Source organism: Schistocerca piceifrons, chromosome 8, assembly GCF_021461385.2.
Source record: "Schistocerca piceifrons isolate TAMUIC-IGC-003096 chromosome 8, iqSchPice1.1, whole genome shotgun sequence".
NCBI lineage: Eukaryota > Metazoa > Arthropoda > Insecta > Orthoptera > Acrididae > Schistocerca > Schistocerca piceifrons.
Window position 1 is genome coordinate 386,169,871 of NC_060145.1, and position 140,787 is coordinate 386,310,657.

The 140,787-nt window shown below is 40.4% G+C and overlaps 1 protein-coding gene and 1 pseudogene across 1 annotated transcript; both read right to left on the reverse strand.

The window, feature by feature from the left end:
* Positions 1–9,905: 9,905 nt before the first annotated feature.
* On the reverse strand, positions 9,906–87,425 carry LOC124711752 (aldo-keto reductase family 1 member B1-like). The gene is made up of 7 exons (XM_047241964.1): positions 87,342–87,425; positions 59,939–60,106; positions 49,245–49,361; positions 40,096–40,287; positions 29,597–29,800; positions 14,698–14,846; positions 9,906–10,109 (listed from the first exon to the last, which is right to left on the reverse strand). Exons 1-7 carry the CDS (start codon positions 87,414–87,416, stop codon positions 10,067–10,069), a joined length of 948 nt encoding a protein of 315 aa, XP_047097920.1. The 5' UTR covers positions 87,417–87,425; the 3' UTR covers positions 9,906–10,066.
* Positions 78,330–78,444, reverse strand: LOC124712849 (annotated as a pseudogene).
* Positions 87,426–140,787: the final 53,362 nt, after the last annotated feature.

Below are 140,787 nucleotides of genomic sequence, written 5' to 3' on the forward strand. Positions count from 1 at the left end.
TACTAGATAACGTGAATAGAAGTTCTATTTAGTGCGAAGATCGGCAGCTTGCTTCAAATGTGTAAAAATATAAGTTAATGCTCATGAGTAGGACAAACATTCATGTAATGTTCGAACACAGAGTTAGTGATATGCGCTTGACACAGACATGTTGATTAAATATCTACTGCTAACGTTAAAAAGCCTCGGGAAATTGAATGAGCTCCCAAGGCCGATTGTAGGGAAGGCGAATGGACGACTTCGGTTTATTGGGGTAATTCCACGAAGGTGTAGTTCATCTTTAAAGGAGACAGCAAATAGAACCCTGGTGCGACCTTTTCTTGAGCACCGTTGCATTGTTTGGGTTACCCTGCCAGCACGGGTTAATGGAAGATACGGAATCAATTCAGAGGCATGCTGCTAGATTTGTTACAATTACACTACTGGCCATTAAAATTGGCCATCAAGTACATGCAGTGTGTAATCGCTCTTTAGAGAGTGGTTATACAGAAACGAGTATTAGATTAAATTCTGTAACACTAAATGACCTAAGATCTAGCGGTTCAGGCGCTCAGTCCGGAACCGCGGGACTGTTACGGTCGCAGGTTCGAATCCTGCCTCGGGCATGGATGTGTGTGATGTCGTTAGGTTAGTTAGGTTTAAGTAGTTCTGAGTTCTAGGGGATGTTAAGCCCCATAGTGCTCAGAGCCATTTGAACCATTTTTTCGACCTAAGAGTCAAAATAAGGTAGTAGTACACTACTGGCCATTAAAATTGCTACACCAAGAAGAAATGCAGATGATTAACGGGTATTCATTGGACAAATATATTATACTAGAACTAACATGTGATTACATTTTCACGCAATTTGGGTGCATAGATCCTGAGAAATCAGTACCCAGAGCAACCACCTCTGGCCGTAATAACGGCCTTGATACGCCTGGGCATTGAGTTAAACAGAGCTCGGATGGCGTGTACAGGTACAGCTGCCCATTCAGCTTCAACACGATACCACAGTTCATCAGGAGTAGTGACTGGCGTATTGTGCCGAGCCAGTTGCTCGGCCACCATTGGCCAGACGTTTTCAATTGGTGAGAGATCTGGAGAATGTGCTGAGCAGAAGTCAAACATTTTACTGTATCCAGAGAGGCCCGTACAGGACCTGCAACATGCGGTCGTGCATTATCCTGCTGAACTGTAGGGTTTCGCAGGGATCGAATGATGGGTAGAGCCACGGGTCGTAACACAACTGAAATACAACGTCCACTGTTCAAAGTGCCGTCAATGCGAACAAGAGGTGACCGAGACGTGTAACCAATGGCATCCCTTACCACCACGACGGGTGATACGCTAGTATGGCGATGACGAATACACGCTTCCATTGTGCATTCACCGCGATGTCATCAACGCGGATGCGACCATTATGATGCTGAAACTTCCTGGCAGATTAAAACTGTGTGCCCGACCGAGACTCGAACTCAGGACTTTTGCCTTTCGCGGGCGAGTGCTCTACCATCTGAGCTACCGAAGCACAACTCACGCCCGGTCCTCACAGCTTTACTTCTGCCAGTATTTCGTCTCCTACCTTCCAGAAAGGCCCGTACAGGACTTGCAACATGCAGTCGTGCATTATCCTGTAAAATGTAGGGTTTCGCAGGGAACGAATGAAGGGTAGAACCACGGGTTGTAACACATCTGAAATGTAACATCCACTGTTCAAAGTGCCGTCAATCATGATGCTGTATGCCAGAACCTGGATTCATCCGAAAAAATGACGTTTTGCCATTCGTGCACCCAGGTTCGTCGTTGAGTACACCATCACAGGCACTCCTGTCTGTGATGCAGCGTCAGGGGTAACAGCAGCCACGGTCTCCGAGCTGATAGTCCATGCTGCTGCAAATGTCGTCGAGCATTTTCTGTATCCAGAAAGGCCCGTACAGGTCTTCCAACATGCGGTCGTGCATTATCCTGTTGAAATGTAGGGTTTCGCAGGGGACGAATAAAGGGTAGAACCACGGGTCGTAACACATCTGAAATGTAACGTTCACTGTTCAAAGTGCCGTCAATGCGAACAAGAGGTGACCAAGACGTGCAACCAGTGCCACTCCATACCATCACGCTGGGTGATACGGCAGTATGGCGATGGTGAATACACGCTTCCAATGTGCGTTCAGCGCAATGTCGCCAAACACGGATGCAACCATCATGATTCCGTAAACAGAACCTGGATTCATCCGAAAAAATGACGTTTTGACATTCGCGCACCCAGGTTCGTCGTTGAGTACACCATCGTATTGTGCCGAGCCAGTTGCTCGGCCACCATTGGCCAGACGTTTTCAATTGGTGAGAGATCTGGAGAATGTGCTGGCCAGAGCAGAAGTCGAACATTTTCTGAATCCAGAAAGGCCCGTACAGGACCTGCAACATGTGGTTGTGCATTATCATGCTGAACTGTAGGGTTTCGCAGGGATCGAATGACGGGTAGAGCCACAAGTCGTAACACATCTGAAATGTAACGTCCACTGTTCAAAGTGCCGTCAATGCGAACGAGAGGTGACCGAGATGTGTAACCAATGGCATCCCTTACCATCACACCGGGTGATACACCAGTATGGCGATGACGTATACACGCTTCCATTGTGCGTTCACCGCGATGTCGTCAACATGGATGCGACCATCATGATGCTGTATGCCAGAACCTGGATTCATCCGAAAAAATGACGTTTTGCCATTCGTGCACCCAGGTTCGTCATTGAGTACACCATCGCAGGCACTCCTGTCTGTGATGCAGCGTCAGGGGTAACCGCAGCCACGGTCTCCGAGCTGATAGTCCATGCTGCTGCAAATGTCGTTGAGCATTTTCTGTATCCAGAAAGGCCCGTACAGGTCTTCCAACATGCGGTCGTGCATTATCCTGTTGAAATGTAGGGTTTCGCAGGGGACGAATGAAGGGTAGAACCACGGGTCGTAACACATCTGAAATGTAACGTCCACTGTTCAAAGTGCCGTCAATGCGAACAAGAGGTGACTGAGACGTGCAACCAGTGCCACTCCATACCATCACACTGGGTGATACGGCAGTATGGCGATGGTGAATACACGCTTCCAATGTGCGTTCAGCGCAATGTCGCCAAACACGGATGCAACCATCATGATTCCGTAAACAGAACCTGGATTCATCCGAAAAAATGATATTTTGACATTCGTGCACCCAGGTTCATCGTTGAGTACACCATCGTATTGTGCCGAGCCAGTTGCTCGGCCACCATTGGCCAGACGTTTTCAATTGGTGAGAGCTCTGGAGAATGTGTTGGCCAGAGCAGAAGTCGAACATTTTCTGAATCCAGAAAGGCCCGTACAGGACCTGCAACATGTGGTTGTGCATTATCATGCTGAACTGTAGGGTTTCGCAGGGATCGAATGACGGGTAGAGCCACGGGTCGTAACAGATCTGAAATGTAACGTCCACTGTTCAAAGTGCCGTCAATGCGAACGAGAGGTGACCGAGACGTGTAACCAATGGCATCCCTTACCATCACGCCGGGTGATACACCAGTATGGCGATGACGTATACATGCTTCCATTGTGCGTTCACCGCAATGTCGTCAACACGGATGCGACCATCATGATGCTGTATGCCAGAACCTGGATTCATCCGAAAAAATGACGTTATGCCATTCATGCACCAAGGTTCGTCGTTGAGTACACCATCACAGGCACTCTTGTCTGTGATGCAGCATCAGGGGTAACCGCAGTCACGGTCTCCAGGCTGATAGTACATGCTGCTGCAAACGTCGTCGAACTGTTTGTGCAGATGGTTGTTGCCTTGCAAACGTCCCCATCTGTTGACTCAGGGATCGAGACGTGGCTGCACGATCCGTTACAGTCATACGGATAAAATGCCTGTCATCTCGACTGCTAGTGATACGAGACCGTTGGGATCCAGCACGGCGTTCCGTATTACCCTCCTGAACCCACCAATTCCATATTCTGCTAACAGTCATTGGATCTCGACCAATGCAAGCAGCAATGTCGCGATACGATAAACCGCAATCGCGATAGGCAACAATCCGACTTTTATCAAAGTCGGAAACGTGGTGGTACGCATTTCTCCTCCTTACACGAGGTATCACAACAACGTTTCACCAGGCAAATTGCTCAAGAGATTGTTTGCAATAATCTTGTGCAGCTTATACTCAAATATCATTCAAGTGAGTGAGATTCATGTTCTCCAGAAACAAGAATGTCAGGCACACAGGGTGCCCAAAAAGGCCTGGTCAATATTCAGGAATTAGACAGGAATGATCATTTGAAGCAAAACAGTCTAGTAAACATGAACTCTAAAATGCGTACCTTAAGAGCTATGAACACTTGTTCAGTATAAGAGCTGTGTCCTCAAAGCTCTTGAGGCATGCATGTTAGATCCCATATTTACTACACTTTTTTTTCTTGTTTTGGTCCAGACTACCACCTTTGAAATTTTGTCGGTGGACACTAGTATGAAATTTGTAATGAAAAATCCTGCTCCAGTATCCAGATTCCAGGAGAGGGCAAGTGCCCCCTCTTGCCCTCACACCCACCATCCCATGCAGACACCTAAGTTTATGGCTCTTAAGCTATGCATTCTAGAGCCCATGTTTACTGCACTATTTTGCTTTGAATGGTTTTTCCTGTCATATCCCTGAATATCGACCATTCCTCCTGGGAAACCTTTTATTCAATGAAGAGCATTGAGAATAGCCATATGGCCTTTTGCATTGTGGGATAATCTGACAGATATTCTGATCAACTTCAACTCCCTCAAAAAATCAAATATTTCATAAATAGTGACTAAGAAATTTCCAGCACTAGTTTAGAGAATAAAATATATAAATAAAGGGTGTACATAAAATCTGGAAACACTTTCAATTATTTATTGCACAACAACCAAACATTGTACAGATATACATATGTCATTTTAAAGAGAAACCCTGAAAGTTTTTTTCTTCATGTATGCTGCCACAGCATAGTTTGGTAATTTGCTGATAGTCAGTGCTAGTCACAAACATGGCGAGTTCAGGTGCAGATTGAGCTTTCTGTGTGTTGGAGTTCATGAAATGGCCTCCTCGATCACCAGATCTCACTCCGTGTGACTTTTTACTGTGGGGACACATTAAATATCTGGTGTATGTACCGCCTCTACCACGTGATGTAGCAGAGCTCCAGGAGAGAATACGGGAAGCGACTGCCAGAGTCGACAATGGCACGCTGGGATGGGTATGGCAAAAATTCGATTACCGTATTGACATCTTCCGGGTCAGTCATGGTTCACCTATTGAATGTTTGTAGAAAAAACTTTAAGAGTTTCTCTTCAAACTACAAATGTATGACATCTGCACAATGTTTAGTTCTTGTACAATAAATAATTGAAAATGTTTCTGGACTTTATCTACACCCTGTATCATTCTAACTACTTCATATCACTCCCACAGTTAATAAAACATAGAGGCATGTCAGCTCTTTATTCTTGCCATGTTCCTTCTGTCAATGGAATTTGGTGAATTACTAATATTCAGGACAAGATAAAGTACACTGACTCAAGTATTTAATATGATTTTTATAATGCTGATGTAGCTTGTGACATTCGCCTGCTATGAGGGCTATCCACAAAGTACATTACGTTTTCATTTGTGTCCATTAGGGGCGGGGCTAGCGCGGCCATCTTGGTGTCATGGCATTCCGCCACTCAGTCGGCATCCTGCCGTGCTAGTGAGAGGTTCGTGCTGTACTCCGTTGAGTTACTGTGACAGTTTGAAATGTCAGCGTTAACTGAAAATTCCGCGAAGTGTGAAGTGCGTGCTGTAATAAGGTTTCTGACTGCAAAAAACTGTACACCGACAGAAATCTATCGGCAGCTTTGTGAAGTGTATGGGGACAACATAATCACTGAAGGTGGAGTGCGTCAATGGGTCATAAAATTTAAAAATGGCCGAACTAATGTTCACGACGAAGAGCGAAGTGGAAGACCCAGTGACTGCCGAACTTGTCGAAAAAGTCGATGCCGCGGTCCGTAATATCACAATAACGGAACTCTCTATGAGTTTTCCAGAAATTTCACGAAGTTTGTTGCACGAAATCACTACTGAAAAGCTTGGTTACCACAAGTTTTGTGCAAGATGGATACCAAAAATCTTTACAGAAATTCACAAAAATCAGCGAATGGCTGCAGCGTTAACGTTTTTGGACGCTTACGAGAAAGATGGCGACTCATTACTCGATCGCATCATTACTGGTGATGAAACATGGGTTAAGCATGTGAACTGCGAGACAAAATTGCAGTCAATGCATTGGGGGCACACAAATTCCCCCCAAAAACCCAAGAAATGCATGCAGACAATGTCGGCAAGGAAGGTGATGGCGACTGTCTTTTGGGACAGAAAAGGTGTGATTTTTGTGGATTTCCTGGAAAGAGGCACTACAATAAACTCTCAAAGGTATTGCCAAACTCTGCACAACCTCAGAAGAGCAATACAAAACAAGCGCAGGGGAAAGTTGGGCTCAAAGATCTTGCTGATTCACGACAACGCCCGGGCCCACACGGCAAATGCCACTCGTGAAGTTCTCGAATCTTTTAAGTGGCAGTTGTTTCCTCATCCACCATACAGTCCCAACCTGGCACAGAGTGGTTGCTATGCAGCATTTTGATGACGACGCACAGCTTCAAGAAGAGGTAACCACGTGGTTGAAGGCGCAGGCGGCCAAATTTTGCGACGAAGGAATTTCCAAGCTCGTCCATCGCTACGATAAGTGCCTTAATTTAAATGGCAACTATGTAGAAAAGTAGTATTTAAGTGTGGCTTTCATCTGTATATGATAAAAAAATTCCAATACTTTATTTATTTTTAATTCCAAAACGTAATGTATTTTGTGGATAGCCCTCGTATATTTCTTCATTGATGGTCCTCAGTGTTGACATACTGGCTGAAAAAGGGGGGTGGAATTTCAACATTGACTACTGCAAATAATGTAGCAGGTGCACTGTTGCGTTCACAGTTCTTTACTTTCACTGTTCACAACCCCCCAATAAAACACAGTTATATGGCCAGTGCACTACTGTTTAACTTTCTGTAAGCCCCATTAATAGTTTTCAGGTGTACATCAGCATACTCTACAATAATTTACTGTTGAATATCTATGAGCAGTAAAAACCTAACCACACAGTTCACAAGTCTTGCAGAATATTATGGTATGTATTGAACAGGCCCTGTTATTGTTTTAACATATGGCATAATTGTGTTACACTTAGTTCACGGTTAAGATGGTGTATTGTTGTTGTTCTAACCAACACAGGTTTCTTGTCTGAAACTTGGCCATGTACTGACTGTCTCAGGACCAAAAATCGAGTCTTTATATATCATCACAATAATAGGTACTGAAACTATACATTGTTTGATGTTTAATTTACAGAAATTACAACTAAAACATCACTTATTAAATTAACTGAATATTTAAAAAATTATTTCTTTTTAACAATTTCTTCTACTACAAGGGTTAAGCAGAATTACATGTTTAAATGATGAAATTAACAGATATAATTACACAAACAGTGCTTTTGATGAAACTGGTAATAACTTTGGAATAATTAAGTGCTGGATTTGCTAACATATTTTCAAATAGAGCCCAATTATACTATTAGTTGTTCCTCCAAAAGTTTATAATTATTATAGTATTTATATTTGTTTATAAGTCAACAGCCGGCTGGAGTGGCCAAGCGGTTCTAGGCACTACAGTCTGGAACCGAGCAACCGCTATAGTCACGGGTTCGAGTCCTGCCTCGGGCATGGATGTGTATAATGTCCTTAGGTTAGTTAGGTTTCAGTAGTTCTAAGTTCTATGGGACTGATGACCTCAGAAGTTAAGTCCCATAGTGCTCAGAGCCATTTGAACCATTTTTTTATAGGTCAACAAGAGAATCTAAGTTATGAAACAATTATTGCTTTCACCCTATAACAGAAGTATTAACTAGGAATAGTCAGAATAAATTAGGTAATTAATTACATACAGAAGACTAAGCACAAAATTAGATCTGATGTTGTATTCTTTAATGAAAATGCAGATTATACTCACGTATGTTAATGGTAATTAGTCAGACATGAAAAAATGAATTTTAAGGAAGCAGATAGCAAAACAAGAGGGGAAGTAAAAATTTCCCAGCTTGCTTCATCACAAGCTGTAGAAATGGACTATGAAGGCAAAAATGAAGCTGATGATTTTTTTGAGGAAATCATTCCACACATCAATTTTCCATTTCAGGTTGAAGAAGGGAATTAGTGACCCATAGGCCTGACCACATGTTGCAGGCATATCTGAAGTGATGAGAACTCCCTCACCCAGGCTGCTGAAGACCTCCAAAGGCCTTTGCAGACAGGCAATACCCCCCAGACCTAATAGACAAACAGATCTTCCGTGCCATATCACCACACACACCTCATCCTCACATCCATCCCAAGAACCAATCACAAAGAAGCACCCCCTTCTCAACCAATTACACCAAGGACTGGAACAACTGAACCACATCCTTCATCAGGGCTTTGGTTATTTACCACCATGCCTTGAAATGAGGGACATCCCACTGTAGATACTTTCATCCCCTCCCAAAGTGGTGTTCAACCATCCACCAAACCTTCACAACATCCTAGTTCATCCTTATGCCACTCCAACCTACAGCCCCCTGCCACAGGGATCATACCCTTGTGGAAGACCCAGATGCAAGACCTGCCCCATCCACTCTCCCAGCACCTGCTACTCCAGTCGTGTCACAGGCTTAACCTACCCCATCAGAATCTGGACCACCTGTGAAAGCAGTCTTGTTATACACCAGCTCTGCTGCAACTACTGCACAGCATTTTGTATTGGTATGCCAACCAACCAGCTGTCAACCAGAATGAATGGCCACCGTCAAATTGTTGCCAAAAGCAAAGTGGACCACCAAGCGGCACGACATTCAGCAGAGTACAACATGTGAGATTTCAGTGGCTGCTTCATGACCCATGCCATATGGATCCTCCCCGCCAACACCAGCTTTTCCAAGCTGTGCAGATGGGATCGATCCTTACAGCACATACTCCACTCCTGTAGACCTCCCTGGCCTAAACATCAGGTAATTCGCTGTCCCCCCAGCACCCCATCCAGTATGTACACACCATCCCTTTCCCATTACCACTCGCAATATGTGTCAGCTAGTTATGTGCTGCCATCTCATGCCCTAATCTGTGAAACTGAATGCTCAGCTGTCTGCCACCAGCCCCCTCTACCTACACCCCTAGCTAGACCATAGGTGGCTCTCCACTGTCCCATGAGCCACTAGACATTTGCCCCCAGCCCCCTCCCTCCCTCCTGCCTCTCTCCACCCCTCACCCTCCCCCACTCTGCACCCCACCTCACTCATCATGGGCCAGGAAAGAGCTGGCAGTCTAATGAGCACAGTATAGGGAGACAAGCATGTGCATGTGCATGTGTGTGTGTGTGTGTGTGTGTGTGTGTGTGTGTGTGTGTGTGTGTGTGTGTGTAAGTGTTTGTGTGCATGTTTCTCCTACAGCCTGAGAAAGGAATTTCATTCTGAAAGTTAGTAAAGCAAAGCTCTGTACCTTTTGTTCATGTATATATCGACAGCCCAGCACTTCCGCCTTTTGGTGAGCCGTCTCTTTATTCCTAAATAATACATTATTCTCAACCAGAACTTTCCATATATTATTATAGTAATAATTTTAGTCAGTGTCACTCACTCCTTCTAGATATTTTTTTGTTCATGAGTCTATCCATACCTTGTCTGTGTAATGTTAGTGGTTCTCATTGCTCATTCCATTCAACTTAAAATTTTCTGTAATATCAGTAATGAATGAAATATACCACATAATCATTTTATAAAAAAGTAACACATCATTAGCTTTGATTGAAACTGTATATTTACAGAAATGTCACAGTTGTGTAGTACATAGTGCCTACTACAGGATGGTTAAATATAAAATAGCACAAAAATAAATCTGTGGTGCTCTTATGGTCTCTTCTGACAATTTTTTCAACATTCATGTACATCTTGTGTGGTGCCTCAAAATTCATCATGAAATGGATAATATTTAGAAGCTTTTGCCCTGTAAGAGAAAGAAATTGCCACCAGTTAACATCTATTTGCTGTATGCTACATATGATCACCAGCCTATTGCACTAGTCTTGGCTCTTCAATGCAGAAGTGTGACTCTAAATTTTTTGTGGAAACATTTCCTTGATATTTTGAAAATATGAGATATTTTTCACATATGAATGATGAGCAGATATGATGACAGCTAATAGACAAAGAAATAAAACTGACAGTCTTAAAATGTATTCCATATTTAACAAAGAGTTCTAGCATTGGTCATTATTCAGGAAGACTGAACAAAGAGGGCTGAGTCTAGAGAAAAGATATTATACTGCTGACACAGAGCAAGTATGAGCAGAGAAACATGGCAGACATCATCATGAAGCAGGTGGTAAAATTGTGTTTAGATATCAATGAAATCAAGACCAAATTCTTGTTAATATCAAGGTCAAAGCAAAACCATCTCACTACCTGCAGGTGGCCTGACATTTAAATAAATGAACAGATTTAAGTACTTAGGACAATGGTTTACTGTACAAAATGCTGTGGAATTGATGTAAAAGAGAAAATAGAACAACACAAGTGATACTTTGGCCTGTGAAGTCTGCTAGGGTTTAGTTTCTTCTCACATTGGACTATGAGCAATACACATAATCCCATCTTTCAGTCAGTTGTGCAGAAATGTTTACAAGCTGGGTGGCCGATATAGGGCAGCTCAATATTTTCAAAAGGATGATGAGTCAAATCCTAGCCTGAGTAAAATATGGTAAAGAATGGGGACAACAGACAAATGAAGAGGGATGTGGTGTGATGGGAGGTAAGCAGATTAAAAATACATTGAGGAACAAAAATATATTACAAGAATAATCAAGAGCACTACTATCTGGGCTCTAATGTAAAATTTTCTACAAAATCATTCCAACTTGGTAGAACAAAATATGTTGGTGGGCCGAACACAAAAGATCTTCAAAAGTTGGGTATTTCAGGAGACTGGAAAAAAGTAGCTCTAAATTGGTGGAGATGGCAGTAACTCATTAAAGTAGGAGATTGTCTTTGGGGTCAGAGACAACAGACCGATTTTCTTTTTACATACGCCAGTAGCATTCTAATTAAATACAATTAAATATACAAAGCATTACATAATATAGTTCATGTGCATAGATTACAAAAAGTAAATTAACAAGAAAAATGGATTGATCCGATCTATATTCAGACAACATTTCTCCAAAACTGAGCCATACCAGGGGTGTTGCCATTGGAAAGCAATAAATTTTGTTCTGAGTATGAAAATTGACAGAAAGAGCACATATGGGTGACTTTTGGTTCTTGACCACACATTCACTTGCTGTCCTCTGGTGTAAAGTATCATGGTTTAAGTGATTACATCCTTGACAACATCAGTTCTTATTCAGTTAAGTGACCTCCAAACATTCGAGTCCTCACTGTAACCAGCTGGAAGATAATCATGCAGCTCCATCCACTCTTGGTGCTTAGATTTAAACAGTGAAAGCCATGCATTATTTGGAAGTACTTCCAAAGGCCTTGATGTCTGAAGGAAATTTTCCTTGATTTCAGCCTAGGTTGAGCAAGACAGTTTATCATTTCAGCAAGGGTGGGTTTTAGGCATCCAGTGATTGTCTTGATACACAAAAATAAAAAGATTTTACAGCCTACAGAAACAGCAAACATATTCAACAAATACTTCACGGGGATAGCTGAAAATTTAATAAAAACTAATTTTAGTTCAACTCAGCATCAAGTGCAACAGTAATAAATTTTCAATGTTTGTGGACCAAGTAAGCAGGGAGGAGATATTGAAGGCTGTCAGAGAACTAAAGACAACATACTCAGCAGAAATTGATGGTATACCGAACAGAATCCTAAAACTCTGTATCCAAGATATAATTGACCCCCTTACTCACTTATGCAACTGTTCCCTAGAGTCAGGCATCTTTCCAGATCAACTAAAAACATCAAAAGTCATCCCTATTTTCAAAGCTGGTGACAAAGATGAAGTAATAAAGTATCGTCCCATTACATTAACATCCTGTTTCTCAAAAGTAATAGTTGTTGTAGGTTGTTAAAGTCTATAAACAAAAATAGTGTGCTATCTAATACTCAACGGGGCTTTAGAAGCAAGAAATCAACGGAGACAGCAATCTATGAATGCATATCTTCTGTATTAAAAACAATAGATGAAAAACAACAAACAACAGGTATATTTTTGGACCTAACCAAAGCCTTTGATAAGGTTAAACTACAAAACCCTATTGAAGAAGTTAGAGCACTATGGAATTAGGTGGTTGGCAAATGATTGGATTCGTTCATTTCTCAGCAACCATGAACAAAAAGTATCCATCAGACATATAGATGATAATGCATGAATAATCACAGAATATGTATCATCAGAAAGCCCAATCACTTACGGGGTACCGCAAGGCTCGGTAGTGGGACCCCTACTTTTCTTGTTATATATCAATGATTTGGATATACATATTGATTCCCACAAAGTAATACTGTTTGCTGACGACACAACAATACTGGTAAAAGCAGCAAAAAATGAAGATATACGAGAAGAAGTAAACACAGTTACAAAACATCTAAGTAATTGGACAGCAGAAAATCAGTTGATAATAAACTACAACAAAACAGGAGCCTTAAATTTCCATAACCACCAAAACACCACATTGATATATCCAGAAATAAAAATCAATCAACAACCTATTGCAAATAATGAGGCTACAAAATTTCTCGGCATCTGGATACAAAGAGACTTAAAATGGGACAAACACATAGAACAAATTAATGCCAAGCTGAGCATGGGCTGTTATCTCCTTAGGGTTCTCAAACGATGCATAAATGAACAGGCACTATTGTGTGCCTATTACGTGTACTTCAATGCCCATCTCAAGTATGGACTCATATTCTGGGGAAATTCCCCAGCAGCTCAAGGGACTTTCAGAATACAAAAAAGAGCCATTAGGATTATGACAGGGAGTGGTGCTCGACAGTCCTGCAAACCAATATTTAAAGCACTGAATATACTACCTCTACTGTGTATGTTATTGTTGACACACTAATGTACATAAAAAAGTATATGACTGGAAATGATGATAACACTTTAAAAAACAAAGATATACATGATTATAATACTCGAATAAAATATAACTTGCATGTACCCCCGGCCAGTACCAGTTTGTATCAGAAAGGTACATGCTATCTAGGTATTAAACTCTATAATAGACTATCAAATAGTATAAAATGCTTACAAAATATTAGTGCTTTTGAAAGATCTGTCAGAGAATATCTACAGTACCACTGTTTCTACTCAGTAAAGGAATACTTGGACCAGAATAACTGTTAAGAACTAAAGCTACTGTAATTTGTTACATTGTATCATTGTAAGAACTACAACTATTGAAATTGGTAGCATGTTGAAAAATGATTATTTAAATATGTATCATTTTGAACTTAGTAATAAGTCCAATATCATCCTGTACACTGTACTACATATGATCAAAGGACGCAATAAATAAATAAACTTGCAAGCTTTGTTCAAAGCAAGGTCCACAGTCTTGGCATGGGTTGACCTACAGCACACTGGGGATAAATATTCTGGACCAGAGTAGCACAGAGCTTATGCTGTGGTTCTAAGAACTTCTGGTTTTGCATTCCAATTTGTGCCTCTTAAGTTCCTCAGAATGTCATTTCTGGCACTTACTTTATGCTTGATTTTAGAGCAATGCGTTCTGAAAGTGAGTGAGTAATCCAGCATTACCCAATGGTACGTGGATGAAAAAATGCTCCAAAAAGGTTTCATTCCAGCAATGATGGATAAAGAAAGGAATTTGGGAGACATATCTTAAGTAAGGAAGAGTGAAAATAAGGATGGGCCAGTGCTTGGTTTATGATGGTACACCATCATACACAATCAAAATATTCTCAATAATTTTTTGGAGTTATTTCAGTTGGTATTCTAAACATACAACACTGACATTTCACAAAGAATTTTTTGTCATTAATTTCTCACATAAAACATAAAGAACCCATTCTTTTAAAATGCCAAGGAAATAAGTCATTTCATATACCTCCAATCACCAGTCAACCAATACTATATTCTGCACTTTCTGTTCCCTGTTTCAATTGTGGGATATCCTACATAAAGAGAAGCACAGACATATTTGAATTCAAAATGAACTCTTGCAAATGATGAAGCAGGGTCCTTATAAACCTCCAAAAACTTTCGATGAATTTCCACTGCTGATAAGACAGTGAATTTTATGAGAGCACAGAATTCCCACTAATGTAACAGAAAGAAAAACACACAACAGGACTGTTTTTAAAGAAACATGTAAGTAAATCTGTGCTGCAAATTGAACGACCACTTCCCACATTATTGTCCAACATGCAATAAGGTGCCGTAACTAAAACAATTTCATTTGTATGAATGCCATCTCTGTATCAAGTCTATCTCACTTCACCTCTCCATCATTCTGTTTCTCTGTATCATAGTAAATATCTTTTTCCTATAAACACAAGTGTCAGTAATAAGAGGCAAGTATTTTGTGTTTAATTAATCTATATTTGTCTTATATACTTACTCCGTAAATGGAAAGACCCTGTAGTTTTTGTTAAATGTATTTATGTAGGTCATATCATCATTACTGAGCTCAAAATCAAATATCTGTATGTTTTCCTCAATCCTCTTCTTGTTAAAGGACTTTGGGATTGGAACTGTGCCTAGCTGGTACTGCAACAAAATTGAGAAGTAAATATTGACTACACTAGAATGAGGGTAATGTGAACTCATATAAAATAATGAATACATAGTTGCTTCTACATTAGAAATATACAAACATACATGGCAACTCAGTATGTTTTTGTGAACATGGGTTACAAAACGAGTATTTTCAACACTTAAAGATACTGCATTTTAACCTTGCAAAATGCTACATTTTATATACCAGTATGTAAAAGAAAATGTAGAGTATAGTCTCCGCATGCAAACTAGGCTGTGAAATAGACTTTGAAATCTCAGGTGTTGAGTTAATATCCGAAAAAAATATTATTTTGTGTGTGTGTACAGATCTCCTGTTAGTGTGTGTAAGTGTTTCCCCCCCCCCCCCCCCCCCAAACAACTGGACCTCACTTTAGGCAAACTCAAGACAACTGGGGAAACAGTTGTACTGTGTGAGATTTTAATATTGACTTTCTGAGGCATAGCCCTCACAGGGAAAAGTTCTTAAATATTGTAAAAGCCTACAATCTGTGTCTGACTGTTAGCTCTCCAGGACATGTAACAAAAAAAAGTGTAAACATGGACAAGTGTACAACAGAAAACTTTGATACCGGCTGTAGTGACCATCTTTTGCAATTACTAATCATACCTGTAAATCACATTTCGACCAGTGTACAAAATATTATCCATAAAAGGAGTTATAGTCAGAAAAATATTGAACACTTCCATTATCTAATCAGCAAACAATCTTGGAGATAAGTATACCAATGAAAAGATGGAAATTTTTTTGAATATTTGCAAGTATAACTTTGACATAGCTTTTCCACAATGAAAAATTATTTCCAAAAGTACGAACAGATTTAAAAACTGGATTACATCAGACATTAAAGCATCTTGTAAAAGGAAGTGGAAACTTTTACTGCACTCAAAAACTGACATTTCAAAAAATACAAGTTAGTTTTGAAATGTGTCATAATAGAGGCAAAAATCAGGGAAAATGACAAATATATTATGAAGTCATCAAATAAAACTAAGTCCATGTGGAAAGTTGTGCAGGATCGTACAGGGAAGAAGACCAAAAATATTGTGATATCGCATGATGGCAACAATATCAATGGCAGTTGCAAATGTCTTCAATTCTTATTATGCAACTGTTGCTGGAAAATTAGTGAAGAAAACATTTGTTGATACACCTAACACAACATTGAAAGAGCTTTCATCTATTGAAATAAATAATATATCTATGTTCCTCAGCCCAATATGCCCAACAGAACTCCTAAATACAAATGATTCAGTGGAGAGTAATTATTCAACAGGTATTGATTATATTCTAGATTATATTATTATTAGACACATGCAATTCATCCTTGTCATGTGGTGTCTTCCCACAGCAACTGAAAATGGCAAACATAATACCACTATATAAAAAAGGTGATCAGCAATGTATTGACCTGTGTCACTACCGTCAGGGTTTTCAAAAATTATTGAAAAAGTGTTCCTTTCATAAGTAACTACATTTTTGACAAGAATAATACTATTTCTGGATGTCAACATGACTTCAGGCTACAGCGATCAACTGAAATAGCCATGTCTTAAAAGCAGTGGGCAACCACAGAAAAACTCAGGTTTATTCTTGGACCTAATAAAAACTTTTGATGTGATTGATCATTCTGTACTCCTGAGAACACTTGAATGGTATTGTGTAAGAAGTGTGCCAAATCAGTGCATTAAATCATATTTGGAATATTGCTCTCAGGTAACAGAAACTAAGTACATGGAAGGAAATGAACTCCAGGTATATCTTTCAGAGCCATGTGGACTAAATCATGGTGTTCTACAGGGCTCTATTTTAAGTCCCTTTCTTTTTTTGGTATACATTAATAATTTCCCATTACACATTAGGGATTCTGAACTAATACTTTTGCAGATGACACCAGTGTATTGATTAAAGGAAATAAAGATGAAAATCTTACTGCATCTGCAAAAGATATTATGAAAGAAGTGTCTCATCTTACGGCATCTGCAAAAGATATTATGTCAGAAGTGTCTCAATGGTTTACCAGAAACAGACTAACAGTTAATCCCCAAAAAACAGTACTCATGAATTTCCACGCAGATGAAAATAAAAATGCAGCACAACCAGTAACATGTATAGATAACCAAAACATTTGTGCTATCAGCAAAACTAAATTTCTTGGGATTCACATCCAGGAAAATTTTAACTGCAGCTCTCATATCTCAGCCCTAAATTCAAAACTAGCAAAAATGAGCTATTCAGTAAAAATTCTTTGCAACAATACGAGTGCAGAAAACAGTTATAGTTGTACAGTTTGCTCGTGTACATTCCATACTGAAGCACAGTATCATTTTCTGGGGAAACATACACCAGGCCAAAACAATTTTCAGGAAGCAAAAGGGAATTATAAAAAATGATACAAGTGAGCTGTAGAAAACCATGCAGACCTCTCTTTAAAGATCTAAAGATATTACCTGTTCCCTGCATTTATATACTGTAAGTAGTCGAGCATGTCAAAAAAAGTATACTGAGAAAAGAAAACCTTTTTCCTCAAAACATTGTGCCCATGATTACAGTGCCAGGTCAGACAACAACGTACATGTTAGTCATTGTAACACCACATTATGCCAAAAAGGTGTATATCTTGCAGAAACAAAACTGTACAACAGCCTACCTTCTGAAAAACTGCTACTATTCAATCTGACAGTATCTTATGCACAAAAAAATGTAATTTGTATTTTTAATTGTTAAAATAAGTTATGAGTATATAGTTTTCAATAAAATTTGTAATTACTAACTGTATTTGTTATAAAAATTTAAATGATGTATGTCTGCTGTTCGTAAAACCAATAGCTAAAAAGGTTTTCTGTCCAATATCCTGTGTACAATATATGTACTGATAAAGAGATTTATGTGGACACACAAAATAAAATATAAAATAAAGCAAAACCATTGGTAAATGTATGCACAATAAATACCAATAAAAATTACTGTTCATCTGTTGGAAATCACTGTATTTTATCTCTAATATCTATTATTTATCAAATTAGTAACTAATTTGCTTCTTATTCTGTTCTGATAAAGGCCAAATTGAACCTGTGTACAAGTGCTGAAGTTAGTTTTACAGTGCCTTCTCCAGTACTTCTCAAGCTCTTTATCTGTTTCTTTCCTCTATACTAACTTATCTGCACAGATCTCTTGCATAATTCAGACTTCATTGTATACATATTTACATGCTTATCATATAGAATAGATATAACTGTTAAAAGATACTGCAATAGAATTCATGTTTGACATTGTGAAAATGGACAGTCTAACATGATGTGTGAATTTACTTCCATATACAATATAGCTAAGACATTTTCTAAAGTGGATAACCTTACATCTTGCACATGCATTTTTAAGTACTTGAAATTCTTGTGATCACTTCACATTGTGTTTAATCCTTTATGGTTTCTGTTGCTGGTAATTAGAACCAGTTCCAATTAAACTGCAAGACACACATTCACAACACGAGACACAAAAATAGTTCATATGCACATTTTGCCTCCTTGTCCAAGATTCAGAATGGAATTATGTACTTTGGTGATAAGATCTTCAACAAACTTCCATCCAGCACAAATTAAGAAATTGGGAATCCCTGTTGACTCAAAATGAAATTAAAAGTATACTTCATTAGCCACTCCTTCTACAAATTATCTGAATGTTTGGATTCAGAGCTCAAGAGTTCTGTTAACTACATGGCAACGGTCAGTGTTTTGTTTGGAAGCTGTACGACAAGTAATAATATACTGGAAATAGGACTCAGGAATTACAGATATTGTCTTTGAAAAAATTGTAATCATGTAAGCATTAAGCTATTAGTTATATAACTGAGGAGGCAACAGCTTTTTTAAATAGCAATTTAGATGTCATAAGTGTGAGTAATGTTACACAGTGCAGTGATCATTCATAGTTATGGTAGTATAGATATTAAGTTTGTATGATGTCTTATATTAATGAATATCTTGACTCATTCCACACCTGAATGAATAAATCACACTTAAGAAGTGATGGTATTCATATTTTCTCCCTATATGGAATATAAACATTATTATGGGCATATTGCTAGTATACTCAACAGCAGTTTTATAGATGCTGTACCACCCCACTCAATGTTCCTGAAAACAAAAAGAACTCATAAAAATAATTCAGAAATTAAAATTCAAAAAGTCTCCAGAAGATGATGAAATATCAGATTATCTAATCAATCATATGAATGAAGAAATAACTGTGCCTCATTTAGATATAGAAAACTGCTCATTCAGAGAAGTATTTCCAGAGAAATTAAAAATAAGTGAAGTACTACCAACATGTCAGAAAGGTGGCAATGATGTCACAAATAACTACAGACTAGAATATTTAACCCCAGGTTTGTCAATAATACTATAGATACTCTGGCACAGTAGGATGACTACATTCCTATGGAAGTATAGTATTCTGATTCTAGGACAACATGGTTTCCAAGAAGGGAAATCTACAGAAAGTGCCATCTCAAGCCTAAGAGAATCTGTTACAAATACATTAGACAATAGAAGGTCTGTATCTGCTATGTTTCTGAATTCGTCTATAGCTTTTCACAAAATCACCCATAAAGCATTAACTGAAAAACTTGAAAGCTATGGCACACGTGGACATGCAGTGGAATAAACAAAATCGTATCTCAGTAACAAAAAGTAGTCTGTGCCAAAAGAATGTGGATGCATATCTGAAATAAGGGATATTAAGTATGGAGTACCTCAAGGATCTGTACTTGATCCAGTTCTGTTCAACCTATTTACAAACAGTATCGAAGTCAGTAAGAGGGATGAAAAAATACTGTATGTTGATGACATGATATTACTGAATGTGGAAGAAAATTTGGAAACAATCTGGAAAGAATTGCATTCATGTCAACAAATAACATGGTAATGTAACCACCTTTATCCACACATAGACCAGCAGTCACATTACTTACATTCTAGCTCCAAGGGCATTATTCAGGATGAGTAAAAATGGAAGTGAGGTAACATAAAGAAATGGGAGTAAGGTCCATGTTCAGAAGGTACACAATGCAAGCTTGATAAGTCTACATTTAAAATGCAGAAATTTCCTGAGCAGACAAGGAACTGTCACAGCAAGCCAACGGAGCAGGCAGTTATGAAGTTTCAAGAACTGATTTACTGGTTGCTTTTGCCTCGCAGTAACAGATGGCAGTTATTGCAAGCTTCTGGCTGTTTCATGGTTGCAAGCTAGAAGTCAATAGTCATGTGTTAAAAACATGACCTCAGTAACCACAATTATACATAGCCGGAAAGATGCATTTCTGGTACTATAGTTTGTCCATGAGAGCCAGAATAATATAACATAAATCCTTAAATATGTCATTGAAACAAAATAGAAATAACACAGGTATAAGAGAACTAGTATGATCTACCATACCTATGTCCTCAACCCACGGCATCATTAAATTGTAAGGTATTGTAGCTAAGTTAAGGTAAATGCCCATTTTATTATATAAGCATATAACTAGTCAATATCCCAAAATACAATCAAATGAACAATATGAGCATATAGATTGTGTAAAGATGATGCCAGAACATACCACACTCACATCAATAGTATAACTTAAAGACAACAATACGTGAGAAGGAAAGCTGCTACTCACCATATAGCAGAGATGTTGAGTCGTGATAGGCACAATAAAAAGATCCACACAATCATAGCTGCCAGCCACACTGTAGTTTCCACTCTCTGAGACTACAGACGTGTGTGCAAGTTGCGCTTGTGTGAGTGAGTGTGTGTATGTGTGTCTATTGCTGACAAAGGCCATATTGGCCGAAAGCTATGATTGTGTGAATCTTTTTATTGTGCCTATCGTGACTCAGCATCTTTGCTATATGGTGAGTAGCATTTTCCTTCTCTTGTATTGTTACATTTCATCCTGGATTTTCCATTGTTTGATAACTTAAACATAGGTTTTTATTGTGAAATCGAGAACAGTGTTACTAAAACTGATGCTCATTTGTGTGTTATTCAGATATATTATTATTATTGTCTTCACAAATACACACACACACACACACACACACACACACACACACACACACACACACACACACATATATATATTTTTCCCAAGTGGAATGTTTCCCTCTATATATATATATATATATATATATATATATATATATATATAATAGAGGGAAACATTCCACGTGGGAAAAATTTATCAAAAAACAAAGATGATGTGACTTACCGAACGAAAGCGCTGGCAGGTCGAAAGACACACAAACAAACACAAACATACACACAAAATTCAAGCTTTCGCAACAAACTGTTGCCTCATCAGGAACCTAAAAAAAAAACAAATCCCTCTTTCCTGATGAGGCGACAGTTTGTTGCGAAAGCTTGAATTTTGTGTGTATGTTTGTGTTTGTTTGTGTGTCTTTCGACCTGGCAGCGCTTTCGTTCGGTAAGTCACATCATCTTTGTTTTTTGATATATATATATATATATATATATATATATATATATATATATATAGAGAGAGAGAGAGAGAGAGAGAGAGAGAGAGAGAGAGAGAGAGAAACATTCCACGTGGGAAAAATATATCTAAAAACAAAGATGATAGATGATGTGACTTACCAAATGAAAGCGCTGGCAGGTCGATAGACACGCAAACAAACACAAACATACACACAAAATACAAGCTTTCACAACCAACGGTTGCTTCGTCAGGAAAGAGGGAAGGAGAGGGAAAGACGAAAGGATGTGGGTTTTAAGGGAGAGGGTAAGGAGTCATTCCAATCCCGAGAGCGGAAAGACTTACCTTAGGGGGAAAAAAGGACGGGTATAAACTCGCACACACACACACACACACACACACACACACACATGTCCATCCACACATATACAGACACAAGCAGACATATTCAAAGGCAAAGAGTTTGGGCAGGGATGTCAGTCGAGGCGGAAGTGCAGAGGCAAAGATGATGTTGAATGACAGGTGAGGTATGAGTGGCAGCAACTTGAAATTAGCAGAGATTGAGGCCTGGAGGATTTCATGAAGGATGGATCTCATTTCGGGGCAGGATTTGAGGAAGTCGTATCCCTGCTGGAGAGCCACATTCAGAGTCTGATCCAGTCCCGGGAAATATCCTGTCACAAGTGGGGCACTTTTGGGGTTCTTCTGTGAGAGGTTCTGGGTTTGAGGGGATGAGGAAGTGACTCTGGTTATTTGCTTCTGTACCAGGTCGAGAGAGTAGTTGTGGGATGCATAAGCTGTTTTCAGGTTGTTGGTGTAATGGTTCAGGGGTTCAGGACTGGAGCAGATTCGTTTGCCACGAACGCCTAGGCTTTAGGGAAGGGACCGTTTGATATAGAATGGGTGGCAGCTGTCATAATGGAGGTACTGTTGCTTGTTGGTGGGTTTGATGTGGACGGATGTGTGAAGCTGGCCATTGGACAGATGGAAGTCAACGTCAAGGAAAGGGGCATGGGATTTGGAGTAGGACCAGGTGAATCTGATGGAACCAAAGGAGTTGAGGTTGGAGAGAAAATTCTGGAGTTCTTCTTCACTGTGAGTCCAGATCATGAAGATGTCATCAATAAATCTGTACCAAACTTCGGGTTGGCAGGCCTGGGTAACCAAGAAGACTTCCTCTAAGCAACCCATAAATAGGTCGGCAAACAAGGGGGCCATCCTGGTACCCATGGCTGTTCCCTTTAATTATTGGTATGTCTAGCCTTCAAAAGTGAAGAAGTTGTGAGTCAGGATGAAGCTGGCTAAGATGATGAGGAAAGCGGTTTTAGGTAGGGTGGCAGGTGATCGGCGAGAAAGGAAGTGCTCCACTGCAGCGAGGCCCTGGACGTGCGGGATATTTGTGTACAGGGAAGTGGCATCAATGGTTACAAGGATGGTTTCCAGGGGTAACAGACTGGGTAAAGATTCCAGGCATTCGAGAAAGTGGCTGGTGTCTTTGATGAAGGATGGGAGACTGCATGTAATGGGTTGAAGGTGTTGATCTATGTAGGCAGAGATACGTTCTGTGGGGGCTTGGTAACCAGCTACAATGGGGCAGCCGCAATGTTTGGGTTTGTGAATTTTAGGAAGTAGGTAGAAGGTAGGAGTGCAAGGTGTCGGTGGGGTCAGGAGGTTGATGGAGTCAGGTGAAAGGTTTTGTAGGGGGCCTAAGGTTCTGAGGATTCCTTGAAGCTCCGCCTGGACATCAGGAATGGGATTACCTTGGCAAACTTTTTATGTCGTGTTGTCTGAAAACTGACACAGTCCCTCAGCCACATACTCTTGACGATCAAGTACCACGGTCGTGGAACCCTTGTCAGCCAGAAGAATGATGATGGATCGGTCAGCTTTCAGATCACGGATAGCCTGGGCTTCAGCTGTGGTGATGTTGGGAGTAGGATTAAGGTTTTTCAAGAAAGATTGAGGGGCAAGGCTGGAAGTGAGAAATTACTGGAAGGTTTGGAAAGGGTGATTTTGAGGAAGAGGAGGTGGCTCCCGCTGTGATGGAGGATGGAACTGTTCCAGACAGGGTTCACTTTGGATAGTGTCTTGGGGAGTTGGATCATTAGGAGTGGGATCAGGATTATTTTTCTTTGTGGCAAAGTGATATTTCCAGCAGAGACTACGAGTGTAGGACAGTAAATCTTTGACAAGGGCAGTTTGGTTGAATCTGGGAGTGGGGCTGAAGGTGAGGCCTTTGGATAGGACAGAGGTTTCGAATTGGGAACCTTTCCTCCAAACCTCTCACCCAATCCGAAACCTCTGTCCAGAGACTTACCAAACAAAAGTGCTGGCAGGTCGATAGACACACAAACAAACACAAACATACACACAAAATTCAAGCTTTCTCAACAAATGGTTGCTTCATCAGGAAAGAGGGAAGGAGAGGGAAAGACGAAAGGATGTGGGTTTTAAGGGAGAGGGTAAGGAGTCATTCCAATCCCGGGAGTGGAAAGACTTACCTTAGGGGGAAAAAAGGACAGGTATACACTCGCACACACACACACATATCCATCCGCACATATACAGACACAAGCAGACATTTTGTGTGTGTGTTTGTGGTTGTTTGTGTGTCTATCAACATACCAACACTTTCCTTTATATATATTCTATCACTGCAAGCATGGTATGTTCTAGCATCATCTTTAAACAAGCTATCTGCTGTGACAGTTCATTTGATTGTGTCATGTGTAATTTTGTATTGTCTTAGATGAACTATATGCATATAAGAACAGCTAAAAATGTACCTGTGAGAGCACAAAAAAGACAAATAAGCTCCTCTTTAAAAGACTCTGACAGAAAAATGAGGAATCAGGTGCCTCAATCTACATTTCTCCTTCCTCACCAAATATTTTAGGCTTGTGAACATACTCCCTCTCTTTTAACACAGAACATTCTAATTCCTTTAACTTCATCTCCCTCTGTAATGAAGCCTTCATACTCAGCATCTCTTTTTCTCTCCTTCTCAGTGTCACTGTCTATATTTATCTATCTCCCACTGTCTCCTTTTTCTCCCATTCGCACTTTCTTCTGTCTGTCACTCCACTGTCACTGTCTTCATCCCTTTCTCTTGCTCTTCCTTAACACTGTCTCCTTCTCTGCCATTTTCACTTTCTCTCATTGCCATGGTCTCTGTCACAGTCTTTCTCCCCATTGCCAAGGTATGTTTTTTACTCGCTTACAGTCTGCTGTCTTTCTCTTCAACCACCATTGTCTCCTCTCCACACATGGTCTTGGAGATTGTTTGCTCATGCTTTTAAGCCCTAGATGGAGAAACTTTAACATGTGGGTATAGTGTATGGGGGAAACTGGGCAATTTTTTTCCTGTTAAAGTTCATTGGTCTGGGCAGAGGAGGAGTACAGATCCCTCAAGCCTACATATGGTCCCCACTCATCCCTCTTTTTCATTTCTACTGTCTCCTATCTCTTTCGTTCTCATTGCTACTATCTCCACTCACCTTTTTTCCTCTTTTACTGCCATCGCTATCTCTCTCTCCTTGGCTCTCATTGCTATTGTCTTCATCCATCTCTCTTTCTCTTTCACTTCCATTCCCCCCCCCACACACACACACACACATCACTGTCTCCTCTCCCTTTTAGTTTTACTCCCACTGGCAATGTCTCCTCTCTCTTTCACTTCCATTGCCTCTCTGCTGCTAGCTTTCAGTACAAAAAAGCGTGAATATGTTCACATGCCAAAATTTTTGTTGAGAAAGGAAGAATGAGGATCGATACAGCCTGTTCCCCATGTTTGTGGTTCCCTTCTTTCCCCTGTTACAGCAGGGTGTGCTGCTTATATGAAATGAATTCTGCAGCTCAGTAAAGTTTTGACAGTTTATTTATATATTTGAATACATTTACATACTTTGTCACATATAAATAACAAATAACTAAGCATAATATAACGTTAACATAAAATCGTCCAACACAAAATTTCTTTACACTACTTCAACTACAAATGCTCAACATTTTTAGGCTAAACATACAGTTATATGAGTGTGTAGTGTTTGTCTGAAAGAATCAACACCATGCAGGATCTGCAGCTGAGAAATATTACATGTAAATTAATGGGGGAGCACTGCTGTCAGCTGCAATGGGACATTAAGTGGAATCAGTGGCAATAACAAAAATGTGTACCAGACTGGGATTCGAACCAGGAATCTCCTGATTACTAGTCAGCTTTGGTAACCACTGGGACAAGTGTTATCGCAACTGCATGGACTATCTCAGCATACCTCATGGCCAATTCACACTGCAACCGGGCACCACCTGTCTGCAGCCCCCCCTTCACTATATTCCTGTTCACACGTGTGGATTGGCCGTGATGCATGCTAAGATAGTCCATGCAGTTGCAATAACGCTGTGTCCTGGATGGTGCAATGGTTACTGTATCTGCCTAGTAAGCAAGAGATGCTGGGTTCAAATCCTGGCCTGGTATACATTTTCATTGTCACTGCTGATTCTGCTTGATGTTCTGTTGCAGCTGACAGCTGTCATCCCCCATTAATTTTCATATATTACTTTGTAGCTGCAGAGTCTGCATGATGTCTGCTCTTTTGGACAAACATTACACATTTATATAATTGATAAGCCTAGCTGGGCAATGGATCCCCTTCCTTCAAGCGCAAATACACAAATACGTCCAACCTTCTGTGGGAATCTCTGAGTAGCAAACAGGAGTATAGTAAACAGGGACTGTGGATAAGTGGCGCTCAGTGGGAGTGTTGATTGGCCATGAGGCATCCTGAAATAGTCTGTGCAGTTGCAATAATGCTGTGTTCCAGATGGTTCAGTGGTTTACCGCACCTGCCTAATAAGCAGGAGATCCCAGGTTTGAATCCTGGTCCAGTACACATTTTCGTCATCACCACTGATTCCGCTTAATGTCCTGTTGCAGCTGACAGCAGTGATCCCCCGTTAATTTACATACACCTACAGTATATCACAAAAATGTGGTGTTTGATTTGCAACTAAGAAGAACTGGGAATGACAAAATAATTTTCTGTAATGAGCTTATGTGTTCAGGTGACACCATCAAATAATTTCCAGGTCAAGAAAGCCTGTATAGGTGTGAAGTGCCCATTATGCAAAGAGAGCACTTCATAATGTTTTATTGGTGAAAAAATAGCACCTAAAACACTGTTTGGTGACCTCAGAACCCTTGCAATGCATGAGTATGATAACTTTGAATCTCTAGACCTCAGTAACAATAAATAATGACACCAAAAAAAGTTTCAAGGTTCATTGAGAATATCAATTTAAGAACATTATTATGGTAAAAATTTTGGTGATTTACCATGAAGAGAAATTATTGATGTTGCCACCCCCCAACTGGTACTTTTAGCGCCCAAAAATCATGGTTTTTTTTGGTTGTCTCTCGATAAAGGATAAAGATTGCTGAAAATAGGAAAATGGTATTTCTAGATAAATGTCTAAAGAGTGTATAGTTAGATTTTGAGCCATTTTCTATAGTTAGTTATTTAGATAATTGTGGCCCACAGAACAAATTTTTAACAAATGTTAAGATAATGTTCTCAGGGAACTTTGGAAATTTTTTTGATATCATTAGTTCTTACCAAGATCCAGAGATTCAAACTTACCATAACTATGGAGCAAACTGCAGAAGCCACTTTTTGGCCAAAAAATCATTTTGGAACATTCTACAATGTTGTTCAATGCTCTCAAAGACTCTCAAATGGTCTGGAATGTTCTTGAATACTGTTCAATGTTCTGGAATGTTCTAGAAATTTCTGGAGGGAAAAACTTCCCAGCCTTTATATTTTCAAAAGCATGCCCTTCAGGTAAAAATGGGAACCTTCTTCATGGATGTGGAACAGAGGGCTACCATACCATCTGACTCCTTTTATCATACCAGGACCCATTTCTGAGCTTTAACAGCATTTCACCAATTTCAGTGGAACAGTTCAGATTTTATGTAATATATTGCATTAATATCACACAAAAAACATACATTCAAATAAATTTTAAAATTTAATTTTGTAAAACAAGCATTTAAACAGAAAACTACATGATAATGCTAATGCTATGAAAACTCAAATATCCTGCACTCTAAATTTTACTTTTTGCTACATTTTTACTGTTTATTACACATTTAATAATAAAAACACAAACTCCCACAAAATATCCAAAAATATGATAATTGAACTGGTACTTTTTAGGTGTTTAGTTTCCTTCTCAGAGGTTTTCTTTACATTCACTGGAAATTTTTGTTGAAAATTGAAGTCAGATTGGCTTCTTGCAACAATGGCAAATATGCAGTGTCTTTCCCTCCTTTTTTGGACACAGGCAGAGCATCTTTGCCATTTTTCCAATCATTCTAAAATGGCTTCTACTCTTGGTTATGCTACACCCAAAATACAGTGAAGGGTACACAAAGTTCATGGGGTGTGTGATTCTAGTTAACTCGCTTTTTATCTGTGATGCCACCAATTAGTCTACAAGCTTCTTGAAAAATCAAAGTGTTACACTTGAGTACTGTCTCTGTAGAAATTGTGAAGGACAAATGCATTCACTCCACTTATGCCCATCTGAAGGAAAAGTAATGCCATTGGCCATTGTTGGAAGAGATTTCAATGAGCAGCGATATTTGTTTCGATCTAATGTACTTCTGGCAGAACCTCTAGCTAAAGATTCAGTCTCCATACTTCTGTCTTCATCACTTTGATCACTTGATTCATTCAAGGAATTCACGGGTGGCAAAATAAATTCATCTTCACTTTTGCACTTTTCCTATATTGTACTACATTCACTTTCAATTTCATTGTCACTATATGATCCAAAATCACTTCCTATACTGTCCTCAAACAATTTGAAAACAGTATCCACGAAGTCAGTGTCTGTTAAACACGAACAGTAGATGAAGACTTGGCTACTGAATCCAAAACGCAAAGTCCCAGGTGCAGTCTCAGAGATCAGTAGCATGAAAGAAGCAGTAATAGTATAGCTCCATGCCACATTCAAGTGGTTACTGACAAAGGAAACCTCAGAAGCTCTGAGAAAGAACAACTAAACAATGCTATAATCTCCTACTCCATCATTACGCATTTGCAACAGAGCAACAATAAACGCTAGCAGTCTGTGAGACCACACCTGGGATTTTAACTGTTAAAAGGCTTCTTTGCAGAAGCCCTGAGTGAGAGTATAAAAGAGCTGGCATCCAGTGGACTTGGGTCAGTCAGTTTCATGCAGTTATAGGTTACAGAACTGTGTCACTTTGTTTTATGATCTCGGCATTGGTCCACCACTCTGCTACAGTGATAGAATATCTGCAATATGGTGGAACTTAAGGATTCCGCAGTGATCAGCTGATGCACAATTTGAGAGCAATCCTGTGTTGTTACTTTGAATGGCATGACACACTTTATATTTTTATTCATTAAAGCAAACTGAACTTTAAGTGACAGGAAATATGTAGAAACAATACAAGAGAAGGAAATTTGCTACTCACCTTATAGGGGAGATGCTGAGCCACGATAGACACAATAGAAAGATTCACACAATCATAGCTTTCAGCCATTGAAGCCTTTGTCAGCAGTAGACACACACACACACACACACACACACACACACACACACACACACACACACACACACACACACACACACACACGTACACACTCACTCACACAAGCGCAACTTGCAAACCGATCTGCAGTCTCAGAGCGCTGAAACTACACTGTCAGTGTAGTTTCAGCTCTCTGAGACCGCAGATGTGTGTGCAAGTTGCACTTGCATGTGTGTGTGTGTGTGTGTGTGTGTGTGTGTGTGTGTGTGTGTGTACTGCTGACAAAGGCCTTAATGGCTGAAAGCTATGACTGTGTGAATCTTTTTATTGTGCCTATCGCGGCTCAGTATCTCTGCTATATGGTGAGTAGCAACTTTCCTTCTCTTGTATTGTTACATTCCATCCTGGATTTTCCATTGTTTGAAATACGTAGAAATCTAGACCCAACAACTTATCTGAAATTAAAAAACCAATGACATTTTACTGGCATACCAAAGACAGCACATGTGAAAACTGATATGAGTTCTTTTCTAAAAGAGTAGATGTCTATTAAAACGTAGAGTAGATATTCTACTTATTTTGTTTTCAGAGCAAACACAACCAAAACAAAAAATGATGATGAGATGAATCTCTTTAGTTCTTACTAACAGTTGTAGACCACAATGCACATATCTTACCACATATCTAAGAACAACTTGAGCCACTGTCTTCCTATACTTGGCAGCAAGTAACTTCATCTTTGGGTTTTCCAATAATGGCACTCCCCCTCCTGGCATTGTCATAGATGGATTTGCAAGTGGACTGTAAGCAGTTATCACTATGTCCCTCTGCTTGCAGAAATCAATTAGTTTCTTCTGGTTAAGATAAGGATGACATTCAATCTACAACAATGAAATTCAAGTCAGTAATTACATGTTCCACATTCTTATTGTGAGACTACAGCTTTCCACTTCATGTGGACCATAATACATGAATGCTCATTATATTCATGCTAGATATAATTTATGTAATTTAATTGCGCATGTGCAATTTTTCTGCTAACAAAGAACATCCTATTCTTTTGTCTTATGTCTTTAATGATATAGTTGTAGCATTCTTCTGCAGCATACATCAGTCCCAGTTGATGTCATAATTTATTATTGATTATTGTAGTAAATACAACTGGGGTTGCAAAATATATTTAAAAAATATGGTAAAAACTGTGATTTAGACTGTGTTATTCAGACAATTTCAGCAGGTGGTGTAATGTCTTCTATCATGGTGGATAATTTTTTCTTACCATAATGAACTACAGGTATATAAAATTTACTTAAGTTTCATAAGACTGCTGGTTATATTGTTTGGGTATGAACAAAATTATTCTCAAAAACAAAACAGAAATAGTTTTTTCCAAAACATAAAGTGGTCATTAACACAAAGTACCACAATTTAAATGCTACATCTGTTACTTCAGCATAACATCTACAACTTAGAGAATTTAAGAACATTTGTTTCTTCAGGCTGTAATATAATAAATTAAAGTGTAGACTCCTTGTTGTAATACTCTGTGGTAATAATTTGAATTGTGAGGACATTACATTGTATAACCCCACTGAAAACCGATCCTGCTTTATAATGAACTGACTACCTTTGGTGTTGACTGTGCAGTGACAATGCAGTCTATGGTTTCAAACTGAGCAGACATACTTCTCACCATTTGAGTGCAATAAAGTGTTATTTTTGTCCATATCATGTTTGTATTCCATATCATACCCTCACTTTATAGATCTGCAATGGTGAGCCACACCAATCATGAATTACAGCAAATACACACCAAATTGGATACTATGCATCAATAATGCTACCATTGTGTGTCAAAATTTGCAAATTGCACCAACAAGTGCAGTGCCAGGGTATACAGTGTTTTGGAACAAACCCTCTGAAAAAGTGTATCTTGAAAAGTGATACGGACAGTCATCCATGCAGTGCACCAACAATTGCCAATAACATTGAACAGTGGCATCTATGACCAACTTACTGTGTGAATTAGCATTCACCCCTGTTTTGCAAGTGGTCCATTCTGACCCACTAGTGTCATTCCGATTGTACCCGTAATCACGCACTATGAATGATGACTCTTCACCCCCATGTGTAGTAATTTTCATTACTGTGCTTACATAGCCACCCATGCAGATGCACAGTCTGATCATACTTTCAATCATGGTGGCACAGACCTACATTACCACTGCCAATCCTCCCATGGCTTTTGGCATAATCACCCACAGAGATTGCCTAAAAACCAATTTAGTGCTCACCCCAAGCTACTGCCATTTTGTTCCAATCAGCCCTCCATGAGGTTTGTCATAACACACAGCATCCTCACCACCCATGATTTCACTGGTGATGCTGCAAAATTTTTCATGCTCGTCAGCCACTTGGATGTATAAGCACACATGATAAGAAACATCAGTTTTGCACCACTGGCAGATAATAAATACTGTACAGCAAAATCAGCACCTCTGCAACACTTTTACAGGACACAACATCTTTTTCTCCAAACTTAATCATGTTCTTGACAAGACATCCACTCCAAAGAACCACATTCTCATATGTGGAGACTTAAATGTAGATAAACTGAATCCTGATGCTACATGGGACTCATTACTAAGTCTTGCTCAAAGTTTCAATCTAGTTCCAATGGTTAACAGTGCAACAAGAATAACAAAATACTCAAAGACAGCTGTTGATCAGGTATTAACAGATTTAGGCAAAGAAAACTGTGAGGTGGTGGTAGCTGAGCTAGGATTATCTGATCACTCAGGTCAAATCATTAATATAAAAGTGGCTCCAGAAGAAACAAAGAAAATGCATATTTACAGATGGATTTTTTCTAAACAAATTAGATATGAGTTTGCCAAACAGATAGCAGGACAAACATGGGACTCAGTGTATTCAGAGGTGGATGCAAATGAAAAATTCAAAAAATTTCATGACATTGTTTACATTAAATTTTGAAGAAACATTTCCTAATGTGTTATGTCCATTATCAACAGTAGGAAAAAACAAGTGGGTCACAAAAGGCATCAAAAAATCTCCTGAAACACTAAAGTACCTGAGCTCCATTAAACACAGCCAAACTAATCCTGCTTTCTCACTGTTTTATAAAAGATACAGGAAACCATATAGGAAAATATTGCTTGCAGCAAAGAGATCTCATAACTCCAAACTGGTGCTCTCTGCTGAAAACAAAAATAAGGCAGTATGGAATATTGTAAAGCAGGAAACTGGTACCAGGAAAACGAATCTGTCAAACTTGAAAATCAAAGAGGAAGGGACTCTAATAAAAGACCCAATATATTTGGCAAACTATATAAATGATTATTTTAGTAGCATAGGAATAAAATTACAGGAAAATTTTCTAACAGCGCCTCAGGTCAAAAAGCCAAATAATGGTGCATCACACTCAATGGTGTTATTCCCTACAACACAGGAAGAAATCTACAAAGCAGTCAGCAAACTGAAAAACAAAAACTCAGCTGGTCTGGATGAAGTCCCCGTTTTTATAATTAAGGACTGTATCAAGAGCCTACTTGCACCTTTAGTTGATATTATAAATCAATCTTTCAAGCAGGGCTACTTTCCAGACTATTTAAAATATGCTAAATTACTACCTCTCTTCAAAAAAGGTGATGCAGGAAAAATTGAAAATTATAGGCCAATTTCTCTACTCTCATGCTCTGAAAAAGTATTAGAAACTATTATGACAGATAGGCTAATGAATTATTTAAATAAATACAACTTACTGTCTGTTGACCAGTTTGGATTTCAATCAGGGAAAAAGCACAGAATCAGCAACAGCACACCTCACAAAACACATTCTAGAAGCATTAGATAAAGGGAACTACACAACAGGCATATTTCTTGATCTAGCTAAAGTGTTTGATACAGCAGACCACAATATATTGTTAAATAAGTTAGATGAACTGGGAATAAGGGGACCTGTGAAAAAGTGGTTCCAGTCATATCTAAAAAATAGAAGACAGACAACTGAAATCTCACATATTTCAAGTTGCTCAAACTATATTGTAAAGTATACCTCAGACCCAAATTATGTAAATATAGGTGTTCCACAGGGTAGTGTCCTTGGCCCAATACTATTCCTCATTTACATAAAAGACTTCCCACAGACCATCAAGCATGGACAAATAATATTGTTTGCAGATGACTCAAATGTTCTAATCAGTGACAAATCACCAGATGCACTGAAAGAAAAAGCCAAACAAACACTAAACAGTTACATGAGTGGGCATCCAATAATAAACTAATACTAAATTTAAAAAAAAAACAAATGCTGTTAACTTCTATGTCTGCAAAAAACCACACTATAACAACTTTAAGTTAAATGATGAAACTGTAGAATGTGTAGACTAGACAAAGTTTCTTGGTATGCATTTTGATAGTCAGTTGAAGTGGGAAGAACATATTAAAATACTTACTAACAGAATCGCTATAGCATGCTATGCTCTTAGAATTCTGACTGCAGTGTGTGATGCTACATGCATCAGATCTGTATATTTTTCTTATATCCACTCTCTTATTACCTATGGAATAATATTTTGTGGAGTCAACAGTAAAAATATTCAAAAAGTTTTCAAATTACAGAAAAGAGCAATTCTCAAGATTTTAAACATGGCTGCAACAGCAACTGTTGAAATTCTTCACGATAAAGGATGACAGCCAAAAACAGTTGCAGGATAAAAATTTATTAAAATTCTTGACCAAGGTTTCGGTACATATAAATATACCTTCATCAGAAGTAAAAAATCTAAAATTACATCATGCAATGGAGATTAATAAAACAATTGTGCCAAAGGCACATTTATATGCCAAAGGCATATTTATATGTACCGAAACCTTGGTCAAGAATTTTAACAAATTTTTATCCTGCAACTGTTTTTGGCTGTCATCCATTATCGTGAAAAAAGAGCAATTCATATAATAACCAGGAGTGGCAGTAGGGCTCACTGCCTTGAACATTTCCAAAAGCTGGAAATCCTAACTGTCCCCTGTGAATACATTTTTCAAAGTATTATGTATGTAAAAAAAAAACATTGACTGCTATGTTAAAAATTCTTTAGTACACAGCTATGAAACTAGAAACCAATACAATCTGCATCTAGAGAGGAAAAATAAAGTTAAAACTCAGCAGAGGTTGTTGTACAATGCCATTCAATTATATAATAAATTACCCCAAAATATAAAAGATATTGACACAATTGGACAGTTCAAAAGAAAACTAAAAAATTTTTAATTAAATAAAAGTTATTATGCAGTAATGGACTATCTGAATTAAAACATGTAGTGTAATTAAAGTAGCCTGCATTGTAATACATGAGGAAATAATTATAATATGAAATCTAGAATTGTACAGTACTATAAGAAAATTACACAAGGATATAAAACTAATGTAAGATACTTTAAAAATGCATGTAAATATTAATTTTATGTGTATAAATTGTAGGTATATTGTATTGTATATGATTTTGCTGACGAAACCCACACAATGTAAATTGTTACATGGATTAATAAAGAAATCAATCAATCAAACCAGAAGAACAACTGCAACAAGTGTTCTATAATGAACAACTAACAAACAGAATCCTGTCCCAACAATGGCACCAGTTACAAATATTAATCAACTCTCAATTTATGCCCAATCATATGCTGTGGACATTGTGGATAGCTAAACATCCAGATCAAGTGCAGCTCGCCATAATCAGCAATGAGTGGGAACCATTGGATTACAGACTTAAATTAGCAGGTAGAATTTTTGTTGTTACTCAGCATCAACAATGTATCAGTTTAGTCGACAACAATACACTGCACAGGACTAGAACACCGTCTCCAGTGTGCTATGCCTCCTGTGGCAAGCCCACATGACTGCTGCCGACTCTGACATCATGGTCTCCACACAGCTGAGTCAACAAAACAAATTAATGATCATTGGTCTCCCACAAGATTGCCATCCCGTGTTGCTGTTGGTACCACACACAGTTCAGCAAGGTCACATGCATCTGCCGTCCACCCTGTGACCACCCAAAGGAGTAGTGTGCCCCACAGTAGGTGCACAAGGTCATGATTATCATTCACATCAGCTCACCTTAAGTAACAACAGACTACCACACACCAATGGAGGCTCTGTATCCTGGATCATCTCAGACAGCAGTAATATTCAGTTATTTGTGGCTCTGATCTAAGTGTGTTGCCTCCAACCTGCCTCATCACAGGACACAATGACACTGTTATACAGCTCTGTGCAGCAAAGAACTCAGCAATACCTGTTTGTGGCTCTACCCTGCATATTGGATCAGGGGTTCAGAACAATGGTCATGTGGAACTTTCTGATCACAGGTATCAGCAAACTGGTACTTGTTGCCAATTTTGTCCAGCATTTCTTGCTCCTACTGGGTCTGTCCAGTGGCACACTGATTCAACCCAACACTGATCATGAAGTTGCAGAACCATCTACTTGACCGTGTGAACTCACTCACTGAAATGCAACAAAACCAGTTTCTTTACTTTGAGACCCCGCTGGAGTCCCTATGCCTCTATAGCAGAATAATGACTAGCAATTCAAAAAAAAAAAAGTCTGAAGACCTCACCACAGCATGACATTGATTACTAGAGATGATCAACTTCTACCAGCACCAACTCTCACAGGCAGCCACTATTCAGTCACCATTCACAGAGGCCATAAAAGGAAAAAACACTAAAGGTAAACACAAGCTGATGTGGGTCGCCAACATGCAAAAAGCCTTTGATCAGTTAAAAGACTGTCTTACCCAGGCAACGACACCAGCACAATCACTTCTGCAAGTACAGTTAACCATAAAAGAGTGTGAGAGTCAGTTTGAGAGTGTCAAGGTCCTCCAGATTAGATTAGATTAGTAGTCGTTCCAAGGATCATGAATACGACACATTAGACAAAATATAAATATTACGTGACCACTAATTTTTTTTTTTTTTTTTTTTTTTTTTTTTTTTTTTTTTTTTTTTTTAGGGTTTGGGAAATTACCCACTTACTATATCCAAAAATTCATCTAATGAGTAGAAGGAGTTGCCATAAAGAAATTCTTTTAATTTCCTTTTAAATGCTATGTGGCTATCTGTCAGACTTTTGATGCTATTAGGTAAGTGACCAAATACTTTTGGGGCAGCATAATTCACCCCTTTCTGAGCCAAAGTTAGATTTAACCTTGAGTAGTGAAGATCATCCTTTCTCCTAGCATTGTAGCCATGTACACTGCTATTACTTTTGAATTCGTTCAGATTGTTAATAACAAATTTCATAAGTGAATATATATACTGTGAGGCTACAGTGAAGATTTCTAGCTCTTTAAATAAGTGTCTGCAGGATGATCTTGGATGAGCTCCAGCAATTATTCTGATTATGCACTTTTGTGCAATGAACACTCTTTTACTCAATGATGAGTTACCCCAGAATAAGATGCCATGCGAAAGCAGAGCATGAAAATAGGCATGGTAATCTAATTTACTCAGATGTATATTGCCAAAATTTGTGATGACCCTAATAGCATAAGTAGCTGAACTGAAACGTTTCAGGAGATCCTCAGTGTGTTTTTTCCAGTTCAACCCCTCATCAATGCATACACCTAAAAATTTTGAATATTCTACCTTAGCTACTGATTTCTGATTGAAGTCTATATTTATTAATTTTGTCATTCCATTTACTGTGTGGAACTGTATATACTGTGTTTTGTCAAAGTTTAATGAGAGCCCATTTGCAGAGAACCACTTAATGATTTTCTGAAAAACATCGTTTACAATTTCACCAGTTAATTCTTGTCTGTCAGATGTGATAGCTATACTTGTATCATTGGCAAAAAGTACCAGCTTTGCATCTTCGTGGATATAAAATGGCAAGTCATTAATATATATTAAGAGCAGCAGAGGACCCAAGACCGAATCTTGCGGCACCCCATTCTTGATTGTTCCCCAGTTTGAGAAATCACCAATTTTTTGCAAATTATGTGAACTGTTTATTCCAGCTTTCTGCACTCTTCCAGTTAGGTATGATTTAAACCATTTGAGCACTGTCCCATTCACACCACAGTATTTGAGCTTATCTAGAAGTATTCCATGATTGACACAATCAAAATCCTTTGATAGGTCACAAAAAATCCCAATGGGTTACTTCCAGTTACTCAGAGCACTTAATGTTTCATTAGTGAAAGTATATATAGCATTTTCTGTTGAAAAACCCTTCTGGAAACCAAACTGACATTTTGTTAAAACTTTATTTTTACAAAGGTATGAAGCTACTCTACAGTACATTACTTTTTCAAGAATTTTGGATAAGGCAGTCAGAAGAGAGAGTGGGCAGTAGTTGTTGACATCAGATGTATCCCCTTTTTTATGCAGTGGTTTAACAATGGCATACTTCAGCCTATCTGAGAAAATACCCTGCTTCAGAGAGCTATTACATATGTGGCAAAGAATCCCACTTATTTCTTGGGAACAAACTTTTATTAACCTGCTGGAAATGCCATCAATTCCATGTGAGCTTTTATTCTTGAGAGAATTTATTATCTTCCTAATTTCAGAAGGTGAGGTGGGTGGAATTTCAGTTGTATCAAATGGTGTGGGTAAGGCCTCTTCCATTAACTGCCTCGCTTCTTCTAATGAACATTTAGATCCTATTTTCTCTACAACATTTAAAAAATGATTTTTCAAAATGTTTTTGACTTCCGGCTTGTTGTTTATCAAGTTTCCATTCACTTTGATGGTGATGCCATCATCCTGTACTCTTGGTTGCCCTGTCTCCAATAGGAAGTGGTGGGCCTACAACAACCACTCAGACTTTTTTTGAAAAAAAAAACTGACTCCTTCTCAAAGCAAATGATCCACCAAGGGCAGATGTATGAGCAATCTGTCAATTTTAAAATGTGGAAGGTAGAGGACTAATCATGTATACAGACCACCAAACACTAGCAGACTCAATCCATAACCCATCAACAGACTTGAGCCCCAGACGCTACAGCCACCTCAATTATACTGCACAATTTGTAACACGTGTAGGCCATCTGAAAGGTGCAGACAACATTGTCATTGATTATCTTTCATGAATCAACACCATTTTCACACAAATTGATTATGATGATTTTGCAGAAGCACAACAGCAGGACACAACCTGACATCAGACACAAGACAGATACTGAGTGATGTCACAAAATCAAACTCACCCCTTAGTACTTCAGTTATTTCATAAGATCATTTTTGACCAGCTGCAAAACTTGTCACACCCTGGCATTTGCTCAATGACACAACATGTTACAAATTTTTGACCAGCTGCAAAACTTGTCACACCCTGGCATTTGCTCAATGACACAACATGTTACAAATTGTTTTGTATGGTCGAACATCAAGAATGGTTGCAAGGAGTGGACATGCACATTCATACCATATCAAAAAAGCAAAGTGGAGCAGCACCCACTGGACAGTGTACAATACCAAAAGGACTGCCCCAACACATGCACCTTGATCTGGTGGGATCCCTCTCTAAATCTGAGGGTTATTGGAACACCTGTTCAATCATCAACTGTGTAATGCAAAGGTAGAAGCCACCTCTCTCCGATACATGTCAGTGGAATCAACAACTAGAGCCTTCATTGACACCTGGATTTACAGATATGGGTGTCCAGTGCCCATAATCACCAACCAAGGTAGATAATTTTAATCTGCTCTATTCAGTGAACCCCTACAGCACTCACCACAAAGCAATGGCCTCACACATTAAAAAAAAATTAAAAAAAATAAAAACGCTATGTCTCCCTCACAGATTTAGTGAACCATTGCCCTTATCACCAAAATCCATTCCACAGGTACTGATGGCAGAAACAACTCAACTTCCCACACTCTTTACTAGGGTGAAAGAACACATTGCAAGGCTCAAGATACCACCTCAACAACCTCACTACACTCCTAAAGTTTTCATGCATGAGGCAGTCACTGACTGCACTTGTGCCATGCTTTGTGATGATACAATTTGGCTTGCTTTACAGCTTCCTTATACATGTCTATACAAGGTTCTAAAACATGATACACATATGATCAAAATACTCCTGTATGGAAGGCCCAGCACAGCATCTGTATACCATCTGAAACCTGCATGGATGCCTCAGGATGATCCATCCACTGATGGCAGTGTGTCCGGACACTCTGTGGTGGTCACTGATTATGTAGTACAGATCGACACCAAAGACTTCCAACCTGGAAACCTAAGCATTAAACTGCTTGACAAGTTCCTGGTCATCAAAGGTCAACATCCTGAATGCAACCCTGGAAATGGTTTCATCAGCCAGCACTTCGTTTCCCCACAGTCACCATTCCCAGAACATCACACCATTCTGACACCATAATGGAGGACCACTAAGATTACCCCCTATGCCTTACCACAATACCCCTGCTAAATAACACGCCACAACAGTCCCACTGTGGTTGGACTCAGCAACCTTCGATATACCTGGAAGATTGCCACCTTAATGCTGTGCAATGAGACCTCACCTCACCACACCCTCAGCACACAAAGCTCAGACACCATCTCATTTGATACTCGTGGCGCATTGACCCAACTGCATAGCACACAGATATCAACTTCATACACCATCACCATATCGTGGCCATCACCTTCCACCAGTGTTCTACACAAGGGTGTGGGAGCCTCTGTCAGAAAACCATATTGTGTAACCCCACTGAGAAATGATCTGGCTTCACAACAAACTATATTTGGTGTAGACTTTCCAGTGACAGTGCACTCTATGGTTTCAAATCAAGCAGACATTCCTTCTCACTGTGTATCATTCGAGTGTAATAAAGCATTACCTCCATGTGGTATCATCCCATATATATTCCAAACCATATGGATCTACAATAAGCAAGAGACTGCCACTAAAACATTACTTGTATTTCAAAAATATCCATTATAAGAATTTTATTGTATTGTATAAGCAAGTTCTGCCTGAGCAGCTGTTTTAAGACTTCATGAACCATCTTACAGCCATCAAGAATTTCTCCTTGGAATAACTACTCCATAATTAAAACAAGGCAAGGAAATAAGAAGACCTGTCTTACTTTCTGCACTAAACAAAAGTTTATTAAAATATTTGTATTTCGTTACCTGATTTGTAACTGGCTTGATGGTAGCTGCTTCAAGCAATCTGCTGAGCTGCTTACTGTTAAAGTTGGATACACCAATGCTTTTTGCTAGTCCTAAATTAACACACTCTTCCATTTGTTTCCATGTATCCAGATAGTCAATGTCAGTAGTAATTGCAATACCATTCTCTGAGGGGTAAAAATCATCCCCTTCCTGTTAAGATAATAGAATTTGGTTACTAAAGTTAATATACTACCAAAAAGAGTCGTCTGTATTAAAAGTGATTTATGGTAAAATTATGATACAGAACTGCTGGCACTACCAAATCACATCCTGAAGTAAGTATTGGCCAGCTAATCTGTTTCATAATTTTATAAAAATAGTCATCTTCGCTTACCAAACTCAAATTATATCACATGGCAATAAATAAAGTCAAAGAACATATAGGATGGAAAGAATTAGTAGTATGGTAAATATTGAAAAAATACTTTTTATTAAGCAGGCTAAAGATGAAACATTCAAGAAAGGGTTATTGTTTTTAGAAAGAATTTAATTAGAGAGAGAAATGATTGGATCAAGATGTACAAATGGGTCAGGGTAAATCTATGGGCATAAAGACAGCTCTTTATTATGTCAATCTTTGTTTGGACTGCTTAGAGGAAACTTCCTATACTGGTGATGCAAGCAGTGTTGTGCCCTTTTCTGACTCTGATACCTTCACAACATTTTCATAACATGAGTCTGAGCTGATAAATTTCCAAGGTTAAAAGTATTGCCTTCCTTTACCCCTGACGCCTTATCTAGCCTCTCTGCCATTTCATTTCAGATCTCCCTCTTGTCCTGTGAAGCTGTGGCACTGTTTATCCAAATCCTGAGACCCTCCCCACTTAGGCCCTGGACAGTCCATACTCTTTCCTCCTCTTATTCAGAACAAATAAGTCATTAACAAAGACTGCCACATTTATCATTTATCATTTGTGCTGAACTTGTAAATTGTTGGTGGGTTTTTCTATTTCATTTCATTTACTTTCTTTTCTTCTAAGTGAAAGAAGTAGTAGAATTATCTATCTATAAAGGAACATGTAAAGTAATTGTCTCTTACTAAATACACAAAAAATATTGGGTAATAGTCCAGAATTTATACCATAAACAGCAGTGTAAGTAAATAGTCACAAAGTTTCACAAGAAATATAGTAATTTTTAATATTTTAAGAAACATATGATCTAATTACACATAGGTAATAAGCAAGCAGTTTTGAAACTTCTAGACAAATTAAAACTATCTTCTGAATTGGAATTCGAGTCATGAACCTTGGCTTTCAGGAGCAATTCTCTTACTGGCTGTGTTGTAAGCAATTCTCAAGACTTCAATTCTGTTAGTAATTCTCTCCTACTTTCCAAGTTTTATTCTAAATTCATTCAAATAATAAGCAGATATAAAATGCCATACACTAATTGAAAGTAAGTCCAAATCAATAGCAAGTATGTGTATGTACACACAGGCTCACATACAATACAGGAAGAAATAAAGAGAGCAGCAGTTAACATCCGTTATTAGTCATATTGCCTAAATCAGTTCCTTGGTGCTGGGCTCTCTCAGTATGTGCCCATCATTCTTCTCTTTAATTTCCATTTTGAACAAGCTGTCAGAGTGGTTGTGCAACAATACTTGAATTGAGAAAAATACTTCTGCAGCCAGCTTTGATTTATGTTTTTCTTCCTAACTCACTGAAATTGGTGCCAGAATGGGTACATGTAGACATCAAAATGTTCTTTACACATTGTTGTACAAATATGCTTATGTTATCTCTCCAATGACCATGCTGCCAGTGATGCATTAAAGACTAAACAATAACTATCCTGTCTTCCCGCTGTTTATTAATTGTATGTGAGCATGAACTCTTTATGTATAGTACCTGTAGAGCTGTAAGGAAATGATTATCTGTTTCCTCTTTAACTAATTAATTGTACCTTCCTTCACTGAAGGATATTTGGAAATGAGCAGCTAATAGGTAATATTTCAACTATGACTCATACACAGACTTCTACAACAAGAAAAATAAAACAGGCTCACATCTTACACATACATGAAAATTTAACACATCATGTGCATATACAGTTCCATTTTGATTCTTTCACGTATAATGGTTTCAAAATTTTAAGTTGGTATACTATCAGTTTGACACTCAACCATTTTTAACAGTATGCAACCATATACATATTAGCTAAATTTCACTAAATGTGAGATGGTCATATGCACTCTGTGCATTCCTCTCCTTCATTATCTTTTCTCACTTGTGTTTCCTATTAAGATCTCTTCTTATAGATTTTCAGCATCATAAAAACTGCAGTCCATACCTGTTAGTTGGTTCATTTCCTTCCCAGTCCTGCTCCCCCATTAATTTACCATAAGATACCTTATGTATTGGCAGATGCCAAGCTGAGTGGACATGCCAGGAGCAGCAGCAGTACACAGTAATTTAGTTTAGTTTCTGTCTTTTTTTCTGCAAAGAACTGAACTATAAATCCTGGTGCATAAATCTTGATGCATACCTTTGTTCAAGGTGGTTTCCTAGTGTAATTTTCCCACCACCAGAAGCTCTATGCCATGCCATTAAGTTTAATTCTTGTGCTGGTACCCAGCATGCAGTTTAGATCAATTCATTCCAGTATGATTACTTATCTCATGCAGTAGCTTTTGGTAAGCAGAGTTTCTCGTAACAGGTAAGTGTGGATATATTCACTTCAGTACAGAAATTTATTGCTGTTTAAGAGCTTTATATCTCAAGATATAGTGAAAAAGCTGCAGAGCAACTTTTAGTGTTTCTTTATTCTCCTTAATATATTTTACATTCATTCCAAACTCAGTAGGGCCATTTGAGACCTTTATACCAATTTTTTACACTCTATGATATGGCTAGGGACTGTGCTTGTTGAGAACAGACACAAGGAATATTGGCTGCTGTCTGTAAACAGCTGGAAGCTGTATTGGCTACTGTTGACATGCTTTTGGCTAATGCTCAAAGTTGCAGCAACATTGGGATGCTGGTGATGAGACCTGCGACACCTTTGGTGTCATTGGAATCTCCTGGTTACCTGGGTGTTGCTGCATCTTCTGATGTACAGCATCTGACCAGTCTGTCCTCATTTGAGAGTAGATGGCAGACAGTGATAAGTTCTTAAGTCACTGGCGGAAGGCGAAAGAGAGATCAGGTAATGCAGCTGGCTCCTAATGCCTATGCAACAGATATGAGGTGCTACTCAGTGTTGATGATAACTCCAAGCCTGTTGGGCCAGTGGCCAATTTTCCTACCCAGTCTGGACAAGTGCAGAGCTCACTGGGGCCTCCAACATTAGGCGAGTGATGGAGACCCTCACAGAAATAGCAGGTGAGGTAGTAAAGAATGTCAGTGTGCACTTGGTATGTTTAAGAGTGGGGTCTCATCTGTGGTGTAGAGGAGGCCTGCCGGTGGCTGTCAAGCACATTGAGTGCAGCCGGCTCCATGTAGTCACACGTATTGGCACAAATGGTGCCTGCCGCTTGGGTTCTGAGGGCATCCTTGGCTCCTTTCAACATATGGCTGATTTGGAGAAGGCAACTAGCATCACATGTGGGGTAGAGGCTAAGCAGTCTATTTTTAACATCACACCCAGAGTTGATCACAGACTTCTGGTTAGGAGCAGAGTGGAACGTCAAAACTAGAGGCTCAGACAACTCTGCAACATTATCAGATGCGAATTTTTCAACCTCCACAATCAGGTGCAGAATTCTAGGGTTCCCCTTAATAGATCAGGCGTGCACTACAAGCAGGAAGCAGCTACTAGGGTAGTGGAGCACATGTGACGTGCTTATGGGGCTTTTTTAGGTTAGAGGAACCCACCCTTGGGATCAAAGATGATTGGTCTGATAAATTAGCTACAGTGTCCACAAAGAATATTCATCTTCACAGATCAGAGATAGAAAAGGTTGATATGATTTTAGTAAACTGCTGGAGCATCCAAGGAAAGGTCCCAGAATTGGTATCACTTACTGAAGTCTATAATGCACAGATAATGTTAGGAACAGAAAGTTGCTTGAGACAGGAGGTTAATAACAGTGAAATCCTAAGTTCAGACTGGAATATTTATCATAAGGATAGGGTAGTCACCAGGGGTCGTGGCGTGTTTATTGCACTAAAGAATTCGATAAAATCTAGCAAGGTTATCACAGATTTCATTTGTGAATTAATCTGGGTGAAGTTAAGTATCAAAGATCAGTCAAAAATGGTAATCAGATGCTTTTATAGACCACCTGGGTCAGGAGCTCTAGTGGTAGAGCACTTCAGACAGAACTTGCAGAGTATTGTTGACAATTTTCCTGATCATGCCATTGTAATAAGGGGTGACTTCAACTTGTCAGATTGGAAGTGCCATGCTATCAAAACTGGTGCAAGAAACAGGGATTCATGTGATATTTTTCTGGATTTGTTGTCCAAAAATTACTTTGAGCTTATAGTTAGAGAACCAGCTCATAAAGGTGACATCTTAAACCTCCTGGCAACATAAAGACCTAAACTTATCCAATTCTTTAACGTAGAGGAAGATATCAGTGATTATAAGGGTGTGATAGCATCTATGACAATGCATCTTACAAAGAATGTTAAGATAGGTAGGAAGATATTTTTGCCTAGCAAGGGTGACAGGATACAAATTTCAAAGTATCTGAGCAGTCAGCATCAAATATTTGTTGATGAGGGCAAAGATGTGAAGAACAAAGTGATATAAAAGACACATCATGGTTTCATAGCCATGTTAGAAAACTGCTACATAAATGAAGACAACTTTGTCTCAGAGTCAAGAGAACAAAAACCTCGCTGACAAACAAGAACTGAATGAAGTGAAAATGAGCATAAGGAGAGCAATGAGAGAAGTGTTCATTGACTTTGAAAGTAAAACTTTGTCAACCAATCTAAGTAAAACCTGTAAGAGGTCTTAGTCTTATGTAAAATCAGTGTGTTGTTGTTGTGGTCTTCAGTCCAGAGACTGGTTTGATGCAGCTCTCTGTGCTACTCTCTCCTGTGCAAGCTTCTTCATCTCTAAGTAACTACTGCAACCTACATCCATCTGAATCTGCTTAGCATATTCATCTCTTGGTCTACCTCTACTGTTTTCATCCTCCACAATACCCTCCAAGACTAAATTGGTGATCCCTTGATGCCTCAGGGCATGTCCTACCAACCAGTCCCTCCTTTTAGTCAAGTTGTGCCACAATTACCTCTTCTCCTCAATTCTCTTCAGTACCTCCTCATTACTTACGTGATCTACCCATCTAATCTTCTGCATTCATCTGTAGTACCAGATTTCGAAAGCTTCTATTCTCTTCATGTCTAAACTCTTTATTATCCATGTCTCACTTCCATACATGGCTACACCCCATACAAATACCTACATAAATGATTTCCTGACACTTAAATCTATACTCGATGTTAACAAATTTCTCTTATTCAGAAATGCATTCCTTGCCGTACCCAGTTTACATTTTATATCCTCTCTGCTTTGACCATCATCAGTTATTTTGCTCCCCAAATAGCAAAACTTGTCTACTACTTTAAGTGTCTCATTTCCTAATCTAATCCCCTCAACATCACCTGACTCCATTCGACTACATTCCATTATCCTCATTTTGGTTTTGTTGATGTTCATCTCATGTCCTCCTTTCAAGACACTGTCCATTCTGTTCAACTGCTCTTCCAGGTCCTTTACTGTCTCTGATAGAATTACAATATCATTGGCAAACCTCAAAGTTTTTATTTCTTCTCCATGGATTTTAATTCCTGCTCCAAATTATTCTTTTGTTTCCTTTACTGCTTGCTCAGTATATGGATTGAATAACACTGGGGCTAGGCTACAACTCTGTCTCACTCCCTTCTCAACCGTTGCTTCCCTTTCATGCCCCTCTACTCTTATAACTGCCATCTGGTTTCTGTATAAATTGTAAATAGCCTTTCGCTCCCTGTATTTTACTCCTGCTACCTAGGTTGCTTGCGGAGTATGACGTAGATGTAGATTTAGATATTTATTCATTCATAAAACATTACCAAGAGAGCAAAAATTATTACAGATCTTGCTCTCTACTCCCTACAGGAATTGTAATGACTTTATCCAATGCTAAGATGTGGAGTTTATTTATAGTCAGAAGAACTAATCAATGCTAACTTTGATTTGAAAGAGGAGTGGAGCAAGAACTTAAGAGGGATCATTTCAAGAAAGAATGGAAATGTTGAAGACCCGGTGGTGAATCTGTTGTGTTTCATTGTCATGAGGTAGATCAGAGTCCAGTTCAAATGCTTCCAAATAGAGTATGAATTAACAAAGGCCAAAATTCTTTGTGTGTCTGTAGTGGTGAACAAACCACCACTGACATGACTGAATATAGCTATAGACAGCTGGTGCTTTGGGAAACAGCTATAGTCTTTACACTAGTATTTTATGGTGCTAAAGTTCTAACAAATATCATCCTCTGACATTTTTATACCTCTATGATACAAAATTTATTGTAAATGATGCATTGGATCAAAGGTGACTCCTTAACTGATAAATTTATAATTTTAGCAGCAACCATATTGCACTGTGGAACAATATTATGTTCATTGTTTGAACAGCTGTCTATTTCTAAGCAATCTGCACACTGCTAAGGTTTGGAAGTAACACAGCTTGGGTGAACTGTTCATCTCATACAACCCACTAACATTCATCGCTGGCTGGGATAATAAACTTCCTGATCTTTCTGAAAGAATTTGAAACACATCTGAAATTACTGTCAGTGATTATGATGTGCCATTATCCCAGGAATCAGTACTTTGCTCACTTTTGTTCAGACTCTTTCAAAACAATATTGAAGGTAGTCAGAAGGAACAAAAATACTCTATGCTGTTGATCTGACACCAGTAACTGTAGAAAAAAATTCATAAAAACCTGAAATAGCAGATTTATTTCAACTAATAATATAGTGTAATGGTTCATAAAAACTTAGTTACCAATAAAACTAAAACAGAAGAAAGTCCATTGTCATCACTAATACAGAAAAGGATAAGCCCATAGATATATATATGGATGATAAAAACTGGAAAAATTTATCCTTGTAAAATTTTTGGGAATTATATTAGGCATTAAGCTTCAAGTGGGACAACATACAGAAATTTCTGCTGTAAATTAAGCACTGTTTATTACGAAACAGTTTTCACATTATGCCAATGAGAACTTTCTGTGTACTCCAGCAGTACAAAAATAATTTATGTATTGCAAAAAAAGGCATTAGGATTATTCTAAATAAAAAACAAAGAAACTAGTGCAAAAAATCTTACAAAACCTACAAATATTCTCATTCCATCTATTTACATAAATAGAGCAATAGTTCCCTCAATAAAATGCAATATATCACTAAAAGCCCTTTCATATGACACAAGAAATAAAGACTAGCTGAGACATATACCACTCAGACAGAGCTGTTGAAGAAGTCATCCATAATCTGTTGTACAACTTGTAAAGTGTCTGCCAAAGAATCTGTGGAACAGTGAGAGAAAAGATATTCTAGAAACTTCTTAATGATTATGTGGTGATAGAGAAATTTACAGCATAGAGAGATATACAGTGATGAGCCAAAATATTATGATATTGCCTGCTATGAGGTTAAATGCCACTTGGTAATACATTAAGGAACATATGTAAGTGGAGCAGAGACAAATGTAGGACAATCCTAGCAATAGTACAGTTGTAAATGGGGGAAATTCACTGATGTATGCAATTTTGACAAAGGGCAGATTACTATAGCTCAGCACCTGAGAAGAATCATCTCAACTGGTCAGAAATCCTGTGATCCTGTCATGATCACCTATGGAAAGGTGTTGAAGGACAGTGAAACTAAGAATAGGCAATAAGGTGTTGGACATCTTCATCTCATCACAAAATGTGGAGACTGGTTGTTAAAGTAGGCAATAATCCGTGGAAGATTTATGATAGAATATGATGCTGGTGGATACACAAGTGATGTGGTGGACACCATTCAGTGCATATTGTCGAACATGGGGCTCCACAGCATTCAAGCCCTATGTATTCCCATGTTGGCCCAGTGACATCATCAATTATGACTGCAGTGTGCACACAGTCATCAAGATTGGACTGTGGATCAATGGTACGCTGTTGCTTGCTTGGATGAATCTTGTTTCCTGTTACATCAGCTCATTGGTTGTACCTAGATATGCTGTCATCCAGATGAATGGCTAGTGGAGACATGTATATCACCATGGTTGCAGGTCAGAAGGGACAGTATTACTGTTTGGGGGACTTCACTAGTGCTTCCAAGTGACCTGTGGTGTTAATCAAAGACAGCCTGGTAGCTCTGGACTACATGATCATTGTTACATATCTCCTGCATCCCTTCATTCTTTATGTCTTCCCCAATGGTGAAGGATAACTAGCTGTTTAACAAGGCCAGAATTGTGCTACAATGGTTTGAAGAGCATGTTACAGAAATCACTTTTATGTCTTGGCCACTAAATATGCATCACCTGAAGCCAATAGAACACATCTGTGACACTACAAGGATTCAGCCTTGTGCACACAAATCACCAGTCCATAATTTATTGTAATTATGTGACCTGCACATAGACAGCTGGTGCAATGTAACCCTAGAAACATACTAAGGACGTTTTGAAATCTTGCCATGCACAATCACTACTGTAATGCATTCTCAGTCTATGGGTCTTAAGTTACATTTTGGTTTTAGATCCCATGTTGGTTGCTATAGATAAACTAATTTTATATTCTCAGTCTATGGTTCTTAAGTTACATTTTGGTTTTGGATCCCATGTTGGTTGCTGTAGATAAACTAACTTTTTGAGATAGGTGTTTAGCAGCTTACATTAGGAGATGAACACTGGTACTGAATAGATTGCTGATATTTTAAAGTAAGCAGATCCTTAAAAAATAGCTTTTATTTTGTATTATCTTTTTACAAATGTGCCTGTTATTTCTAAAGCAAACTTTTACTTCATAGTTGCTGATATTTAGAATGACACATGGCTATGCTTTATGAGATCTCCTAGGAATTAATTTAAATTAAGAATGATCTGCTAAGATAATCATACCTTCCATTTGTTTATTAGGTATTGTTGTTTTATTTATAAACTCACCTTGTATGAAAATGGCCAGTGTACAAGATAAAGATCAACATAATCTAGCTTAAGATCTGCTAATGTCTTCTTACAGGTTGGCACAACCAAGTCTGGTCTATGACAGGTGTTCCACAACTGAAACAATAATTTCATTTTATATAAATTTCTGCCTGCTGTAATTCACTCAGATTGCAAAATCTTAAACATGGATGCAAAACAACATCTGTGTAAATCTGAAGAGGTTGAAAAATCAGTCAACCAGTTGCAAAACAAAAGTTTACTATCCCTTGGCCTAAGTTTTGGCATTTCTAAAAATATCTTCTTCAGGAGGAGTGATGTAACAAGATCCATTCCTTTTGAAGAAGATATTTTTTGAAATATCGAAACCTAGGTCAATGGCTAATAAACCTTTGGTTTGCAATTAGTTGGCTGATTTTTCAACCTCTTCACTCAGATTGTATTACTGCACTGCATAAAAAAATAGTTTATCCATTAAATAATTTAGACATACTTGTACAATATTTTTTAAAAACACTATGGTATACACACAGAGTGACACATATTGAACTATATGAAATAAAATTGTCATAACTTCTGAAGTGTTTGTGTTAGGATGTTCAAACTGCACATTTGGCTGCAGGTCGCAATGGGAATTATGTGCATGCAGACACGTCTTGTTGTTGTCGGCCATTTGCATTTGGACAGGTTTGTCAATAAGCAAAATTGGCATATTTGGGGGACTGAGAATCCGCATTTTACAATTAAGAAGTCTCTTCACCCTCAATGGTTGACTGTGTGGTGTTCAGTGTCCAGTCATGGAATAATCAGTGCAATATTCCTTGATGGCACGGTGACTACCAAACAGTACGTGAAGGTTTTGGAAGATGATTTCATCCCCATTACCCAAAGTGACCTTGATTTTGACAAGATATGGCTCATACAAGACGGAACTCTGAAGCTCGACCCCATTGAAGCAGGAGAGTGTCTGATGTCCTGGAGGAGCTCTCTGGGGACCGCATTCTGGCTGTGGGGTACCCAGAGGCCACTGTCATGGGCCTTGATTGGCCGCATATTCTCCATATGTGAACACATGCGACTCCTTTTTGTGCAGCTGTATTCAAAATAAAGTGTACAGTAATAACCTCAAAACCATTAATTAGCTGAAAACAGCCATTCAGGAGGTCATTGACAGCATCGGTGTTCTGACACTTCAGTGGGTCACGCAGAATTTTGCTATTCATCTGTGCCACATCATCACCAATGATGACAGGCATATCGAACATGTCGTAACCTAAATCCAAATATCTGTAGTGATGTTTACATATTGAATAAAGTGTGTGCATGCCATAGTTTGCAACTAATTTACATTTCTTTCATATAGTTCAATAATTGCCACCCTGTATCTAACAAGCAATCTATCAAAATAAATGTAGCATATGAATAATATTACTACAGACGTTCTGGCTCACCCCTCTGCTTTAGTTTGGATCTAGAGTTCCTAGCTTCGAGACCTGTTGAGGGCATTTTTGCCTTAGCCTCATCAGTGCCTTTGAAAATGGCCTTGAATGTGACATCTCAGTCTTGAACCAACCCAGTGTTACAGCTTACATCATTTGCAGTTACCAGTACATATAGGCAGTAACCATATTAGGGCTTTTATAAACTAATCCAAAGAATTATATCATGCTTGATGAATTTCTCTCAAACCATATAATGCCTCAAATTACTTACAAACTCTACTTGTTCCATCTTTGTATCTTGGAAAATGCCTCACATAAATTTCTGTGAAAACTTCACCATTTATTAATGCAGCCTGTACATCCATCTGTTCTCCAATTAAATACTTTGGCAACAGTATGATAGCAAAAGTTCCAATGTTTGCATCATAGCAACTGGTGAACAAATATCCATTACTTTAGTGTTGAAATTTGTTTTTTTTAATTATGTATTTTTATTGTTCATACTCTTTTAATTGATTTTAGTAATAAAATACGTTGTTTTTTGCATTATCCAAACAACAAATGGATTATAAATCTTTTTAATATTAAAGTTAAGTATTTTCAAACTACCAATTTCTCAGGTAGATTTACATCCTAAGTTATTTTGCCTTACATGGATGGACAAATGAAAATTGAAATTGTTCAATTACATCACCTGACAAAAAAAAGTGAAGCAGCCAGAACACATAGTTGGATTCAATGTAACTCCATTCACATACACACCATCACTGGGTATGTAAATTCTCTGTCACAGATAGAAAGACAATAGAGTGCATTAGCATTTTTCATGTTTAGTGTTGTTCCAGGTCTGTTAGGATATGTAAGGGGCACGAATGGTGTCAGACGTTGTGTGTTCACTAAGAAGGACATGGAGATGCAATGTATTCATGTGAGACAGTGATATTAAGATCTGACATCATATGAAAAAAAGCCTCATTATATGTCTCCATTTGCCCAACTGGTCGAATCATGCAGTCTCCACATTTGCCACTCTCCACATTTGCTGAGCATTCAGATGTGACAGTGATCCAGTGTTGGACAGCATGGGAATATGAGACCAGGGATACTTGTCATCAATGTGTCATTCGATTACATCTGACTGTCACAAGGGAGGATTGCCAAACTGTATACCACATCTGTGCATGTCACATGACAACAAATAATTGATTCCCTGCATTATTCTGTGTCATCTGCACCACTGTCAGCAGCCAGACTAGAGATTTACCACTCCATATGTGGACTGATTTCACAACACAAGTGGCTGCATTTGGAGTGTTACCATGACCAGGAGGTATGGAATGTTGATGAATGGCATCACATTGAATTCAGCAATGAAACTTGGTTCTGCAGCACCCCAGATGACCATTGTTCCTGAGTATTTCAGCAACCTGGGAAGATGTCCTGTTATTTCTATGTTTAGGAAAGGCACAATGGTTTTATTCATGGAGTCATAGTGTGGGAAGTTATCGGCTATCACTTCAAGTGACAGTTGGTACTGACTGAGAGAACTCTGACAGCACATTTGTACACCACAGACATCCTAATTCCTCAAGTGTTATTTTTCATGAGACATCATCATCATGCCATGTTTCAACAGACAATGCTCCTCTACATCAGGAACACCCTTGGCCAGCAAGATTGCCACATCTGTGCCCAATAGAAAGTGCCTGGGACCAGCTTCAATGTCACCTCCATCCCACCTCTCAAAAAAAAAAAAAAAAAAAAAAAAAAAAAAAAAAAAAAAAAAAAAAAAAAAAAAAAGGAAACAACCATGCCACAAAAGAATTATCTGAATGGGACAGAAGTCAGTAGATGTGATGTACATGTACAGACAAAAAAGGATCATAGTTTCAGAAAAATCAGATGATTTACTCAAGAGAAAGAGCTTCACAAATTGAGCAAGTCAATAATGCATCATTCCACTTCTGGTCCTTACGCAAGCAGCTATCAATAGAGTTGTTGAATGTCCTGAAGTATGTGTGCCAAATTCACTCTAACTGGCATGCTATGTTGCCAAAATCCCAAGATGGTCAGAGGGCATTTCTCAGAATGCTCCAGACATTCTCAGTTAGGAAAATATCCAGCAACCTTTCTGGTCAAGGCTGGGTTTAGCGAGCATGAAGTCATGCAGTAGAAATTCTTGCCATGTGTGAGCAGACATTATCTTGCTGAAATGAAAGTCCAGGATGGCTTGACATGAAAGAAAACATAACAGGGTGTAGGATATTGACATACTGCTGTGTTCTAGGGGTGTCATGGATGACAACCAAAAGGGTCCTGCAAGGAAAAGCAATTGCACCTGAGACCAACACTCCTGGTTTGCCTGGTGCAAGTCTTTCGAGTTGACGCCACTTCGGCAACTTGCGTGTCGACGGGGATGAAATGATGATGATAAGGACAACACAACATCCAATCCCTAAGAGAAGAAAACCTCCGACCCAGCCGGGAATCGAACCAGGACCATTAGGTATGACATTCCGTCATGCTGACCACTCAGCTACTAGGGGCAGACAGACTGTGTGGTGGATGATGGTCATATTCGTATCCCATCATTGTCCAGGGCATCTACAGACATTATTTCCATGGTCACTGGGGCTCAATTCAAAGCGGGACTCATCACTGAAGGCAATTCTACTCCTCCAGTCATTGAGATTCCAGGCCAAAGACATGACTGGAGACGCCTTGAACAGTGGTGGGATACCAGCCCAATTGTCGCCGCCATATGACTTGACAGCCAGGAATAATGGTGTGGGGTGCCATTTCTTTTCATAGCAGGACCCTTTTTACTGTCATCTGCGGCACCCGTACAGCACAGCAGTACGTCATCAACATTCTACGCCATGTTTTGTAGCTCAAGTTCTTTGAAAATTGGACTGGATTTTGTAATCACTGAAATAACGTCACATACGCTCTCAAGCTGTGAAGGTTCATTTCGTTCCTTTCCTGGGTGCTTCTCTTTTCGTGTCTGGCAGGGTACCGTTTCCAACTCTATTTTTGTTTACAAGTACTATGCGGAGAGTAATGATGTGTTTATCTATTTCTATACTCCTCAAGCCACCTTCCAGTGCTTGGTGGAGGGTTCTCTGTGTATCAAGGACACTTGCCGCCTTTCCTCTTCCAGCCAGGAATGGTCCCCAGGAAGAAAGAATTTTGGTAAGCCCCCATGTGAGCTCAAATCTTTTTACTTCTACTGTCATAGTCTTTTCATGAGCTGTATCACTCGATTCTTCTATGAACTAAACTCTCGGAAATTTAACTCTAAACCACACATTATGCACAATGCCTATCCTGTAGCATCTAGTACTGGAGTTGGAAGAGCATCTCTTTGACGTTGTTACACTTACTAAATAAACCTGTGATGAAACGTTCTGCTCCTCTTTCAATCTTCTTTATTTGTTATGTCATATCTGCCTGGTACAGATCTCAAACTGTCAAGAAATATTGAAGCTTTCGTGGAATGAGGGTTTTGTAAGCCATCCCCTTCACGGATGGACTACACTTCCTGAGGGTTCTTCTGATGTAACTCACCTTACCTGTGATCAGTTTCATAATAATAATAATAATAATAATAATAATAATTTACATAGCTGTTCCATTTCAAATCACTCTGTACACATAGATGTGAATGCTTTCAGTGATTGTCCTGCAATCGTGTAACGGATCTTTCTCTCCATTCATCTGCAATACGCTGCACTTGTTTACACTAAGGTCCGCTGCCAATCCCTGCACCAAGCCTAGATCATCTGCAGATGCCTTGCAGTTGGCTAAAACTTTCTGGTGTTGCAACTTCTCCATGTGCAACAGTAGCATATGCAAAATGTCTCATAGAACCTCATATGCTGTCCACTAGCTCATTACATTATTGTGAAAAGTGATGATCTTATAACAGTCCCTTGTGGTACTTAAATGTGTGAAGAGTTCTCTCCATTACATCTTCATCCAGCCACAAAGTTGGTCTGATACTGCATACCCTCGTATTTTATTCATTAGGTAAGGGTGAGACACAGTATCACACATCTTCTGGCTGACAAGAAATACGACACAACCTGTGTGCCATTGTTTAGTGCCTCCTTGGCCGCATGGACGAACAAAGGATGAGCTGGGGTTCACACAATCGTTGATTGCGGAGTCCATATTGATTGCTAAAGAGTACATTTTGAGTCTCCAGGAATGTCATAATATGTGATCATAAAACCTATTCCAAAACTCTACAACAGACTGATGTCAGAGATATAGGCCTTTAATTCTGTGCACCCGTTCCACAACCCTTCTTGAAAACGGGAATGATTTGTTCATTTTTCCAACCACTGGGAATGCTTCACTCCTCCAGCGACCTGCGGCACACTGCTGGAGAAGTAAGTTCTCTTGCATACTCTATGTAGAATCATCCAGTTGTCTTTCCTTTGATGAGCGATTTCAGTTTATTGTGTGTTATTTAGACATCTACCACTTTGATGTTCTTGTTACGATTTATAGGAGGAACCTCGGTACGTTCTTCTTCAGTGAAACAGTTTTGGAAAAAGGAATTTGATAGTTTGAACTTCTCTGTGTCATCTTCCATTTCGATTTTCGATACCATTATGGTCACAGAGTGTCTAGACAGATGGCTTTGGCCGATTTACTGAATTAACATAATATCAAAACTTTTTAGGATTTTGTGTCAGATCGGTAGGTAGGATTTTACATTCAAAATGGATGAACGCTTCACGCATGGCTCTCCGCATTTTGGTTCCGTTCAATTTTTATCTGTTTATGTAGCTTTGGCTACGTTTACATCTGCAGTGAAGTTATCTTTGCAGGCTTTCTAACACAGTTGTCGAAAATCGCCCCCCCCCCCCCCCCCCCCCCCCCCGCGCCCTCTCATACGCACAATCCCGTCACTCTCACAACTTAGCTCATAGCTTACCTCGCTTAGGCGACTGAGCTGAGCAATACTATTTAATTTTGTCCATTTATGCTTAACATATACAATATACAGCCTCAGAGATGAAAGTATTACGTTGACTGCTCAGCTAATCTTAAGGGAAGACGAAAGGCAAGTGGGCTTCAAAAATTCGATTTTTAGATTTCAGCATATTTGAAATGCCTGGTCTTTCCTGCGTGAAACCGTTTTTGTTTTATATAAATAAGACAATTTTTTCGTCAGATATGAGGGTTTTCCTGACGCTCTGTGCAATCTGGGGACGGTGTCAGCAAGGCTTAAGACCAGGTATGAACACAACAACCCTATGGTCCTAATGTCACAGTTTCTAAATTACACTGCACTGGGCATGTCCAGAAGAGAATGGGGTCCAGGTGGAGAAGATTATTGAAAGAAAAGTCAAAAATAGTATTGGAAGATGGTAAGAAGATAGGTGGTAAAGGTCACCTGACAAATGTTCAAATAGATAGATTACAGAATTATTATGGCTTGGCCATAAGAAGGAATGTAGGGAGTTTAGAAAACATAAAAAAAGCTGTATGGGCTTTTTCCACAAGCTTTCCACAAATGGAAATCCAGTACATGGTCTTTGCCCGAATAATCCTGACACTTGGTGCAAGTGCAGGAGAAGTGTCAGATATGATGACAAACATTCTTTACCTGCATCAGTAGTGAATGAAATTAAACCCATATTTAGAGACCTTTGTAAAGATACCTTGTTGAAGAAATATCTTCATGAGAAACCTAAAATTTAAATGAATGTGTGAATTCTGTCATTTGGAAACCGTTACTGAAAACTATTTGTTTAGCTTACAAACCCAAATTTGGTGTTTATGATGCTATTTTATGCTTCAGTGATGGTGTAATTAGCAAACTGAACGTTTTGGAATTATTGGGCCTAAAATCGAGTGGAAATATTGCAAAATCTTTGGTGCAAATAGATAAAGAGAGAATCCGCAAAGCAGTTATTGCTAATTTAAAATGCACAAAAGAAGCCAGAAAGAAAAGAAGAGGAACCAAGAGAATAAAAGAAGATCAGATTATGCTCAGTATGGTGCAGGAAAATATTAGCGGTAAGTAATTCTCATCAATAACTATACTATAATTGCAATATTAAACTTTAAATGGATTTTTCTCAAAACTACATTTTTTTTACTTTCAGGTACGATTATTTGATAAACTAATGGGGTTGGAAACGTGAAATTTGGTCAATTTGTACTGCAGATGGTAATAAGTTATTACAACTAAATTGAGAACCAACAAACAATAAGAAACTGTTTTATAATAATTAATGTACAAAAAAAAGTTCAATTTTACTAGTGAAGGATAAATTTTTTTTTCTGCAAAACCATAAGAGATATTATGAACATTTTACTTAGTAAAAATTTCATTGTTTTATCACATATAGTTCTTTTGGAAAGTGTACCTATTCAACGGGTAAAATAGCATTGGCACAATAGGGATAAAAATTGCCTTCCGTCTCCCTTTAAATCTACTCCTTGTTGCAATTACCAAACAGATTATTTTCTTACCTTTCTTAACATTCTTGTCTAGAGCCGTATTCCGTCGTTCTACATCGACCTTATGATCACTGGTTCCTCGTTCCACGTTCGCTGAGTCGGAAATTTTGTGCCTAGCTGGACTGCTGGTTGGAAGTCATGAGTGATTCCTCCAGATGATTTCAGGGCGTTATTATTGTTATTTTCCTACCAATCTCCGCAGTGTGTGGCCGCCCCTGTCAGTCATAAGAGAAGGCCTGGCTAGTCTTGGTGCAGCTGCATTTGTTCCTTCGAGTTTCCACTTCACAATCACATCACCAATAGTCGATTTGGGCACTTCTAAAAGAATTGAAAAGTCCCTGATGGATTTGTTACTCAGCTGGCATCTAATGGCTAGTTCATGTTCGAGATAACTGCGCTCTCCTAACCAACCTAGTCTGCTGTTACTGCTTCTCTACTGACAACACAATAGTCTGTGCTTCCTTTGAGAGGCGGCATGAGCACCCTCTCATATTTCTATCTTACTCTGAGTAATTTGATTTTCCTCTCTAATGGCGTGCGGTGAAAAGTCCCTATTCCTTCCCACCCGGTCTTCCCACGCAGCGTCTCTCGTCACCTGGGTGGTCCAGTGACAGGCAGGTACTGCTGATCTTGAAAGGGTTAAGCCGACGGGTGTGAGGGAGTCGAGTGGATGCTTTCCAGACGCCGACATTGTCATAAGAGCGGCGGCAACACGCCCACAGGGGCCTGGCGGAGCGCCTGGGCTAGTGATTCCGTTACTTCGCAGAAACTTAGTGAAAACACTTTCTGGCGGGCTACCAGCGAGACATGGGAATGACTTGTGTTCCCAGGCAGTCTTGGCGGGTAAATTCCTGCGTTTTCTGCAAAATCGTAACTGTGATTGGCTTGCTCAGGGAATAGCTCCGTGACGTAGCAAAATCGGCTCAGAAATTGGCGCCAAGTATCTCCAGTGGTGGAATAGTACTGCGTCGGCAATAGAGGGTAATTTTCCACCGGTTTTCGAGTTGCTGATTGGAACGTTTAACCACGACCACTGTCGTGGGGGCGGGAATGTTCGGTGTTCGGCTTGTACGGGTGCTCTTGAGGAGTCGGCTCTCAGCTTTCGGTCGGAGTAGGTTGCAAAACTGAGCTCTCGCTGCTCTGGACAGCTTGCCTTCCGTTGACTGTCTAATATACTTTCATTTAATTTTAACTGTTTGACGAAGTTGCTGAAGTTTCGACTTCAACGTAACTTTATGAGTGCAGTTGGCAATTGAGCGTTCTGCGTACAAGCGGCCTATGTTGTCCGTCTTGAGGAGTTTTGGCTAAAGTTGACTGTAGTGGAGTTACTGTGTGACTTCTCTTGTTAAAATCACTCACTGTACCGTCAGTGATTGTGTAGCGAGGCTTCTTTGTCTCCCTCAGAGGCGTATTTGTGTTGCTAGGAAGTCTGGAACAACCAGAGCAGGAGAATTTGTTTTGGGCTATGCTCGCGACATTATCATCACCACAGCGGGACGTCGAAGCAACCAGCCATCGCCTCCAGTATGCCAGATCGTGTCCTTGCAGTTAAGAAGACACCTTGGTAATGTACGTCCACAGCACAAGCAAATCAGGGAATTTTGCTAGGTGATAATCAGATCCCAGCAGAGTGCGCCTGTTCGTCTTTTCTAACTTTGTTCTGTCTTGGGTGTTCATTGTCTGAGTTATCACCACTGTAGCAGCAATTAATGTTGGGTTGGCTGGGTGTTTCTCTTAAGATTTGAGTTGCAAGGAATTGGCTCCACATACCAGTTGGTCATAAATCTCACAATCTAGTTTATGGACAACTTCACCTTCACAGCATTTATTTGAGTATCCAATTTGATGTATTGTAAAGGTTTCATGTGTTTTGTTTATTATTTTGAGTTTAGTCATAATAAATCAAATTGTTATTTTGGACAGAACTTTCATTGTGTTAATCGGTAGAGCAACCCTTTCATTTCTCACTACGTTAATGAAACTTTCCTTTACCTAATTAATTTCTATCCAATTACATTATTGCAGGTGCCAAACTATTTTCTACTCCACTTGCAGGGTCGATTACACTCAGTTCACATTTCTTCTTAATCCATGTGCAACAGCAAAAGTCGGAGTTGGAAAGGTGGGGGGGGGGGGGGGGGGGGGGGGGGGGGCGGCTTAGAGCATCATTTCCAAATGAAGATTCTAGAAGAATTTAGTGTTAAGTACACTGCTAGCCCCGGCACCTCGCACCTTTTGAATCAGCAGATCAGCACTCGTGACGTCTAGTCGTCAGTTCCGCATTACATAGGGGTGTCCGGATACTTTTAATAAAATAGTGTATAGCGCTGCCGATCAAGTATAGTGTACCCACAGTTGCCAGTCTCTTTCACTTGGCTCATGGTCTGCAACTTTTCGTGCATTTTGTAACCAACCAGATTCGTTTTGGTGGAACAACTCCACTAAATCTGTGTAATCTGTGTGTGTTGAGAACAGAAACTAAGAGTTGTTTTGTATCTATCCCTTATTTGACATAACAAATCTGTAGTTCCAATTTTTATTGATGTTCTGTTAAATTTTGTTGACATTACTTACGAATTACTTATTTTTATGCTCTATCAACTTGTCGTTAGTGAGCTACAAAGAAGTAGCGATATCTCCGTTAATGCTGGTTTGCTTGAAAAAAAATGTATATGACTTTTCGTTTCCTTTCTGCATTATCTGCATGTCGTTTGATTTTCTGTACACATTGGAACCCATCATCTATAGTCTTATTTGTGCGGAAGTCCTTACCTTGCTAGTGACAAACACCTCTTCCCGCTTGACTGCCCCTTCCTTTATTTTCTCCTGCAGCGCTTCGCCCACTTCTGACTCGTTGCGGTACACAGCAGCAGTGTCGATATGGCGATAACCGACGTCGATTGCGTGTTTAACTGCCTCCCTGACTTCTCCTGGAGTTGCCTGAAACATCACAAAACATAAATTCTAACATTTATCCAACGACTTTGATGCTAGACACTTTTTATCACTAACTCACATAAGAGCTTGCGCCATTCTCACACTCGGTTTTCGCCCGCGGGGGCTTAGATTAAGTGGTGTGTAAGCCTAGGGACTGATGACCTCATTTCGCTTCCATAGGAACTTAGCAAAAATTTCCAACTCGGTTTTCGCGCAGAAATAGCACCATCCACAGGACAGACGCCACAGTTCAGGTTCTCTCTATCCCGACATCGCGAAACCCTAACATTTGACCGAGGGTTGTTATTTATATCATACCACACACTATTTTCACTGCATACAACTCTCCTTGTTAACACTTTTCCAACAAGGAGACAACTCTTTACATAAAGAGTCAATGTTTGATAACATGTGTGCCATTTCTCTGGCGCGTTGCGTATCCGGCACTATCGATAGCGACTTGTATTTCTGTTTCCGTATGGTTCGGCCTGCGCAGGCGCTGAGGTGCGTGCTGCCTCTGGAGCGTTTTTCGCGGGGGGCCGCGCGCCCTCGGCTCGGCAGTAGGATTCGCACCGAGCTGGTGGTATTTTGCCTTCCGCCCCGGCACGGAGGTGTGGTCTCGTTGATGACGGGCCTCGTTGATTTGGCCATTGGGCGGTGTGGCGTGTTGGTGACGTGCTGTAGTGGACAATTGATGGATCCCCGCAAGGGATCGCTCGAGGTTCTCCGCCTATGAAAAGGGTGCCACAATATCGCTTGGGTTTCCGCACCCAGGAGTTGTAAGGACTGCAGGGCAGGCTTTCTGTGTGTTTGCTCTGTCCGGTCTGCGTGGCGGGGTTCGTTTCACCTTACTTCAGCTGTTGTTTGTATTTTCTGCGTGATTCCGTTTTGGCCGGAGTCTAGGTGTCGAGTTTTCTGCTGGTGTGTACCCGGTCGTCGCCCCCGTTTTCCCGCCCGGGGGGCAGCCGTATCTGTTGGTGGGAATTACTTGGCAGTGTGTGTTTTGCGTGGACCCAGTGTGTTCACGCGCCCTGATTCTGAGTTGAAATTACTGTGGTCAGGCTGGCTCGGTTGCTGCAGTGTGTGTTATTGGTTTTCTGGCTTGCTGGGGACTGCGCGCACGCCTGTTCCGTTTTGTAATGTGGCAGTAGTCTGATATTTTTATGTGTGCTAGTTAAGTTGCTAGCAATTGCTTTTAGCCTTGTGCTTACTTATTTTTATTTAAATTGCTGGGCATTGTCGTTTGCCCGTTCTTTTACCTTTATTTATTTGTAGTATCAATTAAGCCTAAGACGATGTCCAAGGTGCTAGCAATTGATTTTAGCCTCGTGTGTACTTAATCCTACTTAAATTCTTGGGCATTGCCATTTGCTTGTTCTTTTACTCTTATTTATTTGTTGTGCCAGTTAGCCCTAAGATGATGTCAGACCTTGGTATCTGTCAACCTTATTTTGGCTACTAGCACTTAGGTGCCTATCCCGGATTTTGTCATTAATTGAGATCCTTTTATACTGTATTTTTAGTAGTAGGTTTGGCAAGTGCACTTGCGTATGGTATTTATTATGTTTCCCCTCCCTCCTTCTTCCTCCTTCGTGTAAACTGAATTTGGTAAGATTGCTAGGTGGCCTGTGTTCTTTTATTACCTATGTAAGTTTCCCCGCTGCCGCAGTCGTAACATGTTTTGACCGGCAAGCGGCCCATGTTGGCTAGAGTTTGAATGTGGTCTGTGCTGTTGAAATCAGCAAACTTTATGTAAGGAAGCAAATGTTGGGCTTTGCCGTACATATATTTATTATTGGAGCTAGTCATGTACGTGTTTTTCTGTTAAGGGTTTTAGGGCATTTTTAATTGAGATACCTTATAGAAATTTTATCACTCTTTTAAAGAAGGCATAGGAAGGAGTAACTTCGACTGAAAATTTAATTGTAAATTGTACATTAGTGCTTCACATTATAAAATTTAACTGTATTAGGTGAAAGTATGTAGTTTAATGCACAATGATTATTTGTTAATGTATCAAATTGTAAACAGTTTTGTTTGGCAGTGATTCAAACGACACAAATAAGTTTCTCTGTTCACCTGTGGCATATAACATTTTGATTACCTCATATTGTAAGCAGCTTGATTTGTTTGTGTCACTGTAATTTGTAAGCCACAGTGTAATTTATTACAATTAATTAATTGTTTTGGAGAAATAAACCTCGAATTCTATGTCCCCTTTTCATTAACCGAATCCCATCCAAACTGCCCGCTCAACATGGTTAAGGTTGTTACAGTTAGGTCTGTAGTTTATTGACTCCACTAGTGTCTAGAAAAGTTAAAGTATAAATCTAGGGGCTAATGACAATGTTGTCAGACTGTACATTAAACTTTGATCTATATTTACAGAATATGGGCAAAACTACTATTAAAATAGTGGGCTGGTGAAGGTAAAAGAACAAAGACAATGGCAGAAATCGTTTTGCTTGCGTGAGCAGTGATGTTCACGTTTTTAGCGGGAGAGAAGATTATAGGTAAATGATTAATAACACTATGTGATCAAAAGTATCCGGACACTTGGCTGAAAATGACCTACAAGTTCGTGGGGCCCTTCATAGGTAATGCTGGAATTCAGTATGGTGTTGTCCCACCCTTAACCTTTATTACAGCTTCATTCTCGTAGGCATACGTTCAATCAGGTGCTGGAAGGTTTCTTGGGGAATGGCAGCCCATTCTTCCACGGAGCGCTGCACTGAGGAGAGGTATCGATGTTGGTCGGTGAGGTCTGGCACGCAGTCGGCGTTCCAAAACATTCCAAAGGTGTCTGTAGGATTCAGGTCAGGACTCTGTGCAGGCCAGTCCAATACAGGGATGTTATTGTCGTGCAACCAGTCCACCACAGGCCTTGGATTATGAACAGGTGCTGGATCCTGTTGAAAGATTCAGTCGCCATTCCAAATTGCTCTACAACAGTGGGAAGCTTAAACATCAATGTAAGCCTGTGCCGTGATAATGCCACGCAAAACAACCAGGAGTGCAAGCCCCCTCCATGAAAAACAAGACCACACCATAACACCACCGCCTCCGAATTTTACTGTTGGCACGCTGGCAGATGACGTTCATCTGGCATTCACTATATCCACACCTTTCCATCGGATGGTCACATGGTGTACCGTGATTGTCACTTCGCACAACGTTTTTCCACTGTTCAATCGCCCAATGTTTACGCTCCCTACACCAAGCGAGGCGCCGTTTGGCATTTACCGGCGTGATGTCCGGCTTATGAGCAGCCGCTCGACCATGAAATCTAAGTTTTCTCAACTCCCGCATAACTGCCATAGTTCTTGCAGTGAATCCTGATGCATTTGGGATTCCTGTGTGATAGTCTGGATAGATGTCTGCCTATTGCACATTACGACCCTCTTCAACAGTTGGCTGTCTGTGTCAGTCAACAGACGAGTTCGGTCCGTACGCTTTTGTGCTGTACGTTTCCTGCATTTTTAAATTCTTATCCACCATCTTGGATAAAATATTCTGGAGGGAAAATAATTCCCCACTCGACTCTCCAGGAAGGGACTGCTCACTGCTCAAGAGGATGTTCTCACCAGGAAAGAAAAAAAAAATCTGGCGTTCTACCGGTCGGAGCGTGGAACGATAGCTTCCTTACACTGGTAGACAGTCTCGAAAATTTAAAAAGAATAAAGACTTCTTGTCAGCTAAATTCACGGTTATCAACATAAAATCAAATAAATGTAGTGCAGGAGTAGGATTACTAATGAATAAGAAAACAGTAATGTGGGTGAAATACTATGAGCAGTACAGTGAACGCATTTTAGCGGCCGAAATAGAGAGCTAACACCCACTGCAGTAGTATAAGTTCATAAGTCTACTAGTTCCTTAGATGATGACGAGATTGGTAGAATGTACGATAATATGGCGAAATTATTCAGATAGTTAACGAAGATGAAAATTTAATTGTTAATAAGGGGAGAAGAATTGGTTAGAGGAAGAGAGAAGGAAAAATAGTAGAAAAGGATGAACGTGCAGAAAAGAATGAAAGGGGAAGCCGCCTAGTAAAATTTTTATGATGTCACAATTTAATGATTTGGTTTAATAATCAAAAAAGACATTTATACGGTGAAAGCACCTGATGACACCGGAAGGTTTCAGGTAGATTATATAACGGTAAGACAGAGATTCTGAAACCAAATATTAAACCAAAACATATTTCCAGGGAAAGATGTGGGTTCAGACCGTAACTTACTGATTATGCAGATTAAAAACCGAAGAACTTGCAAAAAGGTAAGAAATTAAGAAGACGGGGTGTGAATGAAGCGAAGGAACCAGAATTTGCAGAGAATTTCAGTTGGAAGATCAGGCAATGTTTAACTGAAGCAGAGGAAATATACAATAGCGGACCAATGGGTACATTTGAGAGATGAAATAGTGAAGGCAGCAGACGATCAAATAGGTCAGAAAGCAAGCCTTGTTAGGAATCCTTGCATGACACACGAGATCTCGAATATAATTTTCGAAAGGCGAAAATATAAAAATGAAGTGAATTAAATTGTCATGAGGGAATACAGACGCCTGAAAAAGGTGACTGAATTACTTGCAAAATGGCAAAGCAGGAATTCCTCGAGGAGAAATATAAAGCTATAGAAGTATGAATGGCTCTTGGAAGGATCGGATGACAAGCCTGTCCTAAACAACAAAGGCAAAGATTGAAGTGTGGAGGGAATATATAGGAGGGCTATACAAAGGAAACAAACTTGAAGGCAACTTTATTGAATGGAAGTAGATTTAGTTTAAATTGGAGGTATGGTACTACGAGAACAATTTAACAGAACACCGAAAGACGGAACAATACAGCAGAAGTACATGACAGTCCCTCAGGATTATTTAGATCCTGGGACGGCCAGCTATGACAACTATTCCATCTAACTTGCAAGCTGAATGAGAGAGGCAAGCACTCTCAGAATTGAAGAGGAATTTAACAGTTTCAAAGAGAAGTTAGTGAGGGTGTGGATATTACAGAATCATCAGTTTAATATGTCGCGGTTCAAGATGAATGGAAACACCGGTGGAGGTCACTATCACGAAATATACGTTCGAGTTCTGGAAAATGGTAGAAACGCTGTACGCAGTATTTATCCTACAATCTATCTTAGAAGATGAGTTGAAGAAAGGCGAACCTACGTTTATAGCATTCGGCGATTTAGAGAAAGTTTTCACCAGTACTGATAAACTACACTCTTCGAAATTCTGAATATAGCAGGAATAAAATAGCGCAATTTACAAGGTGTTATGTGAGACGTAGCGAAGTGGTAGCGTTTCACAAACGCTCAGAATGAGCCGGCACAATGATCTGGGGCCGTAGCGTCTGGCCAAATCCCAGAAGGGGGTGGTAACACGTGTGGCCAGGTTTAAAGTGGCTATATCAGTAAACAGTATTAACCCTGGAACACTAAAGGTGGAAAATGTTACATTGCTACTAAACCATCTTAAATTTTACTACTACACATGTTATTCAAAGGAAGTCGTATTTTATAGGTTATGCGCTAGTTAACTACGAATATTAGCTTAAAGTGATGCTGAAACAACAAATGATGTTTCAAAAATCTAACAAGCTACGTAAAAGTGGAAGTGCCACATACCTACCTTTCTGAAGTTCAGCCGCAAATACAGAGAGGCGTAGATAAAAGTAGCCTGTGTAAATATAGAGGAAATACAGTGAAATTACGGAACCGAAAACCTGAAATGGACTTACCGCTTACTTACAGTGGAAAATATGTTTATAGAAGATGTTGAAAGGGACTCCCTGCAACATCAATACACAGCTGTGCTCGTCTAAGCATATTCAGATACTGCCCGTTTGAAGTTCGGATAGCGATAGCGTCAACTTTACGGCTGTGTTGTCTTTCAGTTTCTGTATTGTATGTGCATTTCTTTCATAGAAATAAATCACATGTTGTTAGACCCGGCAGACGTGGTGGCCATAAATCTTTGCTGACAGTTCGTTCCTCAGGTAAGACGTCATGGGCTCGTTCCAGAACACGTTAGAAACGTGGCGTGCTGCCCCATCTTGCTCGAAGAAGCAGTATTGTCTATCACATTCAGTGGGAGCTGAGCACAACATATATCAAAAATTTACATGTATGCAACCGTGTAGAAGGAGTAGTGTCAAAAAATGTCGGTCCGATGATGCACGTTCCTGTTACACCGCACCAAACGCCGATTTTTTCATCATGGAATGGTTGCGGACACACAATGTTAGGGTACTCCGTTGCCCAGAACCACGTGTTCTGTGAATTCACATGGGAAACATGAAACCATGCCTCTCGCTCATGGTGTAATGGAAAGAGTCTAACAAGCCATTGATGATGTTGTTCAAAAGCCACGTGCAGTAATCTACATGTTTCTGACTGCCATCCTCCAGTAACTGCTGCACAACCGTCAAACGTTATGGCTTCAAATTAAGACTTCAATAACCGCTAGCAACTCCTCCTACTTACAGATACATGGTGGGCCAATTTACATGTAGACTTCTCTGGGCTCTGAATAATTCTTCGACGAATGTCTGCAGTAACATATGATGTGCGAACTGAAGGGATTCTTTGTCGTTTTATATTTTGCCCAGATCCGTAAGTGCGCCAATCTTTATACAAACTGTGAATTTCTCTCTTTGCTGGTAGTCCTCTATTCGAATACTTGACCCTGAAAATTTCGTGCGTTTCCTTAATCGAACCTGTATTCACATATGCTTCCACAGTTTCAGTTGTTCAAAAATGTGTGTGAAATCTTATGAGACTTAACTGCCGTCATCAGTCCCTAAGCTTACACACTACTTAACCTAAATTATCCTAAGGACAAACACACACACACACACACACACACACACACACACACACACACACACACACACATGCCCGAGGGAGGACTCGAACCTCCGCAGGGACCAGCCGCACAGTCCATGACTGCAGCGCCTAAGACCGCTCGGCCAATCCCGCGCGGCAAATTTCAATTCTTTTCTTCTATCAGGAAAGTCATTTTGCAGGCCGCAAAGAGAAACGACTAACTACAGTGGCGAAATAAACTGAAATTCTGACAGACGAATGTTAACAATAGATATTGTATAAAACTGTCCAACATTGTAATTGTTTATTTCAGAAGTCGGAATATAGCATTCGCATTCAAAGGGAAGGCGGGCTGCTTTTAACTGCCCTATCCCGTATTAGGGCAAGTAGTTCGCGTGATCCATGACATTGTTCTTAAAAAAGAAATGGAGAGAATAAAGAATGCAGCTTAGAAGCTGTTTTCTTGAGGAATGTCTCAAGAGGGAAACAGAGCAAGTATGTTTACTTTATCTAAACGGAATCGTTGTGTACAAGAAACAGTGGAAACAAACGGATGATTAAATAGATGCAGTAACTCATTTCTTTTGTAATACCCTTTGATTTGGTCGCAGTAACTCAACAGCAAAGGTCATACATACATATTCGAGCTGATTTAGGAATAGTACAGCACTTTAAAAATTTTCTTTTCTAAGATTATTAAGTTAAGTACAAAACAGAATTTTTGTGATTGTATTTTTTTTCTAAAATTTAGATATAACGGCAGTTGTTATTTAGTTATTGTTTTATTGACATTGGTTAGCAATTCAGCACCCATGAAACTGTTCGCACACGTTACCTTTCCACGAAAACATCAGCTACATTTTCCTGAAATGAATATTTTCTTTCAGCTGGGAGATAATCATTACATTAATTAGAGTATTTCTGTGTAGATCGACGTGTATGCAGCATAGCACATTACACAAACACACTGATTTATATTACTCGGCAAATGTTAATTATGGAATAGTAACACTGAATGAGTTAGTCCGGCCTGTGGCAAGTTACAATTTTTTACTTTAAAGACAGCTAACAAAATAAAGGGGATAGATATTAATTCCAATCGTAGGATTTGTGGCCTTTTTCAATTTATTCGCACTTAGAGATGCTACTCAATACACCTAGTGAAAATATTGCCCTTACGTTCTTACCATCAACCAGCGATGAAACTGTCCTCTAGAAGTATCGAAAGCGAATAATCCACCAGATGTTTTTACGTATTTAATAAATCGTATATACATATTAAGAAAATCAGCGGCCACATTACAATTCATTTGTGCACATCTGACGATAGTTTCGCATGTTTTAAACATTCTAGTGTAACATACTGGATTCTATTAGTGAATAATTCTTCGGAACGATCGCATATCTGAAATGTAATCCATATGTTCCCACCTTGGTTACCAGTGTCATACAACATCGAGCCCCTTTCGGAAATGTAGCAAGATAACCCCATGAACCATGGACCTTGCCGTTGGTGGGGAGGCTTGCGTGCCTCAGCGATACAGATAGCCGTACCGTAGGTGCAACCACAACGGAGGGGTATCTGTTGAGAGGCCAGACAAACGTGTGGTTCCTGAAGAGGGGCAGCAGCCTTTTCAGTAGTTGCAAGGGCAACAGTCTGGATGATTGACTGATCTGGCCTTGTAACAATAACCAAAACGGCCTTGCTGTGCTGGTACTGCGAACGGCTGAAAGCAAGGGGAAACTACAGCCGTTATTTTTCCCGAGGGCATGCAGCTTTACTGTATGATTACATGATGATGGCGTCCTCTTGGGTAAAATATTCCGGAGGTAAAATAGTCCCCCATTCGGATCTCCGGGCGGGGACTACTCAAGAGGATGTCGTTATCAGGAGAAAGAAAACTGGTGTTCTACGGATCGGAGCGTGGAATGTCAGATCCCTTAATCGGGCAGGTAGGTTAGAAAATTTAAAAAGGGAAATGGATAGGTTGAAGTTAGATATAGTGGGAATTAGTGAAGTTCGGTGGCAGGAGGAACAAGACTTCTGGTCAGGTGACTACAGGGTTATAAACACAAAATCAAATAGGGGGAATGCAGGAGTAGGTTTAATAATGAATAGGACAATAGGAATGCGGGTAAGCTACTACAAACAGCATAGTGAACGCATTATTGTGGCCAAGATAGATACGAAGCCCACACCTACTACAGTAGTACAAGTTTATATGCCAACTAGCTCTGCAGATGACGAAGAAATTGAAGAAATATATGATGAAATAAAAGAAATTATTCAGATTGTGAAGGGAGACGAAAATTTAATAGTCATGGGTGACTGGAATTCAAGTGTAGGAAAAGGGAGAGAAGGAAACATAGTAGGTGAATATGGATTGGGGGACAGAAATGAAAGAGGAAGCCGCCTGGTAGAATTTTGCACAGAGCACAACATAATCATAACTAACACTTGGTTTAAGAATCATGAAAGAAGGTTGTATACATGGAAGAACCCTGGAGATACTAAAAGGTATCAGATAGATTATATAATGGTAAGACAGAGATTTAGGAACCAGGTTTTAAATTGTAAGACATTTCCAGGGGCAGATGTGGACTCTGACCACAATCTATTGGTTATGACCTGTAGATTAAAACTGAAGAAACTGCAAAAAGGTGGGAATTTAAGGAGATGGGACCTGGATAAACTAAAAGAACCAGAGGTTGTACAGAGATTCAGGGAGAGCATAAGGGAGCAATTGACAGGAATGGGGGAAATAAATACAGTAGAAGAAGAATGGGTAGCTTTGAGGGATGAAGTAGTGAAGGCAGCAGAGGATCAAGTAGGTAAAAAGACGAGGGCTAGTAGAAATCCTTGGGTAACAGAAGAAATAGTGAATTTAATTGATGAAAGGAGAAAATATAAAAATGCAGTAAGTGAAACAGGCAAAAAGGAATACAAACGTCTCAAAAATGAGATCGACAGGAAGTGCAAAATGGCTAAGCAGGGATGGCTAGAGGACAAATGTAAGGATGTAGAGGCCTATCTCACTAGGGGTAAGATAGATACCGCCTACAGGAAAATTAAAGAGACCTTTGGAGATAAGAGAACGACATGTATGAATATCAAGAGCTCAGATGGAAACCCAGTGCTAAGCAAAGAAGGGAAAGCAGAAAGGTGGAAGGAGTATATAGAGGGTCTATACAAGGGCGATGTACTTGAGGACAATATTATGGAAATGGAAGAGGATGTAGATGAAGATGAAATGGGAGATACGATACTGCGTGAAGAGTTTGACAGAGCACTGAAAGACCTGAGTCGAAACCAGGCCCCCGGAGTAGACAACATTCCATTGGAACTACTGACGGCCGTGGGAGAGCCAGTCCTGACAAAACTCTACCATCTGGTGAGCAAGATGTATGAAACAGGCGAAATACCCTCAGACTTCAAGAAGAATATAATAATTCCCATCCCAAAGAAAGCAGGTGTTGACAGATGTGAAAATTACCGAACTATCAGCTTAATAAGTCACAGCTGCAAAATACTAACACGAATTCTTTACAGACGAATGGAAAAACTAGTAGAAGCCAACCTCGGGGAAGATCAGTTTGGATTCCGTAGAAACACTGGAACACGTGAGGCAATACTGACCTTACGACTTATCTTAGAAGAAAGATTAAGGAAAGGCAAACCTACGTTTCTAGCATTTGTAGACTTAGAGAAAGCTTTTGACAATGTTGACTGGAATACCCTCTTTCAAATTATAAAGGTGGCAGGGGTAAAATACAGGGAGCGAAAGGCTATTTACAATTTGTACAGAAACCAGATGGCAGTTATAAGAGTCGAGGGACATGAAAGGGAAGCAGTGGTTGGGAAGGGAGTAAGACAGGGTTGTAGCCTCTCCCCGATGTTGTTCAATCTGTATATTGAGCAAGCAGTAAAGGAAACAAAAGAAAAATTCGGAGTAGGTATTAAAATTCATGGAGAAGAAATAAAAACTTTGAGGTTCGCCGATGACATTGTAATTCTGTCAGAGACAGCAAAGGACTTGGAAGAGCAGTTGAATGGAATGGACAGTGTCTTGAAAGGAGGATATAAGATGAACATCAACAAAAGCAAAACAAGGATAATGGAATGTAGTCTAATTAAGTCGGGTGATGCTGAGGGAATTAGATTAGGAAATGAGGCACTTAAAGTAGTAAAGGAGTTTTGCTATTTGGGGAGCAAAATAACTGATGATGGTCGAAGTAGAGAGGATATAAAATGTAGACTGGCAATGGCAAGGAAAGCGTTTCTGAAGAAGAGAAATTTGTTAACATCCAGTATTGATTTAAGTGTCAGGAAGTCATTTCTGAAAGTATTCGTATGGAGTGTAGCCATGTATGGAAGTGAAACATGGACGATAAATAGTTTAGACAAGAAGAGAATAGAAGCTTTCGAAATGTGGTGCTACAGAAGAATGCTGAAGATTAGATGGGTAGATCATGTAACTATTGAGGAAGTATAGAATAGGATTGGGGAGAAGAGAAGTTTGTGGCACAACTTGACCAGAAGAAGGGATCGGTTGGTAGGGCATGTTCTGAGGCATCAAGGGATCACCAATTTAGTATTGGAGGGCAGCGTGGAGGGTAAAAATCGTAGAGGGAGACCACGAGATGAATACACTAAGCAGATTCAGAAGGATGTAGGTTGCAGTAGGTACTGGGAGATGAAAAAGCTTGCACAGGATAGAGTAGCATGGAGAGCTGCATCAAACCAGTCTCAGGACTGAAGACCACAACAACAACAACAACGCGTTAGTAAAACAAGCTATATTTCGTATGTGCTGCTTTTCCTGAACCCGAGTAGCTTCATAGAAATAATTCTTTTTTTCCTTACAAACGTCATAATGTTCAAGTTTAGACTTCCTCTATGTTCCTGCAGCATAAGGGCGTTAATGATATGGGTAAACATACGTAATATAACATTTGCAGTGGTTGGAAAGAACTTCGAAAGACTGGAGTGTCTGTTTACTGAATCGTACTTCAAGATATAGAAAAGCTAAATGTTTTTGTAACAGGTGGTAGCAACATTTAGTGACTGAATAAATTAATATAAATATAATTTCTACAAGAAGAAGACACAGTTGGCAACCTCCTATCGCGAGAAACTGCCTCGGGCTCGGAAATACCTCAATTAACTACAAATAAGTGTTAGACTCAACGAAGCCTCACTATGCTACTCGCGGTTGTTATTGGAGCGCTAATTGGCCGCACTCAGAACCCATCAGCTATGAAAGGTTAACACTATTACGCCAGACGACATTGTTGGTGAAATCTGCAGTGACGTGACGCAGCTTCAGTGACAGTGAATTTCACTTATTCTTCAGCTTTCGCAGCTATTGGTTTGAACTTAGAATTTTCGGCACGTGCGATATTGACACCTGGCTTGCACAGAGAGGGTCGCAGTGCTGGACTTGTTTGTGAGTCATCTCGTGTAAATTTGGAAAAGTTTCGATTATTTTGTACCATGGGGGCCGCTACAGTTGTGGACTTCGAGTATTTTTGTATAGTATTTCCAAACAAAGAGTGGGTTATAAATGAAGAAAAACAAGGTCTTTTAGGAGAAATGCTAAATATTTTAGCTGGTGGTATGCAGAGGAATTCGAAGAAAACATTCCATACAGCATGTATCTAATTTTTTATTTGTTGCAGCGATACAGCCATCAAAGTGTAACCAAAAAGATACTCGCACAAGGTGTTAAGCAAAGCCAAATAATTGAGTTTAAAGTATATTTTCACAAGATCCACCACCGACCTCAATGAACGTTCAAATTCTCTTGACAACACCATGTCTAGCTCTTTTGAGGTCGTCTTGGCAGCACTATTCATAATACGACCGATCACTATGTCACTTGTGTTTATTTTTTCTTTGCAGACTTCTTCTTTCAGCCGTACCGGCTCCCAAAAATTAAAATGCGTTAAGTCTGGAGTTTTTGGTGGCCAAGAAACGCGACCATTTCTGCCGATCCATTTTCCTGGGAAGGTTAAGTTTAGACGATGTTTCAATTGGCTACTAGAATGCACAGGGGCCCCGTGATGCTAGAAGAACATATCCATCCCTGTAGCCAAATTAACCTCTTCCAATAAGCCTAGAAGCTGGTTTTTAAGATAATAGAGATCAGGAGGTCGTGTAAGACGAAGTGGCAAATCATCATTCCCAATAAACTGATAGTCTATCATGCCGCATCACACATTTATACTTCTTGAAAATGTGTTTCCACAAAGATATGTGGGTTTTCGTCGGACAACTACTGTGAGTTACGAGTGTTATTTATACATTCACGAGTGAAAAGTGGCTTCATCAGCAAACAGAACTAATGAGATTACTTCACAATTTGGAATTAATCAACGGCAATCAACTCTTTAGAAGATGTTAACTGTAAGAGAGGGCCTGAAGGCCCTAATCTGTTCACGCCACATAAACAATGGATAAATAAATCGGCTGTAAACGATAGGGACAGCGGCTGTGTATCCCTAACGTCCGCCGTATTCTTGTAAGTGGAATACTGATACGTGTAGAAATTCTGCGTGTTTTTGTTGAAGGACTGCACTGAACAAAGTCTTATTCTCCTCCAACACACTGTTCATGTATCTGAGAAAAAATTTTGTTACCACAGGGTGAAAAGTATTTAAACCGACAAACTCTGGAAGGTTGTAGGGGACATCGAAACAAATATTTTTCCCTAATGTCATTTTTCCTATGAGGCTTATTTAAACCGGTGGAGGCCGTATTACACTCTTCAGTTGTTAGAGGCGTATTAATATCTTCACTTGTTAGAGGGCGTATTACGCTCTTCAGTTGTAGGCAACTGCTGTTCACCAGCGTAGTAGTGCATTGTCTCTGTTTACTAATGGAGCGATACACATGGAGTGAATGCACTGATATGGTTAGTGCGTACTACGTAGCGCACCACAACGGACGAGCTGCACAGCGGGTTTATCAACAACAACATCCTAATCGCCGTATCCCGCATCATACGACCTCTTCTGCTGTGTACCAACGTCTGCGTGAGACCGGGTCATTTAGCAGATTACCTGGACAGGGACGCCGTCGCACGGTAAGAACGCTGCAATTTGAGGAAGCTGTCCTGCAGCATGTGGAGCGGGATCCTTCAATCAGCACTCGTGTAATTTCACGTAAAATGGGGACGAATCAGACGAATGTAAGAACAGTCTTCCGAGAGCAATTGTTACGTCCATTTCACTTACAGCGTGTCCACAACCTGGAACCAGTTGATTATCCACCCAGAGCACTGCCTGAATTGCTGGAAGACGTCCCGCTCCCTACAAGACAACGCATGTGGTTCCAACATGACGGGGCGCCGTCGATTCCTGGACCGACGGTTCCCAGAATCGTGGATTGGCAGAGGTAGTCCTGTACCATGGCCTGCTGGATTCGCAGATACGTCCCCTCTGGACTTTTTTGTGTGGAGAGAGATGCGCAACCTTGTTTACGCAACTCCTGTTGCATCAGAAGAGGATCTGGTTGCCCGGATAGTAGCAGCAGCAGTAACAATTCAGGATACTCCTGGGGTTTTTGCCCGTGTCAGACAGAACATGATCCGACGGTGTAACCTTTGTTTACGTGTCAAACGGCTAGTGTACGATGTGTTAGATAATTTTACTGTTGCACCAGAGCCGGAGAGGACGCAGGTCTGTCCTGCATTTTTGAAAATCTACTGTAATTGAAATTGGGTTGCGTTAATGTGTTGTCTCTTGGTCATAAAAAAATGGAGATGTGTTTCTTGGTTTGATTAATTTGCTGCCAGAGAAATCTTCCTCTGCCGGTTTAAACACTCCTCATAGGAAAAAACGACATTAGGGAAAAATATTTGTTTTGATGTCCCCTACTACCTCCCGGAGTTTGTCGGCTTAAACACTTTTCACTCTGTATAGTTTATACAGGGACCCCGTCATGTTGGAAGAACATACCCATCCCTGTAGCCAAAGCCTAGGACCTCATTGTCGAGATACAGTCACGTTCAGAAAAAACAGAATATACACTCCTGGAAATGGAAAAAAGAACACATTGACACCGGTGTGTCAGACCCACCATACTTGCTCCGGACACTGCGAGAGGGCTGTACAAGCAATGATCACACGCACGGCACAGCGGACACACCAGGAACCGCGGTGTTGGCCGTCGAATGGCGCTAGCTGCGCAGCATTTGTGCACCGCCGCCGTCAGTGTCAGCCAGTTTGCCGTGGCATACGGAGCTCCATCGCAGTCTTTAACACTGGTAGCATGCCGCGACAGCGTGGACGTGAACCGTATGTGCAGTTGACGGACTTTGAGCGAGGGCGTATAGTGGGCATGCGGGAGGCCGGGTGGACGTACCGCCGAATTGCTCAACACGTGGGGCGTGAGGTCTCCACAGCACATCAATGTTGTCGCCGGTGGTCGGCGGAAGGTGCACGTGCCCGTCGACCTGGGACCGGACCGCAGCGACGCACGGATGCACGCCAAGACCGTAGGATCCTACGCAGTGCCGTAGGGGACCGCACCGCCACTTCCCAGCAAATTAGGGACACTGTTGCTCCTGGGGTATCGGCGAGGACCACTCGCAACCGTCTCCATGAAGCTGGGCTACGGTCCCGCACACCGTTAGGCCGTCTTCCGCTCACGCCCCAACATCGTGCAGCCCGCCTCCAGTGGTGTCGCGACAGGCGTGAATGGAGGGACGAATGGAGACGTGTCGTCTTCAGCGATGAGAGTCGCTTCTGCCTTGGTGCCAATGATGGTCGTATGCGTGTTTGGCGCCGTGCAGGTGAGCGCCACAATCAGGACTGCATACGACCGAGGCACACAGGGCCAACACCCGACATCATGGTGTGGGGAGCGATCTCCTACACTGGCCGTACACCACTGGTGATCGTCGAGGGGACACTGAATAGTGCACGGTACATCCAAACCGTCATCGAACCCATCGTTCTACCATTCCTAGACCGGCAAGGGAACTTGCTGTTCCAACAGGACAATGCACGTCCGCATGTATCCCGTGCCACCCAACGTGCTCTAGAAGGTGTAAGTCAACTACCCTGGCCAGCAAGATCTCCGGATCTGTCCCCCATTGAGCATGTTTGGGACTGGATGAAGCGTCGTCTCACGCGGTCTGCACGTCCAGCACGAACGCTGGTTCAACTGAGGCGCCAGGTGGAAATGGCATGGCAAGCCGTTCCACAGGACTACATCCAGCATCTCTGCGATCGTCTCCATGGGAGAATAGCAGCCTGCATTGCTGCGAAAGGTGGATATACACTGTACTAGTGCCGACATTGTGCATGCTCTGTTGCCTGTGTCTATGTGGCTGTGGTTCTGTCAGTGTGATCATGTGATGTATCTGACCGCAGGAATGTGTCAATAAAGTTTCCCCTTCCTGGGACAATGAATTCACGGTGTTCTTATTTCAATTTCCAGGAGTGTACTTTCTGACTACAGATAGGACGTTCATATTCACAGGACATGTATATCAGTATGTTCTGCAGGAATGCTCAGCATTTCAGTCACCTCGGCTCGGCAAGTGTCATCTTGCCAAGTAAGCACAGAGTCCCGCATGGGCCATAATAACTTGCTCCATACGTGATGGCATCGACGCACATAACGCGCGAAAGGCGTCCTGTGCTACATTCATCTATGCAGCATTCACCTAGTACCAGAGTTCATCTGTGGTGATTGATATTGGGTCACAGTGCTGCACCTATCTTTTCACTATATCCTCACACATTTCCGATTGACGAAAAGTCTGCTAACTTGACGGGCCATGGAAAAAGGGTGACATCATGTGACACCAAGAAGGCACATGTTGTGCAGCAACATGTGGTCATGCATTGTCTTGCTGACAAATAGCGTCTGGGGTGTGTGCAGAAAGGGTATGGCTGCGGGTCGCAGGATGTGAATCACGTAGGTTGCACTGGTCATTGTGATTGTACCTAATAGTATTCCTCACCATAAGGCCTTGAGTTGGCGCTATAAGTTTTGTGCGAACGCAGTCACTGTGATGTCACCAGAGACATATATGGGGGGCCGCCCGCATTGCCACCCGCGCCGCCCCCGCCAGTCAGCTCGCACACTATTCGTTTGTTTCGTTCATCAGTCGACTCGACTGAATCGAGTTATCGAGTGGTTGTGCTTTCCTATGTCCGCGTCCGTGTCATCGTATTAAATAAAACTTTCTTAAACTTTGCATATGACTTGATTAATTTTCATTACGGTAAAAGTAAAGGTAGCTCAAGATATCTTTAGCGCACCCTCCTTGAGGTTTTTCTGTATCCGCCACTGGATGTCACTCCCCCTTTCTGAGGCGAACCAACATGCGGCCATCATTTTCAAACAGAACGTGACTTTGTCCGAAAACACTACCTGATACGATTCCTACCCCAGTGACGGTGCACCATACACCACCGCCGTCTAGCGTGTTCCTCACATTCGTCAAAGGTAGGCGTAGAAGCGGACGACGCGCACGTAACCCGTGCCGTAATAAACGGCTAGTGTACCATGTGTTACATAATTTTACTGTTGCACCAGAGCCGAAGAGGACGCAGGTCTGTCCTGCATTGCCATTCGGATGAGGTGTCGATCTTCTCGGGGGAAGGGGGTGGTCTGGATCGTGCGACCTCACCCATCTCGTCATGCTCTATGGCCTTCCGTAAGCCATTCTGCACTCAGTCATTATACTGCGAATCACTTCGTCCCACACGAGCAACAATTTCCCGGATGGATGCATCACATTCTCTCGAGCCAATAATGCGCCCTCTTTTAAACTAAACTGATCTGACGGTACGGTTCGTGCATACGTCTGCAAGGCGTCCTGCACTGCTGCTCAAGTCACACTGATCCATTACCTTCGGTTTAAAGCGACGACGAGAGCCGCCGGTATGTTTTACCAGCAGGTGGTGTTGCGCCGTGATATCGATGTTGACCTTGAACTCGCTGCCCGACATGCTTTAAATGCTAATCATTTCTGCAGAACACGTTAATGTACATGACCTATGAATATGAACATCCTATCTCGAGTTGTTCAAGGTGTTCTGTTTTTTCTGAACATAAGTGTAGTAGAGATAAGGGCCATGAAAGGCATTGTGACAACTTAAACATGCCCAACTGATAGTCGGCGTGAACAATAATAAAAACTTCTTGGTTGGATAGATTAGAACTCTCCTCCCGCACAGGCCATGAGGGTCCGAAGGTACCGACTGGCCGCCGTGTCATCCTCTGCCTACAGGCGTCACTGGATGCGGATATGGAGGGGCATGTGGTCAGCACACCGCTCTCCCGGCCGTATGTCAGTTTCCGAGACCGGAGCCGCTTCTTCTCAATCAAGTAGCTCCTCAGTTTGCCTCGCAAGGGCTGAGTGCACACCGTTTGCCAACAGCGCTCGGCAGACCGGGTCACCCATCCAAGTGCTAGCCCAGCCCGACAGCGCTTAACTTCGGTGATCTGATGGCAACCGGTGTTACCACTGCGGCAAGACCGTTGGCCCCAGGATAGATTAAGTAACCAATAAAATGGGATACATGTTATATGGAATGTTTTACTCGAATTGGTCTATACTGCCAGATACTAAAATAGTTACTACTCCTCCTGAGACACCCTGTATATTGTGGAGATAGTGTCACCACTGAGTAGCAAACACAAAACGCATTTGAATTACACAAAATAGTGGAGTACCTTATGATGGGAACTTCTGAGTGCTCCTTTGCTCTTGCATAAGTTAAAAGGAGCGACAAGCCTGCACAATTGGCGAGTGACATGGTAATCGATGCTAGGGATGGCGGTTATGGCCGAAACAATCGGTTTTCGGTTATGTCTTTTTTTATCCCAGTTTAATCAGACTGTCAAAACCGCTCAAAATAACCTGTTTTTGAAATAACCGATTCTCGGTTTTTTATTGCTGTTATTTCCAGTAATAAACTTAGACTTCGAACAAAGATTGAAAAAATTCTGTCGGTGAAGGAGTAGGAGATCTCGATCGATAGCAGTTTGCGGAAGTGGCAGAAATTGGCCTCATTGTCTCCAGCGAAGATGGCGAAATTGAAGGAACAGGCATGGCGACGGCGTGAGCGAAAGTTCACACGTTGATGACTTCCCTGTATCGTCAGTTTTGGATTATATCAATTTTTCACCCTGAACCAACCACAAAATTAACAGATCAGTTATTATCCCAACTTTATAGCGCATCAATAAAATGATAGATGTAACAACCAAATTTAAATTCTTTGCCAAGGAACATTGTTAATGATTTCTCCTTCCATTACGTCGCAAGCTCGCTTTACCACCTCCCTTTCTTCATCTTTTAAAGCAAATGGATCACTGTGCTTCATTGCTACCGTACTTTGTAAAATACTGCCAAAGTATCGAGGTGCCATTGTGCAGTATAGCGATGTTAGAGAGCCGCGCAGGGTAGCCACGCGGTATAGGGCGCCTTGTACGGGTCGTGCGGCTCTCCCCTCCTCCCCTGTCCCCCCGCGGAATTAAAAAAAACGGAAATTTTGCAAATAAACATAACTCGTTTTTAGAAATAGTTTTATTTAAAACCAAACATTTTAGCACTGCTGCTATGTCGATTGATATACCTGTATGTTTTTTTTTTTTTTTTTTTTTTTTTTACCTGGTTGTTGTTGTTGTTTCGTTGTGGTATTCAGTCCAGAGAATGGTTTGATTCAGCTCTCCATACTACTCTATCCTTTGCAAGCTTCTTCATCTCCTAGTACCTACTGCAACCTACATCCTTCTGAATCTACTTAGTGTATTCATCTCTTCGTCTCCCTCTACGATTTTTACCCTCCACGCTGCCCTCCAATACTAAATTGGTAACCCCTTGAGCCTCAGAACGTGTCCTACCAACCGATCCCTTCTTCTAGCCAAGTTGTGCAACACATTCAAGCCTGCAGGTTGCGCTGCTGTATTTGACCACGAACGGCACGTCTGCAGTGTCCTCAATACGTCGCAAGTGTCAGCCGTCGTCAGAAAAGTGTTCTGTATAGTTACGAGTGCATTATGTCGGAGCTAAGTGAATATGAACGTGGGTGAATTGTTGATGCTCGTATAATGGGTGCTTCCGTAAACAGCAGACCCAGAGTGATTTTTCAATAGACACCGTATTGAAGATTCACATCGTGTACAGGGAAAGAGGAAAAAATCAACCGCTCGGACGAAAGTGTGTGTTGAGTGATCGTGACGGAAGATCATTGAAGAGTACTGTGACGTAAAATCAGATGACGACAGCAGCAAAAGTCATTATACACACATCAAGAAATGTTTTGCATCACCCCGGTTCCAAGAACTCCTGAAGATAGACGTTGACTGTGGGTGTTATATCACAGACACGGTCCCTTTGACTGTTCTGAGATGTCAGTAAACCCGCCCAAAGATATAAACAACCATACATGAGCAGAGCCTATTAGACGGAGGGGGTCGGACAGTCGATCAGTTCCAGTCATTCCACCAGGAAGGAGGTACACAGCTAGTGTTGTCTGCACTTCAACCGTGCCTAGAAGGTCGATACCACGGTTCGATCGCGTCCGCATTGTTACTTTGTGCCAGGAAGGGCTCTCAACAAGGGAAGTGTCTGGGCGTCTCGGAGTGATCAAGGCGATGTTGTTCGGACATGGAGAAGATACAGAGAGACAGGAACTGTCAACGACCTGCCTCGCTCAGGCCACCCAAGGGCTACTACTGCATTGGATGACCGCTACCTACGGATTATGGATCGGAGGAACCATGACAGCAACGCCACCATGTTGAATAATGCTTTTCGTGCAGCCACATGACGTCGTGTTACGACTCAAACTGTGCGCAATAGGCTGCATGATGCGCAACTTCACCCCCGACGTCCACGGCGAGTTCCATCTTTGCAACCACGACACCGTGCAGCGCGGTACGGATGGGCTCAACAACATGCCGAATGGACCGCTCAGGATTGTCACCACGTTATCTTCACCGATGAGTGTCACATATACCTTCTACCAGACAATCGTCGGAGACGTGTTTGGAGCCAACCCGGTCAGGTAGAGGTTCCCTGATGTTTTGCGGTGGCATTATGTGGGGCCGACGTACGCCACTGGTGGTCATGGAAGGTGCTGTAACGGCTATATGATACGTGAATGCCATCCTCCGACCGATAGTGCAACCATATCGGTAGCATATTGCTGAGGCATTCGTCTTTATGGACGACAATTCGCGCCCCCACCGTGCACATCTTGTGAATTACTTCCTTCAGGATAGACTAACGACATCGCTCGACAAGAGTGGCCAGCATGTTCTCCAGACATGAACCCTATCGAAAATGCCTGGGATAGATTGAAAAGGTCTGTTTATGGACGACGCTGCACACCAACCACTCTGCGGGATCTACGCTGAATCGCCGGTGAGCAGTGGGACAATCTGGACCAACAGTGCCTTGATGAACTTGTGGATAGTATGCCACGGCGAATACAGGCAACCATCAATGCAAGAGGAAGTGTTACTGGATATTAGAGGTACCGGTGTGTACAGCAATCTGGATCACCACCTCTGAAGGTCTCGCTGTGTGGTGGTACAACATGCAATGTGTGGTTTTGAAGAGCAATAAAAAGGGCGAAAATGATGTTTATGTTGATCTCTATTCCAATTTTCTGTACAGGTTCAGGAACTGTCGGAACCGAGGTGATGCTAAACCTTTTTTCTTTTTATGTGTGTAGAAGGTCGTCCCAAGCCTACGATTCAGACTGCTTGCTGCTAACAGTGAAACATGGCGAGGATTGTTGATGATTTGGGCGTCCATATCGTGATATTCCATAGACCCCACGTTTACTATGCAAGGGCGCAGTACTGCCAAGGATTACGCGACCATTTTGACTGATCACGTCCGTCCTATGGTACAGTGTCAGTTCAGCAACAGTGACGCTTGTTCCAAGACGACGGGCCCCCTGTTTACACAACTCACATCGTCCAGACGTGATTTCGTGAGGATGAATGTGAATTGTCGAATCTCCCCTGGCCACCATAGTCACCATATCTCAATATTATTGAGCGTTTGTGGTCTGCCTGGGAGAGATGGGTGCTTGATTGCTATCCACCTCCATAAATGTTATCTGAATGTACCACTATTTTGCAGCAAGAATGGTACAAAATTCCCTCGAAAACTACACAGGTGCTGTATTTACACCGGGAGATCAAAAAGTCAGTATAAATTTTAAAACTTAATAAACGACGGAATAATGTAGATAGAGAGGTAAAAATTGACACACATGCTTGGAATGACATGGGGTTTTATTAGAACCAAAAAAAAAACAAAGTTCACTAAATGTCCGACAGATGGCGCTGGACAGCAAAACGTCAGTGACTGCGCATGACAATCGTGTATAAAAGGAGCTGCAATGAGAGAGAGAATCAGATGCGCCAGCAGTTGCAGCATGTTGGCGTTACCTGGAAAGGCGCTTTTAGTGAAGCTGTGTTATCAGAATGGGGAATGTGCTAGTTCAGCGTTACGATCCTATCGCCATAGGAAGGGCATTCGAACGGGTAAAGGTCCGTTGACAAATGCGGCGAGAATTATTTAGAAGTTCGAAGCCACGAGTTGTTTAGACGATAGACCCCTTAGTGACCGACCGAGCACAAGACGTAATGCTGCTGAGACAGCTCAGGAAGAAATGGAGACTGTAGCGGGTTCGTCTATTCACGGGGAAGTCAGCGCTCGTGCAGTCAGACGTCGCACCGGCATTCCGTACACTACTGTTTGGTTGGCACTGAGGTGTACCCTCCGATGCTATCCGTACAAAATCCATCGGCATCATGAACTGTACCTGGCGATTTAGTGAAGCGGAGGGCATTTGCGGTGTGGTTGAGTAAGGTGTTGTGGACCGACGAAGCTCAGTTTCTCGCTCCGAGGATCTGTCAACGCCCACAACTGCAGAATTTGGGCTACCGAAAATCCTAGAACTGTCGTGAAAACTCCATTGCACGACGAGAAATGGGTTGGATTTACCACATCTACCGTTAGCGGGCCTTTTTTCTTCGAGGAAATTCGTGATTCTGGTTTTGTAACTGCTACCGTGACGGGTGAGAGGTACGCCGATACGTTACAGAATCGCATCATCTCCAGTCTGGCTGATAAACACCTGCTGGAACGTACGATGTTTATGCAGGTTGGCGCATGAAAGATCTCTTGCGGACGTCGTTTGGTGATGATCGTGTGCTCAGCCGCCACTTTCCCAGGTCCCCATACCTCAGTCCGTGCGATTATTGGCTTCGGGGTTACCTGAAGTCGCAAGTGTATCGTGATCGACCGACATCTCTAGGGATGCTGAAAGACAACATCCGACGCCAATGCCTCACCATAACTCCGGACATGCTTTACAGTGCTGTTCACAATATTATTCCTCGGCTACAGCTATTGTTGAGGAATGATGGTGGACATACTGAGCATTTCCTGTAAAGAACATCATCTTTGCTTTGTCTTACTTCGTTATGCTAATTATTGCTATTCTGATCAGATGAAGCGCCATCTGTCGGACACTTTTTGCACGTTTGTATTTTTTTGGTTCTAATAAAACCCCATGTCATTCCAAGCATGTGTGTCAATTCGTACCTCTCTGTCTACATTATTCCATGATTTATTCAGTTTTCAAATTTATACTGGCTTTTTTATCACCCAGTACATTCAGAGACGACTGAACCCTGTTTTGAATGCATACTGTTTCCAACACAGTACTGGGCACGGTCTTTTGTTGTGTTTTTGGTTTATACGTATTGTTGTACAACGCCTACACTTGCTGCCAACAATACCTCACGGTCAGTGTTGCCAATTTAGCGACTTTGTCGCTAGAAATGGCGACTTTTGTCTTCGTCTTAGCGACAAAAAAACTTTTTAGCGACAAAAATTATTTAGCGACTTATCTGGCGACTTTTGGACTACTAACGACTTTTGAAGTACAAATCAAAACTATTTTGGGCCAGTATTTTCATTAACAAAACTAAGATTTTAACTATAGAATGGGTACTACACTGACTTTGTTCTAGATTTAAGAAGTTAAATTAAGTTCTTAGCAGATCATGTAGCATTGTTCAGCATTTAGTAAATCTGAATGTGAGAATTGCCTACAGAGTAAGAAAACCTTGACTATAGAACAATTCATTATTCATTACATACTAGCCTGTTATCGTCGATAGCGTATTGATCTATAGTTCTTCAACTTTTGAACTCCTTTTATTTTTCGAATTGACAAAAAATATACGTAATATTAAGTATAATAAAATACGTTTCTGTCCAGCAACCTCTAATTTTTCGAAATGTTAACTAACAGTGAAATTATTACCACATGCACAGTGGTAACGCAAGAACAATTCGGTGGGGGTACCTCAGACATTATTACGTTTTAAACAATGAACAATAGGACTGATATAGAGTTACCGAGTCGAGTGAGTAGATTGTTTCATGACTTCTAGTTCGCCTGAGTTTTGATGTATTTTCAGTGATTATAAATTGATGAAACTTATGTTGTGGCGGCTTACATAATGGATTTACCGCAGAAGAAGAAGCAGTACGCTCAAAAATATCGGGATGCGTGGGAAGCAGAACCTGAATTCAATGGGTGGCTGAAACGAGAGTTGGAGACTTATCCAAGGCAAGATGTCATGTATGTGCAACAGAGTTTGTGATATTAGAAAGTATTCGAAAACTATTAAGCATAAACAAAAAATTGATTTTAAAAAAACACAAACCACCTTACCTGTGAAAATTGTTCCGAAAACTACAGTTGGAAAAGCAAGCAGAGCGGAATGCGCCTTTTCTTTATTTATTGCTGAACATTGTTCTATTTTAGCTGTAGATCATTTAGGAATACTGTGCAAGAAGGTGTTTTCCGCTGATGAGGGCGCTAAAAACATGCAGTTACATCGTACGAAGTGCACTAACATTATAACTGGAGTTTTGGCTCCATATTTTACACATTGGTTGAAGATATAGGTAGCCAAAAAGACAGCGTACTAATAGATGATTCCACAGATGTATCAATATCTAAAATGCTAGGTATCGTTATACGGTACTATAGTGTAAACAACCAAACCATTAGATCAGCATTTCTCAAACTCGCTGTAGTAGAAACCGGAGATGCAAGAAATCTGGCTGCTGTTCTTGCGAATTCTTTGAAAGATCTCAAACTTCCAATCGCTAAAATGGTAGGAATTGGCACAGATAATGCTTCTGCAATGGTTGGAATAAACAATAGGCTTTTCGAACAACTCAAGAGAGAATATGGTTTGTAGCATTTGGTATTGATCCGTTGCATTTCGCACTCTCTTCAGCTTGCATTTTCGCACGCCTCAGTGAATACCATACCTAGAAACATAGAGTTTCTTGTACGGGAAACCTACAATTGGTTCTCCATTTCACCCAAAAGACAAGAGGAATATGAAAAGGTTTATGAGACAATAAATTGTGGAAAACAGCCAATAAAAATTTTGAAGGTCTGTGCAACACGTTGGCTTTCAATTGAACCAGCAATACGAAGAATTCTGGAGCACTGGGAAGAACTAAAGCTACATTTTTCACTTGCCATGGTTCAAGACAATTGTTACACTGCCGATCTTTTGTACAAGATGTATTATGACAACTCAAATCATCTTTACATGTTTTACCTTAAACATGCTTTAAAAGACGTACAAATAGCAATAAAAGCTTTTCAAGGAGAAGACAATGACCCCACTAAATTACTACATACACTTGTATTTCTCATGCAGTCGCTCGGACAAAACATAGTTTTTCCAACTGTTGATTTGTTGACAAAACCAGTTCCAAGCGAATGTATGAACGCAAATCCGAACCTTAGTTTTATGTTTGAACAGAAATTGTCTGAGGCAAGTTTGTCTGAAGAAAATAAAGTTTATTTGAAGAAAAGGTGCATTCAGTTTAGTCTGAAACTCACAAAACAAATTCAACAAAGACTGCCAAGTAACGTTACGATCCTGAAAAAAATGTCAGTGCTGAATGTTGAAGAAACACTAAAAGTGAATAAAAATAATGCTGTAGCGGATGTAGCCAAAGAATTATGTTTTAGTGGCGATTTCATAGACGGTGTGCTGCAAGAATGGCATAATATCAACTTCATTAGGTGGAATAACACTACTAACACTGTTCGATTTTGGAGTGAGATTTTGCAGTATAAAAATGCCGCAGGTGAGAATCCTTTTTCTTTGATTTCACAACTAGCAATGACTGTTCTATGCCTACCGCATTCACATGCAGAAGTGGAAAGAGTATTCAGTTCTATGAACATTATAAAAACTAAACAACGTAACAGATTATCGTTAAAGACAATTAATGCTTTGATCATATTGAGAGACCAGTTGGAGAAACAAAATAAAGATTTTGCATCTTTTGGCATACCGTCAGACGTATTGGAGCTTATTGGAACGAACAAAAGTTACTCTTTTGCGACAAAACCAATCGAACTGCAACATCATCTTTTGAGCGATGTTCAACCCTCTACATCAACTACAGTTCTGTCAGAGCATGAAACAGAAGAGTTATTCTATCTTCTGAGTGACGACGATGAATAGTTCACATACGGGTATTTATATATTTTGTTTCCTAATTTGAGTTCTTGCTTTCTTTTGTTACAAATGTAGTTGTATATTTCTAGTATATTTGACTACTGTGATTGATACAACAATGTATGTGTTGTTTCAATTATGATAGCATGTTTAATTAAACGTTAGTGTATTTTATATGTATGTTGTTGCAAGCGATGCGTCATTTAATTAAGACAATATAGCAATTACGTATGAGACAATTTTTAATAATATTTTATTACCCCCCCCCCCCTCCCCATTGGCTTATTGCACCATTCAAATTTTCTGTACAACTCTAGTAAAATCAGTTTTAGCGACTTTCTAGCGACTTTTGATATTGAATCTAGCGACTCAGGTTTTTTAGAGTTGGCAACACTGCTCACGGTTCGTGAGTTCACTGGTAGAACCGGCAAAGCACAGAAACCTGAGTCAGACAAGACAGAAAACGAAAGACCCTACAAAGAGAAAAAATGTCAGAACGACATAGCCGAAACGACTGAAAGAAATACTGTTGTCCAGTTACACACTCGAATAGCCGTAGCCTGCAGTCACGTTATGTTCAATTTCATGTCGTGTGAACTGTAGGTTCAAATGGCTCTGAGCACTATGGGACTTAACATCTGAGGACATCAGTCCCCTAGAACTTAGAACTACTTAAACCTAACTAACCTAAGGACATCACACACATCCATACCCGAGGTAGGATTCGAACCTGCGACCGTAGGCTAACGTTGGTGCTGTGGGCAGTTTGTTCCTGCTATGGTCCCAAAATAATTTGCTTGATACTTCTAAATCTTTCAAAGAGTGCTCGTTTTTACATGTTTACCTGCCAGGTGCCGAGCCCGAAAGCCGGCATGATCCGCCCGTTGTTGAGCTTCACAGTAGGTGCGAACGAAGGCATGGCTGTGGAGAGGCGGAAGACGTGTGACTGACAGAGCAGTTGTTGCTGGCAGGTGCCAAACGGTGCGCTAATATAGACTAATATAGCGTGGCGTTGCACAAGCGATGCTTCGATCACAGCAGATTAGGAGCGCGAGAAGGGGTCGGGGAAGCTATGAGATAGGAAGAGACAGATAACATCACCGGCTTCGAGCACGCGCTGAGCGGAAGGACAAGTTTATTTTTGCCTAATCGCTCCATTGATGTTCCCCGCCTTTCACGATGACAATTCAAAAATCCAGACTTTCTCTCGTATTACGAGGGACGTCCAGAAATGATTTTCAATTTTCTTGTTTCACAAGTACCTCTCAAACTACGGGTACGTCCCCGCGTAGGATGCTGAACTGATTCTGGTACATCACGCATACTCTATAATGCAGATGTGAGCACTGTATGCAGTGAAAGGACAGAAGAGAAGGCAATGTAATAGATCAGTAGTCATCAAACTGCGCCCCGAATCATGTATTCGTGCGGTCCGCTGTTTACAGCAGTATTTTTTGATACAGTAATGTGCATCTAGCAACTAACAGCATAAGCCAAAATAGTGAACTAACGCTAAGAGCTTACTTAATAGTCAAGTTTTCTCCTCAGTAACAAATAAAAATATTTACAGAGATAGTAGTATTACAAGATGTATTGAATTTTAATTGACATACGTTAATTCGGGCATGAGCCAATAAAAGTTGTTGGCGTATCTCAGAGACATGGGGGTAAGTAGAGCGGCTACTGAGGAGTTACAGCAATAATTCCCAAAATCGGGGTAGTTACGTCCTGAGACGTAAAACCAAAATTTTTGAGAGATACAACAGAAGTGCTCAATTCAGTTTCAGTCATGAAACTAAATTACCTTTAAAAGCCATTTATGTTATCTCTAATTCGTGAGATTTGAATACTGATTACACAAGTTACCAAAAACACATTTTTAAATACTAGCATTCACGTGTGTCACAATGTGACACAATGTCCACTAGATATATACTTCTAACCATTCATCTACGACAGTAAAATGGAGACTTATACATGACATATACTTAAATATCTCATTAAAATGCCTTTTCTGCGTTGTAGACAGTTCCCATAATAGACTAGAAACTGCCTCATTATTCACTTCGCAACAATAAACGAACAAATTGACAGCGCAACACAACAGTAGCTACATAATGGCTACTCCACTAATGTAGGGCCTACAAAATAAATAATAATAATAATAATTGTTATTGTTATTATTATTATTATTATTATTATTATTAGCGGCAGTCTACAGACACAAAGCATTCACAGCCTGAAGTTGTCCAATATCTGCCAATTCAGAAGTAAGGAGTCCACCAATCAAGTGATTTTCCGGCAACAAGTTTAGTGCCTGCATTTCAATTTGATTGATTTTAAATGAGGGAGAAGTAATGGACAGCAAGCATTCTTTTATAACAAGTGGCTACCCTCAATGTGCGTAATTAGCTTTCTTTACCGAGACAGAGTTGTAGGTAGCAATCGCGATGCACTGACATTTGCTTCGTCGTTCTATAAAAAATGTGGTGTTAGAAATACGAGGTACCAATTGTTCCATTGTCTCATTAATTCATGGTTTAATGAAGCATCTACAAACACTAAATATCATTTATCTTTCGTCATTTAGAAAAGGAACTGTTCAAAAGAAGATTAGTTAGGCGCTGATGTTTGATGGTTGATGTTGGTGGTGGTATGGGGGGCAGGGGGGGGGGGGGGGAGGGGGGAAATGGGGGTAGGTGGTACCAGCTAATATCAGATTCTACTAAGGGGGAATGTTCTCAGAAGGGCTGGAAGCACTGGGTTAGAGGATGTAAGAGGGGAAATGTTACGTTGTTTGTCTTCCAGTACTGACAACTCGCGGGCGTGCGCTACACATACCAGTCAGATGCTATGGCGTAAATTTTGACACAGAAGTAATAATGATTCATGAATGCACATTATACAGACGATCATCTTCAAATGCGGTACATATTTTTAGCTAGGAGTATGGAAACTGAACTAAGGTTGTTGTAAGACAATGCAACGGGTAAAAGAAAAATGGCTTTCATGTTGCATAATGCATTTAAATATTAGCACAATTAATGTTGTTAATCAATTAATAATATGACAACACAGATAACACAACACTTCATCAGGCACTTACAGTGTCTGAACTTTGGGGTTGCTGAGTGTCAGTATTTGTAGTGCTGGGAGCCAACTTACTGCGCCCTTACTGTAGCTTATCTGTTAGGGGCTCATAACATTTTCGTTTACGTAGGTTGCCAATTAACATATGCCGCGGTAGGTGTCGCCTCACAAAGTCAATATTGGCTCCTGAGCAAAAACGTTTGACGACCACTGGTCTAGATGGAAGGCGAGTGTCATGGACAATGATGGACGGCTTTGCTTCTGCGGAAGGAAGGAATCAAAACAACAAATTTTCATAAACGTTTATCTGCAGCGTGTGATCAACAAGCTCTTCCACAAAAGGGCTGGAACTGGATCGCTGAGTTCGCTAGCGGAAGGAAATCTACACGTAAGAATGTGAGAACTGGTCGTCCATCACTATCATGACCTCCGGGGAACATTGAAATTGTGTCTCATTGTTAGGCGTGTAACCTATGATAAAACTGAATGGCAGACAGGTCTCGACCGCGCAATCCAGCACTCCTTTATTCATAACGATTTGGATGTGAAAAAGGCGTGTGCATAACGGGTTCCACGGAACTTGATACAGGTCCAGAAGGAGAACGGAGTTAAAGTCTACTGTAGATTAATGGAAATGAAGAATGAAGAGCCAGATTTTTTTGGATGAACTGGTGAGGGTGACGAACCATGGTGTTCCTACGATAGATCCGAGAAGAAAGACGAATCCGTGCAGTGGAAGGATCCTGGCAGTCCCCGACCCGAGAAATTTCGTGGTGCTCCATCGGCGGGTAAGCGATGATCAGAGTCTTTTGGCACACTTGTGTGGCATAGTTCTAATGGACTAGCTTCCACAAGGAACAGCTATGTATCAATAGTAGGGAGTACCGTCACACCCTTACACGACTTAGACGCAGGATTCAGCAAAGGCGATAGGGAAAGTGGTTGAAACGAATGCTTTTCCAGCACGACAATATGCGGACCATCTCTAACAATGCCAAGGCTGCAAAGTTGACGTCACTTGTGTTCATTGTTGAACCACAACCACCACATCCACCGGATGTCGCTCCATCTGATATGCTTTATTCGGTAATACGAAGTACATGCTGCGAGGTAAGAGGTTCGACAACAACAAAGAATACCATATTTGACTGTTTTCTGAAAATCGTCTTAAATATTTAATTATGTCGTTTTATGCTCATAACATGCCTTCTTTCTTCATTAATACCAGTATTTTAAAAAAACTGAAATGTAGTTCAAATAATTTGGAAGGTTGCTAAAACTCTCCATTTGAGTCACTTGATGCCTGTGACATCCCCGGCTAGCATACTGCTCTAATTGCCGCAAAGTTTATTCACAGTGATGTCTTGTTATGGAATTTACGTTTCGGAAAACGTGTTATAATGGTATGTACTACCACAGTGCACAAATACTTCTATAAAAACTCTTGCAACATTGTTTTGGTAGTTCCAAAGAATCGGCAGATGCGTAAAAAGTAGTTGCCACTCTCTCTTAGAGATGCAAATGAGATAGTGGTTACGGCATGTTTCACTTGTCTGAGGATCATCTTGATGTAAATAAACACTCAATACGAACAAGTTGTTCCCTGTAGCATAATAGGTAGCGTTCTGGGCTATTGGTAGAGTTCTTGCTAGGTTGATTCTCATTCGCAGCATCATTTTTTTAGTAACACTACTGTCTTCTTGAGTTTATATTATTCGTATTACAGTTACGCAAGAACTTTAAAATCTATTTCATATTACGCTTTAAAATCTATTTTCATTTATTAATTTCATTTTACACGTCATCAATTTGAGATGAACCAAAAGGGTGCTTTACGAAACTGTGTTTCGTGCCTGATGTAGCACTTTTTTTGAAGAATCTGAAAAACCGTTTAATAATTGCCAACCAAATTCTTCTTCTCAAACAAGTCGCTGAAGATAACAATTTGTCACTTACAACTGCCTCCACTGAACCTGTTGTAAGGCTCGATTATTTTGACAAGGAGAAAAATTGAAACTTGCTTCGAACCTACGAGGAACTGTAAGATGACCAGGACATTGCGATAAAATGAAAGTTAGTTTTGCTTAAGCACTTTTAAATCATAGCGCCTCAGCAGCAGTAAAGTATGTAGTAGGATGACAGATACTTTAAGGTTCTTCATGTGGTATAGAGCTATTAAGCTGTTTGAAATTTTGAAAATTGAGAAAAGAGGTTCCTGGAAAACAGTAGCAGTTCTGGCAACAATTACAGCAATTAACAATCAGGATTATCTTCTGAATCAAAAAATTTCAACTATTTTTCACTTTACAGGCTTTCACAAGTTGTCCTAGAAAACGTTTTCAGCGTAGTTCAACAAAATAATCCAGTTCTAGATAAGATTGCGGTAAGCTACTGCAAACAGCATAGTGAACGCATTATTGTGGCCAAGATAGACACGAAGCCCACGCTTACTACAATAGTACGAGTTTATATGCCAACTAGCTCTGCAGATGATGAAGAAGTTGATGAATTGTATGACGAGATTAAAGAAATTATTCAGGTAGTGAAGGGAGACGAAAATTTAATAGTCATGGGTGACTGGAATTCGAAAGTAGGAAAAGGGAGTGAAGGAAACATAGTAGGTGAATATGGATTGGGGGTAAGAAATGAAAGAGGGAGCTGTCTGGTAGAATTTTGCACAGAGCATAACTTAATCACAGCTAACACTTGGTTCAAGAATCATAAAAGAAGGTTGTATACATGCAAGAATTCTGGAGATACTAGAAGGTATCAGATAGATTATGTAATGGTAAGACAGAAATTTAGGAACCAGGTTTTAAATTGTAAGATATTTCCAGGGGCAGATGTGGACTCTGACCACAATCTATTGGTTATAAACTGTAGATTAAACCTGAAGAAAATGCAAAAAGGTGGGAATTTAAGGAGATGGAACCTGGATAAACTGACTAAACCAGAGGTTGTACAAAGTTTCAGAGAGAGCATAAGGGAAACATTGTCACGAATGGGGGAAAGAAGTACAGTAGAAGAAGAATGGGTAGCTCTGAAGGATGAAGTAGTGAAGGCAGCAGAGGATCAAGTAGGTAAAAAGACGAGGGCTAATAGAAATCCTTGGGTAACAGAAGAAATATTGAATTTAATTGATGAAAGGAGAAAATATAAAAATGCAGTAAATGAAGCAGGCAAAAAGGAATACAAACGTCTCAAAAATGAAATCGACAGGAAGTGCAAAATGGCTAAGCGGGGATAGCTAGAGGACAAATGTATGGCTGTAGAGGCTTATCTCACTAGGGGTAAGATAGATATTGCCTACAGGAAAATTAAAGAGACCTTTGGAGAAAAGAGAACCACTTGTATGAATATCAAGAGCTCAGATGGAAACCCAGTTCTAAGCCAAGAAGGGAAAGCAGAAAGATGGAAGGAGTATATAGAGGGTCTATACAAGGGCGATGTACTTGAGGATAATATTATGGAAATGGAAGAGGATGTAGATGAAGATGAAATGGGAGATACGATACTACGTGAAGAGTTTGACAGAGCACCGAAAGACCTGAGTCGAAACAAGGCCCCAGGAACAGACAACATTCCATTAGAACTACTGACGGCCTTGGGAGATCCGGTCCTGACAAACCTCTACCATCTGGTGAGCAAGATGTATGAGACAGGCGAAATACCCTCAGACTTCAAGAAGAATATAATAATTCAAATCCCAAAGAAAGCATGTGTTGACAGATGTGAAAATTACCGATCTATCAGTTTAATAAGTCACAGCTGCAAAATACTAACGCGAATTCTTTACAGACGAATGCGAATACTGGTTGAAACCGACCTCGGGGAAGATCACTTTGGATTCCGTAGAAATGTTGGAACACGTGGGGCAATATTGACTATACGACTTATCTTAGAAGAAAGAATAAGAAAAGGCAAACCTACGTTTCTAGCATTTGTAGACTTAGAGAAAGCTTTTGACAATGTTGATTGGAATACTCTCTTTCAAATTCTGAAGGTGGCAGGGGTAAAATACAGGGAGCGAAAGGCTATTTATAATTTGTACAGAAAGCAGATGGCAGTTATAAGAGTCGAGGGGTATAAAAGGGAAGCAGTGGTTGGGAAGGGAGTGAGACAGGGTTGTAGCCTCTCCCCAATGCTATTCAATCTGTATATTGAGCAAGCAGTAAAGGAAACAAAAGAAAAGTTCGGAGTAGGTATTAAAATCCGTGGAGAAGAAATAAAAACTTTGAGGTGCGCCGATGACATTATAATTCTTTCAGAGGCAGCAAAGGACTTGGAAGAACAGTTCAACGGAATGGACAGTGTCTTGAAAGGAGGATATAAGATGAACATCAACAAAAGCAAAACGAGGATAATGGAATGTAGTCGAAATAAGTCGGATGATGCTGAGGGAATTAGATTAGGAAAAGATACACTTAAAGTAGTAGATGAGTTTTGCTGTTTGGGGAGCAAAATAACTGATGATGGTCGAAGTAGAGAGGATATAAAATGTAGACTGGCAATGGCAAGGAAAGCGTTTCTGAAGAAGAGAAATTTGTTAGCATCGAGTATAGATTTAAGGGTCAGGAAGTCGTTTCTGAAAGTATTTGTATGGAGTGTAGCCATGTATGGAAGTGAAACATGGACGATAAATAATTTGGACAAAAAGAGAATAAAAGCTTTCGAAATGTGGTGCTACAGAGGAATGTTGAAGATTAGATGGATAGATCACATAACTAATGAGGAGGTACTGAATAGAATTGGGGAGAAGAGGAGTTTGTGGCACAACTTGACAAGAAGAAGGGATCGGTTGGTAGGACATGTTCTGAGGCATCCAGGGATCACAAATTTAGCATTGGAGGGCAGCGTGGAGGGTAAAAATCGTAGAGGGAGACCAAGAGATGAATACACTTAGCGGATTCAGAAGGATGTAGGTTGCAGTAAGTACTGGAAGATGAAGAAGCTTGCGCAAGATAGAGTAGCATGGAAAGCTGCACAAAACTAGGTTCAGGACTGAAGAGCACAACAACAGATTCCCTCATTTTTAAGCAAATGCTGCGACTTATTGCTGTCAGAGTACTTCCGTCTCATCGCCGTGCAATGCAGTTTTCACGTTTCTTATTTCCGGAACATAAAAAGTTGGGTTGTCTTTGAAGAACGTATCAGGTTTCGGAAGGTTTGCACTGTCAGCCTTCACAAAATTCTTTTCCATTGTTAATTAAAATTTGTCAACGCGCTTTCTGTCACTAAATAACTGAACTGTTTGCCGAAAAAGTACGGAATAATACTAGTAACTTAGATACCACCACTATGCCACACGTATAGCTTCTACATCTACATGGATACTCTGCAAATCGCAGTTTCGTGCCTGGCAGAGGTTTCGTCGAAGCACCTTCACAATAATTCTCTATGTTTCCAGTCTCGAAAGCGTGCGGAAGAAACAAACACCAATATCTTTTCGTTCAAGTTCTTATTGCTCTTATTTTATTATGATGATTGTTTCCCCTACGTAGGTCGACGTCAACTAAATGAGTTTTGCATTCGGAGGGGAAAACTGGTGATCGAAATTTCGTGAGACGATTCCGCCACAACGGTAAACGCCTTTGTTTTAATAGTGTCCATCCTACATACTGTATAATGTCAGTGACACTCTCTCCTACATTTCAAGATAATACAAAACCTACTGCACTCCTTTGAACCTTCTCGATGTACTCTGTTAATCCTCTCTGGTAAGAATCCCACACAGTGCAGCAGTACTCCATAAGAGGGACGGACAGGTGTAGTGTAGGCACTTTCTTTTGTAGATCTGTTACAGTTTCTAAGTGCTCTGCCAATACAAATCAGTCTTCGGTTTGCCTTCACCACAACATTTTCTATGTGTTCTTTCCAATGTAAGCTATTCGTAAGTCAATTCCTAGGTACTTAGTTGAATTTACGGTATTTAGATTTCACTGATCTGTTGTGTGACCCAAGTCTAACAGGTTCCTTTTCGCACTCATATGAATGACCCACACTTTTCATTATTTAGGGTCAACTGCCAATTTTCACGCTATGCAGATATCTTTTCTAAATCGTTTTGCAGTTTGTTTTGACCTTCTAATGACTTTACTAGACGATAAACGACAGCATCATCCGCAAAAAATCTAAGACTGCTGCTCATATCGTCTCCTAAATCGTTAATATAGATAGGGAACAGCAGAGGGCCTACAACACTACCTTGAGTAACGCCAGAAATCACTTCCGTCAAAGACCAGGTTACACTACAATAATAGATAAAGGTTTGTAATTAGTGCATGCTACTTAACAGTCGCGATTAGACATATATTAACTATCCGATGAAATTTCACGCCTTTTGGGAAAAATAGAAAGTAGGGTCGTCACAAGATGTTCCATGGGAGCCTGGCGAGCTGCAAGATCCGAGCGCCCTTCTGCAGTGCTGGCCGTTGGATGAACGAAGCATACTAAATTATCTTTGTAGCAACAAGACCGTTTCGGCCGCAATCTTCGGGACCAAATTATTCAATCAGACACGGGAAAGGAGAGGGACTGCTGCCCCTTACGCACGCCTTGCATCCTCACAACTGCGCTTCTTCCCCCCTCCTCCTCCTCCTCCTCCCCCAGCCCCCGCCCCCCCTCCCTTCCCGCGTGCAACCCCAACCATCATCCTCCCTTGCCCAGACAAACCTGCTTGTCAAAACGGTAATCCATATTCCGTACATCAGCGAATAAGAAAGGGATATCATGAACCCATACGATAACGTTATTACTGTTGCAGTGTTCATTTTCTCTATACTGTTCCCGAGAGGTGAGAATGATTGCGATGCAATTGCTACTGAAATTGGACATACCTGGTTTCTTAAACTTTTCTAGTGCGACCTAAGTCAAACAAATGAAGATCAGAAAGCCGCAGATGCTGGCTCATATTACTTCAGTTATAAGAATTGTAATGCAGATCGTGTTTAATGCCAACTGCTAATTAATTACTGGATGATTACTTGCGGAGACATTATTTAATCAAAGACAGTTGACTGATTACTACAACTGCCCCAGGAACGTGCACCTCCAAATAGCTGAACATGTTTCCATTTCTACTTGTTGGGAATGATTCATACTCATTGCAACCCAAAAACAATTGCTAAGCCGTTTTCGGGGTAGACATCTACAAAAAAGGAATACCGGGTGTAGATGAAGCCCTGCTATTTAAAAAAACTGCAAGTTGGAAACTATTGGAGATAGGGAATTGTGATTTGTTGTATATCCTTTAGCAGCTCTCGAGATCTTTTCGCTTTGTCCTTTGTTACGCATTTGACTTGGAGTGCATAAAATGGCGACAGGCCAAGAGAAAGCACAATGTGACATCTTGTATGCAGAATCTGAATCTGTGACAACAGTACTGCGAAACTTTCGACACCAGTATGAGAAACCATCACCGGCAAAACCAAGCATAATGTGTTGGATCAATAATATAAAACAGACATCAGTGTCGAAGACCTTCCCCAAAGTGGACGTCCGCCTGTGTCTCAAACAAGGGTTGACGCAGTGCAAGCTGCATTTCAGTGCAGCCCCCAGAAGTCAATTAATCATGCATCACACGAATTGCAAGAAGCTAGACCAACTGACCATAAAGCGTAACATAACGGTTCCGTCTTTTTGGGTACAAAGTTAAATTGTCGTCCACCCTCTCTCTCTCTCTCTCTCTCTCTCTCTCTCTCTCTCCATCATCTCTCTCTCTCGCTCTCTCTCTCTCTCTCTCTCTCTCCATCTTCTCGAGCCCCCCTCTCTGATCTTAGGCTTTGTTTACTGATATTGCAAATTGAAGACACTGTAGTAGTATTTTCATCATATGCTGATAAGCTATAAATAAAACTTGCGTTTTTTCTCTGAAAATCCAATGTCTAATGATTTAAATGCCATTATAGCACAGCTAAAACTGACTATGAGAAAGAAAACAAAACTGTACATCTTCACAGCTGAGTACAAAACAGCATTTTCTTTCTCGCCATTGGTACCAACAAAAAACCTGTACATTGCTGCTTTGTCCTTCCAGATGCTCATTAGAGGATTGTGTAAAAATTTGAGGTAAATTTTTCAAGAACTTTTCGAGATTTTTGGTAACAACATTTCACCTACACATATGGTGATGATGATGATGTTTGGTTTGTGGGGCGTTCAACTGCGCGGTCATCAGCGCCTATTCAATGTCCCAATCTTTACACAGTCCAATTTTAGCCACGTACACGAATGATGATGATGATGAATTGATGGGGACAACAAAAAACACCCAGTCCCCTGGCAGATAAAATCCCCAATCTGGACGGACCCCGTGATCCAGAGGCAGCACCAGTAGACCACGAGTTGCGGACATTTCCCCAGATATATATATTTCCATGTCTGTCGGAATGCAGCGATTTATTTTCGCTTGGCTTGTTAACCATTTGTTACTTCCAAAGAAACATCATGAGTGGCGAATTTTGAGTAAAACATACACATTTCTCTGGTTGCAATATTAAAATTTGCTTCTTTTGCCAAAACAGCGGAGTTTACACAGTCTCACCCCACTAACATGCGCAGACGCAGTTGCAAAAGAACTCTGAAAAAGTGGTTTATTAAGTGAGGAACTGAGGAAAAGTAAGGTCAGTAACTTATGAAAATGCACATTCTCGGTACAAAATAAACGTGTAATGTCTTCACTTATGTTGTTCGAAAACCCATAGCATTTCTGTTTCATCAGCTATTGATGGCCCTTAAAAACTAAATCCTTTCATCGAAAAAGGCTGTAGTTGGTGGAATATCACGGTAGATAATGAAGTTTTGCAAAATAACCATATCGCAAAATACTCTTCTGTTTACGTCCTATTATTTGCCAAAATATCATTTCGATATTTGAAACTGTTTATGAAATATGATGAATGTTGTAGATATTTCACTTTGGATTTATCGCAGGCGCGATTGGAAATGGGTGTGCTACGTCAGATCAATTTTCTCGAGATTGTTGACAGATACAGAGCTCCAGCCCCGTCTAAAGAAAAATTCAATATGTTAGCTAAATTTCGTATGCTACAACATATTATGTAATATGCACCAAACGCAAAATCATAGCGACCTCTATTTTTCATCACAAACTTTTTCGAATTTCGTGCAGTGTCTTACTTCCACGTAAATATCACAATAACTACGACCATTAACGAAATGATGGGCACGCCATCGTGAACCCGACATATAAAGCTATAAGCAATGCAAACATCGTTTTCTTTTTACCGAATAGCTTCTGTAAAATCGTTAGAGAAAATCTGTAGGGCGTGCGCCTCGATTCTGTCGTCGCCTGCCGGCCGAAAGGTTTCGGACACTATCTGCCGCCATCCCTTCCGAATAGGCTTGGCCACTGTTTCTATGTTTCGGTACAGTGTGTCGATACGTGGAACTGTTTCAGTGTTTCGGAACGGCTGTGGTTAACTGTTTCGAAACAGTGGTGTTTCAATGCGCCCCTGTCTTGGATAACCGGACCAGATTCGATCTCGAGCCAGACACATAAACTGTATCTTTGTTTCAAAATAATGCTGTTACAGTCCATCTGTGCTTGGAACGGACTAATTGTATCGAAACACTGATGTTTCATTCCGCTCTGTGTCGGACGAGATTCGGGCTCGGCACAGGTACTAAAGGACAGCATACCACTTCATGAAACACTTTCAAGAGTGTCGAAATCTTTTTGACAAGCAATAGCATGAAGCTTAAGATATCCGAAAATAAAGCTTCGTTTCTAGCTGACTGTCCTATTCCGAAATGGCGGAACATCTGCTTTATAAACACTAACCAAACAATAAAACAACGCATACTATTCACATTCAAAATAATAAATATGTGAAAATCATTCAGTTAAATTACACTTTTTTGTAACATACGTTTCTCTGTTGATGTACAGTAATCATATTAAGAAACACAAGTAAGCCTACAACATTTTGAATTAAAAAAAGGCGTACAGTGACAGTTATAAGACATATACATAAATTTGATGTAGGTATAATTGCAAGCAATCTGTTTGACATATCACTAATAGTGTAATGGTGAACGGGAAGGGCTGGAAAGCATGGTGAATTTATAGTAACGGTTCGAAACACATTGAAAGACAAAACTTTTTTCTGTTATATTTTGTTATTTATTCGAATTATTTGGCGTTATTTGTGAGTCTATAGTCACTATGCCTATTATCCACAATGATTCCCGTTGTGTGCATGGAAATTAGCAGGATAGGTATATTACCCATACTAACGGAATGTGGGAATTCCAGTAGCATATCCGTTGTTTCTGCAGTTTGCTACCACCTCCAGATCCGTTCGTGGTGGTTCTTCTGTTTTCAGGTATGGCTGTCCTCAGCCAATTGAAAAGTATGAAAGTCACACGACACGAAAGCAGCGCATTTGCTGCAGGAAATACGAAACTGGCAAGTTTCATACTTTCTGCGATATGATTAGCGCTCTCGCACCTCATTTGTGTTTGTATCGACGTATTTATACAGTAGACATTCAAGATGATAAAATGTGTATGTTTATTAGATTACAAAACACAAACTGTGTCACTGTTTCGAAACATCGTATCGAAACATTACATTGTACTGTTTCATTTGTTTCGAAACAGTTACGTGTTCCAGTTTGCCCATCTCTACTTCCGAACAAATGAATGAACTCGCCTAGCGCTTTGGTCGAAAATTGGTCACTACGCATCAGCCACCATATCCTGCGTGGGCTATACCTTCTACATGCCTATACAGGGTAAGTCAAATTTACAGCTTTGGAATAATATAGAAATTTATTAAAACAACTTGCAGAATAGGTATTAAATGTGTCATTTTGTAGCAAACAACCTCAGGTTTGATTCACATAGTGCATCAGTACCCTATTCCGCCACCAGGAGCTCCAGCGTAGTGCACAGTTAAAATGCCTGCATTGACTTGTGTGGAGTGTGTCTGCTATGTGCTTTGGTACCATGAAATGAACTTTGCAACAACTGTCCAGCGTGAATTTCGTACCGAATACGCCAAAGAACCTCCAAGGCGGCCTATAATTTACTCTTGGCTCACGAACTTTGCTGAGACAGGTTGTTCATTGCCACTTGATACATCACCAGGTCACCCGCGTGTTGATAATTACGTCGAACAGGTTAGGGAAAGCTTTACCCGCAGTCCACAAGAAACGACGCGAGTGCGTCTCGCAAGACGCATTTCACGAAAGACCGTTTGACGAGTACTGCTTAGATGTTTACACTTGAAACCATAGTACGGCCCTGTCTCCTTCACTGAGAAAACTGTCATTGGTAGTGTGTACCTGGATATGCTTGAAAACTTTTTAATTCCACAGATCGACGGAGATGCCCGAGAGGGGATGGTTTACTACCAGCAAGATGGTGTACCACCTCATTTCCTCACGAAAGTTCGAGGTTTCCTCGATAATCACTTCTCAGGTCCATGGACTGGTCATGAAGGGCCAATTGCCATGCCACCTCGCTCCCCAGGCTTGACAGCACTGGAGTTCTTTCTCTTGGGTTTAATTAAAGATTGGGAGTATGCTTCTCCCATACCAAGCAATTTAGCCGATCTGAAAAATAGAATCTACACTGCTGTTGCACAATTTATGCCCGATTTGCTGCAACGAGTGTGGGAAGAAATTGATCACCAACGGGATGTTTGCCGCATCACAAATGGTGACACTGTACACATTTATGTGAAACTTGAGGTTGTTTGCTACAAAATGACACACTTGCCAACTCTGTGAATTATCTCAATAAATTTCTATATCGGTCCCAAGTTGTATAGTCGTTTTCACCCACACTATATATCGTGCCAGCCAAGCATTTGGAAACGATCGGCTAATAATTCGATCGTTTCCAAATGTGTTTCGGAGAAGCAGGTGAACTTCACGAGCGATGTACGGTGAGGCCCCATCTTGCATGAAAACTGTTGAGTTCAATGCTTCTCTCCTGCAGGGCGTGTATAACATGCCGGCAACGCATATCGCAGTAACGCTGGCCAGTCACACTGCCTGTCTTTGGTCCTTGAGCGCCAACCTGTTCAAAATAGAATGGGCCAATGATGAACGTAGCCGTGGAGCCACACCATACAGTGACACGTTCACCATACATAAGAACTACATGCACTGTGACTGGAGATGAATCCCCCGAAACTCGGAAATTCTGTGTGTCGTAGAAAAATGAGCTTCATCTATCCATAGGATAGTGCAGGGCCAGTTGTTGCCAACTTCAATCCTTGCGAGAAAGTCGTTGTGCGTCCTGCAGTGCAAGCTGCTGTTCGATATGGATCTTGTACGGATTACATTTGAGAATGGTTTGAAGCACCTTCCGTGCAGTGGACCACGGGATGTTCAATTGTCATGACACAGCATGCGCACTGCCTGACGATCGGGAATAGCGCGCAGCGTTGTCTGCCATGACAGCAGCGATTTCATCAAACACCTGTGGTGCAACCGGCCGTCGGCCTCTTCCCGGAGCGACGCCCAGTTCTCCAGTTGATCCGAACTTCTTCATCGTGCTCCGCACAGCGGGTGGATAAAGAGGACCCTTCTGTAATCCTTTCAGACGCGATCTTCTCGAAGTCCAGCTTCAATATTACTGTTGATCTGATAACAGAGCTTCACCAATAATGCCCTGCTACTTTTGTCCAAGCCCATGTCGGCACGTCAACAAGAGCAATGCGACTGGTCAGGCGTATGAGACTATGGATCACAATGATTGATCACGGTCCCTGGTGGCCATAGTTTGGAACTGGACGCATGGAAATCATGCACCCCATACACTGGGCATTACTGCTACCAAGTTCGGTACTAGTACGGTAATTAGTTTCCGTGTTACAACGTGTTAAATGGGGAAAGTTTAATTATAAACTGCTACGGTCGCAGGTTCGAATCCTGCCTCGGGCATGTGTGTGTGTGATGTCCTTAGGTTAGTTAGGTTTAAGTAGTTCTAAGTTCTAGGGGACTTATGACCTAAGATGTTGAGTCCCATAGTGCTCAGAGCCATTTGAACCATTTTTTAATTATAAACATCCGGAAAAAAATGTATTTTTAACCGGGAAATCCAAGAAAAATCCGGGAATTTTCTTTCCTTCTCCGCGTACACACTCTGAGTACACATAACGCCAATTTGAAGTTGGTTGCATGCAGCCTACGAGATCTTGCTGTTTCGATGGCCATCAGAGTACATACTACGAGTATATTCTGACGACCTACTGTTGTTCTGTGTTTCAATGGCAAACGTTGCCGTACTTCATATCTGATACCAAATGTTGCTTGTAGGCGGTGGACCAGAACCTAAGTGACGGAAAGCACGTCCTGGACTTAGAGAATTGATCCACAGGTGAAATTAAGATTATCGTTTCATTCACCTCCCACGTGATGAGGCATGATACGTTCATAACTTTCCCTATCATTCCTGTTGCACTGTGCACTGACAGAAAGATAAACATTATCTACTTATCATCTTTAAGTACATTCTCTTGTTATCGAGACAAGACACCGCTTTGACGGATTACCTCATGTCGCGACTCCTTCATTCTTAAGTCGTTTCATGAGATTAATTTCGAGGCCATTCATTGCTATCATTCAGTATGTACCTCGCCTTCTCCCGCAGGTAGCTAACAGTTGTCTGCCTTAGGACACACAGCTAGTTTTTTTAAAAGAAATTTCCGCCATTTGACTGTTAGTTGTTCATTTATTTTACAGAACCATGATTTCGGCCTTTGGAGCCATTCTGAAATGCATGTTGAATGAAATATTAAAATATTTCTGACCTGTCTGTGACGTGTCATCGCCGAAAAAAAATTTTTTTCCTTTATTGAGTTTCGATTTCCCCCCCTCGAAGGGGGCGGGCTGGCAGCAGCTTAGTACGCCGCTCTTAAGCCTACAGAATTTTTAAAACAGCGAGAAGATAATAAATAATAAAAGCAGGCGACAAAAACTGTGACTTAAATTGTAAAATGGTGGAAAATTGTGGAAGGTAAAACATAAAACAAAGGGTTGCCGATGCTAATAAAATACACAGTGAGCAGGCAGGTAAAATAGTAGACAGACAGTTAAGAAAACACGGCGACAGTCTGGTTTCTGTTCGCAAGGGATTTAAAAATCACACCCAGTGACAATATGATTCCTGTACGCAACACTTCGGAAAAGACGCACAACACTTAACACTCACTTAAACACTGTACTAAAACGTTGGCACGTAGATGACACACCACAGCCAAGGGCAGATGGAGGGCGGGGGGGAGGAGACCTAGACGGGGGGGGGGGGGGGGGGAAGAGGAGCTGACAGAGAGGTAGTCGAAAGGCCGAAATCATGTTTGTGTAAAACAAATGAACAATTAACAGTCAAACAGCGCAAATTTGTTTCAAAAAATACTCTTATAACTGTGGTCCCCCACAAAGGAAAGATCATTAATACCGCTAGTTGCTGACCGAGCGAGGTGGCGCAGTGGTTAGCACACTGGACTCGCATTCGGGAGGACGACGGTTCAATCCCGCGTCCCGCCATCCTGATTTAGGTTTCCCGTGATTTCCCTAAATCTTTTCAGGCAAATGCCAGGATGGTTCCTTTCAAAGGACACGGCCGAGTTCCTTACCCATCCTTCCCTAACCCGATGAGACCGATGACCCTGCAGTTTGGTCTCCTTGCCCCAAAACAACCCAACCCGCTAGTTGTTGAGTTGCGCATTTCTGTCAGACTTTTCTTCATCGTAAACCTTTCACGCCGTAACCATTCTCACGAATTCTGATGGCTACATCAGACCGCTTCTAACACATGAACAGGGGAATTTGTTACACCTACCTATTAGCGTGCATCTTTCGCTATCTCCCAGGTGGCAGAAGCGATGCGTACTGGCGCAGACTCCACCATACAACAAAAACATTGGCGACCCATCTAGGTCCACAATCGTGTGTCTGTGTCCGCAATACACAGAGCCTGTAGCTGTGTGCACATGTCTGTCGATAATCGTGCCATCTAAAACCTAACAGAGATGCTTAGGGAACTTAAATGAGAATCATTGTAAGAAGGGCAATGAAGTTCTCGCAAAATCCTATTGCGTAAACTTAACGAACCTCTATTCCAAAAGAACTGTGCGACTAATGTACACTCCTGGAAATGGAAAAAAGAACACATTGACACCGGTGTGTCAGACCCACCATACTTGCTCCGGACACTGCGAGAGGGCTGTACAAGCAATGATCACACGCACGGCACAGCGGACACACCAGGAACCGCGGTGTTGGCCGTCGAATGGCGCTAGCTGCGCAGCATTTGTGCACCGCCGCCGTCAGTGTCAGCCAGTTTGCCGTGGCATACGGAGCTCCATCGCAGTCTTTAACACTGGTAGCATGCCGCGACAGCGTGGACGTGAGCCGTATGTGCAGTTGACGGACTTTGAGCGAGGGCGTATGGTGGGCATGCGGGAGGCCGGGTGGACGTACCGCCGAATTGCTCAACACGTGGGGCGTGAGGTCTCCACAGTACATCGATGTTGTCGCCAGTGGTCGGCGGAAGGTGCACGTGCCCGTCGACCTGGGACCGGACCGCAGCGACGCACGGATGCACGCCAAGACCGTAGGATCCTACGCAGTGCCGTAGGGGACCGCACCGCCACTTCCCAGCAAATTAGGGACACTGTTGCTCCTGGGGTATCGGCGAGGACCATTCGCAACCGTCTCCATGAAGCTGGGCTACGGTCCCGCACACCGTTAGGCCGTCTTCCGCTCACGCCCCAACATCGTGCAGCCCGCCTCCAGTGGTGTCGCGACAGGCGTGAATGGAGGGACGAATGGAGACGTGTCGTCTTCAGCGATGAGAGTCGCTTCTGCCTTGGTGCCAATGATGGTCGTATGCGTGTTTGGCGCCGTGCAGGTGAGCGCCACAATCAGGACTGCATACGACCGAGGTACATAGGGCCAACACCCGGCATCATGGTGTGGGGAGCGATCTCCTACACTGGCCGTACACCACTGGTGATCGTCGAGGGGACACTGAATAGTGCACGGTACATCCAAACCGTCATCGAACCCATCATTCTACCATTCCTAGACCGGCAAGGAAACTTGCTGTTCCAACAGGACAATGCACGTCCGCATGTATCCCGTGCCACCCAACGTGCTCTAGAAGGTGTAAGTCAACTACCCTGGCCAGCAAGATCTCCGGATCTGTCCCCCATTGAGCATGTTTGGGACTGGATGAAGCGTCGTCTCACGCGGTCTGCACGTCCAGCACGAACGCTGGTCCAACAGAGGCGCCAGGTGGAAATGGCATGGCAAGCCGTTCCACAGGACTACATCCAGCATCTCTACGATCGTCTCCATGGGAGAATAGCAGCCTGCATTGCTGCGAAAGGTGGATATACACTGTACTAGTGCCGACATTGTGCATGCTCTGTTGCCTGTGTCTATGTGCCTGTGGTTCTGTCAGTGTGATCATGTGATGTATCTGACCCCAGGAATGTCTCAATAAAGTTTCCCCTTCCTGGGACAATGAATTCACGGTGTTCTTACTTCAATTTCCAGGAGTGTAGTTCCACCATCGAAAATAAAATAAGAGAAATCAGGGAAGGCACACAGGTAGATAGACAATCAATTTTCCCTCGCGCTGTACGCTATATCTACATCAACATACATACGCTGCAAACCATTGTATGTATGCGAAACCCCCCTCCCCCTTTTCCCCGGGATATTACAGAGTGTGAGAAATAATGCTAGTTATTTATCTGTCTAGCTCTCTCCCCGAATTATCCACGCTAATTAAACTGCGCGCAAAAAAGTTAATGAACGCCAGTTTTCGGCCCAGTAGGAGATAATTACATAGTTTCCTTAATTATGCACAGGGATGATAAGCTGTGCACTGAAATTCGGGGGTACGATAAATTTCTGAATATATTAACACGAGCTGATTTCGTTGAATATTGTCAAGTAATTTAGTAAAAGTTACTCCAGTTGTTACGAAAATAATAATCACAAAACAAGATAAAGTTGAAGTGACTTATAGTTGGCAAAGTTCAGGAAGGAAAGTATGTGATGGTAAGTTCAGCTCTGTAACACACTGAATTTTAACAAATTCAAATATATGACTCGACAACAGTGACTGCACTAATGGTTGGAATATAAATGTAGTTGTTGTGCAACTGTGTCAGCCACAGTGGCCAGGTAGAACCTAAATGTCCTATTATTGACGGTTATTAAATTCATCGCGACCTATACCGCCGATACTGCTCGTAAAAGGGGCGTTTGAAAAGTCCGTGCAAACTCCGAGAAATGGCACCACTGCCGCGTATCGAGGTCATGTTTAGTTAGTAGCATCTTTCGAAAGAACGCACACCAAGTTTCAGCGATATTGATCTATTTCTTTGTGTTTGTCATTCGTGTACATCGAGTATAGATTTAAGTGTCAGGAAGTCGTTTCTGAAAGTATTTGTATGGAGTGTAGCCATGTATGGAAGTGAAACATGGACGATAAATAGTTTGGACAAGAAGAGAATAGAAGCTTTCGAAATGTGGTGCTACAGAAGAATGCTGAAGATTAGATGGCTAGATGACATAACTAATGAGGAGGTATTGAATAGGATTGGTTAGAAGAGAAGTTTGTGGCACAACTTGACTAGGGATCGATTGGTAGGACATGTTCTGAGGCATCAAGGGATCATCAATTTAGCATTGGAGGGCAGCGTGGAGGGTAAAAATCGTAGAGGGAGACCGAGAGACTAATACACCAAGCAGATTCAGAAGGATGTAGGTTGCAGTAGGTACTGGGAGATGAAGAAGCTTGCACAGGATAGAGTAGCATGGAGAGCTGCATCAACCCATTCTCAGGACTGAAGACCACAACAACAACAACAATCTAGAATTGTACAGTACTATAAGAAAATTACACAAGGATATAAAACTAATGTAAGATACTTTGAAAATGACTGAAGACCACTACCACGTCAATCGTGTGAATAAGTAAGTCGAGTGATTGTCAAAAAATGGACCAAGAAGAATTTCGTGTGGTGATTAAACATTACTTTATGAAAGGAAAATTGGCTGGCTCTGAGCACTATGGGACTTAACTACTGAGGTCATCAGTCCCCTAGAACTTAGAACTACTTAAACCTAACTAACCTAAGGACATCACACACATCCATGCCCGAGGCAGGATTCTAACCTGCGACCGTAGCGGTCACGCGGTTCCAAACTGACGCGCTTAGAACCGCACGGCCACACCGGCCGGCAAGGAAAATTGCCTCAGGTGACTAAAGAGAAGCTTGATAAACATTACAGTGACTCTGCACCTTCGATTAGAACAGTTTATAAGTGGTTTCAAAATTTTCGGAGTGCCCATATGGGCACAAGCGATGCTGAACGTTCTGGACGCCCTGTGGAGGATACTACTCCAGAAATCATTGATGAAATTCATGATATGGTGATGGATGACAGATGAGTTAAGGTGCGTGAGATTGCTAGTGCTGTGGGCATCTCGAATGAACGCGTACATATTATTTTGCTTAAACATTTGGACATGAGAAAGCTATCTGCAAGGTGGGTTCCGCGATTGCTCATACTTGTCCAAAAACGGAATCGTGTGAAGTGTTGCAAGGATGGTTTGCAGCTGTACAGATAGAATCCGCAGGACTTTAAGCGTCGTTTCGTCACTGTGGATGAAAAATGGATACATTACTTTACTCCTGAGACCAAACAACTATCTAAACAATGGGTTACCAAGGGAGAATCTGCACCAAAAATGGCGAAGACCAATTCTTTGGCCGGAAAGGTTATGGCGACTGTCTTTTGGGATTAGTGCATATTATTCATCGTTATTGGATCGTTTGGAAACCGAGCTGCAAGAAAAACGTCGGCGATTGGACCGCAAAAAAGTCATTTTCCATCACGACAATGCACTAGCACACACCTCAGCAGTTGTGGTCGCAAAATTAATGGAAATAGGATTCCAATTCGTTTCACATCCCCACTGATCCCCAATTTGAAGAAATGGTTGGCGGGACAAAGGTTTTATTCAAACGAGGAGTTGATTGTAGCAACTAATAGCTATTTTGCAGACTTGGACAATTCCCTATTATTCGGAAGGAACCAACAATTTAGAACAGCATTGGACGAAGTGTGTAAGTCTAAAGGGAGGGTATGTCGAAAAATAAAAAAGGTTTACCCAAACACGTAAGTAGTTTTTATTTTTGCACGGACTTTTCAAACACCCCTCGTAAATCTCACCATCGCTGGAGTGTGAAGGCGCTACATGTAGGTGGTGCCGATGGCTCGCTAAGTGAACATGCGGACGAGGTATGACCCGGACCCAGGAGTCTGCTGGGCGAACAGCAAACGGAGCGTCCTGGCCGACAATTGTCCCAGTTGCGCGCGGCACCTGAATTCTCTACCGAGTGCAAAACGTGTGACGACTTTGGTGCAAACAGAGGCCGAAGTGTCCGCTCTGCAGACCTAGCCTGAAGTCGCTCTACTCAGACAAGAATCCGAAGAGAAAAGCGCAGTCTGCGTCAGTTCGGCGGACGTTTTCCGCGTCTCAAGCAGCAGTAGCCAATCAGAAGGTACATTTTCGTTCCGCCAATGAAAATATAAGGCAGACGTCGCAATACTCTCACCACTGTAGGAAAAATGTGGCCCTTCCTATCAGGGGTACTCAAACCCCCTCTTCCAGAAACTTGCGTCTAAAAATTTCACGTTATGATACTCCAGCCAATCCAGATGTCTTCTTTTTGGTGCTCTTTTCGCGCTGTTTTCTAGGGTGGGAACATAAAAAAAGTTGGCTACAAACCGAACACACGTCTGACGCGTATGACCGTCACTGCCTGTATCTTCTAGAAAGCTTTTGAGATTCGTATCTCCCCTCCAAAGTTTTCTCTTAAAACTTGCTGAAAAACCATTCCACCAGTGAAACACTTTGTCCTTTGCAGAAAAATATTACAGAGTCTTTGCGTGATGTAGACAGAGCTCGCTGAAGGGCAATCACCAGCATCTGCCATCCCTCTGTCTGCTGAATTCAGCACCGGAGACCGACGTTTTCTCTGCCTGCTAAACCAGCAGGGGTTGTATGGTTCCTTGGTTCAACTGGCCTTGTTGCTCTGCGGCTGGCACAGCATGCAGAAATCGTCTTAGCCTGTACCTAACACATGCAGTGGAATATTTACAAGTATCTAGATGTAATAAAAGGAATAAACCACTTAACGCAATCACTGTTCTTGTGATTTCATTTGAAAAGAAATTAATTTGCATATCAAACTGACTGTAATTTGCATATCAAATGTGGCTAATTCACATAACGACGTACAGCGGAATGAAAAGTGATGAGCCGGATATTAGCCTTCCTTCCCATTCAAACTGTTGTGTGTGTGTGTGTGTGTGTGTGTGTGTGTGTGTGTTTGTGTGCGTGTGTGTGTGTGTGTGTGTGTGTGTGTGTGTGTGTGGACTGAAAGCTTACCGCCTTTGCCAGTCTGTGTTTGTGGGATAAAGGATTTTGGGACTCTGTTACTTTACTTTTCACTTTCAGAGGCAAATAGACTTGCTGATGAAACATTTTCTCCTCTGCTTACATGCAGGTTTTTGCCCATTTTGTGGTTTTGAATCTTGCTTTAACTTATTTTGTTATGCCATTATCTCTTATCAGGTACCTAGGTACTTTTCAGGTACCTAGGTACTCTACAGCGATGCCACTGTCTTGGGAGAGCTCTCGCTACCGTGTACAATCGTCTGATGATGATTCGCGTTTCGTCTATTTTATTCTTGGATGACACAGGACATACTGAATTTTGCAGAGAGAAGATGAAAATATAAAAATGCAGGAAATTATACATACAGGTGGAGATGAATACAGACGATTAAAAATGAAACTGATAGTAGTTAAATGGCTAAATAGGAATAACTAGAGAACAAATGTTTAAGTCTGTAGAAATATGCATGACTTGTAGTAAGATAGATACCACATACAGAAAAGTGAGCGAGGACTTGGGATCAGCTGTATGGGCATAGAGCGCTGGGATGGGAAACCAGAACTAGGAAAGAAGGGAAAGTTAAAAGGTGGAAGGATATGATACTGCGAGAAGAATTTGATAGAGCACAGAAAAACCTAAAACCAGGAATAGATATTCCCTCAGAACCATTGAGATCTTTGGGAGAACCAGCCACTGACAAAGCTACTCCATCTGGTGTGCCAAGCATACTCGTATAAGACAGGGAAATGCAGACTTCAAGAATAATGTAAAAATTCAAGTTCCTAAGAAAGAAAATGCTGAATGGTGTAAATATTACCGAACCATCATTTCAGTAAGTCAAGGTTGCAAAGTATTGACAAAAATTATTTATGGAAAAGTGGAAAAACTGGTTGAAGCGTACCTTAAGGAAGATCAGTTTGGAGAAATGTAGGAACACGTGAGGTCAAAGTGATCCTGCGTCTTACTTTAGCAGAGAGGTTAAAGAAAGTCAAATCTACGTTTATACTGTTTGTAGATTTACAGAGAGCTTTTGAAAATGTTCATTGGTCTATTCACATTGAAATTTTTATGGTAGCAGGGATAAAAAAAAGGGAGTGAATGGTTATTTGCAACTTGTACAGAAATGAGACTGCAGTTACAGGAGGGAAGGACATGAAAGAGAAGCAGTGAGGCAGGGTTGTAGCGTATCCCCGATGTTATTCAATCTGCACGTTGATCAAGCAGTCAAGAAAATAAAGGTGAAATTTGGAAAGGAAATTACAGCTCAGGGAAAAGAATGAAAAGGTTGAGGTTTGCCGATGACACTGTACTTCTGTCGCAGACGGCAATGGACTTGGAAGAGCAGTTCAACGAAATGGATAGTGTCATGAAAAGAGATATTGTGGTGATTGTCAACAAAATTACAGCAAGGATAATGGAATGTAATCGAATTAAATCAGTCGATGTTCAGGGAATTAGATCGTGGAATGAGACACTTGAAAAGTAGTAGACGGGTTGTGCTATTTGGGCAGTAAAATAACTGATTATGGCCGACATAGGGAGGATATAAAATGCAGATCGGCAATAGAAAGAAAAACATTTCTGAAAAAGAGAAATATTCTTAACGTTTAATAACAATTTAAGTGTTAGGAAGGCTTTTCTGAAGGTATTTGTATGGATGTAGCCTCGTATGGAAATGGAATTTGGACAATAAGCGGCTCAGACAAAAATAGAATAGAAGCTTTTGAAATGTAGTGCTAGGGAAGAATGCTGAATATTATGTGAGTAGACCGAATAACGAATTAGGTATTGAATCTAATAGTGAAGAAAAGAAATTTATGGCACAACTTGACTAAAAGAAGGTGTCCATTGATAGGACGGATCTTGAGGCATCAATGAATAATCAGTTTGGTAATGGAGAACAGTGTGGGAGATAAAAATATAGTAAGCAGTTTCATACTAATATAGATTACAGTAGCTATTCAGAGATGAGGAGGCTTACACAGGATATCTTAAAGGGGAGAGCTGCATCAAACCTGCCTTCGGACTGAAGACCACATGAATAGTAGTGAAAAGTGTGGTTGCTCTGTCTTTGATTTTCTCTATTAGGTATGGGTTTTGAAGTGTCCTGTTAATTTTGGTTGTCCTAGTGCACCGTCGTACTTCTAGACTATATCTTAAATATTTTGTAACACTTATAATTAACTTACATTTGTTTGACAGGTTGTTCCTCATGCTGCGCTTCCCTAGACTAGTATGGGTTCAATAGTTGTTGTGTGCAACTTTTAGTTATTTTGTGTTGTGTTGTTTCCTTGCTACGTAATTTTGGTATTTAGGCTCTAATCGTTATGAACGTTTATTTATTTATTTATTGAACGTGATGGGTGAATATTAGTCCTATATCGAACCAGATTCAGAGGAATGACAAGGAATTCCGTATTTGAAGATGATGAGTTTCCTGTCTAATATTGGTCTTTACTTTGTAAAAGAAAGTATTGTCGCTGTTTTGATAGCGTTGAGAGTGACTATGTCTAGTTGAGTTCATATTTCCAATCTGTCGAGTTGCCTTTGCATACGATCTGTTATTTGTGGTACATTCTTTCCTGGTGTTAAGAACGTTGTGCTGTCCGCGGATATTCTTCTAACATTGTGTCCCAGTAGTAGATCATTTCTATAAATATTGAACAATAACGGTGAGATACGAGTTCCCCGGGAAATGACGGTTGTTATAAACTTAACAGCCTGACTCCTCGCGTTCTGTCTTGAAGGCAGTTGTCGATGATACTGATTGGGCGTATTCTCTATGAGTGTCATTATTAGTTTCTGGTGCCATACTTCATCATATGCTTTCTGTTCCTGGTTTTACTCTGTTGCAATCAGCTTGTATTTCTTCTGTTTTATGCAGAAACTATAGCTAAGCAGATAGCTTCGACCGATATCCAAACTGTTCCGGTTGTATAACGTAGTGTAATGCCAGTTGGCCACTGATTCGTTTGGTATGATGCTTTCGAAATTCTTTCCCATTATTGGTAACAGATTGATTGCCTGTAGTTGTCAAGTTTTGGTAAATTCTTTACGGATTTAGGAACGTGTATTATTTTTGCTGTTGGCAGGCATTCAGGAAGTAGATGTGAATCATATAATTGTTGAAAATCCTCCTTATAAGTAATATCCGTTTTCGTGGTAGGTGTTTTAATCCTTGATTTCCGATAAAATCTTGTGCTGGAGAGCTGTTCTTCGCTTTCCTTATGACCTGTCTAGCTTCCTGTGGTGTTGTTAATCTTGCTTCGTCTTGCACTTGTCTTCATCGTAATTCGTTTACTATCTATGCCATACGGTCTTCTTCCTGTTGAAGTTTGCGTTCCTGTTGAGGATGTGGCTGTGACGTTTACATTCGTTGCTCGTAAACGTTTGCAAATAATTTTACCTGTGTCAGCGGATCGTATATTAGACCTTGTGGTCCCTGTAACGCATGTTTAGCTGTCTTAGGTCCTTTGAGGCTTTGACTGTTTGGCCTCTTTTTCAGTTGTTTGGAGGAATTGTGCCGTTCTGTCTTCCCATTTTTCCTGTTTCCACTTCGTTGCTCTTAGACTGGCTCGCGTGATAGGCAGTTCACCCCCTTTATACATGCAAGATTTCTGTTTCGTTTCGACAGTCTTCTGCTGTACTTGCGTTTAACATTTAACTCTTCAAGGAGTGGTGGAAATGGCTAGGATTGTTGGTCTAATAGGACGACCATGGTATAGGCTCCTTTCCTCGCTGCTTCCATCTTCTTAGAGTCCTCATCGCCTCATCTGCGTGATCTATTATATCGACAGTTTGGGTCGACTTTATGTTGTTAATAAAGGTCGTAAATGTGTTCCAGTTTATTGTTCTTTGGAAATTTGTGGTAAGATCTTATGGGACCAAACCGCTGAGGTCATCGGTCACTAAGCTTACTCACTACTTAATCTAACTTAAACTAACTTACGCTAAGGACAACACACATGCCCTAGGGAGGACTCGAACCTCCGACGGGAGGAGCCGCGCGGGCCGTGACAAGACGCCCTAGACAACGCGACTACCCGGATCGGCTTTATTGTTCTTGCGGATTTTAATCCCAGCTGAATGCCTTCTCTTTCGATGATTTCAATAACCGGTAGATGTCAAGTCGTTTTTTGTTGTTGTTGTTGTTGTGGACTTCTGTCCTGGTTTGATGCAGCTCTCCATGCTACTCTATCCTGTGTAAGCTTCTTCATCTCCCAGTAACTACTGCAGCCTACATCCTTCTGAATCTGCTTAGTGTATTCATCTCTTCGTCTCCCTCTACGATTTTTACCCTCCACGCTGCCCTCCAATGCTAAATTGGTGATCCCTTGATGCCTCAGAACATGTCCTACCAACCGATCCCTTCTTCTAGTCAAGTTTTGTCACAAACTTCTCTTCTCCCCAATTCTGTTCAGTAACTCCTCATTAGTTATGTGATCTATCCATCTAACCTTCAGCATTCTTCTGTAGCACCACATTTCGAAAGCTTCTATTCTCTTCTTGTCTAAACTATTTATCGTCCATGTTTCACTTTCATACATGGCTACACTCCATACAAATACTTTCAGAAACGACTTCCTGACACTTAAATCTATACTTGACGTTAACAAATTTCTCTTCTTCAGAAATGCGTTCATTGGCATTGCCAGTCTACATTTTATATCTTCTCTACTTCGACCATCATCAGTTATTTTGCTCCCCAAATAGCAAATCTCCTTTACTACTTTAAGTGTCTCATTTCCTAATCTAATTCCCTCAGCATCACCCGACTTAATTCGACTACATTCCATTATCCTTGTTTTGCTTTTGTTGATGTTCATCTTATATCCTCCATTCAATACACTATCCATCCGTTCAACTGCTCTTCCAAGTCCTTCGTTGTCTCTGACAGAATTACAATGTCATCGGCGAACCTCAAAGTTTTTATTTCTTCTCCGTGGATTTTAATACCTACTCCGAATTTTTCTTTTGTTTCCTTCACTGCTTGTTGAATAGAGAGATTGAATAACATCGGGGAGAGGCTACAACCCTGTCTCACTCCCTTCCCAACCACTGCTTCCCTTTGATGTCCCTCGACTCTTATAACTGCCATCTGCTTTCTGTACAAATTGTAAATAGCTTTTCGCTCCCTGTATTTTACCCCTGCCACCTTCAGGATTTGAAAGAGAGTATTCCAGTCAACATTGTCAAAAACTTTCTCTAAGTCTACAAATGCTAGAAACGTAGGTTTGCCTTTCCTTAATATAGCTTCTAAGATAAGTCCTAGGATCAGTATTGCCTCATGTGTTCCAACATTTCTACGGAATCCAAACTGATCTTCCCCGAGGTCGGCTTCTACTAGTTTTTCCATTCGTCTGTAAAGAATTCGCGTTAGTATTTTGCAACCGTGACTTATTAAACTGATAGTTCGGTAATTTTCACATCTGTCAACACCCGCTTTCTTTGGGATTGGAATTATTATATTCTTCTTGAAGTCTGAGGGTATTTCGCCTGTCTCATTCATCTTGCTCACCAGATGGTAGAGCTTTGTCAGGACTGGCTCTCCCAAGGCTGTCAGTAGTTCTAATGGAATGTTGTCTACTCCCGGGGCCTTTTTTCGATTCAGGTCTTTCAGTGCTCTGTCAAACTCTTCACGCAGTATCGTATCTCCCAATCCATCTTCATCTACATCCTCTTCCATTTCCATAATATTGTCCTCTAGTACATCGCCCTTGTATAGACCCTCTATATACTCCTTCCACCTTCCTGCTTTCCCTTCTTTGCTTAGAACTGGGTTGCCATCTGAGCTCTTGATATTCATACAAGTGGTTCTCTTTTCTCCAAATGTCTCTTTAATTTTCCTGTAGTCAAGTCGTTTATCGCGTTTAATTTTAGATTTGGGGGTAGGTTCTAAATCATTGCGATGTCCAACACGCTAGTTGTTTGATGCTGGAAGTTGGGAATTCTTGCAGGTTCAGGTGGTCCATAGACTGCAGTATTAAGTTCACCTTTCAGGTCGTGCAATGTTCTCTCCTTTTGGTTTATCGACAGTGAATTCCACGAAACACGTTTAGAATTGATGTCAATAGTCAACGGAACTCGTCCTAAACAACCATACATGAGCAGCGCCTATTAGACGGAGGGGTCCGACAGCCGGTCAGTTCCAGTCATTCCACCAGGAAGGAGCTACACGGCTCCTGTTGTCTATAGTTCAACCATGCCTAGACGGTCAATACCACGGTTCGATCGCGTCCGAATTGTTACTTTGTGCCAGGAAGGACTCTCAACAAGCGAAGTGTCCGGGCGTCTCGGAGTGAACCAAAGCGATGTTGTTCGTCCATGGAGGAGATACAGAGAGACAGGAACTGTCAATGACATGCCTCGCTCAGGCCGCCCAAGGGCTATATTTTTGTATACTTACCGAAACATCTTCTGAGCTAGTACTGTTGTTTGATGGACACCAAGGACACCAGGATCAGAGTCCTCTTTTACACTACTGTCACTGCCATATATGCCTATAATATGCGAAGCACCTTCAGATTTAGGTGAGCATCCAGGCATTTTGATGTGGCTTGTGACTATGTACTGTATCTTCTGAAAAAGATACCAGGTGGCAGAGAGTAGAACTACACTACCTCATCATCTGCCAACTGTTTGAGAAGGACGGAACTTCTTCAATCCAGGATGAGGAGGACATCGTTAAGAATGTCATAGCGTGAATATCTCAATTTAGACAAAAGTGTGGCTTATGAATATATCTCTCCGACTCTTCACATTTATATACAACTTCAAAACTGCACAGTCCAAACTGAAACATAGTCCGAGGCAATTTTACATCAATGTGCCCTACATACAATAACCTACAGCTGCATCCCAGGGCATAATTCTCGACAATGACAACAAATGCGCTTTGACAATTACTTAAGGCTACAGTAACAAACGTGCCCTGGTGAATTTAGAGTAATTTACTGCTGTAAGTGGCCAATGGCCTTGCCGCAATGGTAACACCGGTTGCTGTCAGATCGAAGTTAAAGCACCGTCAGGCTTCGCTAACACTTGGATGGGTGATCGTCCTGGTCATAAAAGCTGACAACGGCCGGGAGAGCGGTATGCTGATCACATGCCTCTCCATATCCAGACACAGTGACGCCTATCGCCAGAGGTTGACACGACGGTCGGTCGGTTTTGTTGGATCTTCCGAGATGTGTTCAGGGTGGAGTTTATTTTATTCCTCTAAGTCAGGCTGTTCCAACCGAGCTCCATGGAGCCAGAGCGCTCCGGAGCGCTCACTGCCGCAGCTCGGAGCCGGCGTGGAGGGGGAAAGCGTACTCACTGCCCCCTGGCTGCATGCAGCCGCAACTGACGCAATAATCCGTGTTCAATGACAGCTATGACTGGCCGCGGGAGCCCTGTACCTCTATTGGGGAATACCTTTCTATTCACTGTGAGGGATGGTCGTCTGCAGTGTCTTGTATGTCATAAAGTATTTAATTCTGCGAAGAGGTACAATATACAACGACATTATACTCGTCTTCACGCAGCGCCTTCGACCATAGATACTAATAGACTGGGCAAGCAGTGCAGCGGCTATACGTCTGGCGTGGCTGCAACATAGAATCACGTGACTGTTGGCAGAACGTCGGCGGGAGTTCAAGGCAGCATTCTGATTCCTGATTTCACTTCGAGTATTTCTCAGTGGATTTCCTCCTAACTTCACCACATTAAATGTAGCTTATGTAAACACAGCTAGAAGTGATAAATTATTGCGTAACCACTGTACAAATTTAGTTTTACAGCCATTACTTCACAATGAACTTTGTTAACTGCTGAAACACTTTCGATGTTCGGCAATATACTCGCCGCGAATATTTCAGTGTTACCAATTATGAGATGCATTCTCTACTCACAATACGCATTATGCACTGCATAAAATGTAAATATTGCGTGTGTGTCTTTTAGTGCCTTGGTTGTAGAAAGTGTTATAGACTTCATAAATCGGCATAAACAACAAAACCTGTGACGTAAACACACGTGTTCACATCGAATGTAACGAACTCAGTTCTGTCGTTCACCCACAAAACGTAAAGCAGTTTCATTTGAAAGCTCTTTTTTGGTTTAAACAGTTTGTTTCGTAGATGTATCAAATAAGATATCTACAAAATCAGTACCTACTTACATTAATACTTGTTCCACAGATCATGAATACGGTACTTCACAGTGATGTGTCAGTTTAATGAAAGGTAGACCTATCATTACATGACAATTTTTCCAATCACTTATTTATACCTAAAAAATCGTCTAATGCGTAGGAGCTGTCATTCACAGATTCTTTTAGTTTGATTTTAAATGCTGGTTGGCTATCTGTCAGGCTTTTAATGCTTTTTGGTAAATGACCAAAGATTTTTGTAGCAGCATATTATTTATCCCATACATTACAGCTTATTATCTGGAAACTAACATAGGCCATACAACTACCTTTTTGCAAATGGTATTCAGTATTTGTTTCTGATATTTGTATGTTTTGTAACTGGGAAGTACAAAATAAAACTAAACCCTGATGAGAAATCAAACGCCTAACTTGATTTTTCAAATTGTTCTCTAAAATAATACCAGCATAATTCACCCCTTTTTGTACCAAAGTCAGATTCAATCCAGGATAGTAAAAATCATCGTTTCTTCTTATGTAGTAGCAATGCACATTGCCATTGCTTTTGGAGTGGGAAGGGTTATTGGTAATAAACCTCTCTCTCTCTCTCTCTCACACACACACACACACTATATATATATATATATATATATATATATATATATATATATATATATATCTTCGTCAAAGTGCTTCGAACAGATGCGTGTGTGCGCAGTAGGCTTGAAATCTTTTCGTTTCACTGCCTGTATCCACATCTGCCTGCGCCCTTCATCCTTTGGAAACCTATACGAAAGAGAAAAAGCAGCTTTGTAGCTTACCATTTTAAGAAATATATACGATTGCAATGTGCGCCTAGAAACACACACAGCACTTCAAACCGCCAATTTACGTAACTGTGGCGTTCTGGGTAAGGATATGATACACACAATAGTTTATCAGTGTTCAAGAAATACCGCTAAATTATACTAATAATACTTACACGTGAAATTTAATGTTACTTCCCTTCACAAAACGCTCGGTACATCCATAAGCACAACAGGATACCACCATTGTTTTGCCAATAATCACGTGGTATAGTAGTAGAGATGTTGGTGCCACGAAATATACGTCATGACCAGTCTACGAATATCTATGGTCGAAGCGCAGCGCACTACGATCAGTTAGAAGGCGTTGCACGCAGAGAACTGGTAGCCAGGCTTAAGAATGACATACCAGGAGACGTAAGTTTAAAAACGGTTTCGTAATACGGAGGGTATCAAAACAAGCAACATAATTCGTGTTCTGTAATGCGTTTATAATTTTCAGGTGAACGAGAGCGGAGAAAACACGACTGAATCTGCAATTCAAGCAAGCTACAGGGTCGCTCACGTCATTGCGGCAAGTGGCAAGCCGTTTTCGGTGGGACCACTCGTAAAATCGTGAATGGTAGCAGTTGTAGAATGTTTGTTTCCACGGGAGGTGTAGGCAATTGAAGGGGTTTGCTTGTCAAAGCAAACAATGTCTCGTCTAATCCTGGACATGGCAGTGGATTTAGATACACAGCTCACGAAAAAGGCGCAGAGCTTTGTTGCATTTTCGCTAGCGCTTGACGAAAGCACCGCACATGCTGGGCTTGCAGTCTTTATTGATTTCCTGAACATCGTATTTCCTGGTGTAGCATGTCACCACGTCTTAGCAGCAAAAGTATGATGTTGTCGATCTTGTAAGACGCAGCTGGCACATCGGAACGCTTGCCTTGCCGCCTGCCTCAGCCAGCCGTGCCACGTGACGGCCCATTTGAATGGTCACAGCGAGCAACACGGCTCCCTGGAGCAGGGAGCGCTCCGCGGCTCACAACGGAGCCGACGACCTGGAACAGCCTGCTCTAAGTGATTGGCAGCGCAGTTGCTACCAGGAGTAAACCCTCGCAGCATTGACTCTGGATTGAGAGAAGAGCTTCCTAAAAGAATAATCTGTATTTATCAGGTCTTTCCGACCGTAATTTTGTCTTTTCGTTCTAAACAGAGAGTGGATCCATAAATCTGGGCGCTTGTGATTCTATTTAACTTCCGTGTAATTATCATGACAGGGAAGTTTGAACTCCAGTATAGGGGGAATCACTGTTGTGCAGAGTGAGACTACAAAAATCCTACATACATGTTCCCACTGAAGCACTATGCTTCAGCCTTATTACTGACAACATTTTCTGAGTCGCGAAGAAATAACAAGCGTGGGAAACCCTCCACAGAATAAAGCAGGCGTACACAAGGGCCTTCCACGGGTTTTCCAAGCGGGCGTCGAATCAAAGAAAGTACGTGAATCTCTCGAATCATATCGAGCAATTGTACGCACCTAGAAGCCGAAACCTTGTAGTGGGAACGCCCAAAGATTGATAAGATTATTTGTGACTTCGCATTTTCCTTGATATCCTTGCACAAGATGTCAGTCCTTGCCTTATACTGCTCTGTAAGTTCACTATTTCGAATAATTGCGCAATAACGCCACGGAAACTTTGTAAGTCGTACCTAATTCCGAAAGTGGCCACTCTTTAGGAGTGTTCGTGGGATACGTTAAAATACTGCAGCAGTACCTCGCTTCTTTAATCACCGTAAAGTTTCAAGTACTTGGCTGGACAACACAATATTAAATTTGGTGTGAAAATCGCATTCTTTAAACTTGATTTCTTGCTTACGCGCGACGCACTGTCGTTATCTGTTACTTTCCACTTGCACTGTCACGCCCCTGAAAGTGTTGTAAGTCACGTAAAAGTCACTGAAATGACGTCGTTGATGCATCTTCATATAATACTCTACAGATTTCAAGCGAGAGCTAATTTCCTATTCCAGTTTCATTTTCGTTTGTAATTATTTTATTAGATTTGATTTTTAGAATCATACAGATCTATACGACAAATGCTGTCTTTCGCTCACATACATTATACCATTGGCGCTCACACGCATTATTCCATTCACAAAGCCGCATGGCGTGTTTGCCGTGACTTACTTAGAGAATACTGGTTACGTTCGTGTTATCTCGTACAAGCATGATAGCGCCATATATATTATGAAAAGAAACTACACAAACAATAACGAACCAAAGCGTCGTTAAGGTCTAGTCTCACTGCTGTGCTAGAGCTAGCCGAAATAATCTGGAAATACTGATGTCTGCTGTTGCCACGAGCATTCTCACGCCATATGCTCCACTACGTCCCAACTAAAAAGTTGCAGTTCGCAGCTCGTTGTCTAGAGGCTAGCATTGCTGTCTCTGGATCACAGGATCCCGGGTTCGATTCCAAGCCGCGTTTGGGATTTTTCTCTGCCCAGGGACTGGGTGTTTGTGCTGTCCTCATCATTTCATCATCATTTGTGAGAGAGACTAGATTGGATTGTGCAAAGAAACTGGACTGCGTAATAATTGGGACTTTGTATGGGCGCTGATGACCGTGCATTTGAGCACCTAAAAAACCAAACATCATCATCATCATCATCATCTTCAGTTGCAAAGTGGATCCTTATACCTTGTTCCCACCGCTGACACTCAAGTCCCACGTGATTAAGTTCACTTACAAACATTAAAAATTTAACTTGATCGCAAAGAAAAAGTGTGCCATAATTGACGACATGTCATATAAACTGTTACAACAGTTGTTATAATAAATAAAGAAACATTGTCTGGATCACAATTTCTTTTATTAGCAACTAACGGTTGTGCCTTCCGATCTAACAAGCAGACGCAACAAAATAATAATTAGAAAAGTGTATGGTCACAAACATTGCCATCAAAAGTAGCGTAAATAAATTTGAAACATTATGAAACCCATATACACATATCACCGCAAGACACAGTTTGTCAACATTATCATGACATAAAACTAATGTAAAAATACAATGGATGAAGCTGTCGCCACATGAACAAAATATGGAATATCACAACACAATCGTGATTGGACAGACAAGTTCCAAGAAAATAGCACGTCGTCCTTAACAGAAAGTTCAGGCCTGAAAGTAGTTTCAGGCATTCCTCAACGGAGTGTTATAGCATCTTTCAGTGGCACAGCCCAGCCTAGTGACCACTATGGTGTAATTCTGGTGTGACTACGAAATACCATCAGCGTGCAGCCCATAACAGTTGTCACATCATGTCAGTTCACGCAGCACAATATGACTGTGTCCAGTTTAAGAGTTAAATATTACATCTTAGAGTCCTAGAGTGCTGGCTGTGGTGTGTACATAGCATCACACATCACAAGCTACATGACATGGCACAACGTTTTCTGTGTCCACACACACACACACACACACACACACACACACACACACTGATGAAAGTATCCTCTCAGGTACACAGACACAACGTGATTCATTTCCTATCCTATCCCACAAAACACACACAATAGCAGCAATTGTTTAACAACCATGCAGGTTGCAACAGTGAGTTACACAATTTTAAATTGGTAGGCAGCCTACTTCTGACAATCGTGTAGTTCGCATCTGAGGGCTTTCCTCCAGTTTAACCCTAGAGTGAATGAATTTTTTAATTCCTCGCCATTTTAAACACTGGAGGACAAGTGAATTTTTTCAGTTCCCCACAATTTTGAACTTGAGACAGGGGTAGTTTTTTCTTAATACCCCACTATTTTAAGCTCAGGAACAATGAGGTATTGAGTTTCAAAGTTAGATTGGTAACTATTTAAAAAGTACAAGTGGGATGCCATTTGTCTGGAGAAAATTGTTTAAACATACAAGTTTTGTGAGTTTTTAAACTTAGGTCAAGCAGTCTTTTAGCCAAGTTGAAACCTTCCCGTCTCCTCTATAACTCTTTTGTTACGCAATGTCTGTTCACCTAACGTTTCACTATCGGGTTTTTCACACGTATTATTTCTGTCTATTCCTGAAAAGAATTTCTCGTCAGTATTTTCTACACTTTGAGAATGAGTAATTATTCTGTGGGACATTGTCTATAATTAGCACACGCAACAAAATATATCACTGTTCAAAGCGGATTCAACCCTCAACAAACACTTTTCAACACAGAATCAATAGAGCAAACAGAATTGCCGATGGGCTGTGAATTAAAGGTATACACTATAGTATAAGCGTTGCGCCACTTAACACTAGCTTATTCATACAATTGTCAGAGTCAGTATATTCATTTTCACAGTAGATTCACTAAGGTCTCTTAGCGATTGGATGTCGCCAAGTGAAACCTTCCCGTCTCCTCTATACCTCTTTTCTGTTACGCAACAACCGTCTCCTCTTTTGTTACGCAACCTTCCCTTTTACAATAACCTATGAAACCTTCCCTTAGAATTCCTATCTCTTGCTTAATAATAACAAATGAAATCTTCCGTTTGAAATTAATTCTCTTTTTCAATCTTCCCATACAAAAGTTAAATGCTGCTTATTAAAAGTGATTTTCTGATTATTTCGACGAAACATAGAATGTGTCGTCGTCGTGGCCCTCAGTCGTTATCTGCAATAACCCAAAACTGTTCCTTACCTTTTTTGCTGTTACTGGATCGCCATCTGACTGCTACATCAAACTGCGACATGAATATACTTACTTTGTTTTATTATATTCTATTAGCTGCTGGCAGGATGTCATAATAAGTGGCTGCATTTAATAGCAAAGCTGACGTTATTCTTTAATAGCAAAGCTGACGTTATTCTTTAATTAATTTGACTAAAGTTACGTAATTCATAGTTAAACTTTTTCTTGACAACAATAAAATTTTGCCAAATTTTTACGTTGATGGTTTTTGAGATGGATTATAATCACATACACTCGATTAACGAAGACACCAGAGGCAATAGCAATCATGATTACCCAGTATTCCCGTTAAACAAAACTAAAGTTAAGGGAGCATTTCCAGGAAAAAACATTGAAGTCAAAAGACAGACACAATTAACGTTTGTTTTTGCAGGGCAAACTTTCGACAGCAATTGTTGGATAGTTCCACATTTAACAACTGGTATAATATTAGGAATGAATTTGCTCGTACAATATGATGCAAAGATTGACTTTAAATCGTCATACCTAACATTACAGAAGGAAGGCAGTGAAGTGGAAGTGAGATTTCAAAACACAGTATCCTCAGAAGAACAAAATATGCACAAGATCGATATTATTCCAGATTCTAAAGATAACGATTGCTATCTCACACTATACACGAATACACATAATAACGACATGGCAGAGGAACAGGAGAATAATGTATTAGAGACAATTACACACAAGGTTGGAGACAGTATACAAAAGACGACACAGAACGCACAGAATTAGAAAATATTCTTGTGCAACATAAAACAGTTTTTAACAATGTTCCATGAACGACGACAGGATTTATGTACGAATTTCAGGTGAAACCACATGAGACTTACAAAGCAAAACACTATCCAATCCCGCATATACACACAGAAGCAGTTAAGAAAGAGTTACGAGCAATGATTGATCAGAGTATAATTGAACCAGCAGCAAGCCAATATATAAATCCATTACACATCGTTGAAAAGAAGGATGGATCACTCCGTTTAGTTTTAGATTCAGGTCAGGTTAAAATAATCATTACAGAAACTGACCGACCACAGACGTTAGAAGAGTTATCGCAACCGAGAGAGGTGGCTAGCACACTGGCCTCGCATTCGGGAGGACGACGGTTCAATCCCGCGTCCGGCCATCCTGATTTAGGTTTTCCGTGATTTCCCTAAATCACTCCAGGCAAATGCCGGGATGGTGCCTTTGAAAGGGCACGGCCGACTTCCTTCTCCGTCCTTCCCTAATCCGATGAGACCGATGACCTCGCTGTTTGGTCTCTTCCCCCAAACCAGCCAGCCAGCCAGTTATCGCAAAAGTTTCATGGCACCTCTATATATACCACCCTCGATCTCAAATCAGGATTTTGGCAAATCCAATTGCATCCAAATTGCCGAAAGTATACGGCATTCCTTTGCTTTGGTGAATGCTACCAATTTTGTAAACTTCTGTTTGGACTAACGATTTCGTCTGCAGCCTTTACACGAGGCATGAATACAATTCTCCCACAGGATCTTAAAAACAAAATTACTACATATGTAGATGACATTCTAATTACAGCAGAAAATAGGGAACAGCACCACCACACTCTTCAACAATTACTGAATACATTCGACCAGAACGGTGTAACTAGAAACCTCCGTAAATCTGAATTTGGAAAAGCCTCAATAAAATTTATAGGTCATCTCATTTCACAAACAGGTATTGCACCAGACTCCGACAAATTGCAAGCATTGAAAGATATCGACCTGCCAACAAATAAGAAGGAACTACGAAGCTTTTTAGGCCTTATTAATTATTTTAGAAAATTCATTCATTATGAAGCATTAGACACACCCTTGCTATACCAGCTCACAAGTAAAAACACAATTTGGTCATGGAATGAAGACGTTGAAGCTGAATTCGAGAATTTGAAAGAAGTGTTACTAAGGGCACCTTTGTTATCACATCCTGACCCAACACAAAACTTTTCCATTCCAACAGATGGTTCAACTACAGCACTACTGAAGTCACAGAAAGTGACATAGTTTGTCAAAATGTACTTTCATATTTCAAAAACTGTGAATTCACAAGCTGTGAAGTAATATAACAGTATATTTATGTAATTATTTTTATGAACACCAGATTATGATTTATTTAGAGGAGATGTATCTGCTAAAGTCACAGAAAGTCACATAGTTTATATAAAGGTACTTGTCTATTTTATTTAAAATGTTGATGCCTAAAAGTACTACTAAATTCAACTTACAGGAATATTTATTTATGTTATTGACTATCACGTAATGTCATATGTACTGTAAGCTGAATTCACTACAGATGGAAAATGTGTTGTTTTTAATGTAATTGTTTAAAACTATAAACTTTTTCTACAGCCACAGAAGGTGACATATTTTGTCATTTTAAACGTAAAATAAATAATTTTTATGAGCACAGAGGAAAGGGATGATGTAAAATTTGGTAATAACAGTATCAACCATATTCGTGAACCTTTTGACAAAATGGTTATGCCTGTACCTTCAATTCCTGTGCGTCCCTATGGTTATGGAGCACAAACAAAGTGAATAGTGAACCACGTTACTTCAATCTACGATGTTTTCTATGAGGTGTCGGCATACCAAGATGCACACCACAGTCATGATATATGTCAATAGGTGCTTGCGTACCAAGATACACACCATCACTACTAATGGACAATTGGAGTTGGAACTTCTACCTGATGTAGCTGCGGCAACTCAGGCAATTCGACAGTTAACTTAGTGTTTGGTTACACTAAAACTATGGATCAAAGAGACGACGGAATCACATGGCGAAACCTGGTGTGGTATGTGAGGGAAAGAAACGGACTTTTGAGTGCATTCACAGACAGTTGCCAGTGCTCTGACCATGCTATCCAATTCTTTTTTTTTTCCCTTTCTTGAATATGGTACTAATAGATGAGAATTTTAGCAGAGAAAAAAAAATTATAATGAAACATAAACGATGTTCTAATTTTTTGCCATCTATTACTATTAGAAATATAAATAACTTTTACAACCCAATGTACACTTCCAACTTACTAACTCATATTATTTGTATATTTTGATGTATACTCTTTTGAATATTCTCTTTGTTAGACTTAGGAAAACAAATTCTTATGACAGTATATGTAAGTGCTTTGTTGAAAGAAATATTCTATCATTAACTTACTTATTACTACACATATTTCTATAATCTCTTGTAAATCATAGCTAGTGGCTGGCAGGCACACCGCTCCTCTCAACCTCTCACTTCAGACCTGCTCTCTCACTTCAGACCTGCTACCGACTCGCTTCACATCTCGCTTACTACTGGCTTCCTACGAACGCTAAAGCGCGGTCTTTCCTGCCAACAATGCTTTCTGGAGCAGACAATCCCTGCTACCAATTACAAAATGTATCAATGCGCGGTCTTTCCCACTCTTTTCTTAAAATGTATCAATACACTGTCTCTCCCGCCCGTTTTAAAATTATATCAATGTGCGGTCTCTCTTGCCAACAATACTTTGGTGCAGACATTCCCTGCTACCACAATTATTTCCAACATGACAAATATTAATTATTCCTACTTAATCCTATTAATAAAATATGAACATCTTTCATAAATTGTGGTTTGACGATAGACAATAGAAATATACACGTCTTACAAAGTGAAATGTAAAATCACAGGAGCAGAGAACAATTATCTTTACATTTCCTGCAATTTTAAGCTTAGGTGCAGACAGTGAACTTAGCTCATGACATCACACAAGCATGTAGACTGCATCAATATCCACATGCCCACCATCACGCACTCTATACCAGTAGAAGCGACCTGGCACCATGCCAGCTGCACCAATATCCTGAGGTCAGCCATTTTGGTCTCTATGCTTAGCACAAGTGAACTACTTCTACCAACTTGGATTTCCCACCAACAGCGCAATAGCCCATCTTGAACTTCTTGAATTTCCCACCACTTTACAGTTACAAGGAGTGGTCCCCATCAGTGGGACAGACTTTTTGAAACTGTCTATACAGTGATGTAGGTTAAGACTGACTGCAGCCATTCACCCTGGTGGGCCCTGGTTTCCAAGTAACTGACAAAACCATTTTGGAATTTCATATGAGGCTCTATTGCTTTAAAAAGGAAATGCAACACTGACTAGTAGTGTCGTGTGGTAGTTAAAATACAGTTCTCACATGTAAAAGGCTGTGTATTCAAATTTCTGAAATTTATTTTCAAGTCTTTACTGAAATGACTTTGATCATTATTTGTGTTCAGTTAACTGGTATAAATGTAATTTTTTATTGCTATTCCTTTGTCAAGTCATTTTAAACACTTTATTCACTATTTCATCTGCTCTCATTTATTTTTCTATCATTCTTCCTCAAGCCTTTCCGCCTTCCCCATTGTGGCCTAACCAACATCCCCAACTACTACTATATTCCTGGCTGTCCAAGATCCACTCATTCTTCATCAATACTACCCATCAATCCTCCATACTTGTATCCACATCCTCTTACCCTACTAAACACCCATCCTTTTCCTCTCCAATAACAGACATTTTTTTCTCAGTGCAGTTCCTGCAACTTTTAGTGTCAGTGTAATGTTTCATTTTCAAAGTCAGTTTTCTACATTGTGTTTTAAATGTGTAATTACTGTTTCAGTTTTGCCTTTTAGTATTCTTATTTTAAAAGTAATGACAACAAAAATTAAATTTATTTTCATAAAAGCCTTCGTTAAATTCTTCTTTACAGATTTTGTAAGTATTTCATCTTTTAATTTTTTTTCTCTTCATGTTTGTTACACGTCCTTGGCTGAAAAGCAAATTGATTGCACAGGTGACAGTCCACTCATGCCCCATTTTGACTGACAAGCAGGAAATAACAATAATGAAAAAAAGAGAAGAAACATTCAGTTGTTTCCTCCACAAATGGCGTGTGGAATATTGTGATGCTACATGCTTATAGTGTTTTACTGTGGTGCAAGTAGCAGAGCTGTTTCAACTTTTATATACATATATTTTTTATTTTATTTCTTTAAGAAGCAGTAGCTTTTGATAGTGCTTTTAACATCAGATCGCTTGAAAATACCCAAAAGGGTGACATTAGCTAACAGCTAAATCATGAAATAAAGTGATTACCAATATTTCAAAATAAAACAACCTAAGCACAAAAATAGTTTCCCTCAAGAAATTCACAGCAGCTATTGACCCATACATGCAACAGACTATTGAAAACAAACTTGTTAGAAGCTGCGATCTGCACAGAAGAATTCCAATTGGGACAATAACACACAGTGCTGAAAATATGGGTCATGGATGGTAATGACAGCATTGATGATGAGTAACAAAAATTATGTAAAATTCTATAAATAGGGTTTGTGTCTGTCTCATATATTTTTATACTAAATAAAATCCTGGACCTGTTTATGTGACAAGCACCATAGTCTATTTGGACTCTTATAGCAGGTCTATATAACTGGATAAAATTTATTAAAATGATTGAGGAAGAGAAAACTACGAGGGTCACTCCAAAAGAAATGCACACTATTTTTTTAAATCCATCTTTTATTCTACATGTTTGAAAGTTTTACAGTGTGTAGATACATCCTTTAGGAACAATACTTTCATTTTTCCACATACTTTCCATCCCTCTCAACTGCCTTACGCCATCTTGGATCCAGCGCCTGTATATCAGCACTGTAAAATTCTGGACCAACTTGTTGGAGCCACTGTTTGGCAGCATGCACAACGGAGTCATCATCTTCAAACTTTGTTCCATGAAGAGCGTCTCTCAGTTTCCCAAAGAGAAGACAGTCACATGGAGCCAGATCAGGACTGTAAGGCGGGGGTTTCAGTGTTGTCCATCTGAGTTTCATGATCACTTCCATGGTTTTTTTGACTGACATGTGGCCGTGCATTGTCGTGCAATGGCAAAACATCCTGTTTTTGCCAATTTGGTCAAACACGACTCAGTCGAGCTTGTCTTCAGTGTTGTCACACATGCATCAGAATTTATGGTGGTTCCACTTGGCAAGATGTCTACAAGTAAGAGTCCTTCGGAATCAAAAGACATCATAGCCATCACTTTACCAGCAGAATGTGTGGCTTTGAATTTTTTTTTTTTTCTTGGCTGAATTTGCATGATGCCACTCCATTGATTGCCTCTTCGTCTCTGGTGAAAAATGATAGAGCCATGTTTCATCACCTGTCACAATTCTCCCAAGAAATTCATTTCCACCATTCTCGTACTGTTTCAAAAGTTCGCTGCATGACGTTTTTCTTGTTTCTTTGTGAGCCACTGTCAACATCCTGGGAACCCACCTGGCGCAAACCTTTTTTAACGACAACACTTTCAGTATTCTGCAAACACTTCCTTCCCCTATCCCAATGTAGCATGACAATTCGTTCACTGTGATGTGTCTGTCAGCAGTCACCAATTCGTTAACTCTCTGCACATTGTCTGGAGTGTGTGCAGTACGAGGCCTGCTGCTGAGAGGACCATCCTCAATATTGCCGTGCCCACTTTTATCATGTAACCTGCTGCCCATCGAACAACTGTACTGCGATCGACAGCATCATCTCCATACACCTTTTTCAACCTCTTGTGGATGTTTCCCACTGTCTCGTCTTCACAGCACAGGAATTCTATGACAGCACGCTGCTTCTGACGAATGTCAAGTGTAGCAGCCATCTTGAAGACGTGTTGTGACAGCACCACTCACGGGAACAGGTTGAACTAAGTTTGAAAACAGGTGGGAAGGATATATCTACACACGGTAAAACTTTCATACATGCAAAATGAAAACTGTATTTTTCCAAAAATAGTGTGCATTTTTTTTGGAGTGACCCTCGTATTTTGATAACATATGTGACAGAGAAATAATACAACAAATACTGTTGAGTTTTGTATAATAATCCACATAAAAAAGCATTAAACAGGAATAATGTTACACCATCTGAGCTTAAGCAATCTGATACATGAATGAAGCATCTACTTCAGAAGAAGCCACTGCAGCTTCTGTTAAACTAATCAGCTTCTGTTTGTATCAGATTCTCAATGAAGCATTTACCAGTACTACATAATTTTACATAAAACACTACCAGCTATCTGCTTACTAGAAAAGCCTAAACCATACAAACATTAGAGTTAACCACAATTTACATCTCTGTCCCATTCTTACAAAAATTATAGAAGTGTGTATTGTAATATGCTTCTGCTCTCTCTCTTTTATTATCAGGGTACTTTCAACATCCTGCCTGCTGTCTTCCTGCAAGCAGTTACAGGGCTGAGTAGGCCTAAGGAAACTATTTCTACTATGTTTTGTGCTTTTGAATTACACAGTGTTTTCTAACTTCTGAATAACAACAAGTAGTGTTATGGAGTAAATGTATTGGAATGTAAGTGAAAATATTGTTATGTCAGTTATCAACTTTACATAATATTCCAACAGTGTGCATCTGTAAAATAAATACCTTCTTCAATCACAATATCATTGCTTCGTAATACCATGCCAATGGACAGTACATTATGCCATGGGTCAGTACTGAGTGAAAGTATACTAATAATCCATCTGCTGGTCTATACAATGAAAGAAATTTCGAACTGCCAAGAAACACTGACATTCTGGTTAAAGTATCCACATAGTGGTGGCACCTGAGTTTTATGTGCATCCGTAACATATGACTATAATGAGACACTAAAACTGTCCCAATTTACTTTCAGTCACACAGCAATCAAAACCATCAGCTTACACAAATAAATAGTTAAATTTTCATTCTGTGTTTTGCATCTCTTCCCATAATGAAACTATTAACCTTTTAAGGTGGTTATGCAAAGTAAAGATTATCACATCATGGATTCAAGTGCTGTCTTGACACTGAGCTCCACCTAGTTTCTGTTAAAAAAAAAAAAAAAAAAAGGAAGAAGAAAAGAGAGAGAGAAGAAAAAGAAGAAGAAACAGCAGGCCCCCATTACATTCTCAAATCTGCTGCTCCCTTGTAGGTACTTATCTTGTGGTCACTGATTTGCGTCAGGTCCATGGCTTCAATCTGCTTGATGTGATTTTAAACTTAAAAATAACTAGCAAAATCTGAGTACATTTTGTTTATCATTGTTTGGTATAAAAATTATATCTTCCTCCAGTTCCACGTAGCATGCTCAGTGTTGTCATCATACGATTCAATAACATCAGAATAACTGTCCTAACCAACTCAACAGACTCCAGAACTCTCGACAACTGCCCAGATTCAGCTGCGGTTGCTGTTTTTATTATGGTAGCTTGTGGTGTCATTCTGATGGTGTCAAACCAGCCCTGCATCATTATTAATAAGTGCCTAATTAATCAAATGAATATTTCTATAATTTCAAATTACACTGAAGGTCAATCATTTGGCAGATCAAAATAGTATTCAATGATACTCATAGAATGCTGGTTGTATTTACTTACAAACCATGATGATGTATTGGTTGAAATGGGTTTACATAGGGATAGAAGGACTAAAACCATAAATAAATGTGTGCTTTTAATCTTTCTACTCCTCTGTCAAACCAATTCCATGAGTATATTACAAACTTGATTTGCAACGACCAAGAACTGACAATCTGTGAGAGTCACTGAGCATCTGCGTCTACATCTATATGGATACTCTGCATATCACATTTAAATGCCTGATAGAGGGTTCAACAAACCACCTACACAATTCTCTATTATTCCAATCTCGTATAGCGCGCAGAAAGAACGAACACCTATATCTTTCCGTAAGAGCTCTGATTTCCCTTATTTTAGCATGGTGATCGTTTCTCCCTATGTAGGTTGGTCTCAACAAAATATTTTCACATTCAGAGGAGAAAGTTGGTGATTGGAATTTCGTGAGAAGATTCTATCGCAATGAAAAACGCCTTTCTTTTAATGATATCTAGCTCAAATCATGTATCATTTCTGTGACACTGTCTCCCATATTTCACGATAATACGAAATGTGCTGCCCTCCTTTGAGCTTTTTTGATGTACTCCATCAGTCCTATCTGGTAAGTATTCCACACCATGCAGCATTATTCTAAAAGAGGACGTACAAGCGTAGTATAGGCAGTCTCCTTAGTAGATCTGTTACATTTTCTAAGTGTCCTGCCAATAAAACGCAGTCTTTGGTGAGCCTTCCCAACAACATTTTCTATGTGTTCCTTCCAATTTAAGTTGTTCATAATTGTAATACCTAGGTATTTAATCGAATTTATGGCCTTTACATTAGACTGATTTATCATGTAACCGAATTTTAATGAATTCCTTTTAGCACTCATGTGGATGACCTCACACTTCTCGTTATTTTCGCAACATTCAGATATATTTTCTAAATCTTTGTGCAATTTATTCTTACTGATGCCACAAGTGATGCACCAGACAAGAAATGTATGCACATAAGTTTTTGTATGGGCACAATTTGCACTGTACTGTTATTTTGTTTCGTAAGAGTTTGTAACTGTCAAAACATTAGTTTACATGACCCTTGGGACAGTTATTTTCCTACTGGTTTTTGGGATTCACTGGCATGAAAAGTGTATGAACGATGCACTTTTGGCAGTCTACCCATGATGAACTTTCCTGCAATGACTTAGCAACACGTGATCATGTGGATTTTGGATCTACAATGAGAATTCACATTTTAATAATGATTAGTAGTATCATAACAATGCAGGGAGAGATTTTAAATGTAGTCGCTATAAGAAAAATATCCAAGAAAACAAAAACTATCAGATGAAACAAATTATAACATGGAAAACCAAACTGGAGCTCACAACAACAATTCTACCTACACATTATTTCTGACACACTGTATATTTGTTTAGGCTGTGAAGTGTCAAACAAGCTAATACAGAATATTGGTGTTGTATAAACATTAACGTTGGTGCAAATTTTGCACCATTGAGAAAGGCATTAAATCTTTATGTAAGTTAATTTTCGAAACAGTTACAGATGACAGAAAAGATCAGAAATGAATGAGATTTATGGCTTCAGGATCAATGTAAATTTTCTCTGTTATCTCATAACATTGATGGTGTTCATAAGTCATTTAGCAGTGGTGATGGATATCCAGTTGAAAAGTGAATCATGGTACTCTCTCTCTCTCTCTGTCTTCCTCTCTTTAGGATTTGGCTAAGCCTTTTATTCGGGGCTGATCTGAAGACAGCTTAACAAGAAAAATTTGACATGAAGACAGGTGCTGGAAAGACCCATGAACTGCTGTCTCAACAGAAAAAGAAATAGGAAGGATCTCTCCAGGAATATTGTCATGAGAGAGATTGCCACTGTGCTGCCAATTGCTACATAGGGTGGGCCTTCACTGTCTCTACATCTCTAATGCAGATATAAATCTGTAAGTGTGACATCTTCCAAAGAATAAAAAACTAGATTGAACGAGTATTGTGAAGTAGTGCACCATGGCTCATTGTCACAATCACATGGATGAACAGATGCTAGCTTTTGTAAATAATACTGAGTTAGTTGAATCCAAAGGAGGATATGTAGATGACATTTCGGCTGATTCTGGTTACCGTACATGGAGCTCGGATGAATCAGAGGACAGCAATGAAGATTCTAAAAAAATTTCCTGTGCACACAGGAGTGGAAAAGGTAAAAAATAAAATGTCTCTGCGAACATACATTTTTGCTTCACATTTTTCATTGCAACTGAGCCTTTGTTCTATGAAAAACACTCACTTTACTTGTCTCTACATGTGGCCTCATCCAAAGAGCAACGATATCCTTACGGTATTAGAAAAGATAGTAGAGACAGTTACATTGCAATAGTTCGCAGTAGTCCTGCTAAGGTCGGTATTTTGCAAGATAACAATGATGAACACATTACCGCTATAGGAGACTGTGATTTTCATCTGAATGACACAGAATTTAGCCATGCACATGCTACAAGGCAACACAGTTCGGGTAAAAGATACTTTCTAAGTAACTTATCAGTTTAGAGATTGAAGCACCTGAAGGTGTCAAGTGGGATGTAGTTCCTACTAACTCCTGGAAGGCATAGACAGAAATTGTGCTTCAGGAGATTCTGGTCCTTCTCCAAAGCGAAAAGTGATGTTCCGTCGAGTGCTTGGCATTTGTTTATTGACAAACCTGTTCTCAAACATATTCAAATATGCTCTGAAACAGGGACGTGTAGTGTTGGGATGTGGAGAATTGTCATTAGTATTACAAGAGTTTGATACATTTCTTGCTAACTTTTATTTTCGGGTTGCACTGAATCTAAAGTAACAGAAGTGGACCTTCTTTAGTCACAGAAGTAGGAAATACAATTTAACAAGTCTTGTGATGTCACATACTTGCTTCAGAGAACTTATCCCAACCAGTAGAGTGGAGGCAGGGGTGAGGGGATTGTTCGAAAGTCACTTTTTGTGTTCTTAAATAACTCAAAAATTGTGGCTTCGAGCAAATATACTTCCCAGCAAAAAAATTTAACTACATTGCATTTCCTACAAGAAAGGTTGTATTCCTTTTTTTCTATAGGACTAATAGTTTCCATGTTGCAGGGGATGGAAGAACCACAGGTTTTAATGGTACAAAATTAATGTCAGTTGTTAAATGAAGTGGGTTAAGAAATAAAGATTCAATTTGTGTACCACAGCTAAGTGCAGTAGAACCGTATGAAGGGATAAACTGCATTCTGCAGGTGTGACAGACTGGACAGGAGTTGGGGTTAGGTATGTTAAGTTAGACACGTCAGGGAAGATGACTCACAGGATTGTGGTCATGCACATGCCTCCTTGGTACACCTGCAAACTGAATAGTGAGCGGGCAAATCCCCACTCCCTCTGCTCCTCTACTTCACAAGAAGGAATCACAGAGTGGTTCACAAAGATATGCTGACCATTACACAACTCTGCGCATAAATTACTGGTGATGCAGTGCACAGAGTTGCCGAGGGGATTTTATTTTCCACAAAAAGTGTTAACAATACATGAAATACAGATATACGTTACTAATAATACTAATTCAAGAAATGTGTATGGACAGATTCTATGTAAATCTCTGAAAACTGTTCTGCAATGCAGGAGGGGAAATTGATTCCTAGTCATCCTGCAGGGCAGCTGTAGGCTTCTTCTGCGAAAGGCAATGTCTCCCACCATGAGTGCTGCTCACTTTTCAATTTACAGACAGACTATATCCCCCCCCACAAATTCCTGTCCAGGTATGTTACATGAGTACACAAAAAAGTGCACTCACATTTGTTATAGTGAAATTATTTTCAGAATATTAAGTGAGTACTTATTTGCAGTTTTTAAGTGAGCTTTAATGTGAAATACATTAGCCTATTGACAATGACTGAGAAGTCTTTTAATCTGGAAGTGTGATGTCGTCAGTGATCTATGAAGCACTGAGATTGGATTGGTAAATATTGCACCTTGTGGTATTGCAAAAGCTGTGTAACTGTACTTTAAAAATGGACACAAACAGTGTCACTTGCAAAAACCTCTTAGTCTGAAGCAAATAAACGGGCACAAATGTCTTCCTTCAAGGCTTCAAAAATATGGAGAGCACATGGAGATAAAGCGGGAGAGTATGCAGGTGTGTAGGAGCTTCCCAGCGCGCCTTCTGCAACATAATCGTATCAACCATGGCAACATGTGGGACTGATCTCTTTATAAAAAGAGCGGAGAACTTCATAGAATTACATTACAATATGACCTCTTGTCTTTCAGAATCAGTTCTGCTGGAACTCACTGTCGTTTCTGGTGGAATGCAAATTTATTTAACCACTAGTTGGCTGGCTAAGCATTTCCATCTCATCTCAGAAAATGTCTGCACGAACTCATCACTGATTTTGTCAAAAGTTATGGTATACGCATGGCTTGGCCACAAATGAAATGCGTAGAAGTGGGAGCACCATGTAATAAATTGATAAGAAAAATTAGCATTTATGGTGCTGGTCGATTGAGACCTGAGCCATTTTGTTTGTGGTTTCTATGTAGTGCTAGTACAGTGGGACGAGTACAAAACAGCAATCTAAGGATCATGGAGTCTAGTTCCTATGTAGAAACTTTTCTTTTTTCATATTTTCAATTTTTATACTACTTACACTGCAAATAAAGTGAAACAATGCCCAACATATTGCCTTTATTAACACTTTTATAAAAGTCATGAAAAGGAAAGGTAACAGAAAAAATTCGGGATTGCAAATAAATTTTTGGGAAGTGATTGTATCACTAACTTCATATATACAATAAGATACTTTTATTGTTTCATAGTTGATGATTTACACATGGTGGTGTTCCCAATTGGCCTATTTTACTTGCACCATAAACTTTTGTGTGCAACTGCCACAGCAACTCAAAGGTGAAAATGAAACAAACAGAATACCAAGTTCTGTATGTTTTCCAACCTCTTCTTGGAAAGATATCTGCAGGGTCCTCATGGACACTGTAAGTACATGCAGTTTTGTCAAAGATATGGTTGGAGACCATGGCTGTTATATGAAATAAATTGTTGATGGTTTTTCCTTTCTTGGAAACCTATTTGCAATCCCAAATTTTCCTTTCCCTATTCTTTTCAAGCCTTTTATGAAAATATTAGTACAAAAAATACACTGAAAATAATTTTTTTTAAATGATTTCAGTTAATTTCCAGTATAACATTAAAATTGAAAATAAAAGTTTCAACACAGGAGCTCAACCCTTGCATTGCCGTTCTCTACCCTCTCCACTGCATCATCTGCTGCTGTAAACCATGCTAACACAAATGGCTCACCAAACCAGAGCCAAAATGGCTACACTTATCTAAACATTTGGCATCTGTATCTCTCACTTTTTGTCACTTTCATTTCTTCACAAACCCTGCATGTACCATAAATCTGGACACAACTAGTTATGAACAGTACATGCAGTCATACCGGGTGTCAATTAACAACATTGCATGCCACAAGGCCACCAGCAACCACTGCAAAGCCTCACGCCTGACAGCATGTGCCCCCCCCCCCCCCCCCCCCCCCGTGGCCGCACCAGTCTCACGCCAAATGCCCTCAATGTAATGTCAATTACTACACTCACAGTAATCACTATGTTAAAGGTTATTATTGTTTTGGAAAAATCAGTGAATCTAATGACTTTAATGGCTACATGATGTGTTCCACAGATATTTCTCAATTGTGGGCATGATGCACAAGAATCATGCAGCCATACTAGAAATGGTCAATCATTTTACTAATGAATTAAATGGCGTACTGAGTGACTGAAATGACCACAAGGTATTAATGTTGCTTTCAACACTACATAAAAATGGCCACTTTTTATATGTCAGTACTTGATTTGGCACCTCTGAGATATTAGGTGTTAGAGCTCCATGTATAAGGCACATGACCTCCTATTTATGTTCATCTCAGCACCACACAAAAACCAGACTGAAAATGCTATTAAAACTGAAGGAAGCAGTTTGATAATACTTAATATGTGTTGTGATCATTATAATGTGACAACTGAACATTCCTGGCTCACAGTCTGAGTTACACTTCCTGAAAGGCTCAAGTTTCTCCACATCACATTTGTTTGCCTCTAAATTCACAAATTAGTTTGGTCCTTACTACTTCCTCCCAAAATATGGAAACCAAAGAGCCTGCAGAAGATATTTTTTTCACAGTATCAAAGATGAAGTGTTCACAGCTCTAAAGATACGCATTTTGGAGACAGTGTCTACTGCAAAATATTGGTTCAAATGATCGTCCTGGAATCTTGAACATTCCTCCTGGGATAGCATGTATATGCTACTGCCAGTGTAGGAGAAGTAAGTTAACCACTGTGCTAAGTTGAAAAAACTGCGTGTGATGGGATAGAAGATATCTGTGAACATCTTGTAACAAGATTTAATCTCGAGCATGAAGCTGATGATGCTATAAAGAGATGCTACTGGATTTGTACACACCTTATCAACATTAGTAACAAACACGAAACTGTTTTAATTCAAAATGAAAGTACATTAGGCAATTCCAATTAAAAAAGAATAATGGCCTGCTATGAAGCTTGTGGAAGGGTTTCAATCAAGTCACAACTGCGTTGCATGCCGGATTGGCACATACATTGCAAGAATGGTTCTCCACGAAATGCAGCCTTTTACTGTGTGTGAAATGTAGGGACCACAGTATACATTAGAAGACTTTGTAGTGAGCCACTTCATTTCATGTGTGTATGACAATCAGTGTTGGCTGGGACAGATAACAAGTCTCTCATGGGCTGCAAGATATAACCATCTTCTTCATGACACCGCATGGTCCTGCTCATTCTTTCAAATGGCCATCATCAAAAGATCAGTGTGCAGTTCCCATTTGCCAAGTGCTGTTATTGTTGGATCATCCTTGTCTGTGTGCAAATTCAGCTCAGCTACACATGTTCAATGAGAAGCAGATGAAAAAAATTACTGAACTCTTTTCAACAGTGAAATGTTGATTGTTACACTGTAGGCAATTTTAATGCACAGAAACTCATGAAGAAGCAAAATCATGACTGAAGACAGTAATAATTTGTGAATAATATAAAAATAAAAATGGATATATATATTCTCTATCTCATTTTTGCTATAAAATGCTTTCGAACAAAATTGTGAATTGTTTTCTAACTCACTTACAATGATGTAAAGTAACTGTTTTGAGTCAGAAATACCAGTTTTGCATGAAATTTACTTAAAATCAGCAACCGATTCAAATATTTGTGTGTCCATGATTTTTTGACCTTGAGAGTAGAGCTAGGTCTACCTAAAAAATTCTCACATTTTGTACAGCCAAGTATTGCACACTCTGATTGTACATTCCAAAATTACAATGACCAATAACATACTATGAAATTTTTAGAACATTTAGGACGGGGTTTTGGAGAAAATTTCTAAATAACCAAAAAATTTCAGATTCTTTCATCTTTATGTACAAATATTTTGACAGTTTAAGAATTTCATTCATTAATATCACAGTTGACAGCAGTCCTTCCATCATTTCTCAAGACAGTTAACTTCCCGCGACTATTCATATTTTCAAAAAATAATTTCAGAATTTGCAATAAGTTAGAAATTTTCAGTTATTTAAAAAAAAACATCTCAGAAGTGTGTATATATTAACCATGTCTCCTAGTACTGAGAACAAAGCATTTATTGAAAATAAATTCAGATCTCTATCACTTTTGGTTCCTTTATTACAAATACTCTCTTTCACAGAGATCTGTAGAATTTTAACAGAGCATCAGAAAATCAAAATTTTGTATTTTTGGAGAGGTATCATGTGATTTACTGATGCTACATTCACTATTGATCTGTATGATTTGAGAGGAAATTCTGCTAAGCTGTAAAACAAGTGCTGATATTCAATAGTAGAAAATGAACACATTGATGCATCTGAATGTTTTAACACAAATGAAAACTTTACACACGTGTTGAAACATGGCAAAGCAACCTACTGTAAAGCCTTACTGTGTGAACTTAAAATTCCTGAAAGGAACAGGGAACTGGTAGACTGTTATTCAGATTGTGGAAGTGTTTGTCTTATGTTCTTAGTGTTTATCAAGTGTTACATCATTTAATCTCAAGATGTATCAACAAAAGATTTTTGGGCAAGCTTTGTGAACAACATAAGGCATACTTTCCACTGAAAATATTGTGGCTAAAGTTTGTAATAATTTGCAGCTGAAGGTAATAAGTGAATGAAACTTTCACCAATTTATAAAACTGAGGCTTCATATAAAAATTACAATGAATTAATTGTACAAATATTTTCACTGATTCAGTATCTCAAGTACTTCAAAATACTACATAAGCTGCCTGGACGGCACAGCATGACACGTAAGCATGTGGTACTGATCGCACACTTTTACTTGGCCCCTTAGTGGAGAATTCTGACAGCAGAAGCTTGCAATCAGCTTGTAGCACATTGGCTGCTGAGATGAACCCCAGCCCCTTCTCCTAGAGGAGCCAGCCTGCGGCTTACAAAAGAAACGAATGTGCAATAAGTTAACACATAGTAGAAATTGGCACCAAAGTTGATGGCGAGGCACTTCAAGGATCAGATCCCAGGTAAAGCCTCTTCACATGAAGTAATACTGTATTCAAAACAGTT

What these genes read in the sequence shown, in the direction of transcription:
- LOC124711752 (XM_047241964.1), bottom strand. Translation starts at nt 87,416, where the DNA reads ATGCCTTCGTTCGCACCTACTGTGAAGCTCAACAACGGGCGGATCATG. An exon ending in AGGTGTTTGTCACTAGCAAG is followed by an intron (nt 49,362 to 59,938) that starts GTAAGGACTTCC and finishes TTATTGTTTCAG; the next exon opens with TTGTGGAACACCTGTCATAG. An exon ending in ACTGGCCATTTTCATACAAG is followed by an intron (nt 40,288 to 49,244) that starts GTGAGTTTATAA and finishes TTATCTTAACAG; the next exon opens with GAAGGGGATGATTTTTACCC.